Raw genomic sequence first — 126531 nt, 5'->3', positions numbered from 1 at the left:
TGAGCCGTGATTGAAGTTCATTGGAGGCTAGCCTTCTCTCCATCGTAGACATTCCCGCACTTACCCATGACAGTATCTCAGAGATGCCCTCACGTTCCTGTGACACTATCTCAGAGATTCCCTCCAGTACCTGTGCCACCATTCCACTCGTGCAGGAGTTGGACTCCTCCATCCTCTGCCCGATTGTGGAGACTGCGCGTGGCACCTGTTCCAGCACCTCGCAAATGTGCTGCTGCCCCTCGATCATTCTCTTTTTACAGGATGGCCCCCAGGGTTCAGCACCTGTGTCCAGCTGAGCAGAGCCTGCAGAGGAGTGCTCCCACCGACACGGACTCTCCACAGCTGCCCCTGCCACCAGTGTCTGCTCGTGCTCACTTGTGTGGTGACTCACCAGGTGCTAACCCAACTAACTGAGGACTAGGACCCACCGAGGTATGAGTATCTGCGCTGATGTGACAGTGCACCTCTGCCATCACAGTGGTCGCTGAAGGCCATGTAAGAGAACAGAAGGCAATATTAAGCATCATCACAGATGTGTCATGTTGCGATGAGCATACTGAGGTGCTAAAGATGGCAAGCCATGTTAACATCAATCATGGTAACCCACCCAATCACCCCCCTGCTGTCATCCCCCCTCCACGCTACTATCGAGGCCGAAATGCCTGAATAAGTTTTTACAGGAAATATGGCAGCTGGTGGCATGTATCTGTTATCCTCAGCATCAAAACTGAAGAAACGAGGAACGATTTTACACTGCTGGATCACGAATTCTGTACAAACGGTGGGAATGAAATTTGGTTCATTTGGCTCCCTACATTTGAATGAATTGTGTATTTACTCGATGTTGGTTGTGTTTTGAATCAAACGTGTTACTTCCTGTCAAACGCACTCTGATTTAATCTCCTGATAAATCCCATTGAATCCAAAGTCGTGCAGCACTTCAGAGCAACGAATTGGTTTCCATCTGGAGTCGGGTTTGAGCGGATTTAACCTTTTATCACAGCGCGCGCGTGTGTCACATTTTTAAAAATGTATTTAGCTTTCCGCAAATAGTGGAAATTGGGATGAGATGTTAAACCGAGGCCCCGTCTGCCTGTTCAGGTGGGTGTTAAAGATCCCACAGCCCTATTTTGAAGAAGAGCAGGGGAGTTCTTCGTAACTGGTCTATATTCCTCCCTCAACCAACATCAGCAAGAAAGCAGATTACCTGCTCATTCATATCATTTTTTCTGTTAGTGAGATCCTGTTGTGTACCAATTAGCTGCTGTTCAGTCAGTGATTTAGGAATATGGGCACAAGAGGCCATTCAGCCCCTCGAGCCTGCTCTGCCATTCAATGGCTGATCTGCATCTCAGCTCCATTTAGCTGCCTTTGCTCCATTTCCCCTGATACCCTGACCTAACAAAAATATTACCAATCTCAGTCTTGAAAATTTCAATTGTCCCCCAACATCCACAGCCTTTTGGGGGAGAGAATTCCAGATTTCCACTACCCTTTGTGTGAAAAAGTGCTTTCCTCTCTCTGCCGCCTCTTGCTGTGTACCTTATAGAATCATAGAAAGGTTACAGCACGGAAGGAGGTCATTCGGCCCATCGAGTCCATGCAGGCTCTATGCAAGAGCAATCCAGCTAGTCCCATTCCCCCGCCCTATCCCCGTAGGCCTACAAATTTTTTCCTTTCAAGTATTTATCCAGTTCCCTTTTGAAGGCCATGATTGAATCTGCCTCCACCACCTCCTCGGGCAGTGCATTCCAGATCCTAACCACTCGTTGTGTTAAAAAAAATATATATTTTCCTCATGTCACCTTTGGTTCTTTTGCCAATCACCTTAAATCTGTGTCCTCTGGTTCTTGACCCTTCCACCAATGGGAACAGTTTCTCCCTATCTACTCTGTCTAGACCCTTCATGATTTTGAATACCTCTATCAAATCTCCTCTCAACCGTCTCTGTTCCAAGGAGAACAACCCCAGCTTCTCCAGTCTATCCACGTAACTAAAGCCCCTCATCCCTGGAATCATTCTAGTAAATCTTTTCTGCACCCTCTCTAAGGTCTTCACATCTTTCCTAAAGTGCGGTGCCCAGAACTGGACACAATACTCCAGTTGTGGCCGAACCGGTGTTTTATAAAGGTTCATCATGACTTCCATACTTTTGTACTCTATGCCTCTATTTATAAAGCCCAAGATCCCGTATGCTTTTTTAACCGCTTTCTCAACCTGTCCTGCCACCTTCAACGATTTGTGCACGTATACCCCCAGATCTCTCTGTTCCTGTACCCCTTTTAGAATTATGTCCTCTAGTTTATATTGCCTTTCCTCTTTCTTCCAACTGAAATGTATCATTTCACATTTTTCTGCGTTAAATTTTATCTGCCATGTGCCCACCCATTTCACCAGCCTGTCTATATCCTCTTGATGTCTTTCACTATCCTCCTCACTGTTCACTACACTTCCAAGTTTTGTCATCTACAGATTTTGAAATTGTGCCCTGTACACCCAAGTCTAAGTCATTAATATATATCAAGAAAAGCAGTGGTCCCAGCACCGACCCCTGGGGAACACCACTGTACACCTCCCTCCAGTCTGAAAAACAACCGTTCACCACTACTCTCTCTTTCCTGTCCCTTAGCCAATTTTGCATCTATGTTGCTACTGCCCCTTTTATTCCATGGGCTTCAATCTTGATGACAAGCCTATTATGTGGCACTTTATTAAACACCTTTCGAAAGTCCATATACACCACATCAACCGCATTGCCCTCATCTACCCTCTCTGTTACCTCATCAAAGAACTCTATCAAAAGTTAGTTAAACACGATTTGCCTTTAACAAATCCATGCTGGCTTTCCCTAATTAATCCACACTTGTCCAAGTGACTGCTAATTCTGTCCCAGATTATCGTTACTAAAAGTTTCCCCACCACTGAGGTTAAACTGACTGGCCTATAGTTGCTGGGTTTATCCTTGCACCCTTTTTTGAACAAGGGTGTAACATTTGCAATTCTCCAGTCCTCTGGCATCACCCCCGTATCTATGGATGTTTGGAAGATTATGGCCAGTACCTCTGCAATTTCCACCCTTACTTCCCTCAGCAACCTAGGATGCATCCCATCCGGTCCGGGTGACTTATCGATTTTAAGTGCAGCTAGCCTTTCTCGTACCTCTTCTTTATCAATTTTTAGCCCATCCGGTATCTCAACTATATCTTCCTTTACTGAGACTCTGGCAGCATCTTCTTCCTTGGTAAAGACAGATGCAAAGTATTCATTTACTCTGCCTCCATGAGTAGATCTCCTTTTTGGTCCCTGATCGGCCCCATCCCTCTTCTTACTACCTGTTTACTGTTTACATGCCAGTAGAGGACTTTTGGGATTCCCTTTTACATTGGCCGCCAGTCTATTCTCAGACTCTCTCTTTGCCCCTCTTATTTCCTTTTTCACTTCCCCTCTGAACTTTCTATATTCAGCCTGGTTCTCACTTGTGTTATCAACCTGATATCTGTCATACTCCCCTTTTTTCTGCTTCATCTTACTCTCTATCTCTTTTGTCATCCAGAGAGCTCTGGCTTTAGTTGCCCTACCTTTCCCCCTTGTGGCAATGTACCTCGGCTGTACCCGAACCATTTCCTCCTTAAAGGCCGCCCATTGTTCAATTACAGTTTTGTCTAGCAATCTTTGATTCCAATTTACTCGGGCCAGATCTGTTCTCATCCCACTGAAACTGGCCCTCCTCCAATTGAGTATTTTTTACTTTAGAGTGGTCCGTGTCCTTTTCCATTGCTATTCTAAACCTTATGATACTATGATTGCTGTTCCCTAAATGCTTCCCCCACTGACACTTGGCCCGCCTCATTCCCCAGAACCAGGTCCAGCAATGCTTCCTTCCTCGTTGGGCCGGAAACATACTGGTCAAGAAAGTTCTCCTGAACACACTTCAAAAATTCCTCCCCCTCTTTGCCCCTTCTTATTACTATCCCAGTCTATATTAGGATAGTTGAAGTCCCCCATTATCACCACTCTATGGCTTTTGCACCTCTCTCTAATTTCCCCGCAAATTTGCTCCTCTATATCCTTCCCACTAGTTGGTGGCCTATAGAATACACCCAGTAGTGTAATGGCACCTCTGTTGTTTCTTAACTCGAACCAAATAGATTCTGTCCTTGACCCCTCCAGGACATCCTCTCTCTCCAGCACTGGAATATTCTCCTTAATCAATACTGCCCCTCCCCCTCCTTTCTTTCCTTCCCTATCTTTCCTGAACACCTTGTATCCAGGAATATTTAGAACCCAATCCTGACCTTTTTTGAGCCAATTCTCCGTTATCACCACAACATCATATTCCCATGTGGCTAATTGCGCTGCAGCTCACCAACATTGTTTATCACACTTCCTGTGTTTACACACACGCACTGCAAACCTATCTTTCTTGTATTCTCTTAGTCTGATCCCATCTAATACTGTAGTATTTCTTGCTGTGGTGCTATTTTTCTCTCCCAATCCTTTGTGCTCCTTGTTTCTCCTTTCCAATGCTACATCCTGGTGCCCATCCCCCTGCCAAATTAGTTTAAACCCCCCCACCCCCCATCGCACTAGTGAACCTCCCCGTGAGAACATTGGTCCCAGCTCTGTTGAGGTGCAACCCGTCCGGCCTCTACAGGTCCCACCTCCCCCAGAACTGGTCCCAATGCCCCAGGAATCTAAAGCCCTCCCCCCTGCACCATCTCTTTAGAGGGGCGTTCTACATCCTTGGACTGCTCATGCTCGCCTCCTACTGGCTGTTTTCATACACACGTGGCTTGCTCTCGTGTAATCAGGAGCTCGTTAGGTATGAGCCGTCCAGTGACATTTTCGATAGGTTCAGTTTATTTCTCCTTCCCTCCAGGACAGAATGAGCAAACGACAGAATGCTCAGAGGGTAAATGCCATCTTGCTGAGAATGAGACTCCGCGGCCAGTTTAGCCCTTTAGCTGTATCTCCCTCAGCTTGAGTTCCCTCTCTGCAAAAACCCTGCGCACGTAGTGCTGTAAGCAAGCAGCCTCGTCCCATCCCCACTCGCTGTCCAGAGTTTCCAAACCGACTGCTATTAGTGCTGTACACACTCCTACTGCCAGACATCGTCCAGCACCTGTGCCCTCTCTCCTGTACTCTGTGTTCTTTTTCTGGATGAGTTGCAGAATCTTGGTCTGTGAAAAGATAATTTGTGAATTGGAGATTTTTTTTTAAAACTTATTTTCAGTTCTTAAAAATCTTGGACCATGTTTAACAATTGTTGGCAAACTGGTTATATTTTTGTCAGAATTTAAATCTATATAGACGTGTCCACATTGAGTGTGACATCCCTCTTCACCCCGATACAGGGGGGGTTCAAATTGGTCAAACTGGTGTTAGCGAATCAGCAAACCAGTTTTACACCCCACCCGATTTCTTTTCCATTGACTTCAAATCGGGTGGGGAGTGCGGAGCAGCGGTGGGGGGAGTGGTGTGGGGGGGGGCGGGGGGGGCGGAGGGGGTGAGATGTAAATTAGCAGGGGGTGTGAGGAGGAGGAGGGGGGTGTGGGAATGAGGGCGGGGTGTGAGGAGGGGGGTGGGGGGCTGGTGGGCGAAGGGGGAGTGGTGGGCGCCAGAGGTGTAAATCGGGCAGGGTGTGAAGTGTGATGGGTGTGGGGAGGAGGGCGGGTGTGGGGAGGAGGGGGGAGTGGTGTGGGGGGCGGAGGGGGTGAGGTGTAAATCGGGGGTCGATTCACTATCAGCCCGTTTTGCGCCACTGCCAACTTCGCCCTTCACGGGTTGCAATCCAGCAGCTGTGTGTCTACCAATTAGCCCAGTCTGATGGGATAATGTCTCCTCTATGGGCTATGAAAGTCCTGAGTGGAATGAGCTTGGGTCTCGACCCAGTTCCGAGCAGGCAGTGATCCGCAGCATAAAACTGACGCCAGTTGGTACCAATATGGTAACATCCATTGAGAGGTAAGTGGGAGACTGTCCCAATGGTGTTGCTCATCGGAGATTGGAGCTGAGGCGCCCTCCTGGGCAGAACAGAGGGAGCTTCACTCTGCCCCAACTCACTTACCTGACCTGTGACCTGGTGCTGGTACGAGGTGCCTGGAATAGAACACGTTCCATTTTGCATCATTAACATCCCTCTCTGACCTCACAGGAGAGAAACTACAGAGAACCTGGCGAGGCCTTTGAAGGTGAGTGGGTCACACACACACACGCACAGCCCTTCACTATGGCCTGGACCGTGTAAGAAAAAATTCCCAGCCCAGAGCACCATCGTGCCAGTGGAGTGATAATGTAGTGGTTCTGTTACTGGACTAGTAATCCAGAGATCGTGAGTTCAACTCCCATTATGATAGTTTGAAATAAAAAGTTGGTCTCAGTAAAAGTGACCATGAAGCTGTCGGATTGTTGTAAAAACCCAACTGGTTCAATCAGTGTCCTTTCGGGAAGGAAACCTGCCGTCCTCACCCAGCCTGGGCTATATGTGGCTTTAGTCTCACACCAATGTGGTTGACTCTTAACTACCCTCTGATTTTACTTCCGTTCAATTTTCAAAATCTCATCCTTGTTTTTAAATCCCTCCGTGGCCTCGCCCCCCCCTATCTCTGTAACCTCCTCCAGCCCTACAACCCTCCGAGATCTCTGCGCTCCTCCAATTCTTACCTCTTGCGTATCCCCGATTTTCATCGCTCCACACTGGCGGCCGTGCCTTCAGCTGCCTAGGCCCTAAGCTCTGGAATTCCCTCCCTAAACCTCTCCGCCTCTCCACCTCTCTAGAAAAGAGAAGACTGAGGGGTGACCTGATAGAGGTCTTTAAGATAATGAAAGGGTTTGATAGGGTAGGCGCAGAGAAGATGTTTCCACCTGTGGGAGAGTCTAAAACTAGGGGTTATAAATATAAAATAGTCACCAATAAATGCAATAGGGAATTCAGGAGAAATTTATTTACCCAGAGAGTGGTGAGAATGTGGAACTCACTACCACAAGGAGTAGTTGAGGCGAATAACATAGATACATTTAAGGGGAAGCTCGATAAACACATGAGGGAGAAAGGAATAGAAGGATATCCTGATAGGGTGAGATGAAGTCGGGAGGGAGGAGGCTCTTGTGGCGCATAAACGCCGGCATGGACCAGTTGGGCCAAATGGCCTGTTTCTGTGCTGTAGTTTCGATGTAACTCAATGTAACCTCTCCTCCTTTTAAGATGCTCCTTACAACCTCTTTGACCAAGCTTTTGGTCACCCGTCCTAATATCTCCTTATATGGCTTGGTGCCAAATTTTGTTTGATTGCTCCTGTGAAGCGCCTTGGGACGTTTTACTATGTTAAAGGCGCTATATAAATGCAAGTTGTTGTTGATGTTGAAGTGGCCCTGCAAACGCCTCAGTTGCATCAAACTCAAGAAGAAGGCCCACCACCACCTTCTCAGGACAGCTAAGGATGGGCAATAAATGCCGGCCTTGCCAGCGATGCCCACATTTAAATCGATAGCTCAGCTGATTAAAGCAGTGAATGTTTTAGTGGTACAGATACTATCCAGTGACCCCCTGCTGGAAAATATGTGTGCGCACATTGAGTGAGGACAGGGTTGGACTGGTTTGTGATGGCCCGTGCAGTTGAATAGCTGGGCTACACAGTGTCCAGGCCCACACGTGAAGAGTGGTCGGGAGGCATTCGGCTCCTGTGGAACCTGTACCCCAGGGAGAGCCATTGTCTTCAGGGGAGGGACGAGACAAACAGGGAAAACGTACAACATTTTTTAAAGGAATTAAATTATGTTGCATTTAATATTAAATAATTTGAAGTTTTTAGATTCCATAACATACAGGTTATAATACAAATTACAAAAAACATTTTATTTATTATTTTTTGAATTGATCAGCTCAGTTTCATGTTTGTACAGGACCTGTCTGCACTAAACTCCCCCCCCCCCCATTTCTTTGTTTTAATTGCTCTGTGAGATGTCCCTCATTATTTATTTCTCTTCACAGTAAAGTTCACTTTTTGTGTAATTTCAGTCGGGCTTATTTTGGCTCCTTTCTCCTGCTCCCGGGTGATTCGCGGTCTCCTTTGTTGACGCAGTGTCACTATGGCAAAATCTAGGAATGCGAAGCTGAGAGCTGCCCTGACTCCCTGTCCCTGCTGCAGCTCACTCGGACTGGCAGGCAGTCACCACGGGCCCGAGTCGGGTGAGTACAGCACTGGGTTAAGTTCCGATTGTCGTCGAGTGCTGCAGCCAATCCAGGGGGCGTAACTGTGGCTAGTTTCAGGGGTTAAACGCGAAGCGGGGGGGTAAACTTTACGGCACTTGTCTTTAACTGTGAGCTGGGTCGTGAAAGTGAAATTAGCCATCAGCTACTGTTTGTATTAACTTTTAACGCTCGGTGTTGGTGTGGAGATCCACTGAGCTTGGTTGAATCAGGTGCTTGAGATGTAAATGTAGGTGTGAGAGAAAGAGGGGGGTTCACCAGGGACGCTGTAGCACATTGGCAGTACCAGTACTTTCAAACAAAGGGCAGCTGTTTGTTCAAATGCCAAACACGTATTGTCCGAGTGTTGAGCTGGGAGCCATGTCCTCCTGGTCTCCTGGATGGGATAGCAGAACGCTGGGAGTGTATTAAAAGGCCTCAGCACTGAAAAACACAGCTGAGTGTTTATTTCACTGACTTCACAAAAAAAAAGTGTCTGGTACAAAAATTTGATGATGTAAACTGTGTCAAAACACATTCAAACCTTGGTCAGACCCCATCTGGAGTATTGGGTTCAGTTCTGGGCACCGCACCTCATGCAGGATATATTGGCCTTGGAGGGGGTGCAGCACAGATTCACCAGAATGATACCGGGGCTAAAAGGGTTAAATTATGAGGTTAAACTTGACTTGCATTCCCTTGAAGATTAAGGGGTGATCTAATTGAAGTGTTTAAAATGTTAAAAGGATTCGATAGGGTAGATAGAGAGAAACCATTTCCTCTGATGGGGGAATCCAGAGAGTTGAGATAAATGGTTCATTCTCGGACTGGCAACCAGTAGCCAGTGGTGTTCCGCAGGGGTCGGTGCTGGGTCCCCAACTCTTTACAATCTATATTAACGATTTGGAGGAGGGGATTGAGGGTAACATATCAAAGTTTGCAGATGATACAAAGATGGGAGGGAAAGTAGAGAGTGAGGAGGACATAAAAAACCTACAAGGGGATATAGACAGGCTGGATGAGTGGGCGGAGATTTGGCAGATGCAATACAATATTGGAAAATGTGAGGTTATGCACTTTGGCAGGAAAAATCAGAGAGCATGTTATTATCTTAATGGCGAGAAACTGGAAAGTACTGCAGTACAAAGGGATCTGGGGGTCCGAGTGCAAAAAAAATCAAGAAGTTAGTATGCAGGTGCAGCAGGTGATCAAGAAGGCCAACGGAATGTTGGCTTTTATTGCTAGGGGGATAGAATATAAAAAGAGGGAGGTATTGCTGCAGTTATATCAGGTATTGGTGAGACCGCACCTGGAATACTGCATACAGTTTTGGTCTCCATACTTAAGAAAAGACATACTTGCTCTCGAGGCAGTACAAAGAAGGTTCACTCGGTTAATCCCGGGGATGAGGGGGTGGACATATGAGGAGAGGTTGAGTAGATTGGGACTCTACTCATTGGAGTTCAGAAGAATGAGAGGCGATCTTATTGAAACATATAAGATTGTGAAGGGGCTTGATCGGGTGGATGCGGTAAGGATGTTCCCAAGGATGGGTGAAACTAGAACTAGCGGGCATAATCTTAGAATAAGGGGCTGCTCTTTCAAAACTGAGATGAGGAGAAACTTCTTCACTCAGAGGGTGGTAGGTCTGTGGAATTTGCTGCCCCAGGAAGCTGTGGAAGCTACATCATTAAATAAATTTAAAACAGAAATAAACAGTTTCCTAGAAGTAAAGGGAATTAGGGGTTATGGGGAGCGGGCAGGAAATTGAACATGAATTTAAATTTGAGGTTAGGACCAGATCAGCCATGATCTTATTGAATGGCGGAGCAGGCTCGAGGGGTCGATTGGCCTACTCCTGCTCCTATTTCTTATGTTCTTATGTTAAGGCGGCATAATCTTAAAATTAGAGCCAGGCTGTTCAGGGGTGATGTCAGGAAGCATTTCTTCACACAAAGGGGAGTGGAAATTTGGAAAACTTTTCTCCAAAAGGCTGTGGATGCTGGGGGTCAATTGGAGCTTTGAAGACTGGGATCGATAGATGTTTGTTGGGTAAGGGTATCGAGGGATATGGAGCAAAGGCGGGTAAATGGAGTTGAGGTACAGATCAAGTGGGAGTGGAGTTGGTTATAGAACGGCCGACAGCCAAACACGCAGGCTCCTGGCTCAGGCAGAATTGAAAGTGGATGGACTGACTGTCATCTTGCAATGTGACTGGAAATCTTTGTCACATCCTGACCTTTAAGGGTCAGAGACACTGGTCCCAATACTGACTTTTAGGGGTCACAGGCATGACCCGATACTGATCTTTAGGGGTCTCAGACACAGGACCTGATATTGACCTTTAGGGGTCACAGACATGACTGGATACTGATCTTTAGGGGTCAAATTCACAGTCCTAATCCTGACCTTTAGGGGTCACAGACATAGGACCCGATACTGACCTTTAGGGGTCACAGACACAGGACCTGATACTGACCTTTAGGGGTCACAGACACAGGACCTGATACTGACCTTTAGGGGTCTCGGACACATGACCTGATATTGACCTTTAGGGGTCACAGACATGACTGGATACTGACCTTTAGGGGTCACAGACATAGGACCCGATACTGACCTTTAGCAGTTTCAGACACAGGACCAATTTTGACCTTTAGGGGTCACAGGACCCCCCATCGGTAATGGGACTGAATATTAGGCGGGACGTATAATTGGTGGCCGATATGACACTGCCCGTTTTGCAACAAATTTCTACCCCGTGGTCTTCAGAAGTTGCAACTCATGGAATGTGTAGGGTCCTGGGTTAAAAATCCAGAGCTGGAAGACCCAAGTCAACATCATTTCTGATCAGTTTTATCTGTGTGTGGAGAACGACAGTGAATTGGAACAGGTCAGGGAGCCAATTATCAACGGGACAGAACAGAAAGTGGAAACGGTGGAGTCCTCTGAATTCACCAGTCAGGTTCATGCCTTTGATATTAATTTGCTGTTTGATTTCCCGGGTAATTTGCAGCGCTATTGTGCAGTTGAGAAAACCAATAATGTTTTTCAAAAGCAAGTTGCCCAAAACTCCATGTGAGCCAATTCTGTTAAATTTCCGACGAGGTAAGATGATTGGACCGGAGTCTCTTGAACTCTTACACGCATGATGTCTGCGTTTGGTACTTGCTGTAGAAAATCTCACCGTGGCCTCGAGTGACACCCAGCCTTGTTCTGTACATTGTGGAGTTTCTACAACTTCGGGGGGAGCACTGAAGGTTGGGAGGTGATACAATTGCTGTTTTTAGGATTCTAAAGGGACTAGAAAATGTCATAGAAACATCGAAAACAGGAGCAAATGTAGGCCATTCGGCCCTTCCAGCCTGCTCCACCATTCAAAATGATCATGGCTGATCGTCTAACTCAGTACCCTGTTCCCGCGTTATCCCCATATCCCTTGATCCCTTGATGTCGACCATGACCAGCTGTTTCACCTTGTCCAGAACAGTAGAACCAGAGGACACGGCCTGCGCTCGAAGGAGGGTAAATTCAGTGTGATACTCAGCTCCCGAGCTTCACACCACTGGGTTGCTGTGTGGAGACCCTGATCAGATGTTCCTTCTGCCCCCCACCCGTGGGAAAGGGACAGTTGATCAGAGGTCCCAACAGCTGCTCAGTGCTGTGTTGGTACAGGGCTGGCACCTGGGCATGATGTTAAAGTGCGGTCTGAAGAGAAGAAGAGCTCTCTACCCTCTCGGAAAAGGTCCCAAGCTGGTGAGAATTATCGAGCAGTACTTCTCTATATCTATATACATAATCCAGGCCGACACTCCCAATGCAGTACTGAGGGAGTGCTGCACTGTCGGAGGTGCCGTCTTTTGGATGAGACATTAAACCGAGGCCCCGTTTGCCCTCTCAGGTGGATGTAAAAGATTCCACAGTCTCTATTTTGAAGAAGAGCAGGTGGGTTCTCCCAATATTTATCCTTCAACTGACACCTAAAACAGGTTATCTGGTCATTATCATGTTGCTGATTGTGGGATCTTGCTGTGTGCAATTTTGGCTGCTGCATTTCCTACATTACACAATGATCACGCTTCAGAAGCACTTAATTGGCTGTAAAGCGCTTTGGGACGCCCTGAGGTCGTGAAAGGCGCTATATAAATGCAGGTGTTTCTTTTTCCTCATGTTCCGACTAACTATGCAAGGCGAATAGCGTAGATGCATTTAAGGGGAAGCTGGATAAACACATGAGGGAGAAAGGAATAGAAGGAGATGGTGATAGGGTGAGATGAAGTAGGGAGGGAGGAGGCTCGTGTGGAGCATAAACGCTGGCATGGACCTAATGGGCCGAATGGCCTGTTTCCCTTTGTAACCCTTTGAGATGTTAGTGAGAGAGGCTCCGTGTTCTGTTTCTAACTCACTCAGAACAGTCCATGTTGCCCAGAGGAACCTGTATCCCACAACTCTGTGAATTGGTGACTCACGGCCACTTCAGACTTAACACAGGCCCTTTAAGGTCAGCACGACACGGTGACAGAATCATCTAGAACAGAATTACCATAGCGAATGCTCCATCGAGCCTGCCAGAGACTCTGAGAAAAAGCACAGGGTACATGCACACTGAGTGATGAATGGGACTCCCTGTATTAATGAAGTGTTATTCACTGAGTGATTACACTACCCACCTGAGCATCTTCACCCACAGCTGTTTCTCTCTTGCTCTGTGCGACTCTGTCCCTCACAGCCTCTTCCCCACACGCCCACGTGTGTCAGCCGTGGCTCGGTGGGTCGCACTCTGGCCTCCGAGTCAGAAGGTCGTGGGTTCAAGTCCCCCTCCAGAGACCTGAGCACAAAATCCAAGCTGACATTCCCGGTACAGTACCGGGGGAGTGCTGCACTGTCGGAGGTGCCGTCTTTCAGATGAGACGTTAAATCGAGGCCCCGTCCGCCCTCTCAGGTGGATGTAAAAGATCGGATGGCCACTAGTTCGAAGAAGAGCAGGGGAGTCCTTCCCAGCAGCCTGGCCAATAATTATCCCTCAATCACTAAAACAGATTATCTGGTCGTTATCACATTGCTGTTTGCGGGATCTTGCTGTGTGCAAATTGGCTGCCATGTTTCCTACATTACAACAGTGACTACACTTCAAAAATATTTAATTGGCTGTAAAGTTCTTTGGGGTGTCCTGAGGTTGTGAAAGGTGCTGTATGAATACAAGTTCTTGGCCACTGCGCCAACTTCACCCCATTTCAGGCGGAAGTTGAATTTCTCCTCCCTCCCCCGCCTTAATTTTATAAAAGAAACTTTTACCTGTTGCAGCTTCGAAACACTGACGGGGACACGGGTGAGAGGTGAGAAGGGGAGTCGGGTTGTGGGGTGGGTCCGCAGGGTAGACATTATCACCGGCAGTGGATGTGGCATCAAGAGATAATTGGATGTGATTCTGGAGCGAAAGGGTTGAGGGATGTGGTGAGATGGGGGTTGAAATGAGTCAAAAAGGAGACGTAGAGTGATCAGGTTATCCTTAAAATTCTTCTGATAGTTGCCTGTACCTCACATACCTGAACATAGGAACAGGAGGAGGCCATTCAGCCCCTCGAGCCTGTTCCGCCATTCAATTAGATCAGGGCTGATCTGTATCTCAACTCCATTTACCCGCCTTTGCTCCAAATCCCTCGATCCCCTCACCCAACAAACATCTAGCGATCTCAGTCTTGAAAGTTCCAATTGACCCCCAACATCCACAGCCTTTTTGGGGGAGAGAGTTCCAGATTTCCACTCCCCTTTGTGTGAAGAAGTGCTTTCTGATTTCACCCCTGAACGGCCTGGCTATAATGTTACGGTTATGGCCCCTTGTTCTGGACTCCCCCCACCAGAGGAAATAGTTTCTCTCTATCTACTCTATCAAACCCTTTAATTATCTTAAACACCTCAATTAGATCACCCCTTAACCTTCTATACTCGAGGGAATACAAGCCTAGTCTATGCAACTCAAGGGAATACAAACCAAGTTTCTGCAACCTGTCATCATAATTTAACCCTTTTAGCCCTGGTATCATTCTGGTGAATCTGTGCTGTGCCCCCTCCAAGGCCAATACATCCTTCCTGAGGTGCGGTGCCCAGAATCGAATGCAGTATCTCCAGATGGGTTCTGAGCAGAGCTTTATATAAACTGTAACATAACTTCCTCTGGTGAGATGGTGGGTAAATGGGGTTGAAATGATTCCAAAAGGGGGAGAGGCCGGTCAGGTTGTTCCTAACGTTCTGTGTTTGTGGCCTGTACCTCGGGTGGTTTGAGGGAGCAGTGCTGGGCTCTGAGCTCCCCCTGTGAGTGAGCTGGACCGTGGAATGATTGTGATCTCTTTGTTCAGACGTTACCTGTTTGTAGGAATCGCTCCACGAACGTCCTGTCCAGGGCGATGGGCCAATGCACCACTGATTTATCATCTCATTCCCAACTCTCCGCTCGGGGCCTTGCCAATCCTGTGGGACTCGATTGTGGGAAACTCAGGTTCGATATGAGCTCTCGGCAATTGAGAGTGCGGCTCCCCTCACCAAGACATTTCTGGGAACACTTTCAAGTTGTGTTGTTTGAGTGTCTTGGCTCAGGGTTTTTCGAGAGGGGGAAGAGAGTTCCTGTTGAATGGAGATGTGAGATTCCAGGGTCTTAAAGTTCAGTCAGTGCAGAATGTGTGCAAAAGTTTAACCCTTTCCTCAGGGCTGCAGACAGAGCAAATGTGAATCAGAATCTGGAGTTAGATTTATTCTTTAACTGGTTCCTTCATTCCATTGCGTCAAACGGCATTCACTGGCTGAGCGGGCGCCCAGCGCCCCCTGGCTGAGCGGGCGTCCCGCGCCCCCTGGCTGAGCGGGCGTCCCGCGCCCCCTGGCTGAGCGGGCGCCCCGCGCCCCCTGGCTGAGCGGGCGCCCCGCGCCCCCTGGCTGAGCGGGCGCCCCGCGCCCCCTGGCTGAGCGGGCGCCCCGCGCCCCCTGGCTGAGCGGGCGCCCCGCGCCCCCTGGCTGAGCGGGCGCCCCGCGCCCCCTGGCTGAGCGGGCGCCCCGCGCCCCCTGGCTGAGCGGGCGCCCCGCGCCCCCTGGCTGAGCGGGCGCCCCGCGCCCCCTGGCTGAGCGGGCGCCCCGCGCCCCCTGGCTGAGCGGGCGCCCCGCGCCCCCTGGCTGAGCGGGCGCCCCGCGCCCCCTGGCTGAGCGGGCGCCCCGCGCCCCCTGGCTGAGCGGGCGCCCAGCGCCCCCTGGCTGAGCGGACGCCCAGTGGCCGCCGGACGATTGTTTCCTGTAGGGAAGGGTCACGGGATTCCATTCAGACCCTCCTCCCTGGGCCTGGCGGCTGGGGTCACAGGTTGTTTACATGAATTAAAAGGCCGACAGCTTGAAAAAAAGTCTCCTCACTCAAAAATAGCCCTGACTGTCGGCCTTGTGACACATGAATCAAAGAGTTAGACTGAAAGTGCTGCGGGACACGGGCTTCTCATAAATGAAGCTCCTGATGTACCCAACACTTTTATTGCGGGGGGAGGGTCCGGGAATTACTGAAGGGTGTGGGTGCTGATAGCAGATTTATTTTCGAAGGAAATCAAATATTGATTTTTTTTACACTTTATTTGATGTATTTTTCAGAATTTTGGAGGCTCCTGCAATTCTGTCTTTCAGTCCAAAAGTAATTTTTCCTAGAATGGTTATACATCTTTTAAATATGAAAATATAAGGGTATCCTGACCGGGAGAGGTGAAGTAAGGAAGGAGGAGGCTCGTGTGGAGCATAAACATCGGCATGGACCGAATGGGCTTTTTTTATGCTGTGAAATTCTGTGTAAAAATGATTGTTGGAACTTTGAGCCAAATTTAAAGGGTCCAACTTTTTTAAATTATTCATTCTCAGGATGTGGGCATTCCTGGCAAGGCCGGCATTCATTGCACCCCCCCAATTGCCCTGATGTACTAGTTTGATACAACTGAGTGGCTTAGTAGGCACCTGTGGGACTGGACCCCAGTGAGAGTCAGTGCCTGTGGGACTGGACCCCAGTGAGAGTCAGTGCCTGTGGGACTGGACCCCAGTGAGAGTCAGTGCCTGTGGGACTGGACCCCAGTGAGAGTCAGTGCCTGTGGGACTGTACCCCAGCGAGAGTCAGTGCCTGTGGGACTGTACCCCAGCGAGAGTCAGTGTCTGTGGGACTGTACCCCAGCGAGAGTCGGTGTCGGTGGGACTGGACCCCAGCGAGAGTCAGTGCCTGTGGGACTGTACCCCAGCGAGAGTCGGTGTCGGTGGGACTGGACCCCAGCGAGAGTCAGTGTCTGTGGAACTGTACCCCAGTGAGAGTCAGTGTCTGTGGGACTGGACCCCAGTGAGAGTCAGTGTCTGTGGGACTGGACCCCAGCGAGAGTCGGTGCCGGTGGGACTGGACCCCAGCGAGAGTCGGTGCCGGTGGGACTGGACCCCAGTGAGAGTCAGTGTCTGTGGGACTGGACCCCAGTGAGAGTCAGTCTCTGTGGGACTGGACCCCAGTGAGAGTCAGTGTCTGTGGGACTGGACCCCAGTGAGAGTCAGTGTCTGTGGGACTGGACCCCAGTGAGAGTCAGTGTCTGTGGGACTGGACCCCAGTGAGAGTCAGTCTCTGTGGGACTGGACCCCAGTGAGAGTCAGTCTCTGTGGGACTGGACCCCAGTGAGAGTCAGTGTCTGTGGGACTGGACCCCAGTGAGAGTCAGTGTCTGTGGGACTGGACCCCAGTGAGAGTCAACACATTCATGGGAAAGGCAGTGAGAGCGATAAAGGGGAAAAAACCTATTTGCTTGAATTAGATTAAATATAGAACAGGCTGAGATAAAGGAATGACTTACTTTACTGATAAGAACTTTAATAAGGGAGCTCAGTGTGAGAGAAGGCTGACTGTCAATAATTCAAAAATGTTCACCAGCAGATGGGAAGAAACGCACAGAACCTGGAGCCTGTGTGAATTTATATTAATCTGACATTGCACATTTATTAACCTTCCTCCCAGTGGAGATTGGCTGCATTCTGCCCTTAAGCACCTTTCAAACTCTCAGTTCTGACGTTATCAGCCAGATCTTGTGGGAGTGAAAATTATATCATTTAAATTCAACGCATACTTTAGGCCTGTTTCTAATCGTATTGGGATCTTTTTTTCTCCGTTATGACCAGGGTTGGAGGTGGATGTGGGCACCTCCTGGGGAATGTGTGTGTGGAGTTTCTCCAGCCCTCCCCCCCTCCCTCCCTCCCTCTTATCTTCTTCCATCCTAATCCTCAGTGGACCTCTCTCTTCTTCCCCAGCTGTTACCCTCCAATGAGACCAGCTCTTGCTCATTCCCCCTCCTTTTCGATTCAGAAGGCGGGAGCTGTGTTTTAATAATCCCGACTTCCTCCACACTGCGGGAATGTGTTACTGTATAAAAAAAAAACTTTGCTCGGAAAAAATATATAATAAGGAACGGTGAGTACTGGCCAGAGAAGGGGCAGGTGATGAGTGGAGCCTGAGAGGTCGAAACTGTGAGCTTCTCAGATCGATGATGGAAAAACGAGTGAGAATGATGTCCTCGCCCAATTCAACCTCATTCCTTCCCAAGATCTCAATCCTGTGGAACTTCTCCCCTCCCTCAGCCTCCCTTTCCTTCAATGATCTGCAAGCTTTTATAACCCAAAACTTGGCCCTTATCTAATCCCTTCCTCCTGATTTACCTCACCTTCTCTCCTACTCTTGTCTCCCTTCATGTCGTGACCCTGGACCCTCATGTAAGTTTCTCAGTTTAAAAATGCCTCTCTCCTACACGTAGGACTGCGGCAATCTCACCCCAGTCCATCCTACAGAGTCCTTTTCACCTGGAGGCTGGTGTCCCAGTTGAGTGAGGTGTGAAGCAACCGCCCGACATACTCGGACCCAGAGAATGGTACCTGTCACCCGACTTCCCAGACTAATCCATCACCGTTCCTGGGTATGTCCCTGTCCCACTGGCAGGACAGATCCACCAGAGGTGGGGGGACAGTGGGACACAGTCGGGTGGGAGTGGCCCTGGGAATCCTCAACATTGACTCCGGACCCCATGAAGTCTCGTGATCGGCACCTGCCTTATGAATCAGTGCTCCCTGGAATAGTCTCATCTCACTTACCTAAATAGTGATTTTGCACCTGAGTTAAATCATGCAATCTGTGTGAATAAGAAGCCAACCTCTCAGTGCATTGACACAAGTCGTGCGATATCACAATTCATCCAAGATCTGATAGACCTGGAACTCCTCCAATTCTGGCCTCTTACCCATCCCTGATTTTAATCGCTCCACCATTGGCGGCCGTGCCTTCAGCTGCCTGGGCCCGAAGCTCTGGAATTCCCTCCCTAAACCTCTCCGCCTCTCTCTCCTCCTTTAAGACGCTCCTTAAAACCTACCTCTTTGACCAAGCTTTTGGTCACCTGTCCTAATATCTCCTTATGTGGCTCGGTGTTAGTTTGTGTCTGATAATCGCTCCTGTGAAGCGCCTCGGGACGTTTTGCTACGTTAAAGGCGCTATATAAACGCAAGTTGTTGTTGTGAGAAGCCATCGTTCAGCTTCTGGGAGAGGTGGTGGGGGATGGTAAGGTGTTTGAGGTCAAGGTGCAGTGTTAGTAAAAGATCTGTCAGCGTCATTTATCGCTGACGCACAGACTGAAGCGACCTTGGACTGTTCCTGCATTGTTGCTCACTGACAGACTAACAAATGGCTCAGTCGTCTGGTGCTGTGATCCATCACCTTAATGATCAAGTTGGCGATTAATTTCTCCAACCCCCCCTGGCCGGTTAGTATCTGTACATCCATCTGCAGCACCAGGTGGCCATATCCTGGCCTCAGCTTTGCATATCCTGCCCACTCCACCCCCCTCCTGTCTCTCTGTCTCACTCTCACTTCCAGCTGACACAAATCGCAAGCTTAAAAAGCAAAGGAGCGATAACCTTCCATTTTAACTCCCAGAATGCTGGAAATTTCAGAATATTCCACATTCCTAAATTGGCCAATCTTCAAAGATTTCAGCTGATTTAGCGTCTTGTTAAAATTCTCATCCCTCCAAGGCCTCGCCCCTCCCTATCTCTGTAACCTCCTCCAGCCCCACAACCCTCCGAGATCTCTGCGCTCCTCCAATTCTGGCCTCTTGTGCATTCCCCAGTTTTAATCGCTCCACCATTGGCGGCCGTGCCTTCAGCTGCCTGGGCCCTAAGCTCTGGAATTCCCTCCCTAAACCTCTCCGCCTCTCTCGCCTCCTTTTAAGACGCTCCTTAAAACCTACCTCTTTGACCAGGCTTTTGGTCACCTGTCCTAATATCTCCTTATGTGGCTCGGTGTTGGTTTTTGTCTGATTACTCTCCTGTGAAGCGCCTCGGGACGTTTTACTACGTTAAAGGCACTATATAAACGCAAGTTGTTGTTGATGCGTTAATTCCATCACGTCTTATGAATTACTGTATCTGTTGTTATGTTATGCAAATGCAGCAGCCAGTTTGCACACAGCAAGATCCCACAAATAGCAATGAGATAATTGGCCAGTTGATCTGTTTTTAGTGATGTTGATCGATGCAGGGGAGAACTCTCCTGCTCTTCTTCCAATAGTGGCCGTGGGATCTTTTACATCCACCTGAGAGGGCAGACGGGGCCTCGGGTTAAACGTCTCATCCAAAAGTAACAAAGGCCCAAATTTATTCATCAGAAATAGGAGAGTGTTTACCTTTCTCTGTAATTAATGACTGCCTAGTGTCGCTAAGCTGCTGGGATTATATTATTCCTGCAACGTCAATTTGATAAACTACAGGAGACACGAATTCTGAATTAGAGTAAGAGGAATAGAAATTGGTATCTGATGCGCCGGTTTCTGGGTGTAACCTGTAAACAGGAAATTAGAGATGCATGGAACAAGGGTGCGACAGTAATCATGGGTGACTTTAATCTGCATATAGACTGGCCAAACTAAATTAGCAATAATACTGTGGAGGATGAATTCCTGGAGTGTGTACGAGATGGTTTTTTTAGACCAGTACCTTGAGGAGCCAAACAGGGAACAGGCTATCCTAGATTGGGTATTGTGCAATGAGAAGGGGTTAATTAATAATCTTGGTGTGCAGGGTCCTTTAGGGAAGAGTGACCATAATATGATAGAATTCTTCATTAAGTTGGAAAGTGAAGTCGTCCAATCCAAAACTAGGGTCCTAAATCTAAACAAAGGAAACTACGAAGGTATGAGGAGTGAGCTGACTATGATAGATTGGGAAGCTTCATTTCATAGTATCAGAGCATGTTACAGCACAGGAGGAGGCCATTCAGCCCATCGAGCCTGTGCTGGCTCTTTGTAAGAGCTATCAACTAGTCCCATTCCCCTGCTCTTTCCCCAATAGCCCTGTAAATTTCTTCCCTTCAAGTATTTATCCAATCCCCTTTTGAAAGTTACTATTGAATCTGTTTCCACCGCCCTTTCAGGCAGCACATTCCAGATGATTACAACTCGCTGCGTAAAGAAGTGGTCCCTCATGTCACCTCTGGTTCTTTTGCCAATCACCTTAAATCTGTGTCCTCTGGTTACAAATCCTTCTGCCACTGGAAACAGTTTCTCTTTATTTACTCTATCAAAACTGTTCATGATTTTGAACACTTCTACCAAATCTCCTCTTAACCTTCTCTGCTCTAAGGAGAACAATCCCAGCTTCTCTACATAACTGAAGTCCCACATCCCTGGCATCATTCTAGTAAATCTCCTCTGCACCCTCTCCAAGGCCTTGACATCCTTCCTAAAGTGTGGTGCCCAGAATTGAACACAATACTCCAGCTGAGGTCTAACCAGTGTTTTATAATTGTTTAGCATAACTTCCTTGCTTTTGTACTCTGCCTCTATTAATAAAGCTCAGGATCCCATATGCTTTTTTTAAAAAACAGCCTTCTCAACTTGTCCTGCCACCTTGAAAGATTTGTATATGTCCACCCCCAGGTCTCTCTCTTCCTGCACCCCTTTAAAATTGTACCATTTAGTTTATATTGCCTCTCCTCATTCTTCCTATCAAAATGCATCACTTCACACTTCTCTGCATTAAATTTTATTTGCCCATTTCACCATTAAAAGGCATGACGGTGGATAGGCAATGGCTAACATTTAAGGAACGAATGCATGAATTGCAACAATTATACATTCCTTTCTGGCGCAAAAACACAAAAGGAAATGCAGCCCAACCATGGCTAACAAAAGAAATTAAGGATAGTATTAGATCCAAAGAGGAGTCATATAAAGTTGCCAGAAAAAGTAGCAAGCCTGAGGATTGGGAGCAGTTTAGAATTCAGCAAAAAAGGACCAAGAGATTGATTAAGAGGGGAAAAATAGAGAATGAGAGTAAACTTGCAAGGAACATAAAAGCAGACTGTAAAAGCTTCTACAAGTATGTAAAAAGAAAAAGATTAGTGAAGACAAATGTAGGTCCCTTACAGTCAGAAACGGGAGAATTTATAATGGGGAACAAGGAAATGGCAGAGCAATTAAACAAATACTTTGGTTCTGTCTTCATGGAAGAGGACACAAATAACTTCCCAGAAAATGCCAGGGAACCAAGGGACGAGTGAGAAGGAGGAATTAACGGAAATTAGTATTCGTAAAAATAGTGCTGGAGAAATTAATGGGACTGAAAGCCGATAAATCCCCAGGGCCTGATAATCTGCATCCCAGAGTACTAAAAGAGGTAGCCATGGAAATAGTGGATGCATTAGTTATCATCTTCCAAAATTCTATAAATTATGGAACAGTTCCTGCAGATTGGAGGGTGGCAAATGTAACCCCACTATTTAAAAAAGGAGGGAGAGAGAAAACAGGGAACTACAGACCGGTTAGCCTAACATCAGTAGTAGGAAAATGCTAGAGTCTATTATAAAGGATGTGATAACAGGACACTTAGAAAATATCATCGGGATAAGACAAAGTCAACATGGATTTATGAAAGGGAAATCATGTTTGGCAAACCTACTGGAGTTTTTTGAGGATGTAACTGGTAGAATAGATAAGGGAGAACCAGTGGATGTGGTTTATTTGGATTTTCAGAAGGCCTTTGAGAGGTTTGTGTGCAAAATTAAAGCACATGGGATTGGGGGGAATATACTGGCATGGATTGAAAATTGGTTAACAGACAGGAAACAGAGAGTAGGAATAAATGGGTCTTTTTCGGGGTGGCAGGCAGTGACTAGTGCGGTACCGCAGGGATCAGTGCTTGGGCCCCAGCTATTCACAATATATATCAATGATTTGGATGAGGGAACTAAATGTAACATTTCCAAGTTTGCTGATGACACAAAACTAGGTGGGATTGTGAGTTGTGAGGAGGATGCAAAGAGGCTTCAAGGCGGTTTAGACAAGTTGAGTGAGTGGGCAAATACATGGCAGGTGCAGTATAATGTGAATAAATGTGAAGTTATCCACTTCGGAAGGAAAAACAGAAAGGCAGAGCATTATTTAAATTGTGATAGATTGGGAAATGTTGATGTACAAAAGGACCTGGGTGTCCTTGTACACCAGTCACTGAAAGCAAACATGCAGGTGCAGCAAGCAGTTAGGAAGGCAAATGGTATGTTGGCCTTCATGCGAGAGGATTTGAGTACAGGAGCAAGGATGTCTTACTGCAGTTATACAGGGCCTTGGTGAGACCACACCTGGAGTATTGTGTGCAGTTTTGGTCTCCTTACCTAAGAAAGGATATACTTGCCATGGAGGGAGTGCAGCGAAGGTTCACCAGACTGATTCCTGGGATGGCAGGACTGTCGTATGAAGAGAGATTGGGTCGACTCGGCCTGTATTCACTCGAGTTTAGAAGAATGAGAGGGGATCTCATTGAAACATATAAAATTCTGACAGGACTCGACAGACTGGATGCAGGGAGGATGTTTCCCCTGGCTGGGGGGGTCCAGAACGAGGGGTCACAGTCTCAGGATACGGGATAGGACATTTAGGACTGAGATGAGGAGAAATTTCTTCACTCAGAGGGTGGTGAACCTGTGGAATTCTCTACCACAGAAGGCAGTGGAGGCCAAGTCACTGAATATATTTAAGAAGGTGCTGGATAGATTTCTAGACACAAAAGGCATCAAGGGGTATGGGGAGAGAGCGGGAATATGGTATTGAGATAGAGGATCAGCCATGATCATATTGAATGGCAGAGCAGGCTCGAAGGGCCGAATGGCCTACTCCTGCTCCTATTTTCTATGTTTCTATGTTAAACCAATTTCTACCCTAAATTGTTTAAAATCTTTCCCTCTGCTATACCTCTCAACTCCCTCTCCCACCCATTTATCTTTGTCAAATAGGTACCATTTAATATTCATTCCATCAAGTCCAAGGAGCATAAACCTGAGCATATCAGGGGAACAACTGGTTTAGCCATCCATCGCCACATCTGGCTGGACCACATCAAGCACCATCGGCCACCCTCTCCTCCACCAAAACCGCTCACTGGCTGGTTCTCGTTACAAGCTCCAGGACTGTTTATGCAAAAGTACTCTGTACCTGACCCGTGCTGTACCTGCCCTGGGAGTGTTTGATGGGACAGTGTAGAGGGAGCTTTACTCTGTATCTAACCCGTGCTGTACCTGCCCTGGGAGTGTTTGATGGGACAGTGTAGAGGGAGCTTTACTCTGTATCTAACCCATGCTGTACCTGCCCTGGGAGTGTTTGTAGAGAGAGAAGGGTTTGTTGAGAAGGTGGGTGGGCTTTGGACCTATCCAAAAGGGGTGGGCTTTCCCTGCGTGTCTGACCCTTGTCCCTGTTTGTTTTGGTTCCCTCACAGTTCGTGCTGCACTGGACGGAGTGAAGGGAGAATCGGCTGTGGCATTGAAGATGGAAGCATGAGATTCTGGGGGAAGACTGGAAGCTCAGTGCAATGGATGAAAACAGGGTCTGTGAACTTTCCCAGAAGAGGAAAGTGGCCCTGAGTAAAGATCGTCACAATATCTATGCACTGCGCTTCTCCCCGGACGCGAAGGAGCTGGCCGTTGGCTTTGGGAACGGCGCCATCCAGGTACCAGACCATCAAACTGCCGACTTACACAAACATAGCCACCGTTTCAGGCTCCCTGATACACGCACCAACCAGGGAGGGACAGGGCCCGACACCGATCCCTGGTCTATTCCCAGTTACCCAATGATCAGCTTGTGGAATGGGGCCGCCCAGTACAGTAACAATAACAACAACTTGCGTTTATATATCGTCTTTAACACGGTGAAACGTCCCAAGGGGCTTCACAGGAGCGATTATCAAACAAAATCTGACACCGAGCCACATAAGGAGATATTAGGACAGGTGACCAAAAAGCTTGGTCAAAGAGGTAGGTTTTAAGGAGCATCTTAAAGGAGGAGAGAGAGGCAGAGAGGTTTAGGGAGGGAATTCCAGAGCTTCGGGCCTGGGCAGCTGAAGGCACGGCCGCCAATGGTGGAGTGAAGGGAATTGGGGATGTGCAAGTAATGGAAAACCCATGGAATAATTTGGGACCCCATTGGATGGAGCGAATAACCTTCCTGATCCGTGTCTCTGTTCCACACGCCAAAGGCCAGCTTCTCACTCCAGCATTCAGAGTTTGATGAGTAATTCCACTTGTTGACATTTTTTGATCTAAACCATGGGGTTAACATTCCCAGGGTCACCCCAGAATGCAGTTGGGCAGTGTTTCTCTGTGTTTAGACACTTGATCACAGAACAGCTATCAGGAAAGATCGGACAGGCTGGGGTTCCATTCTCTGGACTGAGACGAGATCTAATAGAGGTCTTTAAAATTATGAAAGGGTTTGATAGAGTGGATGTTTCCACTTGTGGGTGAGTCCAAAACAAAGGGGCATAAATATAAGATAGTCACTAACAGATGGGACAGTGTAGAGGGAGTGTTTGACGGGACGGTGTAGAGGGAGTGTTTGACGGGACGGTGTAGAGGGAGTGTTTGACGGGACGGTGTAGAGGGAGTGTTTGACGAGGGAGTGTTTGACGGGGCAGTGCAGAGGGAGTGTTTGACGGGGCAGTGCAGAGGGAGTGTTTGACGGGGCAGTGCAGAGGGAGTGTTTGACGGGGCAGTGCAGAGGGAGTGTTTGACGGGGCAGTGCAGAGGGAGTGTTTGACGGGGCAGTGCAGAGGGAGTGTTTGACGAGGGAGTGTTTGACGGGGCAGTGTAGAGGGAGTGTTTGACGGGACAGTATTTACAGGGCTGATGTGATGCTTTTCGACTCCCCGGAATGACGCTTTGCTTTTTCTGTACCAGCTCCTGAAGCCGGACAGCGGAATGTTGAAGAAAGATGTGTTTGTGGGACACCGCACCCAAGAGGCTGCCATGTGCCTCTCCTACCACCCCTGTCGACACAGTCTGTTGTTCGTGGGGAACGCAGACGGCAATATCAGAATCTATGATATGGAGCTGCCCTCAGATCCTGTCAGCATCACTGGTAATGAGAAAAGATGTGCAGTACATCACCCAGCGACCTGGGCTCCCGTCGACAACCCTGTCACCTGCCCGCGACCCCTGACCTCCCATCGACAACACTGTCACCTCCCCGATCTCTGTCACCTCCCTGCGACCCCTGACCCTACCTCCCATCAGTAACCCTATCACCTCCCTGCAACCCCCGACCTCCCATTGACTATCCCGGGCACTGACCTCTCCTAAACTGTGGCATCCTGCAGGAAATCAGTAATACCTGGGGGCGGCTATTTAACTCCTGCTCCCGATGACCTTTCCACTCCCTCCGTAACCCCGTGTCATAATCGTCCCAGTCTGTAACTCACTCCCGGGTATCTGTTATTCTATATATAAACCCCCCGAACCCCTCGATTAGATTCCAGCCTGCAACTCACTCCCGGGTATCTGTTATTCTATATATAAACCCCCCGAAGCCCTTATCTTATTGAACTGATACAGCCACAATACTCCCCCGCGCTATGAGATGTGGCTGCGTATCCATTTGATGGTTGATATTCCCTGGTCCGGCCCGAGGCGCCCCACTGGGCCGGCCCGAGGCGCCCCACTGGGCCGGCCCGAGGCGCCCCACTGGGCCGGCCCGAGGCGCCCCACTGGGCCGGCCCGAGGCGCCCCACTGGGCCGGCCCGAGGCGCCCCACTGGGCCGGCCCGAGGCGCCCCACTGGGCCGGTCACCAGTCGGAGAATGAGTGAGTGCAGTATCAAGATTCTGCCACTGGATGGCAGTAACGCCTCACACTCGCAGAGCACGATAGAGCCCCCTAGAGCCAGAACACCAGCACTGCAGTAAACGGGGGCGAAATTCAACTTCAACTAAAGTTCCTCTGAAGTCCAAGAAAGAAAATTGGGGCAGTTTATAACGGGCGGCCGATCCACTCGCGCCCCTTAGCGGTTTCTCCAGTTTAACGCACTGAACTGATTAATCGGGTCACTGTTTACACCCAGCAGGATTCTCGTGTCTGGTGGGTGTGGGTGGCCCCCCCTCATCGTATGGGTCGTGGGAGCCCATAAACAGCCCCCCCCCCCCCAACCCCGTGTAGGACTAACCCCCCGCGCCCCCCCCCAGGCAGCTGGTATAAAGATAGTTACGGCCATGGGTGGAGCGTTCACGGCACAGCCTGTCAGACTGTTAATCAGCCTGAGAATCCCCCCACTACCCCTCCCTGTTCCCCAAGGGAAGAGTGTGTAGATACAAAAACAACGAATACGCCACCATGTCAGACTGTTAATCAGCCTGAGAATCTTCACACTGTTCGCCAAGGGAAAAGTGCAAAGATTTGAAAACAACAACATCAGAAAATGAAGTTAAAGTTTTATTTTTAAATTAAGGAAGTGCCAAGCCCCTGGTGCAGGACACACCAAGGTCAAAAAGTTCAGAAGATGTTAAATCAAGAGGTAGTAACGGGTGTTGAAAACACTGTGTGAAGAGTCTTTAACAGTGAGGATGCAGAGAGGAGGAAGAGTCTGTAGAACTGGGGATTTTGAGCTCAGGAGAAACAGGAGAGGAGAGTTCAGGAGCAGTGACCATCGTAGTGTGGTTAAAATAACGGTGAAATAGATAGCAACAGATAGAGATCTGAGGGGATTAAGGGATCTACTATTAAGCAGCCCCAGTAGATCCCCTACCCCACTCTCTTCAATAATCTGGGAGTGTATCTCCATGTTTTACTGTTTGATTTAGTTCATCACCATTTCCAACATCAGGGACATTCTCTAATGTCACCATCATATCATGTCATCAGACTGTAGCAGGGAGTCGAGCTCTGATCGTTCCTGTTGAACCTGATGTTCACTCTCTGTTATGTTTTTTTTGGTGGGGGTTTCACTGTAGAGGAGAATAATGAGATCAACGCCTTGGATTTCTCTCTGGATGGCAGCATTTTTGCCACAGCCGGGAAGGACAAATGTATCCGACTCTACGACAGCAGAACAAACCAGGTAGGAGCCAGTCTGACAGGAGGGATCACCAGAGGGGCATCACTGTGGAACGCTTAATGTGTGGGACATAAGTATAGGGAACGGTTTGAGTAAAATCTGCTGGAAAGAGGAGAGTCTTTCTAAATTTGAGGGGACAAAGCTCACTCTGGAAACCCCTTTTTCCAGATATGTCAGTGTCGGACTATAGGAACAGGAGGAGGCCATTCAGCCCCTCGCGCCTGTACCCCCATTCAATTAGATCACAGCTGATCTGTATCTTAACCCCATTTACCCACCTTGGTTCCGTAACCCTTAATCCCCTCACCCAACAAAAATCGATCAATCTCAGTTTTGACATTTTCAATTGACCCCCAGCCTCAACAGCTTTTGGGGGAGAGAGTTCCAGATTTCCACTCCCCTTTGTGTGAAGAAGTGCTTCCTGACATCACCCCTGAACGGCCTGGCTCTAATTTTAAGATTATGCCCCCTTGTTCTGGACTCCCCCCACCAGAGGAAATAGTTTCTCTCTATCTACCCAATCCTTTAATCATCTTAAACACCTCAATCAACTCACTCCTTGTACTCAAGGGAATACAAGCCTAGTCTATGCAACCTGTCCTCATAATTTAACCCTTTTAGCCCTGGAAAAGTTGAATGGATCTTGCTGTGCTTCCTGACCTCTTGTTTTTTGGCCCATCACCCATCCTTAATAATATCCTCCGTTTCTCTCAGGTTCTGGGAGGTACCCATCTCTATTGGTCCAATTCACCGCCCAGACAGAACCTGACAGACACTCTCCAGAAGATGTTCAACGGCATCTAACATAGAAACATAGAAAATAGGAGCAAGAGTAGGCCATTCGGCCCTTCGAGCCTGCTCCGCCACTCAAAATGATCATGGCTGATCGTCTAACTCAGTACCCTGTTCCCGCTTTTTCCCCATATCCCTTGATCCCTTTAGCATTAAGAAATATATCTATCTCCTTCTTGAATACATCTAATGACTTGGCCTCCACTGCCTTCTGTGGTAGAGAATTCCACAGGTTCACCACCCTCTGAGTGAAGAAATTTCTCCTCATCTCGGTTCTAAATGGCATACCCTGTATCCTGAGACTGTGACCCCTGGTTCTGGACTCCCCAGCCATCGGGAGCATCCTCCCTGCATCTAGTCTGTCTAGTCCTGTTAGAATTTTATATGTTTCGATGAGATCACCTCTCATTCTTCTAAACTCGAGTGAATACAGGCCGAGTCGACCCAATCTCTCCTCATACGTCAGTCCTGCCATCCCAGGAATCAGTCTGGTAAATCTTCGTTGCACTCCGTCCATGGCAAGGACATCCTTCCTCAGACAAGGAGACCAAAACTGCAGACAATACTCCAGATGTGGTCTCACCAAGGTCTCACTGTATAACTGCAGTAACCTACTAACAGCCCCAAGTTGTACAAAGGGAAGATTCAGTGCCGATTCATTGACCCCTCTTGGTCCCCCTCTCTTACGCCGGACAGGCTCAGCAGGTGTTAGTCTCCACATGCTTTGCCTTCAAGAGGGAGCTGGCTGGGGCAGAGATTGCATCACCAGCAGTCTTTATGGATAGCACTTGGTCTGTGTGATCATCCTGGACTGATTTCGATCACATGAGGGGGAGTCAGAGAGGAATTTTCCAGAATATTTTTTGGCCCTGGGTTGTTTTTCTCTGTTTTTGCCTCCCCCAGGAGATCACATGGCTGCGGGGAGGGTGGGGGGGAGGGAGGGAGTTTTTAGTCCTGATGCTCTGGCCAGCATGGTATGGGGCAGGCTTGATGGACCCCCTGGTCTTTTGCTGCCTGACTATTTCGTCTGTTGGTTTTCTGAAGCTCTGTTGGCCGTTGGTTGTGATGGGATTTCAGCCTGGGATCTTTTCTCTTTCTTCCCTTTCAGTTGTGCAACATGTACAAGGCTCCTGACTACTCATCTGGAGATGATCAATCAGTGACTAGTGGCCACACAAGTCGGATCTTTGCTCTGAAGTTTCACCCGGACGATTATCACCTGTTCATCACCGGGGGTTGGGACCGTTCCCTGATGGTGAGCAGCTCACACACGGGTCCTGCGATTTCCACAATACACCAGACCGCCATTGGGCTGAAATATGCGCAGAGTGGTGGATTCCTGCTCCGTGGGCTAAAGTGCCCCAAACTCAGGGTCGCAATGGCCCAGCAGAGAGGGCAGAGGAGATGTTCGCCTATCAGTGTAGCCTGGATTTATACTCAGGGCTGATACAGGAGCTTACTAACCCAATGCCCCATCGGGTTTATTGACCAGTTTTCGATATTTGCTAAATTTCCCATCTTAAATCCAAGTAATGCTTAAACTCTTCGAGAAAGAAAGAGCCTGCATTTATATAGCGCCTTTCACAACCTCAGGACGTCCCAAAGCGCTTTACAACCAATGAAGTACTTTTAAAGTGTAGTCACTGTTGTAATGTAGGAAACGCAACAGACAATTTTCGCACAGCAAGATCCCACAAACAGCAATGAGATAAATGACCAGATAATCTATTTTTTAGTGATGTTGGTTGAGGGATAAATATTGGCCCCAGGACACCGGGGAGAACTCCCCTGCTGTCCTTCGAAATAGTGGCAGTGGGATCTTTTATGTCCATCTGAGAGGGCTGATGAGGCCTCGGATTAATGTCTCATCCAAAAGACCAAACCTCTGACAGTGCAGCGCTCCCTCAGTACTGACCCTCCGACAGTGCAGCGCTCCCTCAGTACTCCGACAGTGCAGCGCTCCCTCAGTACTGACCCTCCGACAGTGCAGCGCTCCCTCAGTACTGACCCTCCGACAGTGCGGCGCTCCCTCAGCACTGACCCTCCGACAGTGCAGCGCTCCCTCAGTACTGGACTGAAGTCTCAGTTTGGATTATGGGCTCAAGTGGGACTAGAACCCACAACCTTCTGACTCAGAGGATAAATGACACAAACTGACAGTGACACTTATCCATATACCCTTTAGGAGGGAGAGAGATCAGTTGCTTTGCTCAGCCTCTCTCCCGCCTCCCGGTTTAACACTGCTGTCCAGAGTACAGTTCGAAACGGCCGGAACCATTAGGAGGGAATGAGGAGCCAAAACCAAATGAACTCCATTTTCCGCTCCTCACATCGGAGTCTGGTCTTGTCCTCAGAATGAGACTGATGTGTGTTCCGACTCCTCTCTCTCTCCCGTAGGTCTGGGACAAGCGGATGGCGAAAGGGGCTCGGAGAGCAATCAACGGGCCGCACATCTGTGGATCCGGCATCGATATCCAGGTTAGTGGTGGTTCAGAGGGTGATTGTAACTTGATTGTGCTTCTCAAACACGTGCAGCCCACGTAAGGAGGCGTAAACTGGATTAACATCAGTAGAGATACAGTCAGTAACTCAGGGCGCTGGGGGGAGAGGGGTTACTGAGAGACAGTGTGAGGGAGAGGGATTAACATCAGTAGAGATACAGTCAGTAACACAGAGCGCTGGGGGGAGAGGGGTTACTGAGAGACAGTGTGAGGGAGAGGGATTAACATCAGTAGAGATACAGTCAGTAACACAGGGCGCTGGGGGAGAGGGGTTACTGAGAGACAGTGTGAGGGAGAGGGATTAACATCAGTAGAGATACAGTCAGTGACAGGGAGCTTCAATTGATCCCCAGCATCCACAGCCTTTTGGGGGAGAGAGTTCCAGATTTCCACTCCCCTTTGTGTGAAGAAATGTTTCCTGATTTTCACCCCTGAACGGCCTGGCTCTAATTTTAAGATTATTCTTGTTCTGGACTCTCCCAACAAAGGAAATAGTTTCTCTTGATCTAACCTTTATCATTTTAAAGACCTCAATTAGATCACTCCTTAATCTTCTATACATGAGGGAATACAAGCCCAGTCCATGCAGCCTGTCCTCATAATTTAACCCTTTGAGTCCTGTTATCATTCTGGTGAATCTGCACTGCACCCCCTCCAAGGCCAATATATCCTTCCTGAGATGCGGTGCCCAGAACTGAACCCAATACTCCAGGTGGGGTCTGACTAAGACTCTGTACAACTGAAGCATCACTTTGTATTCCAGCCCCCTCAAGATAAAGGCCAACAATCCATTCGCCTTTTTGTATCACAAGCTTTTAGTCATTCCTTAAACCCCTTTGTTCCTCCACAGTTTCCAGTTTCTCACCATTTGGAAAATATTCTGATTTGTCTTCCTTTGGTCCAGAGTGGATGACCTCACATTTTCCCACATTGAACTCCATCTGACACAGTTTGGTCCACTCACTCTGTCATTATCCTTTTGCAATTTCCTGCTCTCCTGCACTGCTTGCTGTCTTTGTGTCTCTCCCCTCGTGTTCCTATTATCTGATGTCTGTCTTTCTCTGACGCTCTCCCTCTCTCTGTTTGTCAGTCTCGCTCTGTCTGTCTCTTTGTGTGTGTGTATGTGTCTCCCTCTCTGTCTTTCAGTGTATGTGCATCTCTCTTTCTCTCTCCCCTGTTCTGTGTGTGTGTGTGTGTGTGTGTGTGTGTCTGTCTGTCTTTCCCTCTCTGTCAAAAACGACATTTCTCTGGACACCTTGCAGAGCCCGAATACTTGGGCAGCTCCTGATCCCTGACTAACCCACTGATGTTGGGAGACAGTCAACTCCGCATTGCAATAAACAGTGGAACCGGTCGAACGAATGCAAACTGGGGAATCACCACCATAAATCTTCACGATTGCAGCAGCAGAAAGAGGCGTTTAAAACAATGGATGTTAAAGTAGGTTCTGGGCTGTGACAGGAATACTGATGGAGCTGCTGCTCTGTCTTCAGAATAAAGACCCTTTTCCTTTGCCCCGCAGGGAAACAAGATGGTGACGGGATCCTGGGCCGCCCGCAACTCTCTGCAGCTGTGGGACCTGCGCAATCTGAAGGTGGAGAAAACACTGCCGTTCCCGGCCAGTGAGGCTCAGGGCGAGTTCCTGTACGCTGCGAGGTTTTGTTGCTCCGACACGGTGATTGCGGGCGGCAGTGGGACTGGCAGTGCTCACGTCATCAACTTCAAAACGCACCAGGTGGGTGACCGAAAGGTCAGGGGCGCACTGTCGCTTCGACACTGGTCACCTTCAGCATCTTTACCACGAGCTTTTATAGACACTCCCTTACCTCAGGAATGGTCAATGATTGAGGCACTTTCAATATATAGTTAGTGACGGCCCCTAACAACCAGTAACTGACGCCACATCACTGAGACAACTGGTTAGAGGCAGACAGCTCGAGCCAGGGCACTGAAAGAAAGAACTTGCTTTTATACAGCGCCTTTCACAACCTCAGGACGTCCCAAATCACGTTACAGCCAATGAAGTACTTTTTTTGAAGTGTAGTCACTATTGTAATGTAGGAAACACGGCAGCCAATTTGCACACAGCAAGATCCCACAAACAGCAATGTGATAATGATCAGATAATCTGTTTTTTAGTGATGTAGGTTGAGGGGTAAACATTGGCCCCAGGACACCGGGGAGAACTCCCCCCGCTCTTCTTCAAAATAGTGGTCGGGGGATCTTTTACATCCACCTGAAAAGGCAGACGGGGCCTCAGTTTAACGTCTCATCCAAAAGACAGCATCTCCGACAGTGCAGCACTCCCTCAGTACTGACCCTCCGACAGTGCGGCGCTCCCTCAGTACTGACCCTCCGACAGTGCGGCGCTCCCTCAGTACTGACCCTCCGACAGTGCGGCGCTCCCTCAGTACTGACCCTCCGACAGTGCGGCGCTCCCTCAGTACTGACCCTCCGACAGTGCGGCGCTCCCTCAGTACTGACCCTCCGACAGTGCGGCGCTCCCTCAGTACTGACCCTCCGACAGTGCGGCGCTCCCTCAGTACTGACCCTCCGACAGTGCGGCGCTCCCTCAGTACTGACCCTCCGACAGTGCGGCGCTCCCTCAGTACTGACCCTCCGACAGTGCGGCGCTCCCTCAGTACTGACCCTCCGACAGTGCGGCGCTCCCTCAGTACTGACCCTCCGACAGTGCGGCGCTCCCTCAGTACTGACCCTCCGACAGTGCGGCGCTCCCTCAGTACTGACCCTCCGACAGTGCGGCGCTCCCTCAGTACTGACCCTCCGACAGTGCGGCGCTCCCTCAGTACTGACCCTCCGACAGTGCGGCGCTCCCTCAGTACTGACCCTCCGACAGTGCGGCGCTCCCTCAGTACTGACCCTCCGACAGTGCGGCGCTCCCTCAGTACTGACCCTCCGACAGTGCGGCGCTCCCTCAGTACTGACCCTCCGACAGTGCGGCGCTCCCTCAGTACTGACCCTCCGACAGTGCGGCGCTCCCTCAGTACTGACCCTCCGACAGTGCGGCGCTCCCTCAGTACTGACCCTCCGACAGTGCGGCGCTCCCTCAGTACTGACCCTCCGACAGTGCGGCGCTCCCTCAGTACTGACCCTCCGACAGTGCGGCGCTCCCTCAGTACTGACCCTCCGACAGTGCGGCGCTCCCTCAGTACTGACCCTCCGACAGTGCGGCGCTCCCTCAGTACTGACCCTCCGACAGTGCGGCGCTCCCTCAGTACTGACCCTCCGACAGTGCGGCGCTCCCTCAGTACTGCACTGGGAGTGTCCGCCTAGATTTTGGGCTCAAGTCTCTGGAGTGGGACTCGAACCCACGACCTTCTGCCTCAGAGGGGAGAGAGTGCTGACACCTGGACTTCCCAGCTTTGCCCTGGTTTTGTGGATACTGTGCCGGATTGAACCAGGCTGGATTATTCTGGTATAAATGTGGTGTTGAGCTGGTCAGGGAGCACAATCAGTGACCACGCAGCCCGCTCGGGTCCTGTGCAATAATAACCGGGTGGTCGGCCTGAGATGACGGGACCCTGGAGGTACGGATTGAAGCCACTCACAGATTCTCCATCACTGTTAAACGTCTGAAGGATTCAGATGTTTTGGGGGTCGGGGGGGGGGGTGGTGCTGATAATGTGATGGGTGAAACACCTTGAGTGCCAGCTCCCTGTACTGTCGGTTTCAGGCGCACCCCCTCAATGCAGGACACCCGACACTCACTCCGGGCGCTGGGAGAGAGGCCCCAACGCAAAATTAAATGACTGACTTTAGAGGGCTCCCACTGGTTAAAATCACCCCCAGAATGTGCTTCAAGGAGACTCATCGCAGAGAGGTCACACACGAGTGAGACGGTGAGAGCTGCTTTTCTGGGACAATTTTTACATCATCACAGTTTAAAGAACAGAAAGAAAAACGTTTGTCAAAAAATGCTCTTGTGTCGAGGAGGCCCCTTTAAATCTCAGAGCACGTGGTATAGAATCATACAGCACAGAAGGAGGCCATTTGGCCCATCGTGACTGTGCTGGCTCTCTGAAAGAGCTACTGATTAATCCCATTCCCCTGTTCTTTCCCTATAGCCCTGCAAATCTTTCCTTTTTAAATATATATTCAGTTCCCATTTGAAAGTTACTATTGAATCTGTTTCACCCGCCCTTTCAGGCAGCACCTGAAGATCAGATCATAATCTATCTCACAACAACTCGCTAAAAACTGCACTGTGACACCTGAGCTCATTCACAGGATTCTTGGTAATCTTCAGACAGGAGACCTCCCCAGTCACATGAGACATAGAAACATAGAAAATAGCAGCAAGAGTAGGCCATTGGGCCCTTCGGGCCTGCTCCGCCATTCAAATTGATCATGGCTGATCGTCTAACTCAGTACCCTGTTCCCGCTTTTTCCCCATATCCCTTGATCCCTTTAGCATTAAGAAATATTTCGATCTCCTTCTTGAATACATCTAATGACTTGGCCTCCACTGCCTTCTGTGGTAGAGAATTCCACAGGTTCACCACCCTCTGAGTGAAGAAATTTCTCCTCATCTCGGTTCTAAATGGCATACCCTGTATCCTGAGACTGTGACCCCTGGTTCTGGACTCCCCAGCGATCAGGAACATCCTCCCTGCATCTAGTCTGTCTAGTTCCTGTTAGAATTTTATATGTTTTGATGAGATCACCTCTCGTTCTTCTAAACTCGAGTGAATATATGATGTGGAGATGCCGGTGATGGACTGGGGTTCACAATTGTAAACAATTTTACAACACCAAGTTATAGTCCAGCAATTTTATTTTAAATTCACAAGCTTTCGGAGGCTTCCCCCTTTCACATCGTTCACCTGAGGAAGGGGGAAGCCTCCGAAAGCTTGTGAATTTAAAATAAAATTGCTGGACTATAACTTGGTGTTGTAAAATTGTTTACAACGAGTGAATATAGGCCGAGTCGACCCAATCTCTCCTCATAGGTCAGTCCTGCCATCCCAGGAATCAGTCTGGTAAACCTTCGTTGCACTCCCTCCATGGCAAGGACATCCTTCCTCAGATAAGGAGACCAAAACTGCACACAATACTCCAGATGTGGTCTCACCAAGGCCCTGTATAACTGCAGTAAGACATCCCTGCTCCTGTACTCAAATTCTCTTGCAATGAAGGCCAACACACCATTCGCCTTCCTAACTACTTGCTGCACCTGAATGCTCGTTTTCAGTGACTGGTGTACAAGGACACCCAGGTCTCGTTGCACCTCCCCTTTTCCCAATCTATCACCATTCAGATAATAATCTGCCTTTCTGTTTTTACAACCAAAGTGGATAACCTCACATTTATCCACGTTATACTGCATCTGCCATGTTCTTGCCCACTCACCCAACTTGTCTAAATCACATTGGAGCCTCTTTGCATCCTCCTCACAGCTCACATTCCACCCCAGCTTAGTGTCGTCTGCAAACTTGGAAATGTTACATTTAGTTCCCTCGTCCAAATCATTGATATATATTGTGAATAGCTGGGGCCCAAGCACTGATCCCTGCGGTACCCCACTAGTCACTGCCTGCCACCCCGAAAAAGACCCGTTTATTCCTACTCTCTGTTTCCTGTCTGTCAACCAATTCTCAATCCATGCCAGTATATTCCCCCCAATCCCATGTGCTTTAATTTTGTACACTAACCTCTTGTGTGGGACATTATCAAAAGCCTTCTGAAAATCCAAATACACCACATCCACTGGTTCTCCCCTATCTATTCTACCAGTTACATCCTCAAAAAAAACTCCAGTAGATTTGTGAAGCATAATTTCCCTTTCATAAACCCATGCTGACTTTGTCCAATCCCGTTAATGCCTTCCAAGTGTTCTGTTATCACATCTTTTATAATAGACTCTAGTATTTGCTGCTTGCCACTTTTTCTGGCAATTTTATATGTCTCCTCTTTGGATCTAATACTATCCCTAATTTCTTTTGTAAGCCACGGTTGAGCCACCTTTCCTGTTTTATTTTTGTGCCAGACAGGAATGAATAATTATTGTAATTCCTGCACACGTTCTTTAAATATTAGCCATTGCCTATCCACCGTCATCCCTTTTAGTAAAGTTCCCCAATCTATCATCGCCAACTCGCACCTCATACTTTCGTAATTTCCTTTATTTAGATTCAGGACCCTAGTTTCGGATTCAACTACTTCACTCTCCATCTTAATGAGGAATTCTATCATGTTATGGTCGCTCTTCCCTAAGGGACCTCGCACAACAAGATTGTTAATTAATCCTTTCTCATTGCACAATACCCAGTCTAGGATCGCCTGTTCTCTCGTTGGTTCCTCAACGTATTGGTCTAGAAATCCATCACGTACACACTCCAGGAATTCCTCCCCCACAGTATTATTGCTAATTTGGTTTGACCAATCTATATGTAAATTAAAGTCTCCCATGATTATAGTTGTACCCTTCTTGCATGCGTCTCTAATTTCCTATTTAATGCCCTCCCCTACATCTCCACTACTGTTTGGGGGCCTATAGACAACCCCCACCAACGTTTTCTGCCCCTTGGTGTTTCTTAGCTCCACCCATACAGATTCCACACTGTGATTTTCCGAGCCAATATCCTTCCTCACTATTGCATTGATTTCCTCCTTTACTAACAGCGCTACCCCACCTCCTTTCACTTTTTGCCTGTCCTTCCTAAATATTGAATACTCCTGGATGTTCAGTTCCCATCCTTGGTCACCCTGCAGCCATGTCTCCGTAATCGCAACTATATCATACCCGTTAATATCTATCTGCGCTGTTAATTCATCTACCTTATTGCGAATGCTCCGCGCATTTAGACACAATGCCTTTAGACTTGTCTTTTTAAGACTGCTGGTCATCTTAGTTTTATTTTGCACTATGGCCCTATTTGTTTTTTGCCCTGGTTTTCTCTGCCTTCCACTATTGCTTCTTCCCGTTCTGTCTTTTGTTTCTATCCTTGTTTCCCCCTCCTCTGTCTCCCTGCTCAGGTTCCCATCCCCCTGCCATTCTAGTTTAAACCTTCCCCAACAGCACTAGCAAACACCCCCATGAGGACATTGGTCCCGGTCCTGCTCAGGTGTAACCCGTCCCGCTTGTACAGGTCCCACCTTCCCCAGAACCGCTCCCAATGTCCCAGGAATCTAAATCCCTCCCTCCTACACCATCCCTGCAGCCACGCATTCATCTGGTCTATTCTCCTGTTCCTATACTCACTAGCACGTGGCACTGGTAGTAATCCTGGGATCACTACCTTTGACGTCCTGCTTTTTAATTTATCTCCTAACTCCTTAAAATTCACCTTGCAGGACCCCATCCCTTTTTTCACCTATGTCGTTGGTACCAATATGGACCACGACTACTGGCTGTTCACCCTCCCCCTCCAGAATGCCCTGCAGCCGCTCCGTGACATCCTTGACCCTAGCACCAGGGAGGCAACATACCATCCTGGAGTCACGTTTGCGGCCGCAGAAACGCCTGTCTGTTCCCCTTACAATGGAATCCCCTATCACTATAGCCCTGCCACTCTTCTTCCTCCCCTCCTGTGCAGCAGAGCCACCCGTGGTGCCCCGAACCTGGCTCTTGCTGCTTTCCCCTGATAAGCCATCTCCCCCAACAGTATCCAAAGCGGTATATCTGTTTGACAGGGAGATGGTCCCAGGGGATTCCTGCACTACCTGCCTAGTCCTTTTACTCTGCCTGGCGGTCACCCATTTCCTTTCTGCCTGCGTAATCTTTACCTGCGGTATGACCACCTCACTGAACGTGCTATCCGCGATAATTTCAGCATCGCGGATGCTCCACAGTGAATCCACCCGCAGCTCCAGCTCCGAAATGCGGTTAGCCAGTAGCTGCAGCTGGACACACTTCCTGCACACATGGTCACCAGGGACACTGGTAGCGTCCGTGACTTCCCACATAGTGCAGGAGGAGCATATCACGGGTGTGAGCTATGCTGCCATGACTTGCCTTAGATTTACACTGCGTTCACCTCTCAGACTCTCCTCCCGCTCTCAGTCTCTCCTCCCGCTCTCAGTCTCTCCTTTTATACTGTGTTCACCTCTCGGACTCTCCTGCCTCACCTGTGACGTCGCACAGTAGTTTTCTCTTGTTGCAGGTCTGCTGCTGCTTTTATTCCCCACTCTCTGTCTTCTGCAACTCAGGTCCGCCACTGCTCTGCAGAAAAAGTTAGGAAAAGCAAGGCAAAGCAGCACCTCCTTCCCCCACTTCATCGGCCCCTGTATTTCTACAGTTTGTGACTCAGATGAGTCAGGCCTGCCCCACCTTCAGGAACCAGTTTAATCTAGCTAACCAATTAACTAACTACAGCAGCTCTCTCTGCTGACGCCTGACATAAACTTAAAAATTTAAACTTTAAAACTGAACGCAATTTACACTAGATTTTAAAGAGATTAACCCTTAAACTCGCACACTCACCAAACCTTTCTGTCTGATAAGGACACCCCGTGAAAGAGTTTGCAATCTACCTCCTTCTCTCAGCACTAACACACGGAGCTGTAATAAAGCTACCTCGATTTCATGGATTTTTCAACCCAGCTGCAAAGTCTTTCGAAGCCTCCGAAAGCTTGTGAATTTAAAATAAAATTGCTGGACTATGACTTGGTGTTGTAAAATTGTTTACAATTGTCAACCCCAGTCCACATCTTGCCTTTTTTGAGTCGAGATGTCGTTCTCGTCCGGCAGTGCTGAAGGTCTCCTCTAGGAGGCAGCGTCACACCAGGCTGGAGCTTGTTTACAACGGTGGGTGCCCTGCGAGGGAGTAATTATCACCCCCTGTCGCACTCAAATTATAAATATCAGCAGCTGTATTTACAGGTGATTGACATGCAGAGTCTCGGGAGCAGTACGTGTCTCCTATAATGCTCACCTCTCATTTCAGCCTCTTTATTTATCTGTTTCCTCTCCGTTCTCCCACCCTGCAGGCCATGACTCAACAGCAACAACAACTTGCATTTATATAGCGCCTTTGATGTACTAAAACGTCCCAAAGCGCTTCACAGGAGGTAAATTTGATACCGATCCACGTAAGGAGGTGTTAGGACAGGTGACCAAAAGGTTGGTCAAAGAGGTAGATTTTAAGGAGGAGAGAGAGGGCGGAGAGATGGAGAGGTTTAGGGAGGGAATTCCAGAGCTTCGGGCCCAGGCAGCTGAAGGCACGGCCGCCAATGGTGGAGCAATTAAAATCGGGGATGCGCAGGAGGCCGCAGTTTTTGTAAACTCGCACAAAATCAGGAGGAAATTCCGCCAGGAACTCTGCAAAAACAGCCGGAAATCTCTGACACGCTGAAATATTGTAAACAATTTTACAACACCAAGTTATAGTCCAGCAATTTTATTTTAAATTCACAAGCTTTCGGAGACTTCCTCCTTCCTCCTTCCTCAGGTAAATGTTCAGGATCCTCCACATCACGCTGAAATATGTCAGCACTACAAGGCCCAAACTTCACCTCCACCTGCTCACTGCAATAAACAAACCGGTTTCAAGGTCATTGCCGGAGTCCAAACCACACAGACCATCAGGAAAGAAAAATAAACCTTAATAATAAAGTTTACGTGTTGGCACGGGGCTGAGATCTCCCATCTAATCTTCAAAAATCACACCAGCCCCAAGTATAAGTAAAGAAACAGTTGGAATTTACACTGTGCCTTATGATATTTGCAGGGCTATGGGGAAAGAGCAGGGGAGTGGGACTGATTGGATAGCTCGTTCAAAGAGCCAACACAGGCACGATGGGCCGAATGGCCGCCTCCTGTGCTGTACGATTCTATCTCTCAGAATTATCTCAAACGCTGTACGTGCAACGAATGACTTGGAAATGTAATTTCAGACAGGCCGCTGTCCTCCCGCAGTCCCGGGGCTGGGCTGGGATTTCTGATGTAGTGCCTGAGCTCAGCCTCTCACTTCCTCCCCCAGTCACTCCGCAGGGATCTGATTTCTGCCCCCACACACCAGCCCTTCGCCCCCCGCCCATCACCCTGTTGCTCATGGCGGTGCCGTCACTCCAGTGCCTGACAGAGTGAGAGGCAGGAAACTCCTCCAGGGGGACAAGACAACTGGGCTCCACCTTCCACAGGGGGCAGAGACCCAGGGACTCGGGCTGATTCCTCCCTCCCCCGCTCCCCACCTTCCTAAACCAGGGCACTGAGGCCAATGGAGCACAATTCCTTTTAAGGTAATTCCAGTTTCCATCAGTGAAAACACTCCCTCCCTCCCTCCCATTCCCGTACAAAGACACACACGTACCTACAGCAAGACCCACACACAGAGTCACACAGATCCTGACACAAACACAGGCACACTGGTTCACATACTCACACAGGCATTCCCCCTCACACACTGGATTGTGTCTCATCTGTTTTAAAGATATTTGAGGAATGATGTAATAATTCAGAGCTGTTGATAAAATATATTAAACAAGGACTACACAGATATTAAACCAGCTTTATTTTTCAAACACTCCCAGGGCAGGTACAGCACGGGTTAGATACAGAGTAAAGCTCCCTCTACACTGTCCCATTAAACACTCCCAGGGCAGGTACAGCACGGGTTAGATACAGAGTAAAGCTCCCTCTACACTGTCCCATCAAACACTCCCAGGGCAGGTACAGGGTTAGATACAGAGTAAAGCTCCCTCTACACTGTCCCATCAAACACTCCCAGGGCAGGTACAGCACGGGTTAGATACAGAGTAAAGCTCCCTCTACACTGTCCCATCAAACACTCCCAGGGCAGGTACAGCACGGGTTAGATACAGAGTAAAGCTCCCTCTACACTGTCCCATCAAACACTCCCAGGGCAGGTACAGGGTTAGATACAGAGTAAAGCTCCCTCTACACTGTCCCATTAAACACTCCCAGGGCAGGTACAGCACGGGTTAGATTTTGATACCATTTGAGGGACATGAAGTGTGAATAATGTCACTTGCTGATGTGAATCATTTACCTGAGGAAGGAGGAAGCCTCCGAAAGCTTGTGAAGTTAAAATAAAATTGCTGGACTATAACTTGGTGTTGTAAAATTGTTTACAATTGTCAACCCCAGTCCATCACCGGCATCTCCACATCACGATGTGAATCATGTCATTGTGACAATTTGTTTTTTAGAAAATAACGTGATCTGCCCCCCCACTGCCCCTGTGACCTGCGACCTGCGACCTGCCTCCCTGTGACCTGCTCCACTGAGGCCATTGAAGAAGGTCAAACTTTATAAATGGAAATTGGAGGTGTGGCTAATTGTAGCATTGACCAATCAGTGGGCACAGTCCTCAATCAGCTGGTAACCCTGGCGCGTGGTCTGATGATGGGATGTTTGGGTCTGATAACGCCGTGGCCTTGGGCAGGAATACAATCCAAGTGAGCACCCACACGAGGGGAACATTAAGGAGCCTCGAGCAACGTGAGATTAGAGGGGATTTTTTTTTTTACTTAATTAAAAACAGTGACAGTGAGATTTGCATCAGGAGTGCCCCCAGACTGCCTGTAAATGCACCAAATCTAATGTTCAATGCTTTCTGTCCCCATATTCCCCTTAAAAAAAACCCTAGCCTTTAGCATTCCCATTCACCAGCTCAGTAATTTTTAAAATAACCTTTGCAGGAATAAACGTGACTGAAATTCGAAAGATAAACCTGAGCCTTGGGTTATAACGATTCTCTGGCCTCTTGCTCATCCCCCCACTCCCTTCACCCCACCATTGGCGGCCGTGCCTTCAACTCTCTAGGCCTTAAGCTCTGGAATTCCCTCCGCCTTTCTACCTCTCTCTCCCCCTTTAAAACGCTCCTTAAAATCTACCTCATTGTGTATTCAGTCACTCATCATAATATCTTTGTCTTTGGCTCGGTGAATGTTTTATTAATTGTGCCTCTCTGAAGTACCTTCAGAGTAATGATATTGAGTCTGTTTACAGTCTGGTTCTACCAAAACATACATTTGAATTTGTGAGAAAGGAATATTGGTTTATAGTTATGACTTTCTAAGATTAAAGTTAGTTTTGAAGTGTCTCTCTGAAGTGGATGTTCTTTCTATCTTAAGGATAGGGTAGACATAGAGAAGACATAGACTTGTGGGGGAGACCAGAACTGGGGGCCATAAATATAAGATGGTCACTAATAAATCCAATCGGGAATTCAGGAGAAACTTCTTTACCCAGAGAATGGTGAGAATGTGGAACTCGCTCCCACAAGGAGTGGTTGAGGCGAATAGCATCGATGCATTTAAGGGGAAGCTGGATAAACACATGAGGGAGAAAGGAATAGAAGGATATGGTGATAGGGTGAGATGAAGTAGGGAGGGAGGAGGCTCGTGTGGAGCATAAACACCAGCATGGTCCCGTTGGGCCGAATGGCCTGTTTCTGTGCTGTAAATTCTATGTAAGTTATTATTGTTAGGCCTGCAGTTTAAGTTATAACAAGCCAAGGTCTGAATGTGCTTTCAATCTTATAATCAGAGCTGGTTTATCAATTGTCAATGTTTTTGAAGCTGTTGTCAAATTTTGGTCGTTTTCCAGCTCGGCCTGTGTGCGAGGTGAATAATCACAGGAATGTCTAATGAACAAGATCATGACCGAGGCCCCAGGCCCAGACAGAATCACCCTAGGATTCTGAAGTATGGGATGGGACCTGGTCGATTGGGTGTTGTCAGGGAATCCTTGGAAACAGAGACTGTGCCTCAGGATGGGAGAATAGGGAACATAACGCCAATTGGGACAAAAACCAGACAACCAAAACCACTCGACCCGATGTCCGTTGCAGGGATAGGACTTGAGCGCAGGGTCACCAACACTCCCGGGTTCTCCCGCGGTCTCCAGGAATTAATGATTCATCTCCTGAGGCACTGCTGTGACCCAACACCCGGGATAAAAATCATAGGGGATTTAAACAGACAGCATATGTTTTTTTTTCATTTCATTTGAACACTTTGGTTTATTAGTTAGAAAAACATTGGAGATGGGGGAGAAAAGGCTGTTTGATTGAGAATCATCCAATTGGGTAACAAAGAGCCTGTTTGTGTGTATGTGTGTTTGGTTGTGTGTATATGGGTGTATGGGTATGTGTGTGTATATATCAGTATATGTAAGCATATATGTATATGGGTATGAGTGTATATGGGTAGGTAAGCATGTGTATATGGGTGTGTGTGTGTATATATCGTTGTGTATATGGGTATGTGTATGTATCGGTTGTATATGGGTGTGTGTGCATATGATTGTGTATGTGTATACGGGGCGTGTGTATATGGGTATGTATGTAAGCGCGTGTGTGTATATGGGTGTGTAAGCGCGTGTGTGTATATGGGTGTGTAAGCGCGTGTGTGTATATGGGTGTGTAAGCGCGTGTGTGTATATGGGTGTGTAAGCATGCGTGTGTGGGTGTGTAAGCATGCGTGTGTGGGTGTGTAAGCGTGTGTGTATATGGGCGTGTAAGCGCGTGTGTGTGTATGGGCGTGTAAGCGTGTGTGTGTGTATGGGCGTGTAAGCGCGTGTGTGTGTATGGGTGTGTATATGGGCGTGTAAGTGTGTATGTGTATGGGTGTGTAAGTGTGTGGGCGTGTAAGCGTGTGTGTGTGTGGGTGTGTAAGCGTGTGTGTGTGGGTGTGTAAGTGTGTGGGTGTGTAAGTGTGGGTGTGTGGGTGTGTAAGTGTGTGGGTGTGTAAGCGTGTGTGTGTATGGGTGTGTAAGCGTGTGTGTGTAAGTGTGTGTGGGTGTGTAAGTGTGTGTATGGGTGTGTAAGCGTGTGTGTGTATGGGTGTGTAAGCGTGTGTGTGTATGGGTGTGTAAGCGTGTGTGTGTATGGGTGTGTAAGCGTGTGTGTGTACATAGGGTGAGGACAGGATCGGACTCGGCTGCGACGCTTCTATTGTCGAATGGCCTGCTGTCCAGGCTGACGGGCGAAGAGTGGCCCCTCGATACCAGGGACTGAGCGCTTGTGGGAATGTCTCTCGGTGAGAGTCAGGACAGGAAGGGAGAGAACTGAAAAATAAAAGACCCTCGTGGACCCTGTAACATTGAGCCTGAATTATCGGGGGGGGGGAGTTGAAAAATGATCTGTCAGCTGCCTGTGGTGAGAAAGCAACAGTGTTTTTCTAAATGCTTGGTGAGTAATGTGAGAGGCTGACTGCCCACCACCTGCTCTCACACTGAAACCTGACCGGGTGGGTCTGTGTCGGTGTAGAGGGAGCTGACTGGTGACTCTCCCCTTCCCTCTCACTCACACGGGCACATGTGATGTTTTTAATGAGATTCACTAACAGATTGAATTCCACTGAGCGGTTTGGTTGTTGTCGGCTGGTCCCGAGGGCCCGGTCGGAGGGTCCTGGTCGGAGGGTCCTGGTCCCGAGGGCCCGGTCGGAGGGTCCGGTCGGAGGGTCCTGGTCCCGAGGGCCCGGTCGGAGGGTCCGGTCGGAGGGTCCGGTCGGAGGGTCCTGGTCCCGAGGGCCCGGTCGGAGGGTCCTGGTCGCCACTCTGTTGTCTGATGGTGATCCCGTTACCCCTGCTCCCAGATTGCGAGCGGACTCTTCCAAAGGGTTCTCCTTAGCCATTATCAACCCCCCAGGATTGTCCTTGTGTCTCCGGGAATCAAGGAGAAACCCAGGGAGAAAAATCATCGGGGTGTTAGAAAAATGAAGGGTTCAGTTATAAAAATATTGGAGATGAAGAAAATGGCTGTTTGGATGATTCTTGACTTGTCAGTCAATCAGGTAATGAAGAGCCTGTTCGCTTTCCGATTGGCTAGGAAGGCGGGACACTGAGGATGGGCATGTCAGGCAACCAATGGCGGGATGGTGGGGGCAGGGCATCATGAGGATGGGCGTTTCGGGCAACCAATGGCGGGAGTGGGGGTTGGGGGTTGGGGGGGGTGGGAGGTCATGTGATGAAACCTCCAGGAATACATCCAGTCAGAGTTGGCAACCCCCTAGTTCTCCTGGATACTTTCCCTCTACCCAATCTGGGGAATGCGGTGCTCGGGTGCATCCCTCTGTTCAGTGGGGAGGTGTCCCAACTGATTTGGTACCGAGTCTGACACACAGCAAGATCCCAGATTCGATGCCCAATCTCTATCAAGTTGGCTGATTTCAACCAGAGCGGCAGTAGGGATTACAATTGGCCTCAGGATGGAGGTGAGAGGTGCAGAGGCAGAGGGGAAGGGGGAAGGGGAAGGGGGAAGGGGGAAGGGGAAGGGGGAAGGGGAAGGGGAAGGGGAAGGGGGAAGGGGAAGGGGGAAGGGGAAGGGGGAGGGGGAGGATCAGCCAGGGACACTGATGGCCAGTGGAATAGGCAAGGCTTTTTATCGAGGGGGTGTCTCGATATGAACTTTGCCAATCAAACATAACTACTTTGAAAGGTCTATTTTTCAAATAGGAATTTCACAATAAGGTCTAAATAGGGGCTTAAAGAGTTAAACCTTGAGGACAAGTTGCACAGACTAGGCTTATATTCCATTGAGTTTAGAAGGTTGAGGGGAGATCTAATCGAGGTGTTTAAAATAATAATGGAATTCGACAGATAGAGAGAAGCTATTTCCTCTGGTGGGGAGAGTCCAGAACAAGGGGGAATAATCTTAAAATTAGAGCCAGGCTGTTTAGGGGTGAAATCAGGAAACACTTCTTCACACAAAGGGGAGTGGAAATCTGGAACTCTCTCCCCCAAAAGGCTGTGGATGCTGGGGGTCAATTGGAGCTTTGAAGACTGAGATCGATAGATGTTTGTTGGGTAAGGGTATCGAGGTACAGGTCAACCATCAATCTGATTGAATGGTGGACCAGGCTTGAGGGCTGAATGGCCTCTTCCTAATATTTATTACTCTTCCATTAATCTAACAATTCAAATAAGGCAAATGAAAGGGAAATTAAGTCTTGTCGGAACATAAACTCGAAAGTACAAAGTCTAAACTTTGTATCGCAGGTTTCTCAATAACTTCACTGCAAGATCCCATTAAACATTTATAATGTTCAACGAATGGGTTCTCACTGGTCAAATTGTGGAACTGACTCGCTCTGGGAGAACTGTGTTTCTATCAAATGTTGAATCATAGAATCATTTACACAGAAGGAGGGCCTGTACCAGCTCTCTATTTATCCCTCAAACAATACAACTAAAACAGATTCTCTGATCATTATCACATTGCTGTTTGTGGGATCTTGCTGTGCGCAAATTGGCTGCCACGTTTCTACATTACAACAGTGACTACACTTCAAAAAGTACTTCATTGGCTGTAAAGCTCTTTGGGACGTCCTGAGGTGTGAAAGGCGCTGTATAAATGCAAGTCTCTCTTTCTTTATCTGTACTTTTAATGGGATATTTTATGACGAGGCCTCTCCTACATTGCCAGGGCCGCCAAACAGCTGTGGCCAAAGGCTGGTTGGAGACCTGCTCCCAGACTCCATCAAAGTTGCCCTGTATCACTTGTCTGGAGGTGGGTAAGTGTGGCTGTGGGTTGGGGGCTCCCCTCCCCCTCTGTGAATAAGTTCCCCTCTGCCCCGCACCCCCCCTCTGCCCCGCGCCCCCCCTCTGCCCCGCGCCCCCCTCTGCCCCGCGCCCCCCCTCTGCCCCGCGCCCCCCCTCTGCCCCGCGCCCCCCCTCTGCCCCGCGCCCCCCCTCTGCCCCGCGCCCCCCCTCTGCCCGCGCCCCCCCTCTGCCCCGCGCCCCCCCCTCTGCCCCGCGCCCCCCCTCTGCCCCGCGCCCCCCCTCTGCCCCGCACCCCCCCTCTGCCCCGCGCCGCCCCGCGCCCCCCCTCTGCCCCGCGCCCCCCCTCTGCCCCGCGCCCCCCCTCTGCCCCGCGCCCCCCCTCTGCCCCGCGCCCCCCTCTGCCCCGCGCCCCCCCTCTGCCCCGCGCCCCCCCCTCTGCCCCGCGCCCCCCCCTCTGCCCCGCGCCCCTCCCTCTGCCCCGCGCCCCCCCCTCTGCCCCGCGCCCCCCCCTCTGCCCCGCGCCCCCCCCTCTGCCCCGCGCCCCCCCCTCTGCCCCGCGCCCCCCCCTCTGCCCCGCGCCCCCCTCTGCCCCGCGTGCCCCGCGCCCCCCTCTGCCCCGCGCCCCCCTCTGCCCCGCGCCCCCCCCTGCCCCGCGCCCCTCTGCCCCGCGCCCCCCCTCTGCCCCGCGCCCCCCCCCTCTGCCCCGCGCGCCCCCCCCCTCTGCCCGCGCGCCCCCCCCCTCTGCCCCCCCCCCTGCCCCGCGCCCCCCCCCTGCCCCGCGCCCCCCCTCTGCCCCGCGACCCCCGCGCCCCCCCCCTGCCCCGCGCCCCCCCTGCCCCGCGCCCCCCCCTGCCCCGCGCCCCCCCCTGCCCCGCGCCCCCCCCTGCCCCGCGCCACCCCTGCCCCGCGCCCCCCCCTGCCCCGCGCCCCCCCCTGCCCCGCGCCACCCCCTGCCCCGCGCCCCCCCTGCCCCGCGCCCCCCCTGCCCCGCGCCCCCCTGCCCCGCGCCCCCTGCCCCGCCCCTCCCTGCCCCGCCCCTCCCTGCCCCGCCCCCCCCTGCCCCGCGCCCCCCCCTGCCCCGCGCCCCCCCCTGCCCCGCGCCCCCCCCTGCCCCGCGCCCCCCCCTGCCCCGCGCCCCCCCCTGCCCCGCGCCCCCCCCTGCCCCGCGCCCCCCCCTGCCCCGCGCCCCCCCCTGCCCCGCGCCCCCCCCCTGCCCCGCGCCCCCCCCTGCCCCGCGCCCCCCCCTGCCCCGCCCCCCCCTGCCCCGCGCCCCCCCTCTGCCCCGCGCCCCCCCCCGCCCCGCGCCCCCCCCCGCCCCGCGCCCCCCCTGCCCCGCCCCCCCCTGCCCCGCGCCCCCCCTCTGCCCCGCGCCCCTCTGCCCCGCGCCCCTCTGCCCCGCGCCCCTCTGCCCCGCGCCCCTCTGCCCCGCGCCCCTCTGCCCCGCGCGCCCGCCCTGCGCCCCCCCCCCCCCCCCCCGCCCTGTGATCAATACAAATAACCACAGACAATGCAGCAACTATTCTGGGTTTAAAGGGCACGACGTCTGTGGCTACTGAGCTCTATTTAAGATTTGCTGTGGCCGGCTGGCCTTGTGCTTTTGTCGCTGGCGTTGTGGGTGAGATGTTATGGAAGTTTGGAAAGTCTACGCAGAATATCTTGACACAAAATAACTCCGAAACACCGCAGCAAAGATAATCCTGGGCTCCGACGCTGCTATATCTTAACAACGTCCTCCCACCCCTTTGATTCAATCAGAAGGGGATCCAGTATCCACTGAGGGTGTGGAGTAGATTAGAAATAAAACCTGTGTAAAACCATCGCAAGAGGTTTCATCCTGAACCTGACACACGCAAAGCAAAAATAACAGGAGGAGTATCCCGTATCGGATGTCCTGGGTATTCGGGCTAATATTAGGAAGATGAACTTAACAGGGGTTTGCCTGTGTGGTGTCGGGATTATGTTTAAATAGATGACGGCATTCCTGTTGTCCCACACTCCACGGGACAGATCTCACCCCATCCCCCACTACATCCCCGTTCCCCTTAAGGAACCCGGAAAACTGGGAATCATTTTCCTTCTCTTCCGGGTCCATCCAGCGATGTGAGAATTCTGGAGGCAGGGCGCAAGGATGCCCGATGTTCCCAGTTGTGCCTTTTTTTTTTATTAAGTACCAGGTGCCCGTGGAGCCAGCTGTTTCACATCTGTACCTCCTCCTGCCCCAGGGATTGGAGCCATCTTGAACAGGTCGATTTCGCACCTCGTGGAGTAACAGGCGAAGGAAATGCCGACACAGTCAGTGGCATCCGACACTGACAGCTGGCACTCACAGGGTACTGAACTAATGGAGTGGTAATCCAGAGAACGTGAGTTCAAATCCCACCATTGGCAGGTTGAGAACTTTAATTCAGTAGAAAAACATCTGGAAATAAAGAGCTGGTGTCAGTAAAATTGGTTCACTAATGAATTTCCCCGTTATCAGTCTATCAGGGGATCAGTCTGAATTGTCCTGTCCCCCTCCCCCTGTTGTTATGGGCTGTGGGGACAGGACGGAGCCCCATTAGTTTTTTTAACCAAGGTGCTGTGGGCCTCTCTCGTCCTCCCATTGGCCCAGCGCGCGGGGAGCGCTGGTAAATCACATCCTCCTTCACCGCTCTCCCAGATTACCACGGTGACCCGGGCGGGTCGCCTGCTCTCCCCGGTGACCCGGGCGGGTCGCCTGCTCTCCCCGGTGACCCGGGCGGGTCGCCTGCTCTCCCCGGTGACCCGGGCGGGTCGCCTGCTCTCCCCGGTGACCCGGGCGGGTCGCCTGCTCTCCCCAGGGAGTGGGCTCAATCCCCCGTGGGGACGGGACAGGAGCGACGGTTGACTGAAGGAGTCAGAAGGGATTTACATTAACAACACTGTGACCGAGACAGCAGACCGAGACAGCAGATGGAGCAACTCCAGCCCGACCCAAACATTCATTACAAGTCACCAAGGCCTCTCACAACAAACGTTATTAAAAAGCACATTTGTGATTACTTTGATTAATGCCGATTATTAATTCCTCACCATTCCCTCACTCCTTTATTCAGCTGTCAAACACTGGGCCATGTTTCCTGTGGTTTCATTTTATTTTTGTACGTGAGGAGGATTTTCTCCCTAGTTCCTCGCTCGAGGTGGGGGGCAGCTGTTAACTGGGGTGTTACAGAGTACGGAACCGTAATGGGACGGTTGAGGGAGACGGAGACTGAGAGGACGCCCAGCGTCTGCTTATAGGACAGTCTTTGGCTGTTGGATTGTGGCCTGAGGATATGGAGCGAATCTGGGGGGGGGGGGTTAGGGGTCAGGAATGACCCCCCCCAGCCTATTCAGACACTGCCCAATTCCCCATTCCACTCCCCCTACTGATTCAGAAAGACCTGCATTTATTAAGCACCTTTCACGATGTGGCAGGTGGTTCACTTCCGGCTTGTGATCAACGCTTCTTGCCCGGAGGCCGAGAAAAGGAGCAGAACATCTAGGGCGGAGAATGATGGGGGTGCGTGTGGAACTGGCCAGGGGCTGTGGGGCTGTTGGTGTCACGGAGTTGATAGATGGCAGTCTGGGCTGCACCAGCTGTCTCTTCCCTCTCTTCCTCCTTCTCGTGCTGTTCTTTGCCAAGTTTCCAAGTGACCAGGCGTGAACGTAGGATAAAGTTTCATATGTCATTAGTGACACTTGCCCCTTCTACCCCCTCGTCCCCCCCCCCCGCCCCCCCACTCCGACACCGACATGGTCAGGCTACGCAGGCTCGTGTCGACCGAACTGAGGAGCTGATCCTCGAATTCTGAGCGGTTCAGTTGCCGTCTCTCAGAGACGGGGTGAGGGTCTGCAGCTGTCAGCAATGGACACAGTCAGTGGCTATTTTTTTTTGCACATTGACGTTCTGAAACAAATCCGACTCAATTTGTCAGTCAAAGTCGACACCTGCAGGAAGAGGCCGCTCGACCTAAGTTATGTTTTATTTTCTCTGTTCCTCTCGTTAAACTGCTGATTCACTTCTGGGTTGCAGTTTCGTCGTCCCCGCTGCCCTCTCCCATCTCACTCAACTGCCCATTCTCATTACTGAGCAGTGGACACATAACGCTGCCAAGGAATATAATATCACTTAAAGATTAACTGGCACGAATTCCCCAAAGTGTGAGGGACTTACAAGTGACATATGGCTGACATGTTACTTGTTTATCCCTCCAGTTTCCTCCTCTCTGTCTCTTAACGAAAGACTTGCATTTCAACAGCACCTTTCACAACCTCAGGATGTCCCAAAGCGCATTAGAGCCAATAAAGTCCTTTTGAAGTGCAGTAATGTAGTTGTAATGTAGGAAATGCGGCAACTAATTTGTACACAGCAAGATCCCACAAACGACAATGTGATAATGACCAGATAATTTTTTTTTAGGAGTTGGTTGAGGGACACCTGGAGAACGCCCCCCTGCTCTTCTTCGAACAGTGGCCGTGGGACTTTTTATTCCCACCTGGTTTAATGTCTCATCTGAAAGACGGCCCCTCCGACAGTGCGGCGCTCCCTCAGTACTGACCCTCCGACATTGCAGCACTCCCTCAGTACTGACCCTCCGACAGTGCAGCGCTCCCTCAGTACTGACCCTCCGACAGGGCAGCGCTCCCTCAGTACTGACCCTCCGACAGTGCAGCGCTCCCTCAGTACTGACCCTCCGACAGGGCAGCGCTCCCTCAGTACTGACCCTCCGACAGTGCGGCGCTCCCTCAGTACTGACCCTCCGACAGTGCGGCGCTCCCTCAGTACTGACCCTCCGACAGTGCGGCGCTCCCTCAGTGCTGACCCTCCGACAGTGCGGCGCTCCCTCAGTGCTGACCCTCCGACAGTGCGGCGCTCCCTCAGTACTGACCCTCCGACAGTGCGGCGCTCCCTCAGTACTGACCCTCCGACAGTGCGGCGCTCCCTCAATACTGACCCTCCGACAGTGCGGTGCTCCCTCAGTACTGACCCTCCGACAGTGCGGCGCTCCCTCAGTACTGACCCTCCGACAGTGCGGCGCTCCCTCAATACTGACCCTCCGACAGTGCGGCGCTCCCTCAGTGCTACACTGGGAGTGTCAACCTGGATTATGGGGCTCAAGTCTCCGCGGTGGGGCTCGAACCCACGACCTTCTGACACAGAGGCGAGCGTGCTCCCCACTGAGCGCCGGCTGACACTCGCTGTCCGTCGGCCTGTACCCTCCGAGGGGCCGTTTTTTCGTGTGAGTTCAGTCAGTGAGCATCAGCGGGATACTCGATTGTGGTGGGAAGGCAGCCTGAGCCCACCCTTCCCCCGGGACAACCTCAGTGCCCTTCCAGTAGGGGTCTGGGTGGAGCTGGGAGCCGGAATGAGGGATGATTTTTCTCCAAGAAAGTTAGAATTGATCACAACTCTAAATGATGGTTTGGTTTTAATCAGGGCTCCCGATGGCGAGTTCCCCATCGTGTAGTGATTTATTTCTGGGTTGTTGCCACACAGTCCTCCACGAGAACCTTCGACAGAATTCCTGCGGAGAGGTTAAGCGGTTGTGAGCAGCTGCTGAGAGGTGTCTGTTACTCGGGCAGCTGGTGCAAGAATCCACCCTGTGCCCTGGCGCCCGGCTGGAATCCTTATCTCACCGTGACCCTGGTGACAAGGGGGAGGGAAGATGAATAATCTTTGATGTAAATCGGGGCCTTGCCCCACACGGCGACTGGACTCAGCCCTGGCGGGTTAGTCACACTTCCTGCTGGGGAGAGGGTCCTCGCTCGGGGGAAGGTAACTGGTTGCTGTGGGTCTGTGTGGACAGTGGGTCCGCACCCTCACCTCTGGGTCAGAAGGTCGTGGGTTTGAGTCCCAATCCAGAGGCTTGAGCCCATAATTCAGGCCGATGCTCCTGGTTCAGTGCTGAGGGAGTGCTGCACTGTCGGAGGGTCAGTACTGAGGGAGCGCTGCACTGTCGGAGGGTCAGTACTGAGGGAGCGCTGCACTGTGGGAGGGTCAGTACTGAGGGAGCGCTGCACTGTCGGAGGGTCAGTACTGAGGGAGCGCTGCACTGTCGGAGGGTCAGTACTGAGGGAGCGCTGCACTGTCGGAGGGTCAGTGCTGAGGGAGCACTGCACTGTCGGAGGGTCAGTACTGAGGGAGTGCTGCACTGTCGGAGGGTCAGTACTGAGGGAGCGCTGCACTGTCGGAGGGTCAGTACTGAGGGAGCGCTGCACTGTCGGAGGGTCAGTGCTGAGGGAGTGCTGCACTGTCGGAGGGTCAGTACTGAGGGAGCGCTGCACTGTCGGAGGGTCAGTACTGAGGGAGCGCTGCACTGTGGGAGGGTCAGTACTGAGGGAGCGCTGCACTGTCGGAGGGTCAGTACTGAGGGAGCGCTGCACTGTCGGAGGGTCAGTACTGAGGGAGCGCTGCACTGTCGGAGGGTCAGTGCTGAGGGAGCACTGCACTGTCGGAGGGTCAGTACTGAGGGAGTGCTGCACTGTCGGAGGGTCAGTACTGAGGGAGCGCTGCACTGTCGGAGGGTCAGTACTGAGGGAGTGCTGCACTGTTGGAAGTGCTGTATTTTGGATGAGACTTTAAACCAAGGCTCCGTCTGCCCTCTCAGGTGGACGTAAAAGATCCCAGGGCCACGATTCGAAGAAGAGGAGGGGGGGGGTCCCCCCTGTGTCCTGGCCAATATTTATCCCTTATCCAATGACACTAAATTTATCTCATTGCTGTTTGTGGGATCTTGCTGTGCGCAAATTGGCTGCCGCATTTTCTCCATTACAACAGTGACTACACTTCAGAAATACTTCATTGGCTGTGAAGCTCTTTGGGACGTCCTGAGGTGGTGAAAGGTGCTATATAAATGCAGGTCCTTCTTTCTCACCTTTGGAAGGGGCTGGAGATTAGAGCTGGCCCTTACTGGCTGAGCTCAACTAACTGGAAGGCTGGACAACTGGACACTCCTGGCAGTGGGTTCACCTCGGTCACGGGAGCGAGTTAGTGTGGGGCTCCCGATCCAATTGGCTTCATCACACTCTCACTTCCTCTTGACTTTTCAAGGATTTTGTTGGTGGGGAAAGTCTGGAAGCTTTGGGCTGTTGTGTGACTCATCAACTCAATGGGAAGGAAGGTCAGTGGAAGGAACAACAAACGACACAATAGAAACAGTAACGTGGGGCCTTCGTCGTGGGATGGAGACAGACCCTGCTGTCGTTTCCGTGCACTGAGAGGTATGAAGGTGCTTACGGCACTGTGGGTGCAGTGGAGTCACGTACTGAAGCTTGGATCCAGTATCGTCTGGCACTAGGGCCTTCGTGGTTAGGCTTCACTCACGAAAGAAAGAAAGAACCTGCATTTCTCCAGCGCCTTTCACAACCTCAGGACGTCCCAAAGAGCTTTACAGCCAATGAAGTACTTTTGAAGTGTAGTCACTGTTGTAATGTAGGAAATGGGGCAGCCAATTTGCGCACAGCAAGATCCCACAAACATGACCTGATAATGAACAGATAATCTGTATTTTAGTGATGTTGGTTGAGGGAAAAATATTGGCCCAGGATACCGGGGAGAACTCCGCTGCTCTTCGAATAGTGACTCGGGATCGTTTACATCCACCTGAGGGCAGACGGGGCTTTGTTTTAACATCTCATCCAAAAGACGGCACCTATGACAGTGCAGTGCTCCCTCAGTACTGACCCTCCGACAGTACAGCGCTCCCTCAGTACTGACCCTCCGACAGTGCTGCGCTCCCTCAGTACCGACCCTCCGACAGTGCAGCGCTCCCTCAGTACTGACCCTCCGACAGGGCAGCGCTCCCTCAGTACTGACCCTCCGACAGTGCGGCGCTCCCTCAGTACTGACCCTCCCACAGTGCAGCGCTCCCTCAGTACTGACCCTCCGACAGTGCAGCGCTCCCTCAGTACTGACCCTCCGACAGTGCAGCGCTCCCTCAGTACTGACCCTCCGACAGTGCAGCGCTCCCTCAGTACTGACCCTCCGACAGTGCAGCGCTCCCTCAGTACTGACCCTCCGACAGTGCAGCGCTCCCTCAGTACTGACCCTCCGGCGCTCCCTCAGGACCGACCCTCCGGCGCTCCCTCAGTACCAACCCTCCGACAGTGCGGCGCTCCCTCAGTACTGCACTCGGAGCGTCAGCCTGGATTATGAAGCTCAAGTCTCTGGCGTGAGACTTGAACCCACAACCTTCTGACTCAGAACAGGATTAATAGTCTGCGAAAACACTTGGAGGTAACACTGAGTACATGTCCGAACAATACACTGTCCCATCAAACACTCCCAGGGCAGGTACAGGGTTAGATACAGAGTAAAGCTCCCTCTACACTGTCCCATCAAACACTCCCAGGGCAGGTACAGCACGGGTTAGATACAGAGTAAAGCTCCCTCTACACTGTCCCATCAAACACTCCCAGGGCAGGTACAGCACGGGTTAGATACAGAGTAAAGCTCCCTCTACACTGTCCCATCAAACACTCCCAGGGCAGGTACAGCACGGGTTCGATGCTCCCCCTATTTGGACCTGAAGAGGGGCTGTGGAAGGAAGATTACCCATGGACGGGTTAAGAGATCTTGGTGCAGCCACTAGGGGAGGGGGGGTGGGAGGTCAGGAGGAAGGCAGTTATTAATGGTAACGATCAGAGAAAGCTGTAAGGAGCTTAAGGCTTGATTGAGAAAGTGCGAGGAGGTGAGCTACTGTCGACAGGGGAGGGGAGGGGAGGCCAGGAGATCGTCTGATTGGCAGGATGCTCAGATGGACTAATCAGGCCGGCCTTTGGATAGGGATCCTGGTACAAGAGGCACTGGCTGTGTGATATGTCCGGTCAGAGGGAGGCGGGGTCAGCATACACGTTGAGAAAAGTCATTCTCAGATCTCACTAAACTCACTAGAACACATCTGTGAGATTAAGTGGCTGCTTCTAATGGGATTGGAGAGGGTTAACCTTCAGAGCCTGTCCTGGCGATCGGTGCTGGAACTTTGTGCTCTGTCAGCAAATCAGCTACTCATTAAAAATAAACTCAGTGCTGCAAATAACACCATCAGAGCGAGGGGCTTGACTCAACACCAAGTCCTGTTAAATTCGATTAGATAAACAACTCTATCAATGGGGCAGGGTCTCCTCATACAGATACGTGAATAGGGCAGGGTCTCCCTGTACAGATGTGTGAATGAGGCAGGGTCTCCCTGTACAGATGTGTGAATGAGGCAGGGTCTCCCTGTACAGATGTGTGAATGAGGCAGGGTCTCCCTGTACAGATGTGTGAATGAGGCAGGGTCTCCCTGTACAGATGTGTGAATGAGGCAGGGTCTCCCTGTACAGATATGTGAATGGGCTGTAAAGATGTTTTGAGAGGATCCTGGCCGGGGGTGGGGTGGAGTTTGGGACGAGAGCATCCCCGCACAGGAGCCTCTTTAAATGAATCATTGAGCATTACAGAAATGGAGGATATTAAAGGGGAGGGGGAGAGAGATAGAGTGCCTCACCATGAGTGACCCCTTCACTGACTCTTGCCAGTGAGCAGTTCCATAAAAGCCAAACCCACCCCTGGGTCACCCGAGAGGCCACTATTCATATACGACTGTTGGCCGGCTATTTGGCGATGGAAGGCATTACAGCCAAGCCCCTTTCTATCCTCACCGGATGCCCAGAAAACTTCTCACAGGAATCACTGCACAGGAGCAGGACCTCCGGCCGATCTCCCGTCTCCCCTCCTTCCCTCCTCCTCCAGCCTAGACGCCAGGCCAAGCCCCCCCACCCAGCTGAGGACAGAGCCCTCAGGCAGTTCATTGCGTTCATTACAAGTGATGTGAATTTGGAAACGCCTCGAACCCCCCCTCTTAAAGATCATAATCTTTAAGATTATGAAGGGGTTTGAGAGGGTAGAAATGGAGAAGATGTTTCCACTCATGGGGGAGACCAGAACTAGGGGCCATAAATATAAGATCGTCACTAATAAACCCAAGGTAGATAAATCTCCGGGACCTGATGAAATATATCCCAGGACGTTATGGGAGGTTAGGGAGGAAATTGCGGGTCCCCTAGCAGAGATATTTGAATCATCGACAGCTACAGGTGAGGTGCCTGAAGATTGGAGGGTAGCAAATGTTGTGCCTTTGTTTAAGAAGGGCGGCAGGGAAAAGCCTGGGAACTGCAGACCAGTGAGCCTGACATCTGTAGTGGGTAAGTTGTTAGAGGGTATTCTGAGAGACAGGATCTACAGGCATTTGGAGAGGCAGGGACTGATTAGGAACAGTCAGCATAGTTTTGTGAGTGGAAAATCATGTCTCACGAATTTGATTGAGTTTTTTGAAGGGGTAACCAAGAAGATAGATGAGGGCTGTGCAGTAGACGTGGTCTACATGGACTTTAGCAAAGCCTTTGACAAGGTACCGCATGGTAGGTTGTTACGTAAGGTTAAATCTCACGGGATCCAAGGTGAGGTAGCCAATTGGATACAAAATTGGCTTGACGGCAGAAGACAGAGGGTGGTTGTAGAGGGTTGTTTTTCAAACTGGAGGCCTGTGACCAGCGGTGTGCCTCAGGGATCGGTGCTGGGTCCGCTGTTATTTGTTATTTATATTAATGATTTGGATGAGAATTTAGGAGGCATGGTTAGTAAGTTTGCAGATGACACCAAGATTGGTGGCATTGTGGACAGTGAAGAAGGTTATCTAGGATTGCAACGGGATCTTGATAAATTGGGCCAGTGGGCCGATGAATGGCAGATGGAGTTTAATTTAGATAAATGTGAGGTGATGCATTTTGGTAGATCGAATCGGGCCAGGACCTACTCCGTTAATGGTAGGGCGTTGGGGAGAGTTATAGAACAAAGAGATCTAGGAGTACAGGTTCATAGCTCCTTGAAAGTGGAGTCACAGGTGGATAGGGTGGTGAAGAAGGCATTCAGCATGCTTGGTTTCATTGGTCAGAACATTGAATACAGGAGTTGGGATGTCTTGTTGAAGTTGTACAAGACATTAGTAAGGCCACACTTGGAATACTGTGTACAGTTCTGGTCACCCTATTATAGAAAGGATATTATTAAACTAGAAAGAGTGCAGAAAAGATTTACTAGGATGCTACCGGGACTTGATGGTTTGACTTATAGGGAGAGGTTGGATAGACTGAGACTTTTTTCCCTGGAGAGTAGGAGGTTTAGGGGTGATCTTATAGAAGTCTATAAAATAATGAGGGGCATAGATAAGGTCGATAGTCAAAATCTTTTCCCAAAGGTAGGGGAGTCTATAACGAGGGGGCATAGATTTAAGGTGAGAAGGGAGAGATACAAAAGGGTCCAGAGGGGCAATTTTTTCACTCAAAGGGTGGTGAGTGTCTGGAACGAGCTGCCAGAGGCAGTAGTAGAGGCGGGTACAATTTTGTCTTTTAAAAAGCATTTGGACAGTTACATGGGTAAGATGGGTATAGAGGGATATGGGCCAAGTGCAGGCAATTGGGACCAGCTTAGTGGTAGAAACTGGGCGACATGGACATGTTGGGCCGAAGGGCCTGTTTCCATGTTGTAAACTTCTATGATTCTATGATTCTAGGGAATTCAGGAGAACCTTCTTCACCCAGAGAGTGGTGAGAATGTGGAACTCGCTCCCACAAGGAGTAGTTGAGGTGAATAGTGTCGATGCATTTAAGGGGAAGCTGGATAAACACATGAGGGAGAAAGGAATTGAAGGAGATGCTGAGAGGGTGAGATGAAGTCGGGAGGGAGGAGGCTCGTGTGGAGCATAAACACCAGCATGGACCAGTTGGGCCGAATGGCCTGTTTCTGTGCTGTACATTGTATGTAATTCTATGTAATCAATAAAATACACAAGACACAAGAATCCAGAGGAAAGTCTTCTGGAACATGTTCAGTTGCGTTCCTGTACTTTATAAGGACTTCATTCAAAATGCCGATTACGCAGCATGAAGACCCGATCGTCTAATGCTGGACCCTCTCATTGCACAAAGGCCAGCTTCATCTTTTAAACGAACACAAACAGAAATGAGTTGCGAGATGAACAGGACAAGGAGGGGGGGGGAATTCGATGGGCCCAAACCATAATCAGCCCGAAATCTTCGCAACAGGTCAGCAAATAATCTCCCTCCGTTCCTCGTGGCCCTCTGGTTGAGGGCAGCTGATATTTAAACTTTCCTTCTTAATACAAGCGATCAGTTAGAAAATAAAGCTGCGGTGTCAAGATGGGATCGAAAAACTCAAAATAAGTTTTAATTCAAAGCAAATCTATCTTATTATGTCTATAAATTTCTCCTCGGGTGTAGTTTCTAAAACAGTGAGGGGTCTGTGGGACTGTACCCCAGTGAGATTCAGTGTCTGTGGGACTGTACCCCAGTGAGATTCAGTGTCTGTGGAACTGTCCCCCAGTGAGAGTCAGTGTCTGTGGGACTGTACCCCAGTGAGAGTCAGTGTCTGTGGGACTGTACCCCAGTGAGAGTCAGTGTCTGTGGAACTGTACCCCAGTGAGAGTCAGTGTCTGTGGGACTGTACCCCAGTGAGAGTCAGTGTCTGTGGAACTGTATCCCAGTGAGAGTCAGTGTCTGTGGACCTGTACCCCAGTGAGAGTCAGTGTCTGTGGAACTGTCCCCCAGTGAGACTCAGTGTCTGTGGGACTGTACCCCAGTGAGTGTCAGTGTCTGTGGGACTGTACCCCAGTGAGTGTCAGTGTCTGTGGGACTACCCCAGTATGAGTCAGTGCCTGTGGGACTGTACCCCAGTGAGAGTCAGTGTCTGTGGGACTGTACCCCAGTGAGTGTCAGTGTCTGTGGACCTGTACCCCAGTGAGAGTCAGTGTCTGTGGAACTGTCCCCCAGTGAGACTCAGTGTCTGTGGGACTGTACCCCAGTGAGAGTCAGTGTCTGTGGGACTGTACCCCAGTGAGTGTCAGTGTCTGTGGGACTGTACCCCAGTGAGAGTCAGTGTCTGTGGGTCCTGTACCCCAGTGAGAGTCAGTGTCTGTGGGACTGTATCCCAGTGAGAGTCAGTGCCTGTGGGACTGTACCCCAGTGAGAGTCAGTGTCTGTGGGACTGTACCCCAGTGAGTGTCAGTGTCTGTGGGAGTGTACCCCAGTGAGAGTCAGTGACTGTGGAACTGTCCCCCAGTGAGAGTCAGTGTCTGCGGGACTGTATCCCAGTGAGAGTCAGTGCCTGTGGGACTGTACCCCAGTGAGAGTCAGTGTCTGTGGGACTGTACCCCAGTGAGTGTCAGTGTCTGTGGGAGTGTACCCCAGTGAGAGTCAGTGACTGTGGAACTGTCCCCCAGTGAGAGTCAGTGCCTGTGGGACTGTACCCCAGTGAGAGTCAGTGTCTGTGGGACTGTACCCCAGTGAGAGTCAGTGTCTGTGGGACTGTACCCCAGTGAGAGTCAGTGTCTGTGGGACTGTACCCCAGTGAGAGTCAGTGTCTGTGGGTCCTGTACCCCAGTGAGAGTCAGTGTCTGTGGGACTGTACCCCAGTGAGAGTCAGTGTCTGTGGGACTGTACCCCAGTGAGAGTCAGTGTCTGTGGGACTGTACCCCAGTGAGCGTCAGTGTCTGTGGGACTGTACCCCAGTGAGCGTCAGTGTCTGTGGGACTGTACCCCAGTGAGAGTCAGTGTCTGTGGGTCCTGTACCCCAGTGAGAGTCAGTGTCTGTGGGACTGTACCCCAGTGAGAGTCAGTGTCTGTGGGACTGTACCCCAGTGAGAGTCAGTGTCTGTGGGACTGTACCCCAGTGAGCGTCAGTGTCTGTGGGACTGTACCCCAGTGAGCGTCAGTGTCTGTGGGACTGTACCCCAGTGAGAGTCAGTGTCTGTGGGACTGTACCCCAGTGAGAATCAGTGTCTGTGGGACTGTACCCCAGTGAGAGTCAGTGTCTGTGGGACTGTACCCCAGTGAGAGTCAGTGTCTGTGGGACTGTACCCCAGTGAGCGTCAGTGTCTGTGGGACTGTACCCCAGTGAGCGTCAGTGTCTGTGGGACTGTACCCCAGTGAGCGTCAGTGTCTGTGGGACTGTACCCCAGTGAGCGTCAGTGTCTGTGGGACTGTACCCCAGTGAGAGTCAGTGTCTGTGGAACATCGAGGGAAAAGGAAGAAAAACATTTTTTTTTGCAATGAGAGGGTTAATGAGAAAGCTGGAGTGAGCATTCAGGAGGACACTGTCTGTCCCTGTAATGTGGAACAGTTGTTGCTGTGCTGGGCTGTTGCTCGGTCTGCGAGCCGATATGTTGGGTTTCTGTTTCTGCCTTGTTGCCTCTTTCTCCCTGAAGATTGAGACTGAATGAAATGGATCAGTGTGGGATGGATGGGTCTGACATTGAGAGCTCTCCTTGTAATTCCGTTCCCTTCCCAACCTTTATTCCTTTACGTAGCTGCTTTGGCTCGTGATGCAGTGCCTGTAGCTGATGTTTAAACAGTGTCTGGCAGTGTTTGCTATGCAAAGCTCGTCCCATTCTAAACTGGTTTGATCTCTGGTGGCACTTGCTGCCTGCAATTCTAGCTCTGACGCAGGACAAGACTATAAATATTTGAGGAAGGATGGAAATAAAGGATTGAGGCGGTTATCTGTGATTTGTGAGTAGTGGAGATGGCTGAGACCAGTGTGACTTTGATGAAGCAGGTTTTATTGCTACATTTAGCCGAGTGTTTCCAGAGCTCGCTCTGAGGTGCTTGGAAATTTCCGTTCCTCCCACATCCCTTGCATGTGCTGGAATATTAAGGTGCATTAATCATAGAAATACATAGACATTATCCCACGGAAACAGGCAGATTCGCCAGGAGGCCGCCTGCTGTGAGAAAATACAAATTCCCTCCCTAAAACTCTCCACCTCTCCGCCTCTCTCTCCTCCTTTAAGACGCTCCTTAAAACCACCTCTTTGACGCAGCTTTTGGTCACCTGCCCTTATATATCTCCTTATGTGGCTCGGTGTCAATATTTTGTCTGATTTACGCTCCTGTGAAGCACCTTGGGACATTTTACTACATCAAAGGCGCTATATAAATGCAGGTTGTTGTTGTTGATATGATAGAAGTGTCTAAAATTATAAAAGGATGGGGGGGGGATAGATCGGATCAGACCATTTCCAGTAGTTGAGGGGTCAAGAACGAGGGGCCATCGATTAAATGTAAGAGATTTCGATCAGAGGGCGGAGAAACCTCGTCACGGAGAGTTGTGAGGCTGTGAAATTCACTTCCAGGGTTAATGGTTGAGGCACAAACTATGTCAACAATCAAGATTAGATTGGAGAGGTGGATGAAGGAAAAGAGGATGAAAGGATATGGGAACAGGGCAGGTAAATGTGATTTGGACTGTTTGCTCGTGTGGAGGGTGAACGTCGATGCAGACCGTTCGCAACCCGGCCGTCCTGTTTGACCCTGAGCTGAGCTTCTGACCCCATCTCCTCCCCATCACCAAGACCGCCCACTTCCACCCCCGTAACATCGTCCGTCTCTGCCCCGCCTCAGCTCATCTGCTGAAACCCTCGTCCGTGCCTTTGTTACCTCCAGACTGAACTATTCCACGGCTCTCTTGGCCGGCCTCCCATCTTCCACCCTCCATAAACTTGAGCTGATCCAAAACTCTGCTGCCCGTATCCTAACTCGCACCAAGTCCCGTTCACCCATCACCCCCTGCGCTCACTGACCTACATTGGCTCCCGGTCCGGGAACGCCTCGATTTTAATTTTCTTATCCTTGTTTTCAAATCCCTCCATGGCCCTCGCCCCCTCCCTATCTCTGTAACCTCCTCCAGCCCTACAACCCTCCGAGATCTCTGCGCTCCTCCAATTCAGGCCTCTTGCGAAGCCCCGATTTTAATCGCTCCACCATTTGCGGCCGTGCCTTCAGCTGCCTGGGCCCGAAGCTCTGGAATTCCCTCCCTAAACCTCTCCGCCTCTCTATCCTCCTGCTTAAAACCTACCTCTTTGACCGAGCTTTTGGTCACCTGTCCTAATATCTCCTTATGTGGCTCGGTGTCAATTTTTGTTTGATGATCGCTCCTGTGAAGCACCTCGGGACGTTTTACTACGTTAAAGGCGCTATATAAATGCAAGTTGTTGTTGTTCATGTGCTGGTTTCTAAAGAGTTAAATGATAACAAAAGGGAAATCTGCACTGAATCCTAAACTGAAGCAGGTAATGAGCTGAAAGTCCATCTCCAGCCACCTGCAAGATCTCAGCATTATCCCTGCCTCTTGTTCCAGTTGCCCATTAAGATTTATTAATAATGCACAGGCCTGTATGGAATTGGCAGCTTCAGCTGCCCAGCTCAGCTTACAGGCATCGAATGCGGATCGAGTGTGACAGTGCACAGACTCTGCTCCAAGGTCACAGCGAGTTCACAGCAGCAGGCGAATCTACACACAGGCAACGGTCACTCCAGATTCACAGTCTCTGTCCTCTCCCTGCCTCTCCCCTCCTCCTCTGTCTCTATCTCATTTCTCTCTGTCTCACCTTCTCCATCTCTTCTTTAGCCATTCACGCAATGCTGCCGAATCCGGGGAGAGGAAAGAGGCACTTTCAGGGCACTAAATGGCCCAGATTGCCCTCCCCTACACCCCCTGGGCCTAGACTAACCTCCCCTACACCCCCTGGGCCTAGACTAACCTCCCCTACACCCCCCTCCCCCTGGGCCCAGACTAACCTCCCCTACACCCCCTGGGCCTAGACTAACCTCCCCTACACCCCCTGGGCCTAGACTAACCTCCCCTACACCCCCTGGGCCTAGACTAACCTCCCCTACACCCCCTGGGCCTAGACTAACCTCCCCTACACCCCCTGGGCCTAGACTAACCTCCCCCCCTCCCCCTGGGCCTAGACTAACCTCCCCCCCTCCCCCTGGGCCCAGACTAACCTCCCCTACACCCCCTGGGCCTAGACTAACCTTCCCTACACCCCCTGGGCCTAGACTAACCTCCCCTACACCCCCTGGGCCTAGACTAACCTTCCCTACACCCCCTGGGCCTAGACTAACCTCCCCCCCTCCCCCTGGGCCTAGACTAACCTCCCCTACACCCCCTGGGCCTAGACTAACCTCCCCTACACCCCCTGGGCCTAGACTAACCTCCCCTACACCCCCTGGGCCTAGACTAACCTCCCCTACACCCCCTGGGCCTAGACTAACCTCCCCCCCTCCCCCTGGGCCTAGACTAACCTCCCCCCCTCCCCCTGGGCCTAGACTAACCTCCCCTACACCCCCTGGGCCTAGACTAACCTCCCCCCCTCCCCCTGGGCCTAGACTAACCTCCCCTACACCCCCTGGGCCTAGACTAACCTCCCCCCCTCCCCCTGGGCCTAGACTAACCTCCCCCCCTCCCCCTGGGCCTAGACTAACCTCCCCCCCTCCCCCTGGGCCTAGACTAACCTCCCCTACACCCCCTGGGCCTAGACTAACCTCCCCTACACCCCCTGGGCCTAGACTAACCTCCCCTACACCCCCTGGGCCTAGACTAACCTCCCCAACACCCCCTGGGCCCAGACTAACCTCCCCTACACCCCCTGGGCCCAGACTAACCTCCCCAACACCCCCTGGGCCCAGACTAACCTCCCCTACACCCCCTGGGCCTAGACTAACCTCCCCTACACCCCCCTCCCCCTGGGCCCAGACTAACCTCCCCTACACCCCCTGGGCCTAGACTAACCTCCCCAACACCCCCTGGGCCTAGACTAACCTCCCCTACACCCCCTGGGCCTAGACTAACCTCCCCAACACCCCCTGGGCCTAGACTAACCTCCCCTACACCCCCTGGGCCTAGACTAACCTCCCCCCCTCCCCCTGGGCCTAGACTAACCTCCCCTACACCCCCTGGGCCCAGACTAACCTCCCCTACACCCCCTGGGCCTAGACTAACCTCCCCAACACCCCCTGGGCCCAGACTAACCTCCCCCCCTCCCCCTGGGCCTAGACTAACCTCCCCAACACCCCCTGGGCCTAGACTAACCTCCCCCCCTCCCCCTGGGCCTAGACTAACCTCCCCTACACCCCCTGGGCCTAGACTAACCTCCCCTACACCCCCTGGGCCTAGACTAACCTCCCCTACACCCCCTGGGCCTAGACTAACCTCCCCAACACCCCCTGGGCCCAGACTAACCTCCCCTACACCCCCTGGGCCTAGACTAACCTCCCCAACACCCCCTGGGCCTAGACTAACCTCCCCTACACCCCCCTCCCCCTGGGCCCAGACTAACCTCCCCTACACCCCCTGGGCCTAGACTAACCTCCCCTACACCCCCTGGGCCTAGACTAACCTCCCCAACACCCCCTGGGCCTAGACTAACCTCCCCTACACCCCCTGGGCCTAGACTAACCTCCCCTACACCCCCTGGGCCTAGACTAACCTCCCCAACACCCCCTGGGCCTAGACTAACCTCCCCTACACCCCCTGGGCCTAGACTAACCTCCCCAACACCCCCTGGGCCCAGACTAACCTCCCCCCCTCCCCCTGGGCCTAGACTAACCTCCCCTACACCCCCTGGGCCTAGACTAACCTCCCCTACACCCCCTGGGCCTAGACTAACCTCCCCCCCTCCCCCTGGGCCTAGACTAACCTCCCCCCCTCCCCCTGGGCCTAGACTAACCTCCCCTACACCCCCTGGGCCTAGACTAACCTCCCCTACACCCCCTGGGCCTAGACTAACCTCCCCCCCTCCCCCTGGGCCTAGACTAACCTCCCCTACACCCCCCCCTCCCCATGCTCTCCCCTACACCTTCTGGCACTGATCTCCCACAGGCACCAGCTGCCGACAAAATGTCCATTTTGTAGGTGTAAAGCGAGACAGTGAATGGCTGGGATATTTGGCCATAGAAGGCATCGCAGCTTAGCCTGATCCTGTCCTCACCTGAGAGCTGCACCTTGACCACCTGGCAGGAGTCCCTGACTGACCAGAAACGCTGAGACAGTGCAGCGCTCCCTCAGTACTGACCCTCCGACAATGCAGCACTCCATCTCTCTGGGGTACAGTTTCACAGACACTGACTCTCTCTCTCTCTCTCCCACACTCTCGGACACACGGACACTCTCGGACACACGGACACTCTCGGACACACAGACACTCACGGACACACGGACACTCTCGGACACTCTCGGACACTCTCGGACACACGGACACTCTCGGACACACGGACACTCTCGGACACACAGACACTCTCGGACACACGGACACTCACGGACACTCTCGGACACTCTCGGACACACGGACACTCTCGGACACACAGACACTCTCGGACACACGGACACTCACGGACACTCTCGGACACTCTCGGACACACGGACACTCTCGGACACACGGACACTCTCGGACACAAACACACACATAGAACCATAGAAAAGATGCAGCACACAAAGGGGCCATTCGGCCCATCATGTCCGTGCCGGCTCAAAGAACAACCAGGTGCCCATTCTAATCCCACCTTCCAGAACCCGGTCCGTAGCCCTGCAGCTTACAGCACTTTAGGTGCAGGTCCTTGTACTTTTTAAAAGAGTTGAGGGTCCCTGCCTCTACCACCAATTCGGGCAGTGAATTCCATACACCCACCATCTTCTGGATAAAAAAGTTTTTCCTCATGTCCCCTCTAATCTTTCCGCCAATCAGCTTAAATCTATGTTCTCTAGTTCCTGAACTCTCCGCTAGGGGAAACAGGTACTTCCTGTCTACTCTATCTGGGCCCCTCATAATTTTGTACACCTCAATCAAGTCTCCCCTCAGCCTCCTCTGCTCCAAGGAAAATAACCCCAGCCTATCCAATCTCTCCTCGTAGCTGCAATTTTCAAGCCCTGGCAACATTCTAGTAAATCTTCTCTGCACTCTCTCCAGAGCAATTACATCCTTCCTGTAATGTGGTGACCAGAACTGCGCACAATACTCCAGCTGTGGCCTTACCAGCGTTTTATACAGTTCCATCATTACATCCCTGCTTTTGTATTCTATACCTCGGCTAATAACAGAGAGCTTTCCGTATGCCTTCTTCACAACCTTATCTACCTGTACTGCCACCTTCAGGGACCCGTGCACATGCTCTCCAAGGTCTCTCACTTCCTCTACCCCTCTCAATATATTCCTGTTTACTGCGTGTTCCCTTTTACTGTTTGCCCTCCCCAAGTGCATTACCTCACACTTCTCCGGGTTGAACTCCATTTGCCACTTTTCTGCCTACTCCACCAACCCATTGATATCTTCTTGGAGTCCACAGCTATCCTCTTCACTATCAACTACACGGCCAATTTTTGTGTCATCTGCAAATTTGCCAATCATGCCCCCTACATTCAAGTCCAAATCATTAATATATACCACAAACAGCAAGGGACCCAACACTGAGCCCTGTGGCACACCACTGGAAACGGATTTCCATTCGCAAAGACATCCATCGACTTTTACCCTTTGTTTCCTGTTACTGAGCCAATTTTGGATCCAATTCGCCACATTTCCTTGTATCCCATGAGCTTTTACCTTTCTGACCAGACTGCCATGTGGGACCTTGTCAAATGCCTTACTAAAATCCATGTAGACAACATCCATTGCACTACCCTCATCAATCCTCCTTGTCACTTCCTCAAAGAATTTAATCAGATTTGTAAGGCATGACCTTCCCTGAACAAATCCATGCTGACTATCCCTGATTAAACCATGCCTTTCCAAGTGACAGTTTATCCTATCTCTCAATATTGATTCTAATAGTTTGCCCACCACCGAGGTAAGACTGACCGGCCTATAATTGTTCGGCCTTTCCCTCGTACCCTTTTTAAACAATGGTATTATGTTTGCAGTCTTCCAGTCCTTCGGTACCTCCCCTGTATCCAGTGAGGATTGGAAAATGATCCTCCGAGCATCCGCTATTTCCTCCCTGGCTTCCTTCAATAGCCTAAGAAACAATCCATCCGTCCCTGGTGACTTATCAACTTTCAAGGATTCCAGTCCCTCTAGTACTTCCTCTCTCGTTATGTTTACCTTATCCAATATTTCACACCTCTCCTCTTTAACTACTACGTCCGGATCATCCCCTTCCTTTCTGAATACGGAGACAAAATATTCATTTACAACCCTACCCACATCCTCTGCTTCTGCACACAAGTTACCCTTATCATCCCTGATAGGTCCCACCCCACACACACACTCAGATACTCACTCCACTCACTCACTCACTCGCACCTCTGCCAACTCTTCGGAAGAGCTATCCAATTGAGACACACACGGGCCGTACAGCACCAGACGGGAGTGAATCGTTCCCTTTTACCCGCTGCGTGCTGTACATGTACAGGGAGCTGACACTGAGACACACACGGGGCGTTCAGTACCAGACAGGAGTGAATAGGAGCATTGTGGGGTGTGCGATTCTACACAGTTATCTGGTCAGCACAGAGTAACTAAACCACAAAGTTCCACACCCAACAGCATGTAATGTAATTGACAGCTTGTGGGATCTCTCCTTTCCTGTGCGTTCAGTAATGGGAATTCTTCTTTAATTTGAATTAGAAAAAATGCGAAGTATTTGGCTTAGATACAGAATGAACTCCCTGTACAGTGTCCCATCAAACACTCCTGTGCTGTCCCGTCAGAGCCTCAGAATTGGGACCCAGTGCACCTGTGAAATGTTTTCATTTCTCACCCACCATCCTTGTTGCCTCTGAGTGTTTGCTGTTTGGTAACCAGGCCCAGGTCTGAGGTGAAAGGCCAGACCGTCTAACCGTGTCCCCCTTAACCCTGCGCAAAGATTTCTCTTTTCTGATGTGATCCCTTTTTTTTAAATTGCAGGTTCTCGGTGGTATTTACCTGAACAATAAGGCTGTACAGACCGTCGACACAGCACGGAACGGCAAACTTATCGCGGTCGGTGGCGTTGGCGGCAATTTACACATCGCAGAGCTCCTGTGACCCCTCACCCCCGGGGCCTACTGCTCACATCGAGGCCTACCCTGCACCCAGGCCTACCCCTGGTCCGGGCCTACCCCTCACCCTCGGGCCTACCCCTCACCCTCGGGCCTACCCCTCACCCTCGGTCCTACCCCTCACCCTCGGTCCTACCCCTCACCCTCGGGCCTACCCCTCACCCTCGGGCCTACCCCTCACCCTCGGGCCTACCCCTCACCCTCGGGCCTACCCCTCACCCTCGGGCCTACCCCTCACCCTCGGTCCTACCCCTCACCCTCGGTCCTACCCCGCACCCAGGCCTACCCCTGGTCCGGGCCTACCCCTCACCCTCGGTCCTACCCCTCACCCTCGGTCCTACCCCTCACCCTCGGTCCTACCCCTCACCCTCGGGCCTACCCCTGGTCCGGGCCTACCCCTCACCCTCGGTCCTACCCCTCACCCTCGGGCCTACCCCGCACCCAGGCCTACCCCTGGTCCGGGCCTACCCCTCACCCTCGGGCCTACCCCTGGTCCGGGCCTGCCCCTCACCCTCGGTCCTACCCCTGGTCCGGGCCTGCCCCTCACCCTCGGTCCTACCCCTGGTCCGGGCCTGCCCCTCACCCTCGGTCCTACCCCTGGTCCGGGCCTACCCCTCACCCTCGGGCCTACCCCAAAGCCTCTCCATCTTGTCTCCCCCAGTGACTGTGTCCGTCCTTCTTAAAATAAATTTAATATGATTTCTGGTTTAATTTCTTTCATGGATAAATTACAGTAAATCTCTGACGGGGACAATCCTTAGTCTAAGTGTCGAGGCCTGTGATTACCCACCAAGGGAAGCCCTTCCTCTTCCCTTCCCCCTTCCTTCCAGCAGTCTATTCTGCATATGATGACATGGCTGTTGACTATTCCCGTTGTTAAATGGTTCCCTTGTTTAAAAAGCAACAGAGACTTTACTAAAATTCGTCAAATTACTGGATATTTTTAAGCAAAACCATGATCACTCCAATCCAAAAAACACAGAATATCAAACCAAGATTGCACAGAGGTCCGTCACTCTGATTTATCTACAAATATTAAATACTATCAAAAGTTATGGTGCTGATGAGTGAGGCAGAGAGAGACACAGTGAAGGAGAGATTGAGGGAATGAGTGAGGCAAAGAGAGAGTGACTGAGGGAACGAGTGTGGCAGAGAGAGACTGAGGGAACGAGTGAGGCAGAAAAAGAGGGACTGAGGGAATGACTGTGGCAGAGAGAGAAGGACTGAGGGAACGAGTGTGGCAGAGAGAGAGGGAACGAGTGTGGCAGAGAGAGAGGGAACGAGTGTGGCAGAGAGAGAGGGAACGAGTGTGGCAGAGAGAGAGGGAACGAGTGATGCAGAGAGAGGGACCGAGCGTGGCAGGGAGAGAGGGAACGAGCGTGGCAGAGAGAGAGTGACTGTGGGAGAGAGCGTGGGATTGAGAGAATGAGTGAAGGGTTTAGGGAGGGAATTCCAGAATGTGGGGCCTGGGCGGGTGATGGTGGGGAGAAGGGAAGGAAGATATATGTCGGGGGGGAACAGGGTTGTAGGACTGAAGGAGGTTATAGAGATAGGGAAGGGCGAGCCATGGAGGGATTTGAACACAAGGAAGAAAATTTTAATTTGAGGCATTGGGGGACTGGGAGCCAATGTAGGTCAGCGAGCACAGGGGTGATGGGTGAACGGGACTTGGTGCGAGTTAGGATACGGGGGGCAGCAGAGTTCTCAATGAGCTCAAGTTTATGGAGGGTGGAAGATGGGAGGCCGACCAGGAGAGCAATGGAATAGCCAAGTCTGGAGGTAACAAGGGCATGGATGAGGGTTTCAGCAGCAGATGAGCTGAGGCAGGGCGGAGATGGGCGATGTTACGGGGGTGGGAGTAGGCGGTCTTGGTGATGGAGCGGAGATGGGGTCCGAAGCTCAGCATGGGGTTGAAAGCAGCCTATTAATGGTCGCCAAGGAGATACAGATGAGTAAGCCCATTCGGCCTGTCCTAGATCTTCTATCCACAGAGTTCCTAAACATTCCATCACAACGTCCAGTTGTATCTTAAATGATACCAGGGTTCCTGCCTCCATTAACCTACACACAGCAACATTTGCTCTTCCTGACACCAGTCCTTTGGTTGCCTTACACTACTTCGAACCTGGGCCCTATTGCACTTAACCTGAAGTAGAGCTTCTATTTACCTTTCCTGTACCTTTTACTATCTTGTATCCTTCTGTAAGGTCACCTTGATCTGTCCAAACAGGGCGTGGCCACTCCCAGTGACTGAAATGCACCCACTTTAAAACTTGTTTTTCACCTATGTAAATAAAGTGTTAAGGTCCCAGAGACGGTGTCGGCCAAATCTCTCTCCTATTATTAAAAGTCTTGAGTCTGTGGCCACGTGTCTGCGATGTCAGACTGCACAGTCCCGTCAAACCAACTAGATCGCAGGGCCAGAGACCACTGCCCTTCAACCAATCAACCGCTGATGACACACTGGGCATCTTCCAGATTTTGCTCTTGTACCCTGTTACAATCTAACGTACCCCTGTCTCACCCCCAACTCTCTCCCCTGACTCACCCTCACCCCCCGACACACCCCCGAATCACTCACCCCGAATCACTCACCCCAACTCATACCCACTGACTTTCTCCCCCTGACCTCACGCCGACACACCCGACTTGCTCCCTGACTCTCCCCCCGACTCACCCCCCCGACACTCTCACCCGGACATCCCCCGACTCAACTCCCCGACTCACCTCTCCCCGACTCAACTCCCCGACTCACCCCCCCGACTCAACTCCCCGACTCACCTCTCCCCGACTCAACTCCCCGACTCACCTCTCCCCGACTCACCCCCCCGACTCACCTCTCCCCGACTCACCCCCCCGACTCACCCCCCCGACTCAACTCCCCGACTCAGCCCCCGACACTCTCACCCGGACACCCCCCCCCGACTCAACTCCCCGACTCACCCCCCCGACTCACCCCCCCGACACAACTCCCCGACACTCTCACCCGGACATCCCCCGACTCAACTCCCCGACTCACCTCTCCCCGACTCACCCCCCCGACTCACCTCCCTGACTCAGCCCCCGACACTCTCACCCGGACACCCCCCCCCGACTCAACTCCCCGACTCTTTCCCCTGACCTCACCCACTAAACCCCACAACTCACTCCCTTATTCCACCCCCGACTCACCAACCCTGACTCATCCGCCGACTTGTCCCCCTAACTCGCTCCCCCCTCAACTCGCTCCTCAAGTCATTTGGCAAAAGAACCAGGGGGCGATAAGGAAAAAAATGTTTACACAACGAGTTGTGATGACCTGGAATTCACTGCCTGAAAGGGCGGTGGAAGCAGATTCAGTAGTGACTTTCAAAAGGGAATTGGATAAATACTTGAAGGGAAAAATTTACAGAGCTATGGGGAAAAAGCAGGGGAATGGGACTAATTGGATAGCTCTTTCAAAGAGCCAGCACAGGCACGATGGGTCGAATGGCCTCCTTCTACACTGTATCATTCTATTTCACCCACCTCAGATGGCAATCAATTGAGTAAACACATTCCCTACCATGCCTCCCTTTTTGCCTTTCTTCCCCCATTCTGTCCCTTTCTTGGGCTGCCCACCTTCCACCCCTCTCCCCCCCGCCAAGATAGTAAATGTTGGCAGGCTTTCCAACCATGGGAGGCATCACAGGCCGTTCCCATCCATGTGCCACGTCAGCGGAAGTCATTGGGTAGTGATAATCATGGAATCTTACAGTGTAGGAGGCCATTCGGCCCATCGTGCTTGTGCTGGCTCTTTGAACGAGCTATCCAATTAGCTCCACTTCCCTGCTCTTCCTCCATAGCTCTGCATTTTTTTCTTTTCAGGTATTTATCCAATTCCCTTTTGAAAACACCTCTATTAAATCTCTCCTTAACCTTCTCTGCTCTAAGGAGAACAATCCCAGCTTCTCCAGTCTCTCATCCCTGGTACCATTCTAGTAAATCTCCTCTGCACCCTCTCTAAGGCCTTCACATCCTTCCTAAAGTGCGGTGCCCAGAATTGGGCACATTACTCCAGCTGGGGCCTAACCAGCGTTTTATAAAGGTTCACCTTAAGTTCCTGGCCTTTGTACTCTATGCATCTGTAATAAAACCCAGGATCCCACAGCAGGAATCCTGGCTGACGGTCTGTCCCTCTCCCAGGGCTGTGGCCTATTACAACATGCAGCTGCTCGTCATGATCAGCTAACTCGGCACTGAATGGGGACTGAGCCAAGGATCCTTACCATCCGTATAGCCCAGTATCTCACTGAACCATTTTGTGGGTAGAGCTTTTCAATTTATTTTTAATGGACAAAGTTCAGCCAGCTCCTGAGAAAATGCTGACTGTTTAGCAGTAAATGCTGTCGTGGAATTAGAATTCCACAACTGCACGTGGAATGCCAACAGCTCAGTGTGAAGACACACAGAGGTTTACATAAAAGTGTCCAAAACAGACATTCCTCCCAATGATGTACCAGGGATGAGGGGCTTCAGTTATGTGGAGAGACTGGAGAAGCTGGGATTGCTCTCCTTAGAACAGAGAAGGTTAAGGGGAGATTTAATCGAGGAGTTCAAAATTATGATGGGTTAATAAGGAGAAACTGATCCCACTAGTTTGAGGGTCGGTAATCAGAGGACACAGATTTAAGAAATTTGGCAAAAGAACCAGAGGTGAGATGAGATTCTTTTATACAGCGAGTTGTTCTGATCTGGAACGCACTGCCTGAAAGGGCGGTGGAAGCAGATTCAATAATAACTTTCAAAAGGGAATTGGATAAATACTTGTGAAGGAAAAATTTGCAGGGCATTAGGGAAGGGGCAGGGGTAGTGGGACTAATTGGACAGCTCTTTCAAAGAGCCGGCACAGGCACGATGGGCAGAATGGCCTCCTTCTGTGCTGTAAGATTCTATGAAAGCCCTTGGAGTCTCTCAGGTTGATGCGGCAAATCAGAATCTCTCTGCGTCAGCAAGAATCAGCGCCTTTAGGCAAGGAGGGGAGGGAACTCAGCACCAAAATGATCAAACATATTCTGCTGGAGGGTGGAGTGAGCAGGTGCAGGAAACAGCAAACAAGGAGCTGGCAAAAGTGTTAACGAGGTACAATTACCAATACTTCCATCATTACTGAGCTCCCGGCGACAGTTCTCAGTTCAATCTTCTCTGAGTTTCCAATCCTTTAACACGGGTCACGTTTGCCTTCAAGGAGGGATTATGCAAACAGTTCAAGATCTGATCGGGTTATTTATAAATGATTCTGAGGCGGGTTTGGCAATGGAGAGGGGCAAAGTTAGCACCCCAATAACCACAGATACCAGCTCGCACTGGCTTCTCACCTCGAGGATCCGGCTCCCTTTTCCTCAGAAACCCTTCCCAAACTCCAGCCCTCCCAACTCCGCTCCTGGTCTTACAGCACACGCTGCTCATGGCAAACAGATCAGGTGCGTCACCTTCACCTTCCTTCTCCGGTGAATCCTGTCAGTACGGCAACTGCGACAAAATGTCAAGGATTAGAAAAGACTGTGCTGGAAACACACAGCAGGTCAGTCAGTATCTGGTACAGAAAGAAAGACTTGCATTTCTACAGCGTCTTTCACCACCTCAGGACATTCCAAAGCGTTTCACAGCCAATGACGTACCTTTGAAGTGTAGTCACTGTTGTAGGAAATGCGGCAACCAATTTGCGCACAGCAAGATCCCACAAACAGCAATGAGATAATGACCAGATAATCTGTTTTTAGTGATGTTGGTTGAGGGATAAATATTGGCCCAGGACACCGGGGAGAACTCCCCATCTTCCAATAGTGGCCGTGGGATCTTTTACTTCCACCTGAGAGGGAAGACGTGGCCTTGATTTATCATCTCATCCGTAAGACGGCACCTCCAACAGTGCAGCACTCCCTCAGTAATGACCCTCCGACAGTGCAGCGCTCCCTCAGTACTGACCCTCCGACAGTGCAGCGCTCCCTCAGTACTGACCCTCCCACAGTGCAGCGCTCCCTCAGTACTGACCCTCCGACAGTGCAGCGCTCCCTCAGTACTGACCCTCCGACAGTGCAGCGCTCCCTCAGTACTGACCCTCCGACAGTGCAGCGCTCCCTCAGTACTGACCCTCCGACAGTGCAGCGCTCCCTCAGTACTGACCCTCCGACAGTGCAGCGCTCCCTCAGTACTGACCCTCCCACAGTGCAGCGCTCCCTCAGTACTGACCCTCCCACAGTGCAGCGCTCCCTCAGTACTGACCCTCCGACAGTGCAGCGCTCCCTCAGTACTGACCCTCCGACAGTGCAGCGCTCCCTCAGTACTGACCCTCCGACAGTGCAGCGCTCCCTCAGTACTGACCTTCCCACAGTGCAGCGCTCCCTCAGTACTGACCCTCCGACAGTGCAGCGCTCCCTCAGTACTGACCCTCCGACAGTGCAGCACTCCCTCAGTACTGACCCTCCGACAGTGCAGCGCTCCCTCAGTACTGACCCTCCGACAGTGCAGCGCTCCCTCAGTACTGACCCTCCGACAGTGCAGCACTCCCTCAGTACTGACCCTCCCACAGTGCAGCGCTCCCTCAGTACTGACCCTCCGACAGCGCAGCGCTCCCTCAGTACTGACCCTCCGACAGCGCAGCGCTCCCTCAGTACTGACCCTCCGACAGGGCAGCGCTCCCTCAGTACTGACCCTCCGACAGGGCAGCGCTCCCTCAGTACTGACCCTCCGACAGTGCAGCGCTCCCTCAGTACTGACCCTCCGACAGTGCAGCGCTCCCTCAGTACTGACCCTCCGACAGTGCAGCGCTCCCTCAGTACTGACCCTCCGACAGTGCAGCGCTCCCTCAGTACTGACCCTCCGACAGTGCAGCGCTCCCTCAGTACTGACCCTCCGACAGTGCAGCGCTCCCTCAGTACTGACCCTCCGACAGTGCAGCGCTCCCTCAGTACTGACCCTCCGACAGTGCAGCGCTCCCTCAGTACTGACCCTCCGACAGCGCAGTGCTCCCTCAGCACTGCAATGGGAGCGTCAGCCTGGATTTTGTGTTCAGGTCTCTGGAGTGAGATTTGACCCCACGACCTTCTGACTCAGAGGTGAGAATGCGACCCCCTGAGCCAAGGCTGATATAACAGGCTGGTAATCTGGGTGTGGGCCATCAGGGGTTTTGGTGAAGGGTCACACCCGAATGCGCTGATGGCCCTGCTGTGTATTTCCAATATTTGCCTCTGCTCCCGTTTTCTTGATCCGTGAGAACTAGCCGATCAGACAATTACAAACAATCACCGACCATGCTTTTCCCTTTCTAATCTGCCACTGGCTGTCAATCGAATTGCTTTTGTCGAATGCAGCGAGCAATTAAGAGTTAAATAGTTGGGTTGCCGCGCAGCTTGGTAATTAATATCAGTCCCCAGCGCTCATGAAATAATCCCCACAATGCACTATACTCCTCCCCTGTTTAACAAATGTTTACACATGAAAATCCATGACCTTGTACAGAGGGGAATGTGACAGGCGCAGTACAGAGAGACAGACACACGGGGAGAGAGACAGAGAGAGTCACACAGAGAGATGGAGAGAGAGACACACATAGAGAAACAGACACATGGAGAGAGAGACACAGAGAAAGACAGAGAGGAACACACGGCAAGGGACATAGAGAAAGAGGCAGAGAGAGAGTGAAGAACAGAGAGAGAGAAACACACAGAGACACACACACAGGCATACAGAGAAAGAGACATAGAAACACAGGGTCACATGGACAGAAATACAGAGAGCGACACACGGAGAGAGACAGAGAGACACACAGACACAAAGAAACACAGTCACACACACAGACATACACACAGATAGTCATAACAAAGATACATGGACACAAACACAGAGATATATCGACACAGACAGACACAGATGTAGAAACACACAAATGGAGATAGTGAAACACAAACAGAGCCACACAAACAACGAGATAGAGAGACACACACAAAGAGATAGTAAGAGAGATACACAGACAGAAAGAGACACAAAGACAGAGATAGAGAAAGAACTTGCATTTATATAGCGCCTTTCACGATCTCGGGATGTCCCAAAGTGCTTTACAGCCAATAAAGTACTTTTGAAGTGTAGTCACTGTTGTAATTTAGGAAATGCGGCAGCCAATTTGCACACAGCAAGATCCCACAAACAGCAATGTGATAATGACCAGAGAATCTGTTTTTTAGTGATGTTGGTTGAGGGATAAATATTGGTCAGGAAACTGGGAAGAACTCCCTGCTCTTCTTCAAAATAGTGGCCGTGGATCTTTTACGTCCACCTGAGAGGGCAGAAGGGGCCTCAGTTTAACGTCTCATCAGTGCAGCGTTCCCTCAGTACTGACCCTCCGACAGCGCAGCGCTCCCTCAGTACTGACCCTCCGACAGCGCAGCGCTCCCTCAGTACTGACCCTCCGACAGCGCAGCGCTCCCTCAGTACTGGCCCTCCGACAGCGCAGCGCTCCCTCAGTACTGACCCTCCGACAGCGCAGCGCTCCCTCAGTACTGACCCTCCGACAGTGCAGCGCTCCCTCAGTACTGGCCCTCCGACAGTGCAGCGCTCCCTCAGTACTGGCCCTCCGACAGTGCAGCGCTCCCTCGGTACTGGCCCTCCGACAGTGCAGCGCTCCCTCGGTACTGGCCCTCCGACAGCGCTGCGCTCCCTCGGTACTGACCCTCCGACAGCGCTGCGCTCCCTCAGTACTGACCCTCCGACAGCTCTGCTCTCCCTCAGTACTGGCCCTCCGACAGCGCTGCGCTCCCTCAGTACTGACCCTCCGACAGTGCAGCACTCCCTCAGTACTGACCCTCCGACAGCGCTGCGCTCCCTCAGTACTGACCCTCCGACAGTGCAGCGCTCCCTCAGTACTGACCCTCTGACAGTGCAGCGCTCCCTCAGTACTGCACTGGGAGTGTCAACCTGGATTATGGGGCTCAAGTCTCTGGAGTGGGGCTTGAACACATGACCTTCTGACTCAGAGGCGAGAGAGTGCTATCCGCTGAGCCACAGCTGACAATGACAGCTATGAAACACATACACACAGAGAGACAGAAACAGATACAGAATGAGAGACAATCGGACACAGACGCACACATATATATTGACAACTGTGTAGAGAAAGAGAGGACAAGACAGAAAGATAGACAGGGACAGATATGCAAAAAAACACCAGAAAGGCTGTGTAATGGTACAGAGTTTATTCAGCAGGACAAGAGTCACTGTTTATTCAGGGTGAGGGTCACTCACTGTGTAACTGTACAGAGTCCCTGTTTATTCAGGGTGAGGGTCACTCACTGTGTAACTGTACAGAGTCCCTGTTTATTCAGGGTAAGGGTCACTCACTGTGTAACTGTACAGAGTCCCTGTTTATTCAGGGTGAGGGTCACTCACTGTGTAACTGTACAGAGTCCCTGTTTATTCAGGGTGAGGGTCACTCACTGTTACTGTACAGAGTCCCTGTTTATTCAGGGTGAGGGTCACTCACTGTGTAACTGTACAGAGTCCCTGTTTATTCAGGGTGAGGGTCACTCACTGTGTAACTGTACAGAGTCCCTGTTTATTCAGGGTAAGGGTCACTCACTGTGTAACTGTACAGAGTCACTGTTTATTCAGGGTGAGGGTCACTCACTGTGTAACTGTACAGAGTCCCTGTTTATTCAGGGTGAGGGTCACTCACTGTGTAACTGTACAGAGTCCCTGTTTATTCAGGGTAAGGGTCACTCACTGTGTAACTGTACAGAGTCACTGTTTATTCAGGGTGAGGGTCACTCAGTGTGTAACTGTACAGAGTCGCTGTTTATTCAGGGTGAGGGTCACTCACTGTGTAACTGTACAGAGTCCCTGTTTATTCAGGGTGAGGGTCACTCACTGTGTAACTGTACAGAGTCCCTGTTTATTCAGGGTAAGGGTCACTCACTGTGTAACTGTACAGAGTCACTGTTTATTCAGGGTGAGGGTCACTCACTGTGTAACTGTACAGAGTCCCTGTTTATTCAGGGTGAGGGTCACTCACTGTGTAACTGTACAGAGTCCCTGTTTATTCAGGGTGAGGGTCACTCACTGTGTAACTGTACAGAGTCCCTGTTTATTCAGGGTAAGGGTCACTCACTGTGTAACTGTACAGAGTCACTGTTTATTCAGGGTGAGGGTCACTCACTGTGTAACTGTACAGAGTCCCTGTTTATTCAGGGTGAGGGTCACTCAGTGTGTAACTGTACAGAGTCACTGTTTATTCAGGGTGAGGGTCACTCACCGTGTAACTGTACAGAGTCCCTGTTTATTCAGGGTGAGGGTCACTCACTGTGTAACTGTACAGAGTCCCTGTTTATTCAGGGTGAGGGTCACTCACTGTGTAACTGTACAGAGTCCCTGTTTATTCAGGGTAAGGGTCACTCACTGTGTAACTGTACAGAGTCCCTGTTTATTCAGGGTGAGGGTCACTCACTGTGTAACTGTACAGAGTCCCTGTTTATTCAGGGTGAGGGTCACTCAGTGTGTAACTGTAGGGGGATTCGGTTTATTCAGCAGGGGAAGGATTAATGAATGTGTGGTTTGATGAAGCAGCTGAGCTTGTCTCCTTGTTGCAGTTTGCAGGTGTTCTTTGATGACTAGAAATGGTAATAATCATCTTGCCGGGTTAAACAGTTGTTATGTAATTAATTCTGTTGCAAATATTCTCTGCCAGTTTCCATGCTGCTCTCTAATGATCATGGTTTTACACAGTTGTGTGATTTATAATTGGGAGCATCTCTTTCATCTGACTTTCCTCAAACCTGAGGTAAGTAAGTTGGTTTTAAAGGGCAATGTTTTGCTGACTGTCCAATTTTTTTCCGGTTTAGTTTTCTCTTCTCTTCTGCAGCTGTTACCGTTTTCCGGGGTACAAATCTATGGGTGCTCGATTCTCTCACTCCCTTACCCCAGGGTCGGACATTCTTTACAGCATCATCGTCGGTGCAGCACAACAGGAGGCCATTCTGCCCACCGTGCCTGTGCCGGCTCTCGGCTCTTTGAAGGAGCGATCCAATTAGTCCCACTCCCCCTGCTCTTTCCCCATGTACCTAGCACAAAGGAAGATGGTAGTGGTTGTTGGAGGCCAATCATCTCAGCCCCAGGACATTGCTGCAGGAGTTCCTCAGGGCAGTGTCCTAGGCCCAACCATCTTCAGCTGCTTCATCAATGACCTTCCCTCCATCATAAGGTCAGAAATGGGGATGTTCATTGATGATTGCACAGTGTTCAGTTCCATTCGCAACCTCTCAGATAATGATACAGTCCGTGCCCACATGCAGCAAGACCTGGACAACATCCAGGCTTGGGCTGATAAGTGGCAAATAACATTCGCGCCAGACAAGTGCCAGGCAATGACCATCTCCAACAAGAGAGAGTGCAACACCTCCCCTTGACATTCAACGGCATTACCATCGCCGAATCCCCCACCATCAACATCCTGGGGGTCACCATTGACCAGAAACTTAACTGGACCAGCCACATAAATACTGTGGCTACAAGAGCAGGTCAGAGGCTGGGTATTCTGTGGCGAGTGACTCACCTCCTGACTCCCCAAAGCCTTTTCACCATCTACAAGGCACAAGTCAGGAGTGTGATGGAATACTCTCCACTTGCCTGGATGAGTGCAGCTCCAACACTTAAGAAGCTCGACACCATCCAGGATAAAGCAGCCCGCTTGATTGGCACCCCATCCACCACCCTAAACATTCACTCCCTTCACCACCGGCGCACTGTGGCTGCAGTGTGCACCATCCAAAGAATACACTGCAGCAACTCGCCAAGGCTTCTTCGACAGCACCTCCCAAACCCGCGACGTCTACCACCTAGAAGGACAAGAGCAGCAGGCACATGGGAACAACACCACCTGCACGTTCCCCTCCAAGTTACACACCATCCCGACTTGGAAATATATCGCCGTTCCTTCATCGTTGCTGGGTCAAAATCCTGGAACTCCCTTCCTAACAGCACTGTGGGAGAACCTTCACCACATGGACTGCAGCGGTTCAAGAAGGCGGCTCACCACCACCTTCTCAAGGGCAATTAGGGATGGGCAATAAATGCCGGCCTCGCCAGCGACGCCCACATCCCATGAACGAATAAAAAAAACACACCTCAGAGAGGGAGGGAACCAACGGCCTTTCTGTCCATTTGGATCAGAAATACCCCTGCAGCAACAACCCACTTTGTTTCTTTCATCGGTCTGATGTGTTGACATGGTTTGAATCACCAATCGTGGCCATTTTGCACAAGAAAAGGCCTTGGAGAGGGTGTAGAGGAGATTTACCAGAATGGTACCAGGGATGAGGGACTTCAGTTATGTGGAGAGACTGGCGAAGCTGGGGTTGTTCTCCTTAGAACAGAGAAGGTTAAGAGGAGATTTGATGGAGGTGTTCAAAATTATGAACGATTTTGATAGAGGAACTAAGGAGAAACTGTTTCCAGTGGCAGAAGGGTCGGTGACCAGAGGACACAGATTTAAGGTAATCAGCAAAAGAGCCAGAGGGGAGATGAGAAATTTTTCAGGCAGCGAGTTGTTCTGATCTGGAATTCACTGCCTGAAAGGGTGGTGGAAACAGATTCAATAATAACTTTCAAAAGGGAATTGGATAAATACATGAAAAGGAAAAATTTTCAGGGCTACGGGGAAAGGGCAGGGAGGAGTGGAATAATTGGATAGCTCTTTCAAAGAGCCGGCACAGGCACGACGGGCCGAATGGCCTCCTTCTGTGCTGTAAGATTCTACAATTCTATGAACAAAAAAAAATCAGTATATGAGTAATTTGAGACATGACATGGTCACATGATGTGACTTGTGTTACAGCTCCCAGAATGTGAGGTGACTTTAAAGCAGCATTAAGCACAAACCAGAGGGAATCTAGTGGGGCATCATATAAAACCCGGTCAGTGTCGAACCTGACTTTCGATGCTCCTATTGATTGGATGAGGGCCTATGATAGAAGCAGTACAGGTGGAGGAGGGGCCGAGGAACAGAAGTGGTTCTAAATAAATCAGTGTAATAATAATCTCTCGGGGCCTGGAGCTGACCCAGAGAGTAAATCCACCGCACTCAGTTCAAGTGCCTGACTGGCTCTCCTCACTTTGTTTTATACACTTATCACTTGGGAGGACTGGGAGACGGAAAGTGGGCTGAGTTTAAATTCTCATTTATTTGGAACCATGCTGTTTTATGTTTACAATAACAGGGCTGTTACAGACTTGGGGAAGAGCTCAGAGAGCTGGCCCAACTCAAGCAGACGAGGGAGAAATCAACAGATTCGTATTTATAACGGGAGCCTGCAGAGAGGTGACTGGAAAAGCACACGATTAAAGAAAGGATCTCACTATCAGGACTCCTTATCTGTCCAAGGCCTCGCCCCTCCCTAACTCTGTAACCTCCTCCAGCCCTACAACCCTCGAGATCTCTGCGCTCCTCCAATTCTGGCCTCTTGCGCATCCCACATTTCCTTCGCCCCACCATTGGTGGCCGTGCCTTCAGCTGCCTCGGCCCTAAGCTCTGGAATTCCCTCCCTAAACCTCTCCGCCTCTCTCTGCTCCTTTAAGATGCTCCTTATGTGGCTCGGTGTTATATTGTCTGATAATGATCCTGTGAAGCACCTTGGGCCATTTTACATTAAATGCAAGTTGTTGAGTGTACGATCAAAACTTCTTTTAAAGAGGAGTCTCAGCATGAGTCTCTTAAAGAAAGATGTCACCATCAGATCCTCTCTCCGAGAGGGGTTCCCACCATCCGGACTCATCGCAAAGAGGGAGGGGTAGAAATTGGACTTCCTTGTGCCCGGTTTCCAGGTGGAAAACAGGTCAAAAAGAACCAATTTTGCTGGGCTATATCTCGTGCCCCAAAGACACCTAAAATATGTCAGACACCATATTGGGTTGGGTGATTTTTTTCAGGTGTCCCTGGCAGCCACCTACAACAGGCGTTAGACCCCTGGCATATGTTCATGCGGGGTCCAAAGCCTGTGTTAAGGCCCCTTCCTGAAATTGTATAGAGTTCAATGGTTCAAACCCCTTCCCATTCACTCCCATTGTACAGAATCCCAATGGACCAAACCCCTTCCCATTCACTCGATTGTACAGAATCCCAATGAATCAAACCCCTTCCCATTCAATCCGACTGTACAGAATCCCAATGGACCCAACCCCTTCCTATTCACTCCCATTGTATAGAATCCTAATGGACCCGCCCCCTTCCCATTCACTCCCATTATATAGAATCCCAATGGATCAAACCCCTTCCCATTCACTCCCATTGCACGGAATCCCAATGGACCAAACCCCTTCCCATTCACTCCCATTGTACAGAATCCCAATGGACCAAACCCCTTCCCATTCACTCCCATTGTACATTCTGTGAATGTACTGTGTAGGAGTGTGTCCTTTGTGTTAGTGCAGTGAATGCTGCAGCTTTCTGAAGATATTTATCGTGCAGCAATGGCACCATAGGAACACCAAACAATGCATTGCGAATCGAGCAATCTCCAGCTGTATCCTTCTCTAGGATTAGGTTTATAGACGTATACAGGACATTAAATCCAGCGCCCAGATGGTCAGCTGGTTACAGCAATCATTGCTGTCCCCACTCCCTGCCACACGGAGACAGAACTGATAAAAACCTCTCTGAGCTCAGTGGCTTAGGCTCAATCCGTTAATGTTTGAACTTTCACCAGCTGCGTTGACCTTCAACCTCATTACAACTTATTTGAGCCTCGGGGCTAATGATTTAAATCTGACAAATTCTTTAAGAGCTGCGTTAATCTGACCTCTGAACCCACAACAAGGAGCAACAATGGGTGGAGGTTATCACTGGCATTGAGGCCTAGAGTGGAGTCCTGGCCCACAGCTGAACATTGCTTAACTGGCTGGTCTGCTCCAACCATGGATTACTGGGACCAAGGTCAGGGAGGCCTTTGAGGCCTATGTTTAAAGGGCAAACAGCTCCGCACAGGAACTACTGTCAGAGGAAACTATCCCGCCTTTAAACTTTGCTGCCTATAGATCTTAAAGGCCCATTATCTTCGTGAAAAAAACTGCTTAGCAAACTTTTTCCTGTCAGTTTTCAATCATATGGGCCAACACATCACAAAACATCATTGATTTTATCAAGTGGCTCCTCTTTCTCAACCATAACCCCCCGCCCCCAACCTCCCCCTTCCCAAAAATACAATTGGCAAATGGTGAAGAAAGTGGCCTTTAAAATTGTTCCAACCAGTTCACTGACCAGTGAATCCTAGGTTCGATCCTGGTCGTCACTGAGTTAGCTGATCCCAGCCCGGTGTGGTACTGGGCCCCACACACACAGCAAGGGCTCAGGCCTCGGCTCAGGGATTTTATTTCCTCTTCTGAATGGGCTGACCTTCACTGGGGTACAGTTCCACAGACACTGACTCTCACTGGGGTACAGTCCCACAGACACTGACTCTCACTGGGGTACAGTCCCACAGACACTGACTCTCACTGGGGTACAGTCCCACAGACACTGACTCTCACTGGGGTACAGTCCCACAGACACTGACTCTCACTGGGGTACAGTTCCACAGACACTGACTCTCACTGGGGTACAGTCCCACAGACACTGACTCTCACTGGGGGACAGTCCCACAGACACTGACTCTCACTGGGGGACAGTTCCACAGACATTGACTGCCTTCCAAGTGGTATATTCTCCATCTGTGAGCCTAGACAGGGGTTGGTGGTGTGCTATTTGGCCATGTGAGTCGGAACGTGTCCCCATCCTTAACCCTACATCCATGCTCTTCCCTGGAGGACTGGTCCGTCAGCAGAACAATCCCTGGCTGGTTCCCCACCAACATTTTTTCTAGCCAGGCGAGCTGGCGGCATCTCTGAGACCAGAGACCGACCCAGTCTGTGCAGCCCACTGTTGCTCGACTGTGAAGCAGCCTGAGACATTCCCGACATCGAAGGCGCGATATAAACTGAAGTTGTTGTTATTGGGGAGGCTCATCAATGATAATCTGCCAGCAGGAAACCCACTTGTCTGGAACCAGAGACTCTGCAACTGGGCGTGTTGGTCGTTCACACTTTACAGGAGTTACGCCTTCTCCTTTTGTTTCATCTTTAATGTTACTCAGTGACAGGTGAGGGAAACAGCTGCAGCTTTGGAACTCGAGTGGTGAAGTGCTGGGAGAGGCCGTCAGTGCTGACCTTGCTCAGGGGGCTGGCTGATCTGTATTTGGCCGGAAGTGGACACTTTTACTCGTGCTTGATAACTAACTAACTAACTCACTCATTTACTCATTTACTCACTCACACTCACACTCACACACACACTGTCCCATTCATGTCCAATGTATCCTGCCCAGAACAGATGCAGTTACTCGGAGCGCAGTGTTGATCTAAGTTCTGTGACCCGTGTCAGAGTTCAGGGTGACTGCAGTACATGGCCAGGTTGTGACACAGTTAAGATTTGCACATTTATTTCCACACACTCTGGTTCTCAGCTAACGCACAGAAATAGTTGTCATCTTGTTTGTTTTTCAAAAACTTAGGTCAAGTATTTGGTGAATAAGAAAACTGATTTCCTAAAATAGTCTCCGTTTTAACTTTCTAACATAGAAAATAGCAGCAAGAGTAGGCCATTCGGCCCTTCGGGCCTGCTCCGCCATTCAAAATGATGGTGTGCTATTTGGCCATGTGAGTCGGATCATGGCTGATCGTCTAACTCAGTACCCTGTTCCTGCTTTTCCCCATATCCCTTGATCCCTTTAGCATTAAGAAATATATCTATCTCCTTCTTGAGTACATCTAATGACTTGGCCTCCACTGCCTTCTGTGGTAGAGAATTCCACAGGTTCACCACCCTCTGAGTGAAGAAATTTCTCCTCATCTCGGTTCTAAATGGCATACCCCGTATCCTGAGACTGTGACCCCTGGTTCTGGACTCCCCAGCCATCGGGAACATCCTCCCTGCATCTAGTCTGTCTAGTCCTGTTAGAATTTTACATGTTTTGATGAGATCACCTCTCATTCTTCTAAACTCTTGTGAATATAGGCCTAGTCGACCCAATCTCTCCTCATTAATCAGTCCTACCATCCCAGGAATCAGTCTGGTAAACCTTCGTTGCACTCCCTCCATGGCAAAGACATCCTTCCTCAGATAAGGAGACCAAAACTGCACACAATACTCCAGATGTGGTCTCACCAAGGCCCTGTATAACTGCAGTAAGACATCCCTGTTCCTGTACTCAAATCCTCTTGCAATGAAGGCCAACACACCATTCGCCTTCCTAACTGCTTGCTGCACCTGAATGCTCACTTTCAGCGACTGGTGTACAAGGACACCCAGGTCTCATTGCACCTCCCCTTTTCCCAATCTATCACCATTCAGATAATAATCTGTCTTTCTGTTTTTACAATCAAAGTGGATAACCTCACATTTATCCACGTTATACTGCATCTGCCATGTTCTTGCCTACTGACCCAACTTGTCTAAATCACATTGGAGCCTCTTTGCATCCTCCTCACAGCTCACATTCCATCCCGGTTTTGTGTCATCTGCAAACTTGGAAATGTTACATTCCGTTCCCTCAGCCAAATCATTGATAGATATTGTGAATAGCTGGGGCCCAAGCACTGATCCCTGCAGTACCCCACTAGTCACTGCCTGTTACCCCGAAAAAGACCTGTTTATTCCTACTCTCTGTTTCCTGTCTGTCAACCAATTCTCAATCCATGCCAGTATATTCCCCCCAATCCCATGTGCTTTAATTTTGCACACTAACCTCTTGTGTGGGACCTTATCAAAAGCCTTCTGAAAATCCAAGTACACCACATCCACTGGTTCTCCCCTATCTATTCTACTAGTTATGTCCTCAAAAAACTCCAGTAGATTTGTTAAGCATGATTTCCCTTTCATAAACCTATGCTGACTTTGTCCAATCCCGTTAATGCCTTCCAAGTGTTCTGTTATCACATCCTTTATAATAGACTCGAGCATTTTCCCCACTACTGATGTTCGGCTAACTGGTCTGTAATTCCCTGTTTTTTCTCCCTCCTTTTTTAAATAATGGGGTTACATTTGCCACCCTCCAATCTATAGGAACTGTTCCAGAGTCTATAGAATTTTGGAAGATGATCACCAATGCATCCACTATTTCCAGGGCCACTTCCTTTATTACTCTGGGATGTAGATTATCAGGCCCTGGGGATTTGTCAGCCTTTAGCCCCATTAATTTCCCTAGCACTTTTTTTTACTAATACTGGTTTCCTTCAGTTCCTCCCTCTCTAGACCCTTGGTTCCCTAACATTTCTGGGAGGTTACTTGTGTCCTCCTTTGTGAAGACAGAACCAAAGTATGTGTTTAATTGTTCTGCCATTTCTTTGTTCCCCATTATAATTTCCCCCATTTCTGACTGTAAGGGACCTACATTTGTCTTCACTAATCTTGTTCTCTTGACATATTTATAGAAGCTTTTACAGTCAGTTTTTATGTTCCCTGCTAGTTTACTCTCATACTCTATTTCTCCCCTCTTAATCAATCTCTTTGTCCTCCTTTGCTGAATTCTAACCTGCTCCCAATCCTCAGGCTTGCCGCTTTTTCTGGCAATTTCATATGCCTCCTCTTTGGATCTAATACTATCCCTAATTTCTTTTGTAAGCCATGGTTGAGCCACCTTTCCTGTTTTATTTTTGTGCCAGACAGGAATGAATAATTATTGTAATTCCTGCACACGTTCTTTATATATTAGCCATTGCCCGTCCACTGTCATCCCTTTTAGTAAAGTTCCCCAATCTAGCCTAACCAACTCACACCTCATACAGGCCTGTGCCAGTTGTCTGAAAGAACAATCCACATGGGCCCATTCCCCTGCCCTTTCCTCATATCTTTGAATGTTTGTTTTTCAAATATTTATCTAAATCCCTTTAAAAGCTATTATGCCTCTGAGCAACCAGTGGAGGTGATTTTCACATTCACCACTTTGGGCCACTTCCATCCGCCTGTTATAGAACCTACCCAATTTTCATTTCCATTGATTACACTGCCACCAGCAGTTAAATATCTCTGTTGTTTCTTGGTGAACAGAACTAGACACAGTACTGTAGGTGCAGTCTGACCAGAGCGCTGTCCGGTTTGATCACAACTTCTTCTGACTTATATTCAACTGTTTTGGCAATGTAACTCATCATTCAATTGGCTTTGTTGATTGCTGATCTACATTACTTCCCCCCAACCCATTATGGCTCCACTAACAAGTATGAATTGTTTTCTAAGCTTCAACCAACTTCTCATTCATTCCCAAGTTAAGGAGTTGGTACTGAAAAAGTTGTTGGAACTAAAGGTTGAAACGGCACCAGACCCTGACGGTGAACATCCTAGAATGCTGACTGAAGTCAGAGAGGAAATAGGAATTAGTTCGATATGTTGAGCATCAAATCTACTAAGACTCCTAGGTCCCTTTCAGCTTCTTCCTTAGTTATTTCACATTCATTTCGCTTATTTTTTTCTTCCTCTGTGCAGTACTTTACGTTTCTCAGCATTAAGTTTCATCTGCCACTGTTCTGCCCACTTAGATATTCTGTCTAGCAAATTTTGTAGTTCCCGAGATTCCTCCTTCAACTCTACTGGCCATCCAAATTTGGTGTCATCTGCAAAATTTGAACAATTTGCACGGAGTTGCAGAATCCACGTCATTGATGTAAATTGGAAACAGCAGTGGTCCCAACATTGAGCCCCAGGACACTCCACGCAGTACGTCCCCCAACCCGTGAGGACTCCACTAACAAGCATCAATTGTTTTCTAAGCTTCAACTAACTTCTCATTCGTTCCCAAGTTAAGGAGTTGGCACTGAAAAAGTTGTTGGAACTAAAAGTTGAAACAGCACCAGACACTGACGGTGAACATCCCAGAATGCTGACTGAAGTCAGAGAGGAGATAGCAGAACCTCTGACCACATTTGTCACAAAACACTCTTGGACATGGAAGTTGAGCCAGAGAACTAATGTTTTTGACAATGTAACATCTCTGTTCCAGAAGTGACAAAGTAGGTAACTAAAGGCCAGTCAATCTACATTGGTGCCTGTTGTCAACATTGACTTCAGTTCTCTCCACAGATGTTATCTGACCAGCTGAGTTTTTCCAGCATTTTTGTTTTTGTTTCAGATTTCCAGCATCTGCAGTATTTTGCGTGGAAGTCTCCACAGTGTCCAGGATTTATAGGAGAGCAGAGATGAAATCACGGGAAATCCCCATTGACCGGGTATAAAGGGGAATGGAGACAAAGCATGGGAGTCCCCCGCCAATGTCCGGGTTTAAAGGACAGTGGAGAGTGCAGATGGAGTGTGGGAATCACCCCCAGTGTCCGGGTATAAAGGAGAGAGAGAGAGAGAGAGAGAATCACCCCCAGTGTCCGGGTATAAAGGAGAGAGAGAGAGAGAGAGAGAGAGAGAATCACCCCCAGTGTCCGGGTATAAAGGAGAGTGGAGAGAGAGAGAGGAGAGAGAGTGAGAGAGGATCACCCCCAGTGTCCAGGTATAAAGGAGAGAGGAGAGAGAGAGAGAGGGAATCACCCCCAGTGTCCGGGTATAAAGGAGAGAGAGAGAGAGAATCACCCCCAGTGTCCGGGTATAAAGGAGAGAGAGAGAGAGAGAGAGAGAGGGAATCACCCCCAGTGTCCGGGTATAAAGGAGAGAGAGAGAGAGAGAGAGAGAATCACCCCCAGTGTCCGGGTATAAAGGAGAGAGAGAGAGAGAGAGAGAGAGAATCATCCCCAGTGTCCGGGTATAAAGGAGAGAGAGAGAGAGAGAGAGAGGGAATCACCCCCAGTGTCCGGGTATAAAGGAGAGAGAGAGAGAGAGAGAGAGAGAATCACCCCCAGTGTCCGGGTATAAAGGAGAGAGAGAGAGAGAGAGAGAGAATCACCCCCAGTGTCCGGGTATAAAGGAGAGTGGAGAGAGAGAGAGAGAATCACCCCCAGTGTCCGGGTATAAAGGAGAGAGAGAGAGAGAGGGAATCACCCCCAGTGTCCGGGTATAAAGGAGAGAGGAGAGAGAGAGAGAGGATCACCCCCAGTGTCCGGGTATAAAGGAGAGAGAGAGAGAGAGAGAGAATCACCCCCAGTGTCCAGGTATAAAGGAGAGTGGAGAGAGAGAGAGAGAGAGAGAATCACCCCCAGTGTCCGGGTATAAAGGAGAGAGAGAGAGAGAGAGGGAATCACCCCCAGTGTCCGGGTATAGAGGAGAGAGAGAGAGAATCACCCCCAGTGTCCGGGTATAAAGGAGAGAGAGAGAGAGAGAGAGAGAATCACCCCCAGTGTCCAGGTATAAAGGAGAGAGAGAGAGAGAGAGAGAGAGAGAATCACCCCCAGTGTCCGGGTATAGAGGAGAGAGAGAGAGAGAGAGAGAGAATCACCCCCAGTGTCCGGGTATAAAGGAGAGAGAGAGAGAGAGAGAGAGAGAATCACCCCCAGTGTCCAGGTATAAAGGAGAGTGGAGAGAGAGAGAGAGAGAATCACCCCCAGTGTCCGGGTATAAAGGAGAGAGAGAGAGAGAGAGAGAGAATCACCCCCAGTGTCCGGGTATAAAGGAGAGAAGAGAGAGAGAGAGAATCAACCCAAGTGTCCGGGTATAAAGGAGAGAGAGAGAGAGAGAGAATCAACCCAAGTGTCCGGGTATAAAGGAGAGAGAGAGAGAGAGAGAATCACCCCCAGTGTCCGGGTATAAAGGAGAGAGAGAGAGAGAGAGAGAATCACCCCCAGTGTCCGGGTATAAAGGAGAGAGAGAGAGAGAGAGAGAGAATCACCCCCAGTGTCCGGGTATAAAGGAGAGAGAGAGAGAGAGAGAGAATCACCCCCAGTGTCCGGGTATAAAGGAGAGAGAGAGAGAGAGAGAGAGAGAATCACCCCCAGTGTCCGGGTATAAAGGAGAGAGAGAGAGAGAGAGAGAGAATCACCCCCAGTGTCCGGGTATAAAGGAGAGAGAGAGAGAGAGAGGGAATCACCCCCAGTGTCCAGGTATAAAGGAGAGTGGAGAGAGAGAGAGAGAGAATCACCCCCAGTGTCCGGGTATAAAGGAGAGAGAGAGAGAGAGAGAGAGAGAATCACCCCCAGTGTCCGGGTATAAAGGAGAGAGGAGAGAGAGAGAGAATCACCCCCAGTGTCCAGGTATAAAGGAGAGAGAGGGAGAGAGAGAGAGAATCACCCCCAGTGTCCAGGTATAAAGGAGAGAGAGAGAGAGAGAGAGAGAGGGAATCACCCCCAGTGTCCGGGTATAAAGGAGAGAGAGGGAGAGAGAGAGAGAATCACCCCCAGTGTCCAGGTATAAAGGAGAGTGGAGAGAGAGAGAGAGAGAGAGAGGGAATCACCCCCAGTGTCCGGGTATAAAGGAGAGAGAGGGAGAGAGAGAGAGAATCACCCCCAGTGTCCAGGTATAAAGGAGAGAGAGAGAGAGAGAGGGAATCACCCCCAGTGTCCGGGTATAAAGGAGAGAGAGAGAGAGAGAGAGAGAATCACCCCCAGTGTCCGGGTATAAAGGAGAGAGAGAGAGAGAGAGAGAGAATCACCCCCAGTGTCCGGGTATAAAGGAGAGAGAGAGAGAGAGAGAGAGAATCACCCCCAGTGTCCGGGTATAAAGGAGAGCGGAGAGAGAGAGAGAGAGGGAATCACCCCCAGTGTCCGGGTATAAAGGAGAGAGAGAGAGAGAGAATCACCCCCAGTGTCCAGGTATAAAGGAGAGAGGAGAGAGAGAGAGAGAGGGAATCACCCCCAGTGTCCGGGTATAAAGGAGAGAGAGAGAGAGAGAGAGAATCACCCCCAGTGTCCGTAAAGGAGAGAGAGAGAGAGAGAGAGAGGATCACCCCCAGTGTCCGGGTATAAAGGAGAGAGAGAGAGAGAGAGGGAATCACCCCCAGTGTCCGGGTATAAAGGAGAGAGAGAGAGAGAGAGAGAATCACCCCCAGTGTCCGGGTATAGAGGAGAGAGAGAGAGAGAGAGGGAATCACCCCCAGTGTCCGGGTATAAAGGAGAGAGAGAGAGAGAGAGAGAGAGGGAATCACCCCCAGTGTCCGGGTATAAAGGAGAGAGAGAGAGAGAGAGAGGGAATCACCCCCAGTGTCGGGTATAAACGAGAGAGAGAGAGAGAGAGAGAATCACCCCCAGTGTCCGGGTATAAAGGAGAGGGAGAGAGAGAGAGAGGGAAACACCCCCAGTGTCCGGGTATAAAGGAGAGAGAGGGAGAGGGAGAGAATCACCCCCAGTGTCCGGGTATAAAGGAGAGAGAGAGAGAGAGGGAATCACCTCCAGTCCCGTCAAACACTCCCTCTACACTGTCCCATCAAACACTCCCTCTACACTGACCCATGATATGCTCCCTCTACACAATCCCAACAAACACTCCCAGGGCAGGTACAGCACAGGTTAGATACAGAGTAAACCTGCCTCTACACTGTCCCATCAAACTCTCTCAGGGCCGGTACAGTACGGATTAAGTACAGGAGTAAAGCTCCCTCTTCCATTTCTGAAGAAAGATCATCGACCTGAAACCTGATGCTGCCTGACCTGCTGAGTGTTTCCAGCATTTTCTGATTTTATTTCTGATTTCCAGCATCCGCAGTATTTTGCTTTTGTTGTGGGGCGTCCTGCAGTCGGTAAAGGCGCTAAATAAATGCAAGTTCTTTAGTTGATAACAGTTTGCTTGTGCTTGCACACTGGTTTTAATTTTCAGACTGCAGCACTGCACTATGCGAATATGTGGGTCATCAGATCTGCCCGTTTACAAAGATGGGTTCCATTTCTTCCCTGGTCCTTTATTGACACAACAAAGGCCTGTTGATTCACAGAAGCTGGAAGTTGTAACTGTGCCACATTTAAAGTCTGAATGGATAACAGGGACTGAGAGTGGGGGAGAGATCTGCTTCCAGCCCTTTGACTTTCACGAGTCGCAGTGATGTTTTTCTGTGATTGTAACTCTCCTCCTACGCTCACTGTAACCTCCACATCTATTTCTATGGACTTTTCACAACATGTTAAAAATAGAATATGTTTTGTAATCCTTTGACAGCAAATCGATGGACAGGCTCATAGAAAATCAATCAGCTTAATAGAACATTTGCAGCTAAAGGCAGGCCATTTAAAAAAGTGAGTGAATAATTATAATCAGTGAGGGCAGAGTGTTCGAAAAATTGTTCCGCAGCGAACTGGGAGAATCTGTTAATATCAGTACTTTATAATTGGGCACATTTGTTCCTGTGTGAGTTCATTTCTCCCTCTCTGTATAAACAAGCTATCTTCTTTCACTCTGGGTAATGAGGTGCAGTGCAGCACCTTGGGATGAAAGAAAATAGCACTTGAGGTTGGTCATATGGAGCAGAGAGACAGATAAACTTTGGGAAGTGTTGCCATGCCAACATTGACATCATTCACCACAAAGTAGGATTGAGAGCTCCCTGAATGGAGGGCTGTTTGTATTGCAGCTCCCGTCTGCTGCCAGCAAATCGAATTTAGGGCCTGGCCAAATCTTATGCAAGGGCACGTTTTGTTGATGGTTCATTAAAGCAGAGACCGTCACATTTTTACTGTCTGAGAATGGATTGTTGCAGCAGGAACTACCGACCCTCAATGTCTAAATGAGGTGCCTCACCTCCTCCCTTTGAATTGCTCATTTAAATGTGACTTGCCCTCACCGTATGTTTTTTTATATTCATTCTTGGGATGTGAGTATCGCTGGCAAGGCCAACACTTATTGCCCATCCCTAGTTGCCCTGAGAAGGTGGCGGGGGGCCTTCTTGAACCGCTGGTAGCAGTTTGATACAACTGAGTGTCTTGCTGGACCACTTCAGAGGGCAGTTAAGAGTCAACCACGTTGGTGTGGGCCCAGACCGGGTAAGGATGGCAGGTTTCCTTGCCTGAAGGACACTGGTTGAACCAGTTGGGTTTTTACAACAATCCAACAGCTTTATGGTCACTTTTACTGAGACCAGCTCTTCATTTAAACTGAATTCAAATTCTCAAACATACAGGATGAGAATATTAAAGATCAACATCTCACCGTCTCCCTCAATTCCTTCTCTCTCCACAAGTACGGCAAATTGCCCCTGGACCCCACTTCTAACGCCCATATCAGTGACCTTCCCAGGGAACTTGTTCCACAACCCGGTTCCCATTCGGGTGAAGAAGTTCCCTCTGACTTCCCTTCTTACCCCGAACCTCCTCGTGCCTAAATGTGAGTGCCCTGGGGTTTGAGCTCCTCCAGCAGGGTGAGCTTCCCCGGATCAGCTGGAATTATAGGGGGCCATTCCCCCCCTCCCCCTCCCCCACCCCTGCCTCTGCCCAGTCCCCCGGCGGAGGTCAATGGGATGAAAATCAAGCAGGTGGGCGGACTCCCAAATAGCCGAGCTCTAAATGTGAGGGAGCACAATCTCAAAATTAGAGCTGGGCCGTTCAGGAGTGAAATCAGGAAGTGCTTTCTCTCACACAGTGGAAATCTGGAACTCATTCCCCCAAAAGGCTGTGGATGCTGGGGGACAATCTCAAGACTGAGATCGATAGATTTTTGTTGGGTAAGGGTATCAAGGGATATGGAGCAAAGGTGGGTAAATGGAGTTGAGGTACAGATCAGCCATGATCTTGAATGGCGGATCAGGCTCGCGGGGCTCGATGGCCTACTCCTGTTCCTATCAGGCGGTGAGGGTGAAAATCACCCCCATAGAATGTTCCAGCACAGAAGCTGCCCAGCCGATTAAATCTACACCAGTGTTTGTCTTCTGCCCATACCCAATAACATCCCTCTTCTTCAAGAAACAATCTTCATAATCTCAAAAGCTTCAGTTAGATCACACCAAAGAAAACAAGCCCAAATACCTTAACATTCCATCATAACTCAAGTTCCTGATACACGGGATTATTATTTGCTCGAATCTGCACAAAGCAGTGACCTACGATCTTCCTCACTGGCTGGTCACTGTGCACAGGAGATTAATGAGGATCAGTGTGGATGGATTTAAACGAGCTGTTTAGTGAGAGACTGTGTACAGTACTCGCAAGCCTCGAGTGAGGTTACAGGCAAGAAGAAACTTTCCCCCAGCAGCTGGTGGACGTGGAAAGGACTTGCATTTCTATAGCGCCTTTCACCACCTCAGGACGTCCCAAAGCGCTTCACAGCCAATGAGGTACTTTTGAAGTGTAGTCACTGTTGTAGGAAACGCACAGCAAGATCCCACAAATAGCAATGTGATAATGACCAGATAATGTGCTTTAGTGGTGTTGATTGAGGGATAAATATTGGCCCCAGGTCACCGGGGAGAACTCCCCTGCTCTTTGTCGAATTGTGCCATGGGATCTCTTACATCCACCTGAGAGGGCAGACGGGGCTTACGCAGGGGCGAAGACGGGCGCCGTCACGGAGATGGAAGTAGGCGGTCTTGGTGGTGGAAACAATTGGATCCCATCGAGATCTGTATCCATTAGAGCTGCAGAGAGATGATCGTCACAACAACCTGCGTTTATACAGCACCTTTAACGTAGTAAAACGTCCCAAGGCGCTCCTCAGAAGCGATTATCAAACAAAATTTTTGACACCGAGCCACATAAGAAGATATTAGGACAGGTGACCAAAAGCTTGGTCAAAGAGGTAGGTTTTAAGGAGCATCTTAAAGGAGGAGAGAGAGGCGGAGAGGTTTAGGGAGGGAATTCCAGAGCTTAGAGCCTAGGCAGCTGAAGACACGGCCGCCAATGGTGCAGCAATTAAAATCGGGGATGGACAAGAGATCAGAATTGGAGGAGCGCAGAGATGTCAGAGGGTTGTACGGCTGGAGGAGGTTACAGAGATAGGGAGGGGGCGAGGCCATGGAAGGATTTGAAGCTTTACACTGTTTGAAGCTTTGAGGCAGCAGAGTGCAGTGGCAGGAAAGGTGAAGAGATGGTTCTTTTAGACACGTCTGATTAAATGCCCAGTAAAAGTCAGAGGAGAAGCTTGAGCAAAGCATCGCCTGAGGGAATGAAAGCATGCTGACTCCTTATATTGATTAACATCGTAATTACAAAGTAACAGCTCGATAATTAAAATCGTCGGTTCCTGGATAACCTTTAGTATTAAACGCCATTTCAATGTAGTCCCTAATTAATAAAGTTCTTGCATATTATTAATTTTGTACATACATGGTTGATGATGGAAGATAAATTAAAGTGAGCCGCAGCAGTAACCCTGTGTAGACCAAGGCCTAACCAGTTTTCAAACTCCTGCACCTTTCTCTCTGTTATATTTGTTCTCAGGACCTGGGTGACACTGTTGTGGAAAGACGATTCCTAGTTGGAAATTATTGACCTTAATCCCCATTTCGCTAACCACAAACACTGCAGAGAAAGATCCAGTGATTATGGATGGTGCCCTGCCTTCGCTGTGGCCATTCTGGCTGCAGGTTAGGCGGTGCAGGGAGATTTGTCCATTGCCTATTTTGTGCTGCGTGACTGGGAGATGGGGGCGGAGGGGGTAGTGGAACAGGCACAGTTGTTATTTCACAAATCTATCATACTTTTAGCTGAACCTTTGTGCTGAGGGCAGTCAGTGCAAATTCAACATTGGTGATTACATCCATTATGGCCCAGCCCACTGTAGTTCCTGTTACTATACCTGGTTCCAGCCCAGTGTAGTTCCTGTTACTATACCTGGTTCCAGCCCAGTGTAGTTCCTGTCACTATACCTGGTTCCAGCCCAGTGTAGTTCCTGTCACTATACCTGGTTCCAGCCCAGTGTAGTTCCTGTCACTATACCTGGTTCCAGCCCAGTGTAGTTCCTGTCACTATACCTGGTTCCAGCCCAGTGTAGTTCCTGTTACTATACCTGGTTCCAGCCCAGTGTAGTTCCTGTCACTATACCTGGTTCCAGCCCAGTGTAGTTCCTGTTACTATACCTGGTTCCAGCCCAGTGTAGTTCCTGTTACTATACCTGGTTCCAGCCCAGTGTAGTTCCTGTCACTATACCTGGTTCCAGCCCACTGTGGCTCCTGTTACTATACCTGGTTCCAGCCCAGTGTAGTTCCTGTTACTATACCTGGTTCCAGCCCAGTGTAGTTCCTGTTACTATACCTGGTTCCAGCCCAGTCTAGTTCCTGTTACTATACCTGGTTCCAGCCCAGTGTAGTTCCTGTTACTATACCTGGTTCCAGCCCAGTGTAGTTCCTGTTACTATACCTGGTTCCAGCCCAGTGTAGTTCCTGTTACTATACCTGGTTCCAGCCCAGTGTAGTTCCTATTACTATACCTGGTTCCAGCCCAGTGTAGTTCCTGTTACTATACCTGGTTCCAGCCCACTGTGGCTCCTGTTACTGTACCAAATGTTTCATATTCCAACAATATTGTATTCTACTATATTCTAAACACTATTTCTGTTGCGGGGGGCAGTATGAAGGTAGGTTAGTTTGGTGCTGAGCCTCAGTCTATTGTGAGCCCGGTGGGTGCTCTGCGATGCGCTGCTTTCTCCCAGTTCACCTCTGCCAAGTCATTTGAGTAGACATTAATGACTTAAGCACACAGCTACACCCCCGTGCTCCTCGTGTAATGGCGCATTCGTTTTCTGGTTGCGCGGTGTCGCCTTCCGATCCCCGTAGGACTTGCTAATTAATTACCCCGTCAGCCTGCACCTCACCTGCCGTTGTTGGAAGTCACACAAAGTGTTTATCAGATGTCAGGGCTCAATGCCTGGTGACATGCCGATAAATCCCTCTCCCAGACACGAAATATCACAATCGGGAAAATACGCCCAAAATGTGCTTGAAATTGCGCTGGTTAGATCAGAATTCAAGTTTCTGATAAAATTCATTTGCATAATCACAAACATAAACTCTTCCGTGAACAACCACAACAACTTGCATTTATATAGCGCCTTTAACATAGAACCCACACAATCGGGCAGCGTAATAGGCATTTAAAATTCCCCTGATCTTTGGCGCTGGTTTGGCCAATTCCACCCGGACTGTGCTGATATTATTGGCGGAAAGGAGCGGAAACTCGACCCCTCTACGTGGTGGGGTTTGAACAATTCATGTTAAGGTGGGTTTACATTGCAGTGTGGGTACCGGGCACGGGGAGGAGGAGCTGTATTGTACTGACCTTCGGGGGCTGCTGACCCTCTCCTCACCTCCCCCCCCCCGACTCCCCCCCACCGCCGTTCAGTAAGGCACAAGTGGAACCAGAAGATCCAAAGGCAGTTCGTAAGGCCCGTGATAGAAGCGGTCTCTCCCTTGCTGGCAGGACAGGGTAAGTCAGGCAGTTTAAGGGTTGGTTTTTCTTCTCTTGGACCTGGGCAGGGAGCAACACAGGGAGGGAAACCGAGTGAGGAGGATCACACAGCTGTAACAGGGCTACAGGGAAAGAGCGAGGAAATGGGACTCGCTGGATTGCTCTTACAAAGAGCCGGCACAGGCTCAATGGGCCGAATGGCCTCCTTCTGTGCTGTAACGATTCAATGATTCTAAATATTCATTTATTTATTTTCCTCCAAGTCAAAAAGGAAGATAGGAAAATAAAAGTAAGAGAAAGTTAACTTTAATTGGAATATTATAGAATGCTCCAGTATGGAGTGGAGGATATTTTGGGAGTTTCTTGGTGAATTTATGAAAGTTGTAACTGCGCTCGGGTTCCTGTTAGTCCCTGTGGCCATGTAGTTGTTCCATGTACTGGGCCTGTTGTGCAAATTTCCAAACGCGTGCACCTTAGCATCGCTGGTATAACGGGTGATATGTTCCTGTTTTCTGGCGTTGCTATGGGTGCAGCTGTGCCCACTTTTTGGGCCAACACAGCTCCATTTTTGTCAAGACTGCATTATCGGGTCTCTGTCCTGGAAAAGGCATGGAAGTTGCTTTCATCAGGTGGCATGAAGTGAGGTGCTGCACGCAGAGCAGGGTCTGCAGATGACGGCATATTTGTGGAGTGAAGGAAGATGTACACAGGACTGATAATCCAGTCGTAGCCAGAGAACCTCCTGCAATGGCTTCTCTTCCTGCTCCCGCACCGTTACCTCTGGAGTCCCCCAAGGATCTATCCATGGCCGCCTCCTATTTCTCATCTACATGCTGTCTCTCGGCGACGTCGTCTGAAGACACGACATCAAGTTCCACATGTACGCTGATGACACCCAGCTCTACCTCACCACCACCTCTCTCGACCCCTCCACTGTCTCTGGTTTGACATGCTGCTTGTCCGACATCCAGTACTGGATGAGCCAAAATTACCTTCAACTAAATATTGGGAAGACCGAAGCCATTGTCTTCGGTCCCAGCCACAAACTCTGTTCCCCTAGCCACTGACTCCATCCCTTTCCCTGGCCACTGTCTGAGGCTGAACCAGATTGTTCATAACCTCTGACCCTGAGCTCCCATATCCTCTCCCATCACAAAGACCGCCTACCCCCGATTACCTTATCTTTAACCTTCTCTGCTCTAGTGAAAAGAGCCATTAATCTGGTCTCTCTTCATCCCTGGTATTATCTCAGTGAATCTCTTCTGAACCCTCTCCATGGCCTTCACATCCTTCCTGAAGTGAGGCACCAGAACAGCACACAATATTCTAACTGTGGTCTAACCAATGGTTTATATATAATCGCCCCCTTGCTTTTGTACTCCAGACCTATTTATAAAACCTAGCATCCCTTAAGTTTTTATTTACAGTTTGATCAACCAGATTTGTTCATCTGAACCACAAAGTCTCTGTGCTCCTGTACCCCTTTTAAAATTTTACTATTTAATGTGTATTTCCTCTCCTAATTCCCTGTCCTAAAATTTATCACCTCACATTTCTCCACATTAGATTTCCTCTAACATTTATCTGTCCAAAATATTAGTCTGTTCCTTGTCCTCCTTAAGTTGCACACAGTCCACTTCATAAATACCCACACACCCTATTGTTGAGGGGACATAATCTTAAAATTAGAGCTCGGCCATTTAGGAAGGAAATCAGGTAGCTCTTCTTCACGTAAAGGGGAGTGGAAATCTGGAACTCTTTCCCCCAAAAGGCTGTGGATGCTGGGGGACAATTGGAGCTTTCAAAACTGAGATCGATAGATTTTTGTTGGGTGAGGGTATCAAGAGATATGGAGCAAAGGCGGGTAAGTGGAGTTGAGATACAGATCAGCCATGATCTAACTGAATGGTGGAACAAGCTCGAGGGGCTGAATGGCCTACACCTGTTCTTATGTTCCTATCATCTGCGAATTTTGATAATGTGGTCCCTATACTCAAGTGCAGATCATTTAATATGTTGAGAAGACCAACACTGACCCTGGGACACCACTGTTTACATCCCTCCCGGTCCAACTAACATCTATTAACCACTATTCTCTGTTTTCTGTCCTTTATCCAACTTCCTACCCATCCTGCCTCACTCCCTTTCATGCCATGAGCCTTAATTTAATCAACAAGTCTCCTGTACGACTCCTTATTTACTCAAAAAAACACTGTTCAATATGTCAGCCATTACTTGCCTTTTATAAATTCACACTGGCCTTAATTAACCCTTGTCATTCTAGGTGAGTATTAACTTCATCCTATATTATGGCTTCTAGAAGCTTATCAGCTGCCAATGTTGGTTTACAGTCACTCAGTTTATCCCCTTCTCCCTTTTTTGAACAGAGGTGTTACATTAGGAACTCTCCAATCCTCTGGTACAACTTCCATATCCGAGGAAGTTTGAAAGATTGTGGTCAGAGCCTCCGCTGTTCCCTCTCTGACTTCCCTCAGCATCCCAGGATGCATGATATCAGGGCTCAGTGCCTTTCCCACTTTGTTCCACCAGCTGTTCAGGAGTATTCACTTATCTATCGTTATCCTATCGTACAGATTGCTTCATCTCCTGTTCTTGTATCTTTTCATTCCCACTACCACACACTTCTGTGAGAACCGAGGCAAAGTTTCTCTGCTATTCCTTCATCTTCCATAAGAAGATTTCCTTTCTCATCTCTATTTGGCCCTTACCCTATCTCCAATTGCCCCTACCCTATCTCTAACCATTCTTTTCACTTTTTTCTGTGTTTACAAAATCCCCTACTATTCCCCTTTATGTTCCTTGCCAGTTTTTCTTCACCTTTCTAATCTTTCTTTGCTTTCCTTCTGTACTTTTTACTTTCGCCTTGATTCTCCTTTAGCCCGAGGTTTGTAACACACCTCTTTCATTTAATTTGAGTTTCTCTAATTATCCCAGGAGTGCCAGGTTTTGCTGCACCGCCATTCCTTCTTGTGGGGACGTGTCTAGCCTGTACCCTAATCTTCTCCGGTTTGAACATTTCCCTTTGATTTTATGCACTGTCTTATTTAACAATTTTTCCTGCCAGTTTATCTAGGGGAGATCTATTTTTCCAGTCAAATAACTTTATCTTTGACTGTTCCCTCCTATTTACATATGTTAGGGGGCCTAACACCTGTTTTAGGTGGCCGCGAGAGACGCCTGAAAAATGGCTCAGCCCAGCATCGGGTCGGATGTCTTTCAGGCGTCCATTGGGCGCTGGACGTTGGCCCGTGAAATTAGCCTTTGTTGTGCCTGTTTTATGCCCGTAAAATCTAGGATGTCCAATTTCTACCACAAAGAGTACCAGCGCGGTGGGCCGTCTTAAAATGAAGGCTCCCAGGGATACGAGGAGCCACAAGCCTGATGTGGTACAGCTGGCCACAAACCAATCGCACAATGGGACAGTGGACTGATTTCCCATCGAGGTGGGTGGTCGTACAGAGCAAGGGAGCGTGTATTCCTCCACATGGGTGCATTATACGACCCTATCGAACTGAGGGACCATGCCACTCGGTAAAAGCCCTGGCACGTTGCCGCCCATTATCTATGGGGAAGTGAATAAACTGGCCTGTGGGTGCTTGTGATCTTTACAGTTGTGGGTCAGTGGGCAGTACTCTCACTTCTCGCCTCAGAAGGTTGTAGGTTCAAGTCCCACGCCAGAGACTTGAGCACAAAATTCAGGCTGACACTCCCAGTGCAGTACTGAGGGAGTGCTGCACTGTCGGAGGGTCAGTACCGAGGGCATGTTGCACTGTCGGAGGGTCAGTACTGAGGGCGTGCTGCAGTGTCAGGGGTCAGTACTGAGGGGATGCTGCACTGTTGGAGGGTCAGTACTGAGGGGCTGCTGCAGTGTTGGGGGTCAGTACCGAGGGCATGTTGCACTGTCGGAGGGTCAGTACTGAGGGAGTGCTGCACTGTCGGAGGGTCAGTACCGAGGGCATGTTGCACTGTCGGAGGGTTAGTACTGAGGGCATGCTGCAGTGTCAGGGGTCAGTACTGAGGGGATGCTGCACTGTTGGAGGGTCAGTACTGAGGGGATGCTGCACTGTTGGAGGGTCAGTACTGAGGGGGTGCTGCAGTGTCGGGGGTCAGTACTGAGGGGGTGCTCCAGTGTCGGGGGTCAGTACTGAGGGGATGCTGCACTGTCGGAGGGTCAGTACTGAGGGGATGCTGCACTGTTGGAGGGTCAGTACTGAGGGGATGCTGCACTGTTGGAGGGTCAGTACTGAGGGGGTGCTGCATTGTTGGAGGTGCCGTCTTTCGGATGACTCACTAAACTGAGGCCCCGTCTGCCCCCTCAGGTGGATGTAAAAGATCCCACGGCCACTATTCGAAGAAGAGCAGCTGAGTTCTCCCAGTGTCCTGGGCCAATATTTATCCCTCAACTAACATCACTAAAAACAGATGATCTGGCTGTTATCACATTGCTGTTTGTGGGATCTTGCTGTGCACAAATTAGCTGCTGCGTTTCCTACATTACAACAGTGACTAAAATTCAAAAGTACTTTATTGGCTGCAAGATGCTTTGGGACATCCTGAGGTCATGAAAGGTACAATATAAATGTAAGTCTCTTCCTTTCCTTCTTTCCTCCCTCCCTCCCTCAGTGGAGAGCACTGGAAATCTGGAAGACTCCATAAACCTGGGAGTTGTCTGAACATTGGTGTTTTTTTTCCACAATATGTTTAGTCTGGTGCTCCAGTTTGGGAATAGGTGCCCACACCCTCACATTGCTGCTGTACTATCTCGGTAATAATAGGCTGTCAGCTTCCTCTGACGAGATGCACGCCAGACTGTCCCATTCTGGGTCATTTAGACTCAGACGGTGTCCTTTCCTTCTCAGTCTCTGTAAGCCTCATACCCAAATGACAAGGCAAAGCTAACCAAGATTATAGGGCTTTAAAACATTCGACAGATTTTGCTGGAATTTTTTTTGTAAGCAGCAGTTATCCTGCACGGTGATGGGGGAGGGGTGTTTTCAATCTACGTGTGTAACGTGGATTCTGGTGAGGGGGGAGTGGTAGAGGAGGAATTTGTTTTTCACTTTGCATAAACCTCAGAGCCACCCTTCGCACTGCCAAAACTTTTTGTGGGGGGTGGGGGAAGGTGGGGGGGGTGTTAGGCCCATTATATAATATAAAATGTGCAGGCTCCCAATGGACTCACTACGATGAATATAGTGCCGACAGAAGTAACACATTGGGAGGGGTACATACTCCCAGGTCGAAATGTGTTAGCGACATTGTAAACTTAGCAGGAGGTTTCTAAGACCCCCCCCGCGCCATGGGGTTGTGATGATCTGGAATGCTCTGCTTGAAAGGGCGGTGGAAGTGGATTCAATAGTAACTTTCAAAAGGGAACTGGATATACACTTGAAAAAATTTGCAGGGCTAAGGGAAAAGAGCAGGGGGGAGTGGGACTAATTGGATAGCTCTTTCAAAGAGCCAGCACAGGCACAATGGGCTGAATGGCCTCCTTCTGTGCTGTACGATTCTATGTGCCTCGTGCACCACGGATGGTTTCTCAGAAAATGGAGGGTGAGCCTATGATTGTCTCATAACCAGCAAGGTGCAATGTCCCGTGGGGTAGTGGGGTGGGGGGGGGGAGACAGGGTCTTGGAAAATTTTGCCCCCCCCCCACCCCACGAGTTGGCTACTTACAGCAAAATCATTAATGGGTCCCACGGTGTTTACAGCATTGCTAACGCAGAGCGAGCGGGGAGGGGTGGCGTGGAATCTTTCCTTATTGTTTGTAGTTGCCCATCTCTGGAGCTCTAGGATTTATGTGGCACTGTGTAAAACTGCAGCAGAAGTTTATATAATTTGTCTGGCAGTACTTTGTTATGTACCACTCCGGGTACAGTTGTGTAGTGGTTGTGTTACATTTATTGCCCATCTCAAGATGCCCTTATACAACAGAGTGACTTGTTAGGCCACTTTAGGGGGCAGTTAAGAGTCAACCACGTTGGTGTGACTGGAGTCGTATATAGGCCCAGGCTGCGTAAGGACGGCCCTAAAGGACATTAGTGAACCCGTTGGGTTTTTACGACCATCCAGCAGCTTCATGGTCTCGTTTACTGATACCGGCTTTTTAATTTCCGGATTTATTTTTAAACTGAATTCAAATTCTCAAACTGCCGATGGTGGGGATTTGAACTCACACTCTGGATTACTAGTCCAGTAACACACAACCACTACATGCCAGTACGCATCACATCTCCCACAGCACTGCAACTTCAGCCCAGCTCACACCAGAGTACAAGCCAGTGGCCCAAACTTGGCAGAAAGCAAATAAAAAGATATGACTTTCCGTGCTGGATATTGGAGTACTACGGAGGGGACATGTCCACGGCAGAGTGTCCTGTGTGGTCAGTGTGCTGCTCTGTCAGGAGGTCTGTGCAGTAACCTCTCCACACTCACAGGGTTAAGAGAATGTGGCAGGTGGGAATGAGTCTTTGGTTCCCTTCTGTACTTTGCATCCTTGAAGAACTGACTGCGCACAAGAAAATAACATTGAGCGTTTTAAAACTTAGAAATTGAACAATAAACAGCATGGATCCTGGACTGACAATGACTTGATGCCAGTTTAATCGGGCACCGGTTTAGCAGGTTTACTAGATTTAGCCAATATATTATGTGGATCCCCTCTAACAGCGTGCGTTACTGACGGCCATTATAAAATCTTTATCAAAGGGTCACTCAACGCCTCATTGTCCAAGTTCTTCAACCTGCTCTCTCCTTCTTGTGTCTGCTGTTCAAACTTTGAGATGAGATTTTTCTAATGTAAAGTGGCAAGAGAGAGAGAGCCCTCTCCCTCCCGCCTGTAGACACCACGGGGTAGAAATCCGTCTTGGGCGCCAATGCGAAACGGGCGGGATCGCACACCGCCCGTTAAACACCCGCCCAAATCCTATTGAAGTCACTGGGACTGGATATTGGGTGGGGCGTTTAACCGGCGGGCGTATATCAGGCGGGACGTATATCGGGCAGTGCGTATAATGGACGGGCGTATAACGAACGGGCGTATATCAGGTGAGGCGTATATCGGACGAAGCGTATAATGGGCGGACCGTATAACGGGTGGGCATATATTAGGCAGGACGTATATCAGGCGGAGCGTATAATGGACGGGCGTATATCGGATGGGGCCTATATCGGGTGGGCATATATGGCCCATTTTGCATTACCTCCCAGGACAAGAGTCCCTTCCCCCCATGCTTTGAAAGTGTGAATCAGCGACACTGATCTCCCGAGTGGCTGAGCTGGTAAATGTACTGTTCACTGACCTTCTGAGGTAGATCAACAACAGCAACAACAACAACTTGCATTTATATAGCGCCTTTAATGTAGTAAAACGTCCCAAGGTACTTCACAGGAACATTATCAAACAAAATCTGACAATCAGCCACATAAGGAGATATTAGGACAGTGACCAAAACCTTGGTCGTTGGTAAAAGAGGTAGATTTAAAGGAGGAGAGAGGTGGAGAGGCGGAGAGGTTTAGGGAGGGAATTCCAGAGCTTAGGGCCTAGGCAGCTGAAGGCACGGCCGCCAATGGTGGAGCGATTAAAATCAGGGATGCGCAAGAGGCCAGGATTGGAAGAGCGCTGAGATCTGGGAGGGTTGTAGGGCTGGAGGAGGTTACAGAGATAGGGAGGGGTGAGGCCAGGGAGGAATATAAAAACAAGGATGAAAATTTTTAAATCGAGGCGTTCCCGGACCGGGAGCCAATGAAGGTCAGCGAGCACAGGGGGTGATGGGTGAACGGGACTTGGTGCAAGTTAGGATACGGGCAACAGAGTTTTGGATCAGGAGGTGCCAGGTCCTATCCTCAGTGTATGCCGTTAACTGATCTCAGCCGGGGTGGAGGTAGGCCTGCTACAGAGTCACTGAGCTAAGGGGAGACAAATCAGCCAGGGTTCCCACTCCTCATTGCTGTACACTAACTCAGGTGAGGACTAGTCCAGATTTGTTTTTCCCGTCATGTTTGAACAGCCTGTCAGCACTCCTGAACGTTGGCCACTTGGGCAGGGTATCGAGAGCCCTCCCTCAGTATTGGCACTGGGAGTGTCAGCCTGGATTATGCGCTCAAATCCTAGAGTGGGACATGAACCCACGACCTTCTGAGTGAGGAGAGAGTGCTACCCACTGAGCCAAGGCTGATACTCGCAAGTAGGTTACAATCTGTATTCTCTGTATAGTTTGTCCTGCACTGGTAACACTTGGCTGCTCATTTTGAGAAGTTCGCAGCAAGTGCAACTGAGAGGTCGTGAAGCTTGCTGCGTAAAATGATCCCAACAGTTCAGGCACAGCATGGCTTAGAACTAGTGTCCCGGTTTCTCTCAGGAAAGCTGTAATGGGTATCTGCAATAAACAGTCTCCCACCTCACGTTAAAACCATTTCATGTTTCTACGCCTTTTTTTATAGTGAACCTCCTTTACTCTCTTCACTATAGAACAACAGAACAACTGTCAGGACCCCTTCTAAAGAGGGAATCTCACCATCAGGGACCCCTTCTAAAGAGGGAATCTCACCATCAGGGACCCCTTCTAAAGAGGGAATCTCACCATCAGGGACCCCTTCTAAAGAGGGAATCTCACCATCAGGGACCCCTTCTAAAGAGGGAATCTCACCATCAGGGACCCCTTCTAAAGAGGGAATCTCACCATCAGGGACCCCTTCTAAAGAGGGAATCTCACCATCAGGGACCCCTTCTAAAGAGGGAATCTCACCATCAGAGACCCCTTCTAAAGAGGGAATCTCACCATCAGGGACCCCTTCTAAAGAGGGAATCTCACCATCAGGGACCCCTTCTAAAGAGGGAATCTCACCATCAGGGACCCCTTCTAAAGAGGGAATCTCACCATCAGAGACCCCTTCTAAAGAGGGAATCTCACCATCAGGGACCCCTTCTAAAGAGGGAATCTCACCATCAGGGACCCCTTCTAAACAGTGAGTCTTTCCATCAGGGACCCCTTTTAAAGAGTGAGGTCTCATCACTGGGATTCCTTCTAAATTACAAATAATTCTGATTTGCTTTAACGTTATTTTGTGTATTTCTATTTATTTCAGATTTTGTGAATATTCATTCAATGAGTGTTGCCTATATCTTTTGGGGAACCTGGCTTGGGGAGTATGGTCCCTGTGTCTAACTGCATGTGGGGACTGAGTTCAGATTCATGCAGATACAGCAGGACATTTAAGTGGACCTCTGATAATTGGACTAGGAGAACAGACAATAATAACAACAACAACTTGCATTTATATAGCACCTTTGACGTAGTGAAATGTCCCAAGGCACTTCACAGGAGCGATTATCAAACAAAATCTGACACCGAGCCACATAAGGAGATATTAGGACAGGTGACCAAAAGCTTGGTCACAGAGGTAGGTTTTAAGGAGCTTCTTAAAGGAGGAGAGGTAGAGAGGCGGAGAGGTTTAGGGAGAGGCGGAGAGGTCCAGAGCTTAGGGCCTAGGTAGTTGAAGGCACGGCTGCCAATGGTGGGGCGAAGGGAGTGGGGGATGCGCAAGAGGCCAGAATTGGAGGAGCTCAGAGATCTCGGAGGGTTGTAGGGCTGGAGGAGGTTACAGAGATAGGGAGGGGCGAGGCCATGGAGGGATTTGGAAACAAGGATACAGATGTTTCCAGATGGAGCCTGCTCCCTCTGTTTCCCCCCCCCACCCCCCATCAAATATTATTTTGCCTGTTCTGCATTGAGCTTTCTTGCTAACCCCGGCCAGCTAGCTGTTACCAGTTAAATGCTGCCAGTGTTCGAAACAGATTGCTTTTCTTCTGTGCTATTCCCAAAGTAATTAATCATCGCCTGGACTCGGCAGAGTGTTAATCATGGAAGGAGCACAGGCGAACTCTGTCCCAGCTGTGTTTGCCCAATAATAATCCCATAGTTAAGGTAAATGCCGCGGTTCATCAACTCAATCCAATGGGCAGTGCGGTACGTCTACACTGAGCAAACACCGCGTTTCAGCAAAAACAAAACCTCTGCTTTTACTGGGTGCACAGGATACTTTTTGTGCCCGTACGTGTGGGAGGAGGAGGCCAATTGTTGTCTCAGCTGCTCCGTTTCACAAGAAATCAGAGTTTGCTTGCTGTGTTTTAATGTGCACGATTACTGATTCAGTGGTGAATTGAGATCCCTCTATGACTCCATTTTAAAATTCTCATCCTTGTGTTCAAATCCCTCCATGGCCTCGCCCCCTTCCCTATCTGAGCTGTGCTTCCGACCCCATATCCCCTCCATCAGCAAGATCGCCTACTTCCATCTTCCTCTTGCGCATCCCCGATTTTCATCGCTCCACCATTGGCTGCCGTGCCTTCAGCTGCCTAGGCCCTAAGCTCTGGAATTCCCTCCCTAAACCTCTCCGTCTCTCCACCTCTCTCCTCCTTTAAGACGCTGCTTAAAACCTCCCTCTTTGTTGCAGCTTTTGGTCACCTGTCCTAATATCTCCTTCCATAGCTCAGTGTTAAATATTGCTGATAATGCTCCTGTGAAGCACCTTCACTACATGAAAGGCAATATACAAAGGCAGTGTTTCCACGCAGGGGGAATTTAAAGGGACAGTAATGCTGTGGGGGGGGGGGAGTTTAATGGGACAGTGTTACTGTGTGGCGGAGTTTAATGGGACAGTGTTACTGTGTGGGGGGAGTTTAATGGGACATTGTTACTGTGTGGGGGAGTTTAATGGGACAGTGTTACTGTGTGGGGGGAGTTTAATGGGACAGTGTTACTGTGTGGGGGAGTTTAATGGGACAGTGTTACTGTGTGGGGGGAGTTTAATGGGACAGTGTTACTGTGTGGGGGAGTTTAATGGGACAGTGTTACTGTGTGGGGGAGTTTAATGGGACAGTGTTACCGTGTGGGGGAGTTCAATGGGACAGTGTTACTGTGTGGGGGAGTTTAATGGGACAGTGTTACTGTGTGGGGGAGTTTAATGGGACAGTGTTACTGTGTGGGGGGAGTTTAATGGGACAGTGTTACTGTGTGGGGGGAGTTTAATGGGACAGTGTTACTGTGTGGGGGGAGTTTAATGGGACAGTGTTACTGTGTGGGGGGGAGTTTAATGGGACAGTGTTACTGTGGGGGGGGAGTTTAATGGGACAGTGTTACTGTGTGGGGGAGTTTAATGGGACAGTGTTACTGTGTGGGGGAGTTTAATGGGACAGTGTTACTGTGTGGGGGAGTTTAATGGGACAGTGTTACCGTGTGGGGGAGTTTAATGGGACAGTGTTACTGTGTGGGGGAGTTTAATGGGACAGTGTTACTGTGTGGGGGGAGTTTAATGGGACAGTGTTACTGTGTGGGGGGAGTTTAATGGGACAGTGTTACTGTGTGGGGGAGTTTAATGGGACAGTGTTACTGTGTGGGGGGAGTTTAATGGGACAGTGTTACTGTGTGGGGGAGTTTAATGGGACAGTGTTACTGTGTGGGGGAGTTTAATGGGACAGTGTTACTGTGTGGGGGAGTTTAATGGGACAGTGTTACTGTGTGGGGGAGTTTAATGGGACAGTGTTACTGTGTGGGGGGAGTTTAATGGGACATTGTTACTGTGTGGGGGAGTTTAATGGGACAGTGTTACTGTGTGGGGGAGTTTAATGGGACAGTGTTACTGTGTGGGGGAGTTTAATGGGACAGTGTTACTGTGTGGGGGAGTTTAATGGGACAGTGTTACTGTGTGGGGGAGTTTAATGGGACAGTGTTACTGTGTGGGGGAGTTTAATGGGACAGTGTTACTGTGTGGGGGAGTTTAATGGGACATTGTTACTGTGTGGGGGAGTTTAATGGGACAGTGTTACCGTGTGGGGGAGTTTAATGGGACAGTGTTACTGTGTGGGGGAGTTTAATGGGACAGTGTTACTGTGTGGGGGAGTTTAATGGGACAGTGTTACTGTGTGGGGGAGTTTAATGGGACAGTGTTACTGTGTGGGGGGAGTTTAATGGGACAGTGTTACTGTGTGGGGGAGTTTAATGGGACAGTGTTACTGTGTGGGGGAGTTTAATGGGACATTGTTACTGTGTGGGGGAGTTTAATGGGACAGTGTTACCGTGTGGGGGAGTTTAATGGGACAGTGTTACTGTGTGGGGGAGTTTAATGGGACAGTGTTACTGTGTGGGGGAGTTTAATGGGACAGTGTTACTGTGTGGGGGAGTTTAATGGGACAGTGTTACTGTGTGGGGGAGTTTAATGGGACAGTGTTACTGTGTGGGGGGAGTTTAATGGGACAGTGTTACTGTGTGGGGGAGTTTAATGGGACAGTGTTACTGTGTGGGGGGAGTTTAATGGGACAGTGTTACTGTGTGGGGGAGTTTAATGGGACAGTGTTACTGTGTGGGGGAGTTTAATGGGACAGTGTTACTGTGTGGGGGAGTTTAATGGGACAGTGTTACTGTGTGGGGGGAGTTTAATGGGACAGTGTTACTGTGTGGGGGAGTTTAATGGGACAGTGTTACTGTGTGGGGGGAGTTTAATGGGACAGTGTTACTGTGTGGGGGAGTTTAATGGGACAGTGTTACTGTGTGGGGGAGTTTAATGGGACAGTGTTACTGTGTGGGGGGGAGTTTAATGGGACAGTGTTACTGTGTGGGGGAGTTTAATGGGACAGTGTTACTGTGTGGGGGAGTTTAATGGGACAGTGTTACTGTGTGGGGGAGTTTAATGGGACAGTGTACTGTGTGGGGGAGTTTAATGGGACAGTGTTACCGTGTGGGGGAGTTTAATGGGACAGTGTTACTGTGTGGGGGAGTTTAATGGGACAGTGTTACTGTGTGGGGGGGAGTTTAATGGGACAGTGTTACTGTGTGGGGGAGTTTAATGGGACAGTGTTACTGTGTGGGGGGAGTTTAATGGGACAGTGTTACTGTGTGGGGGGAGTTTAATGGGACAGTGTTACTGTGTGGGGGAGTTTAATGGGACAGTGTTACTGTGTGGGGGGGAGTTTAATGGGACAGTGTTACTGTGTGGGGGAGTTTAATGGGACAGTGTTACTGTGTGGGGGAGTTTAATGGGACAGTGTTACTGTGTGGGGGGAGTTTAATGGGACAGTGTTACTGTGTGGGGGAGTTTAATGGGACAGTGTTACTGTGTGGGGGGGAGTTTAATGGGACAGTGTTACTGTGGGGGGGGAGTTTAATGGGACAGTGTTACTGTGTGGGGGAGTTTAATGGGACAGTGTTACTGTGTGGGGGAGTTTAATGGGACAGTGTTACTGTGTGGGGGAGTTTAATGGGACAGTGTTACTGTGTGGGGGAGTTTAATGGGACAGTGTTACTGTGTGGGGGGAGTTTAATGGGACAGTGTTACTGTGTGGGGGGAGTTTAATGGGACAGTGTTACTGTGTGGGGGAGTTTAATGGGACAGTGTTACTGTGTGGGGGGAGTTTAATGGGACAGTGTTACTGTGTGGGGGGAGTTTAATGGGACAGTGTTACTGTGTGGGGGAGTTTAATGGGACAGTGTTACTGTGTGGGGGGAGTTTAATGGGACAGTGTTACTGTGTGGGGGGAGTTTAATGGGACAGTGTTACTGTGTGGGGGGAGTTTAATGGGACAGTGTTACTGTGGGGGGGGAGTTTAATGGGACAGTGTTACTGTGTGGGGGGAGTTTAATGGGACAGTGTTACTGTGTGGGGGAGTTTAATGGGACAGTGTTACTGTGTGGGGGAGTTTAATGGGACAGTGTTACTGTGTGGGGGGAGTTTAATGGGACAGTGTTACTGTGTGGGGGAGTTTAATGGGACAGTGTTACTGTGTGGGGGAGTTTAATGGGACAGTGTTACTGTGTGGGGGGAGTTTAATGGGACAGTGTTACTGTGTGGGGGAGTTTAATGGGACAGTGTTACTGTGTGGGGGAGTTTAATGGGACAGTGTTACTGTGTGGGGGAGTTTAATGGGACAGTGTTACTGTGTGGGGGAGTTTAATGGGACAGTGTTACTGTGTGGGGGGAGTTTAATGGGACAGTGTTACTGTGTGGGGGAGTTTAATGGGACAGTGTTACTGTGTGGGGGAGTTTAATGGGACAGTGTTACTGTGTGGGGGAGTTTAATGGGACAGTGTTACTGTGTGGGGGGAGTTCAATGGGACAGTGTTACTGTGTGGGGGAGTTTAATGGGACAGTGTTACTGTGTGGGGGGGAGTTTAATGGGACAGTGTTACTGTGTGGGGGAGTTTAATGGGACAGTGTTACTGTGTGGCGGAGTTTAATGGGACAGTGTTACTGTGTGGGGGAGTTTAATGGGACAGTGTTACTGTGTGGGGGGAGTTTAATGGGACAGTGTTACTGTGTGGGGGAGTTTAATGGGACAGTGTTACTGTGTGGGGGAGTTTAATGGGACAGTGTTACTGTGTGGGGGGAGTTTAATGGGACAGTGTTACTGTGTGGGGGGAGTTTAATGGGACAGTGTTACTGTGTGGGGGGAGTTTAATGGGACAGTGTTACTGTGTGGGGGAGTTTAATGGGACAGTGTTACTGTGTGGGGGGAGTTTAATGGGACAGTGTTACTGTGTGGGGGAGTTTAATGGGACAGTGTTACTGTGGGGGGGGAGTTTAATGGGACAGTGTTACTGTGTGGGGGAGTTTAATGGGACAGTGTTACTGTGGGGGGGGAGTTTAATGGGACAGTGTTACTGTGGGGGGGGAGTTTAATGGGACAGTGTTACTGTGTGGGGGAGTTTAATGGGACAGTGTTACTGTGTGGGGGAGTTTAATGGGACAGTGTTACTGTGTGGGGGAGTTTAATGGGACAGTGTTACTGTGTGGGGGGAGTTTAATGGGACAGTGTTACTGTGTGGGGGGAGTTTAATGGGACAGTGTTACTGTGTGGGGGGAGTTTAATGGGACAGTGTTACTGTGTGGGGGGAGTTTAATGGGACAGTGTTACTGTGGGGGGGGAGTTTAATGGGACAGTGTTACTGTGTGGGGGGAGTTTAATGGGACAGTGTTACTGTGTGGGGGAGTTTAATGGGACAGTGTTACTGTGTGGGGGAGTTTAATGGGACAGTGTTACTGTGTGGGGGAGTTTAATGGGACAGTGTTACTGTGTGGGGGGAGTTTAATGGGACAGTGTTACTGTGTGGGGGGAGTTTAATGGGACAGTGTTACTGTGTGGGGGGAGTTTAATGGGACAGTGTTACTGTGTGGGGGAGTTTAATGGGACAGTGTTACTGTGTGGGGGGAGTTTAATGGGACAGTGTTACTGTGTGGGGGAGTTTAATGGGACAGTGTTACTGTGGGGGGGGAGTTTAATGGGACAGTGTTACTGTGTGGGGGAGTTTAATGGGACAGTGTTACTGTGGGGGGGGAGTTTAATGGGACAGTGTTACTGTGGGGGGGGAGTTTAATGGGACAGTGTTACTGTGTGGGGGGAGTTTAATGGGACAGTGTTACTGTGTGGGGGAGTTTAATGGGACAGTGTTACTGTGTGGGGGGAGTTTAATGGGACAGTGTTACTGTGTGGGGGAGTTTAATGGGACAGTGTTACTGTGTGGGGGAGTTTAATGGGACAGTGTTACTGTGTGGGGGGAGTTTAATGGGACAGTGTTACTGTGTGGGGGAGTTTAATGGGACAGTGTTACTGTGTGGGGGAGTTTAATGGGACAGTGTTACTGTGTGGGGGAGTTTAATGGGACAGTGTTACTGTGTGGGGGAGTTTAATGGGACAGTGTTACCGTGTGGGGGAGTTTAATGGGACAGTGTTACTGTGTGGGGGGAGTTTAATGGGACAGTGTTACTGTGTGGGGGGAGTTTAATGGGACAGTGTTACTGTGTGGGGGAGTTTAATGGGACAGTGTTACTGTGTGGGGGAGTTTAATGGGACAGTGTTACTGTGTGGGGGGAGTTTAATGGGACAGTGTTACTGTGTGGGGGGAGTTTAATGGGACAGTGTTACTGTGTGGGGGAGTTTAATGGGACAGTGTTACTGTGTGGGGGAGTTTAATGGGACAGTGTTACTGTGTGGGGGGAGTTTAATGGGACAGTGTTACTGTGTGGGGGAGTTTAATGGGACAGTGTTACTGTGTGGGGGGAGTTTAATGGGACAGTGTTACTGTGTGGGGGGAGTTTAATGGGACAGTGTTACTGTGTGGGGGAGTTTAATGGGACAGTGTTACTGTGTGGGGGGAGTTTAATGGGACAGTGTTACTGTGTGGGGGAGTTTAATGGGACAGTGTTACTGTGTGGGGGGAGTTTAATGGGACAGTGTTACTGTGTGGGGGAGTTTAATGGGACAGTGTTACTGTGTGGGGGAGTTTAATGGGACAGTGTTACTGTGTGGGGGAGTTTAATGGGACAGTGTTACTGTGTGGGGGGAGTTTAATGGGACAGTGTTACTGTGTGGGGGAGTTTAATGGGACAGTGTTACTGTGTGGGGGAGTTTAATGGGACAGTGTTACTGTGTGGGGGGAGTTTAATGGGACAGTGTTACTGTGTGGCGGAGTTTAATGGGACAGTGTTACTGTGTGGGGGGAGTTTAATGGGACAGTGTTACTGTGTGGGGGAGTTTAATGGGACAGTGTTACTGTGTGGGGGGAGTTTAATGGGACAGTGTTACTGTGTGGCGGAGTTTAATGGGACAGTGTTACTGTGTGGCGGAGTTTAATGGGACAGTGTTACTGTGTGGGGGAGTTTAATGGGACAGTGTTACTGTGTGGGGGGAGTTTAATGGGACAGTGTTACTGTGTGGGGGGAGTTTAATGGGACAGTGTTACTGTGTGGGGGAGTTTAATGGGACAGTGTTACCGTGTGGGGGAGTTTAATGGGACAGTGTTACCGTGTGGGGGAGTTTAATGGGACAGTGTTACCGTGTGGGGGAGTTTAATGGGACAGTGTTACTGTGTGGCGGAGTTTAATGGGACAGTGTTACTGTGTGGGGGAGTTTAATGGGACAGTGTTACTGTGTGGGGGGAGTTTAATGGGACAGTGTTACTGTGTGGGGGAGTTTAATGGGACAGTGTTACTGTGTGGGGGAGTTTAATGGGACAGTGTTACTGTGTGGGGGGGAGTTTAATGGGACAGTGTTACTGTGTGGGGGAGTTTAATGGGACAGTGTTACTGTGGGGGGGAGTTTAATGGGACAGTGTTACTGTGTGGGGGAGTTTAATGGGACAGTGTTACTGTGTGGGGGAGTTTAATGGGACAGTGTTACTGTGTGGGGGGAGTTTAATGGGACAGTGTTACTGTGTGGGGGGAGTTTAATGGGACAGTGTTACTGTGTGGGGGGAGTTTAATGGGACAGTGTTACTGTGTGGGGGGAGTTTAATGGGACAGTGTTACTGTGTGGGGGAGTTTAATGGGACAGTGTTACTGTGTGGGGGAGTTTAATGGGACAGTGTTACTGTGGGGGGGAGTTTAATGGGACAGTGTTACTGTGTGGGGGAGTTTAATGGGACAGTGTTACAGTGTGGGGGGAGTTTAATGGGACAGTGTTACTGTGTGGGGGAGTTTAATGGGACAGTGTTACTGTGTGGGGGAGTTTAATGGGACAGTGTTACTGTGTGGGGGAGTTTAATGGGACAGTGTTACTGTGTGGGGGAGTTTAATGGGACAGTGTTACTGTGTGGGGGAGTTTAATGGGACAGTGTTACTGTGTGGGGGAGTTTAATGGGACAGTGTTACTGTGTGGGGGGAGTTTAATGGGACAGTGTTACTGTGTGGGGGGAGTTTAATGGGACAGTGTTACTGTGTGGGGGGAGTTTAATGGGACAGTGTTACTGTGTGGGGGAGTTTAATGGGACAGTGTTACTGTGTGGGGGAGTTTAATGGGACAGTGTTACTGTGTGGGGGGGAGTTTAATGGGACAGTGTTACTGTGTGGCGGAGTTTAATGGGACAGTGTTACTGTGTGGGGGAGTTTAATGGGACAGTGTTACTGTGTGGGGGGAGTTTAATGGGACAGTGTTACTGTGTGGGGGGAGTTTAATGGGACAGTGTTACTGTGTGGGGGAGTTTAATGGGACAGTGTTACTGTGTGGGGGGAGTTTAATGGGACAGTGTTACTGTGGGGGGGAGTTTAATGGGACAGTGTTACTGTGTGGGGGGAGTTTAATGGGACAGTGTTACTGTGTGGGGGGAGTTTAATGGGACAGTGTTACTGTGTGGGGGAGTTTAATGGGACAGTGTTACTGTGTGGGGGGAGTTGAATGGGACAGTGTTACTGTGTGGGGGGAGTTTAATGGGACAGTGTTACTGTGTGGGGGAGTTTAATGGGACAGTGTTACTGTGTGGGGGAGTTTAATGGGACAGTGTTACTGTGTGGGGGGAGTTTAATGGGACAGTGTTACTGTGTGGGGGAGTTTAATGGGACAGTGTTACTGTGTGGGGGAGTTTAATGGGACAGTGTTACTGTGTGGGGGAGTTTAATGGGACAGTGTTACTGTGTGTGGGGGAGTTTAATGGGACAGTGTTACTGTGTGGGGGAGTTTAATGGGACAGTGTTACTGTGTGGGGGAGTTTAATGGGACAGTGTTACTGTGTGGGGGAGTTTAATGGGACAGTGTTACTGTGTGGGGGGAGTTTAATGGGACAGTGTTACTGTGTGGGGGAGTTTAATGGGACAGTGTTACTGTGTGGGGGAGTTTAATGGGACAGTGTTACTGTGTGGGGGAGTTTAATGGGACAGTGTTACTGTGTGGGGGGAGTTTAATGGGACAGTGTTACTGTGTGGGGGAGTTTAATGGGACAGTGTTACTGTGTGGGGGAGTTTAATGGGACAGTGTTACTGTGTGGGGGGAGTTTAATGGGACAGTGTTACCATCCTGGGGGAGTTTTCAGGACAAGCTGAATTCCTGGAACCACGTGCACACAAACCATGCCACTAGAATGGGAAAGCCTGCATTAGAAAAAGAAAGACTTATTTTTGATATAGATAAATAGCGAGCCTGCAGAGAGCGTGAATGAGGCTGAGTTTACATTTTCAGGTTAGTTCGTCCTGAACTTAGTCCGGCCCAGTTCATCAAACCTGGAGCCAGATCCTGCATCGATAAAATGCAACCTCGGTGCCAACAGGACAGGAAATCTGTCCCAGCTCCAGGTTTTTGTGTCTATTACGATTCCACACATTGGGCTGCAGCAGAGAAGGCTTTTGTTAAACAAATTGCTTGACCTGGCCATGCTGAGGTGAACGTGACATTTTGGCTTGGTTCTGTAACTCTACCACATACTTTAGCATCAGCTCGCAACACTAAGAGGGAAAGGTCCGGTATCAAAGACATAGATTTAAGGTGATTGGCAAAAGAACCAAAGGTGACATGAGGAAAAATTTTTTTACACAGCGAGTGGCTATGATCTGGAATGCACTGCCCGAGGAGGTGGTGGAGGCAGATTCAATCATGGCCTTCAAAAGAGAACTGGATAAATACTTGAAAGGAAAAAATTTGCAGGGCTACGGGGATAGGGCGTGGGAGTGGGACAAGCTGGACTCCTCTTGCATAGAGTCGGCATGGACTTGATGGGCCGAATGGCCTCCTTCCATGCTATAACCTTTCTATGATTCTATGATAAATCCCATTCTTCTTCCCAAGGCTTTTTTTTATTTGTTCATGGGATGTGAGTGTCACTGGCGAGGCCGGCATTTATTGCCCATCCCTAATTGCCCTTGAGAAGGTGGAGGTGAGCCGCCTTCTTGAACCGCTGCAGTCCATGTTGTGAAGGTTCTCTTACCTCACCTTAGAAAAGGGATCCTTGATTAAAAAACCCTTTGGTGTTTTACAATCTTTGGATGCCAGACAGCCTTTTGCAGTTTTCAAACTGTACATGGTAATCGTTGGTGGTGCTTTGCTGCTGAGGCATGGAGTGTTGTGGTGTGGATCTGTACTCCTGCGGGCAGTTTACAAACTCAACTGTGCCATCAGGGCGAGGGGGGAATTGTTAGAGTGGAATCCAGTCGGTTCCCACAGGGAGAGGGAGGGAATGTCAGTGAGCATATCACGCTGACACACTCTCACACACAAATCCAGGCACCTGGCTTAACACTGGCACGCTCGGGTCATGCTTGTCTTATATGCCAGGGAATGGCAAGTAACACAGGGGGCAGCAAGTCCAAGGAAGAAGACTAATGGTCCACGAAGTTGCACGTTTATGGAGTGTTAATTCCAATCGGAATAGCAGAATTCCCCAGAATACCACGAAGGGCATTGAGGACCATAAGGAAAAAAAAGCCACTTGCTCCCTTTGGAGTATTTTAGAACAGTCTGATCTCCTCTTTGGCCCATCCTGGCATGGATGGCTCAATCACTCACTTGATCAGCTTGGTGCGCCATTGGGGAGCTCTTGTTTCTCTTATTTTAATAAGACAAGATCTCGAGGGACAAGCAATTCTTGTTTCGACTAAACTCCTACAGATGGGATGGGCTTGCGTTCTACCTCGCTTACAAAACTAAAAATACCTAGAGGGGGGCATTTTAACCTAACCTGCCTGGTGGGAAACTGGACGGATCAGATCGGCCGCCCGGTTTATACCCCACTCCAATTTAATTTCCATTGACTTCAACGGAGAGTAAAGTTGGGTGGGTGTAAATCGGGCACGGGTGTAAATCGGGCATGGGTGTAAATCGGACGGGATGTAAATCAAGGCACGGGTGTAAATCAGGCACAGGTGTAAATCGGGCGGATGTAAATCAAGGCATGGGTGTAAATCAGGCACGGGTGTAAATCGGGCGGGGTGTAAATCGGGCAGGGGTGTAAATCAGGTGGATGTAAATCGGGCGGGGTGTAAATCAGGCACGGGTGTAAATCGGGCGGGGTGTAAATCGGGCACGGGTGTAAATCGGGCGGGGGTGTAAATCGGGCGGGGGTGTAAATCGGGCGGGGTGTAAATCGGGCACGGGTGTAAATCGGGCGGGGGTGTAAATCGGGCGGGGGTGTAAATCGGGCGGGGGTGTAAATCGGGCGGGGGTGTAAATCGGGCGGATGTAAATCAGGCACGGGTGTAAATCGGGCGGATGTAAATCAGGCACGGGTGTAAATCGGGCGGGGTGTAAATCGGGCGGGGTGTAAATCGGGCGGGTGTAAATCGGGCACGGGTGTAAATCGGGCGGGGTGTAAATCGGGCGGGGTGTAAATCGGGCGGATGTAAATCGGGCGGATGTAAATCGGGCACGGGTGTAAATCGGGCGGATGTAAATTGGGCACGGGTGTAAATCGGGCACGGGTGTAAATCGGGCGGATGTAAATCGGGCGGATGTAGATCGGGCGGGGTGTAGATCGGGCGGATGTAGATCGGGCGGGGTGTAAATCGGGCGGGGGTGTAAATCGGGCGGGGGTGTAAATCGGGCGGATGTCAATCGGGCGGATGTCAATCGGGCGGGGGTGTAAATCGGGTGGCCGATCTGATCCAGTCAGTTTCTCACCGGACGGGTTAGGTTAAACATCACCCTCCTAGTTAGAGAAATAAAGCACAGGTCTGGTCCTTTTACAGGTTGTGAGATGTCCAATTAAACTGGCCTCTTGTGCATCCCTCACTCCCTTCACCCCACCATTGGCGGCCATGCCTTCAGCTGCCTAGGCCCTAAGCTCTGGAATTCCCTCCATATACCTCTCCGCCTCCCTCACTCTCTCTTCTCCTTTAAGACGCTCCTTAAAACCTACCTCTTTGACCAAGCCTGTCCTAATATCTCATGTGGCTTGGTGTCAAATTTTGTCTGATAACCGTTCCTGTGAAACATCCTGGATTGTTTTTACTACGTGTGCTGAGAGTTCGGTACGTGTGGGAGTTAGGTGAAGTGGGGGAAGGAGGTGCTGCTTTGCCTTGCTTTTCTTGCAGAGCGGTAGTGGACCTGAGAGCGGTGAGTGGCGGGAGAGAGCGAGAGTCCAGTCGGTGAGCGGCGGGAGAGAGTGAGACCAGAGCGGGGATATAAACAGTGTGGAGAGAGCGAGACCAGAGCTTACTCTGAGAGCGAGACTCTGAGACCAGCGGCAGTTCGGGGTGACGTCACCAGTCAGAAAGTGACGCGGCACAGGGGAGGCAGCTGATTGGTGAGTAGGTTCAGGTGAGTATTTCTACCATTTTACTGTAAGTAAAGTAATAAGAAAGGGAAGATCTGCAGGTTTTATAGCAGATAGTGTTTTTTTTTTAGTGAACCTAGGTCCCTAGTATAGTTAACATTTTCTAATTTCAACGTAATTTAAAAGGGGTAACTCAGCTAAGGCAAGTCATGGCAGCAGACCTCGCACCCGTGATATGCTCCTCCTGCAAGATGTGGGAAGTCATGGACACTACCAGTGTCCCTGCCGACCATGTGTGCGGGAAGTGTGTCCACCTGCAGCTACTGACCGATCGTATCTCGGAGCTGGAGCTGCGGGTGGACTCACTGTGGAGCATCCGCGATGCAGAGAAACTCGTGGATAGCACGTTTAGCGAGTTGGTCACACCGCAGGTAAAGGGTATACAGGCAGGAAGTGAATGGGTGACCACCAGGAAGAGTAAGAGATGCAGGCAGGTAGTGCAGGGGTCCCCTGTGTCCATCCCCCTCTCAAACAGATATGCCACTTTGGATGCTGTTGGGGGGGATGACTTATCAGGGGAAGGCAGCAGCAGCCAACTTCCTGGCACCACGGGTAGCTCTGCTGCACAGGCTGGGAGGAAAAAGAGTGGCAGAGCTATAGTGATAGGGGACTCAATTGTAAGGGGAATAGACAGGCGTTTCTGCGGCCGCAACCGAGACTCCAGGATGGTGTGTTGCCTCCCTGGTGCAAGGATCAAGGATGTCTCGGAGCGGCTACAGAACATTTTGGAGGGGGAGGGCGAACAGCCAGCTGTCGTGGTGCACATAGGCACCAACGATATAGGTAAAAAAGGGGATGAGGTCCTAAAAGCAGAATATAGGGAGTTAGGAGGTAAATTAAAAAATAGGACCTCAAAGGTAGTAATCTCAGGATTGCTGCCAGTGCCACGTGCTAGTCAGAGTAGAAATAGGAGGATATTTCAAATGAATACGTGGCTAGAGGAATGGTGCAAGGGGGAGGGATTCAAATTCCTGGGACACTGGAAACGGTTCTGGGGGAGGTGGGACCAGTACAAACCGGACGGTCTGCACCTGGGCAGGGCCGGGACCGCTGTCCTAGGAGGAGTGTTTGCTAGTGCTGTTGGGGAGGGTTTAAACTAAAGTGGCAGGGGGTTGGGAACCTGAGCAGGGAGAGAGAGGAAAGCGTAACAGGAAGGGACAGAAGGTATGGAGTAATAGGTAAAGTGTTAAAAAAGGAAAAAGCAGGAACTAAGCGTCACAAAACAGATTTGAAAGTTCTTTATCTGAATGCACGTAGCATTCGTAATAAAATGGACGAGTTAACGGCACAAATAACTACGTATGGGTATGATCTTGTGGCCATTACAGAAACATGGCTGCAGGGTGACAACGACTGGGAATTAAATATGCCAGGGTATTTAACAATCAGGAAGGACAGGCAGGAAGGAAGGGGAGGTGGGGTGGCTATGTTAATAAAGGAAGGAATCACTGTAATACAGAGAAATGATATTGGGACAAAGCATCAAGATAATGAAACAGTTTGGGTGGAGATAAGGAATAATAAGGGAAAAAAAACATTAGTGGGCGTAGTATATAGGCCTCCTAATAGTTGCAACTCTGCTGGAAGAAGTATTAATCAGGAGATAGTCGGGGCATGTAATAAGGGAACAGCCATAATTATGGGGGATTTTAATTATCATATTAACTGGACAAATCAAATTGGGCAGAGCAGCCTTGAGGACGAGTTCATTGAGTGCATCAGGGATGGATTTCTTGAGCAGTATGTAACTGATCCTACAAGGGGGCAGGCAACCTTGGACCTGGTCCTGTGTAATGAGTCAGGATTAATTAATAATGTCCTAGTTAAGGATCCCCTTGGAACGAGCGACCACAACATGGTTGAATTCCATATCCAATTAGAGGGTGAGAAGGTTGATTCTCAAACAAGCGTACTGAGCTTGAATAAAGGAGACTATGATGGTATGAGAGCGGAATTGATTAAAGTGGACTGGGAAAATAGATTAAAGGGTAAGACGGTACATGAGCAGTGGTGTTCATTTAGGGAGTTATTTTACAACTTTCAAAATAAATATATTCCACTGAGGAAAAAAGGGTGTAAAAGAAATGACAGCCACCCGTGGCTAAGTAAAGAAATCAAGGATAGTATCCGACTAAAAACAAGGACATATAAGGTAGCCAAACTTAGTGGGAGGATAGAAGATTGGGAATTCTTCAAAAGACAGCAAAAAGTAACTAAAGGATTGATTAAGAAAGGGAAGTTAGATTATGAAAAGAAATTAGCAAAAAATATAAAAACAGATAGCAAGAGTTTCTATAGTTATATAAAAAGAAAAAGGGTGGCTAAGGCAAACATAGGTCCCTTAGAGGATGAGACCGGGAAATTAATGGTGGGAAACATGGAGATGGCAAAAATGCTGAACAAATATTTTGTTTCAGTCTTTACAGTAGAGGACACTAAGAATATCCCAACACTGGACAAACAGGGGACTCTCGGGGGGGAGGAGCTAAATACGATTAAAATCACTCAAGAGATGGTACTCAGTAAAATAATGGGACTCAAGGCGGATAAATCCCCTGGACCTGATGGCTTCCATCCTAGGGTCTTGAGGGAAGTGGCAGTAGGGATTGTGGATGCTTTGGTGATAGTTTTCCAAAATTCCCTGGACTCAGGAGAGGTCCCGGCAGATTGGAAAACTGCTAATGTAACACCGTTATTTAAAAAGGGTAGTAGGCAGAAGGCTGGAAATTATAGGCCAGTTAGCTTAACATCTGTGGTGGGTAAAATTTTGGAGTCTATTATTAAGGAGACAGTAACGGAACATTTAGATAAGCATAATTTAATAGGACAAAGTCAGCATGGCTTCATGAAGGGGAAGTCATGTCTGACAAATTTGCTTGAGTTCTTCGAGGATATAACGTATAGGGTGGATAAAGGGGAACCAGTGGACGTAGTGTATTTAGACTTCCAGAAGGCATTCGACAAGGTGCCACATAAAAGATTATTACTTAAGATAAAAAATCACGGGATTGGGGGTAATATTCTGGCATGGGTGGAGGATTGGTTATCAAACAGGAAGCAGAGAGTTGGGATAAATGGTTCATTTTCGGACTGGCAACCAGTAACCAGTGGTGTTCCACAGGGGTCGGTGCTGGGTCCCCAACTCTTTACAATCTATATTAACGATTTGGAGGAGGGGACCGAGTGCAACATATCAAAATTTGCAGATGATACAAAGATGGGAGGGAAAGTAGAGAGTGAGGAGGACATAAAAAACCTGCAAGGGGATATAGACAGGCTGGGTGAGTGGGCGGAGATTTGGCAGATGCAATATAATATTGGAAAATGTGAGGTTATGCACTTTGGCAGGAAAAATCAGAGAGCAAGTTATTTTCTTAATGGCGAGAGACTGGAAAGTACTGCAGTACAAAGGGATCTGGGGGTCCTAGTGCAAGAAAATCAAAAAGTTGGTATGCAGGTGCAGCAGGTGATCAAGAAAGCCAACGGAATGTTGGCTTTTATTGCTAGGGGGATAGAATATAAAAACAAGGAGGTATTGCTGCAGTTATATAAGGTATTGGTGAGACCGCACCTGGAATACTGCATACAGTTTTGGTCTCCATACTTAAGAAAAGACATACTTGCTCTCGAGGCAGTACAAAGAAGGTTCACTCGGTTAATCCCGGGGATGAGGGGGCGGACATATGAGGAGAGGTTGAGTAGATTGGGACTCTACTCATTGGAGTTCAGAAGAATGAGAGGCGATCTTATTGAAACATATAAGATTGTGAAGGGTCTTGATCGGGTGGATGCAGTAAGGATGTTCCCAAAGATGGGTGAAACTAGAACGAGGGGGCATAATCTTAGAATAAGGGGCTGCTCTTTCAAAACTGAGATGAGGAGAAACTTCTTCACTCAGAGGGTGGTAGGTCTGTGGAATTTGCTGCCCCAGGAAGCTGTGGAAGCTACATCATTAGATAAATTTAAAACAGAAATAGACAGTTTCCTAGAAGTAAAGGGAATTAGGGGTTATGGGGAGCGGGCAGGAAATTGGACATGAAGCTGAGTTCGGATCGGTCAATGCCCTGTGGGTGGCGGAGAGGGCCCAGGGGCTATGTGGCCGGGTCCTGCTCCGACTTCTTGTGTTCTTTAGATTTGTGGTTGGGATCAGATCAGCCATGATCTTATTGAATGGCGGAGCAGGCTCGAGGGGCCGATTGGCCTACTCCTGCTCCAATTTCTTATGTTCTTATGTTCTATATAAATGCAAGTTGTTGTTGTAAATGGGGAGTACCTAACTGAACAGGTCTGTAACTAGTTCCCACAGGTTCCGTCTTACACAACATTCAAGCGTAAAGAACCTGGAAGGAATGGAAAATATTGTTTACTGAACAGAAAAGGGTCCCTGTACACCAGCCATGGCCATCTCATCACCTGCGTCACCTTCACTACAGCAAGCTTCTCAGCATTACACCTGTGACATTGTCTTTATAACATTCATCTGCGGAAATTAAAGATCTTCAGATCTTAAGGATCAACTGTTACATTTTACCTAACGCAGAGCAATCCTTCTACCTGCGCCCCTGATCTTCTATGGGTTAGATGAAGTATAAATTCAAAGCAGCACATATAGCAAAAGGAAAATGGTATTTGGAAAACATCCATTAATATCACTGAATGTGTATCATTCTTCGGTCTGCTACTTGAATGGCTAACTATGTATTTAATATATTAAAAATCTTACACCTGCACGCACAGTGTCAAATTCCCTCAATATAATTTCCTGTTTCCATATTTATAATGGAAACTTCCTATGTAAACTTGTAATTACAGCCTTTCCCGACGGAGCACCCGCAGTGTGACAAGTTTACATAGTTTTCTATTATAAATGTGGATGTAAGAAGTTATATGAAAATAAAAAACTAAGGGCACAAAGTATGACTTTAACATGGGGACTGAATTACATCAGCACTCAATTATCCTCCACCGTCTAACCCTACTCCACTTGAAGACTACACTTGTTCTCGCCTTGCTGTGATCTAGACATTTTTTTACGCAGTCGATTGTTATGATCTGGAATGCGCTGCCTGAAAGGGCGGTGGAAGCAGACTCAATAGTGACTTTCAAAAGGGAATTGAATAAATACTTGAAGGAGAAAAATTTGCAGGGCTCTGGGGAAAGAGCTGGGGGAGTGGGACTAATTGGACAGCTCTTTCAGAGTCGGCACAGGCACGATGGGCCAAATGGCCTCCTTCTGTGCTGTACGATTCTTTGATTTCTATGATATCTTTATGAACTGTAAACTAAACGATGTAAATTTTCATTCCACCAGCACTGTTTGTCAGTCCTTTTGATTATATTTATTTAAAGGGCAGCCATCAGTGGCTTTGGAAAGATCAAACTGCTTCGTAGAGTTCCCACTTCTTTATTTCTATTTACTTCCGTTGAGCTTTTTTTTAATATTGATGGTTTAAAAAGCGAATGCTGAGGCCAAGCAGGAGCTGGTTTGCTGCAGTTACCTAACAGTGTGTGGGAGCTGGATTGGTGCTTGCAGTAATGTAATCATTAACCTCTGCTGATTGCACAATCATGCCAGTTCCACGGTGCAGGTTATTGCAGATCCTGCTCCTGCTGTAACTCCTCCGGTCAGTTCCCCAGTGTTAACACTCGCTGCTACAGTGGAAATATTTTTTAAAAAATCACAAGAAAACAATGTGTTAAAATGCTCATCAGAATTCTTTGTCACCATTTCACGCTCAAAGGGGTTACTGATGTTGAGGCACTCTCTTTATAGGGGGGCCCCTGATGTTGTTACTCTCTCTTTAAAGAGTCCCTGATGTCAAGACTCCCTCTTTAAAAGGGGTCCCCGATGTCGAGACTTCCTCTTTAAAAGGGGTCCCTGAGATACAGAGACTGCAGTTTGTTGCATGTCCCTGAGATACAGAGACTGCTGTTTGTTGCATGTCCCTGAGATACAGAGACTGCTGTTTGTTGCATGTCCCTGAGATACAGAGACTGCTGTTTGTTGCATGTCCCTGAGATACAGAGACTGCTGTTTGTTGCATGTCCCTGAGATACAGAGACTGCTGTTTGTTGCATGTCCCTGA

The 126531-nt window shown here is 49.8% G+C and overlaps 1 protein-coding gene and 1 long non-coding RNA gene across 7 annotated transcripts; one reads left to right on the top strand and one right to left on the bottom strand.

Moving 5' to 3' along the window:
• Positions 1-4842: 4842 nt before the first annotated feature.
• On the bottom strand, positions 4843-14758 carry LOC137341000 (uncharacterized). The gene is made up of 2 exons (XR_010966936.1): positions 14549-14758; positions 4843-5180 (listed from the first exon to the last, which is right to left on the bottom strand). It is a non-coding gene; the product is annotated as an uncharacterized lncRNA (long non-coding RNA).
• On the top strand, positions 8102-71484 carry LOC137340998 (WD repeat-containing protein 38-like). Of its 6 annotated transcripts, none has more exons than XR_010966935.1 (10): positions 8102-8188; positions 23974-24204; positions 25433-25615; positions 27461-27583; positions 29481-29627; positions 30770-30850; positions 32396-32608; positions 47226-47309; positions 49525-49665; positions 69040-69123. XR_010966935.1 is itself a non-coding variant. In XM_068003807.1 (9 exons), the coding sequence occupies exons 2-9, from the start codon at positions 24067-24069 to the stop codon at positions 69157-69159; spliced, it is 1071 nt and encodes a 356-aa protein (XP_067859908.1). In that variant the 5' UTR covers positions 8102-8188; positions 23974-24066; the 3' UTR covers positions 69160-71484. The 6 variants fall into 6 exon arrangements, 4 of the variants coding, with proteins under 4 accessions (XP_067859908.1, XP_067859907.1, XP_067859910.1 ...); XR_010966934.1 differs by having other exon boundaries at positions 47226-47313; XM_068003807.1 differs by lacking the exon at positions 49525-49665 and having other exon boundaries at positions 25433-25613; positions 27477-27583; positions 69040-71484.
• Positions 71485-126531: the final 55047 nt, after the last annotated feature.

This window comes from Heptranchias perlo, chromosome 23, assembly GCF_035084215.1.
Source record: "Heptranchias perlo isolate sHepPer1 chromosome 23, sHepPer1.hap1, whole genome shotgun sequence".
Taxonomy (NCBI): domain Eukaryota; kingdom Metazoa; phylum Chordata; class Chondrichthyes; order Hexanchiformes; family Hexanchidae; genus Heptranchias; species Heptranchias perlo.
This window is presented reverse-complemented; position numbering and strand designations above follow the sequence as displayed.

What these genes read in the sequence shown, in the direction of transcription:
- LOC137340998 (XM_068003806.1), top strand. Translation starts at nt 24,067, where the DNA reads ATGGATGAAAACAGGGTCTGTGAACTTTCCCAGAAGAGGAAAGTGGCC. An exon ending in TTGGGAACGGCGCCATCCAG is followed by an intron (nt 24,205 to 25,432) that starts GTACCAGACCAT and finishes TTTCTGTACCAG; the next exon opens with CTCCTGAAGCCGGACAGCGG. An exon ending in ATCCTGTCAGCATCACTGGT is followed by an intron (nt 25,616 to 27,460) that starts AATGAGAAAAGA and finishes GTTTTTTTTGGT; the next exon opens with GGGGGTTTCACTGTAGAGGA.